Source organism: Kogia breviceps, chromosome 2 (genome assembly GCF_026419965.1).
Source record: "Kogia breviceps isolate mKogBre1 chromosome 2, mKogBre1 haplotype 1, whole genome shotgun sequence".
Lineage (NCBI taxonomy): Eukaryota > Metazoa > Chordata > Mammalia > Artiodactyla > Physeteridae > Kogia > Kogia breviceps.
Genome location: NC_081311.1, coordinates 90,739,359 through 90,883,537, shown reverse-complemented (window position 1 = coordinate 90,883,537; position 144,179 = coordinate 90,739,359). Strand labels below are relative to the sequence as shown.

The following is a 144,179-nucleotide window of genomic DNA, read 5'->3' as shown; positions in this document are numbered from 1 at the left end:
TGCACAGGGCGGGGAGCAGTTAATCCAGAGTTTAACCTCTCTGAGCTTCAGTTTCCCCGTCATTAAAATGCAGGCAATGAAACCTACCTCGCAGGGTTGTATAAGATTTTGAGGAAGAAAAGATATAAAGTCCCCAGCGCATAGCAAGAGATAGTAGCCACCCTTGTTTTAATATTGTTGTGGGTATGGAGAGAAGTGACCCTAGAATCTGAAAATTCAAACTTTGTGCGAACAAGGCCACAGCCAGTCAAGACCTCAGCTTTCTCTTTCCCTTTCAGCTCGCTCTGACTTTCTCCTTTTCCTTTCTTCATCCTCATGTCCTCCTTCTTCTTGGTTTCCTCTTCTTGCTGAATCCATTCCTTCTTTTTCCTCACTCCTTCTTACTCCCCTCCCCCTCCTCCTCACCCCACCCATCACTCCACAGGGCCTGGATCTTAGGAGCTTGTAACAAATCAGCAAAAGCAGTCCATAATACCACCATTTTTCCCCATTAACAATCTCTCTCCCTGTGCTGTCACTGTTTCTTCAGCCCATGGCCATGTCCCCTTCTCAGAGGCTCTGCTACCTACTGGTTCTGAGCCAATCCAAAGGCAGGTCAGTTACCTTTTCGTGGAGACTGAATTGAAAAGCCTGGGAGACCCAGAGGAATGGGACACCATTTTAGGAGCCACAGGCTTCCATTCAGGCCACTTTGCCGTGTGACCACACCTGAGTAGACAAATGTGCATGTGTGCAAAGAACTGAGCTTGGTACTGCATCTCTGTGAGACTATTCAGGTTCTCAGCAAAGCTGATCTGTTTCCCAGTGGTTCTCAAAATGTGCCCCAGACCAACAACCCAGCATTCCCTGGGAACCTGATATAAACATAAGCTCTCAGCCCCGACACCAGATTTTCTGAATCAGAAACTCTGGGGTAGGACCCAGAAATCTGAGTTTAACCGCCCTCCAGCTGGTTCAGGTACACACTCAAGACTGAGAACCACTGACCTACACTGAGAGTCTTTGGAGGTGGGGTTGTGTGGTGCACTGCAGAGAAAGAGCTGGTCCTGGGTCTGGCATTTAGCTTCTTGGCCTCATTCCACCTACTGTGCCAACTAGTGCAAATTCCCATTGTCTCACTGGACCACTGCCACCCTCACATCACTGTTTTGCTCAAATCCAGGTTCCTCAACTGCTAGATTATGCTTCTCAGGGCATAGCTCTGGTCATTCACTCTATGGCTCAAACACATTCAGTGGTTCCCACTGTCCACAGAGCCAAGTCCAAACTCCCTGACAAGGCCATCAGATGATCTCTCTGACCAAGAGGTATCTCCTGTTTCTTCCAACCCAGACCTCATTGCTGGATACACTGTGCCCACTTAGCAGAGTCCCTCTGACAGGAATGACCCATCATTCCTATTTCAAATGTGAGCCCCTCCATGAAACCTCATTCTCTCAGGTTCTTTCTCTATTTCTGCATCTCAGACCCCGCTTCACATTCATCATACAATCTCCACAGGAAGGCTAATTGCATTTCAGCCCTTTTTCCCAAGACCCCTAAACCCATATCCCTTTGTCCTGGCTGGAAAACATCAACACCAAGAGAGAAGGATAATTTGCTAAATAGAGGGACTGGTAAGTAAGACATCCCACAATGAGGACACAAGCCTAGTAAGAACATGTGCTTCCGAAGATAAAATGGCTTCCCCCATAAACCATAGAGAATTTTGTAGGAAAAAAACCTTCAGCACTTAGTAAGTTGTCCCATTGTTAGCAAAATTTATTAATTTTCATGGCCTCAAAGAGTGACTTAAATAAGCATGTCAATGGATCTCTACTTGCAAATTTGCTAAACATCAATTAAGAAGCCAGGATCTCTTCCTGACTGACTAAGAATATCATCACTGATTCAGAGCTTCCCAAGTGTTTAAGGGAGCACCTCCTCTCCACTGAGTAAATACCAATTATTACTAAAAACTCCAGAATTTGGTTAAGGAGGAACAGAAAGAACAGACCAGAGCCAGTGGAAATTGGATGTGTCTCACTGAAGACCACCAGGGGAAACCCATTGGTGAGTCATTATACCAGCTAACACATATAAGTTACTATATGCCAATTAAGGTTCCCAGCCCTCTACTCTCATTAACTCACACTTTCACTCTGATTTAAATAAACCAACATTAACTTTAATGGCTCCAATGAATCCAGCTTTGATTTTCTGGGTTTTTTAAAACTAGCTTGTTGTTACTGTGGGGTTGAGCCATCATTCATTCATGCATTCTTCCCTTCATATATTGAGTCTGAAAATACATATTAAAGTGCCTGCTATACGTGCAACACAGTGTCTTACTGAGCATAAATAATGAAAAAATTCACCATATAAGTGTTCCCAAAATCTTATTTTTCCCCTGGGAACACAGTTTACCTACACTTCTGAGCCCCCTGGGAATTAGTCTGGAGCCATATGACTGAACTAAGATGAAGGGAATGAGGATAAAAGTGGTGTGTACCACCCCTAGCCTGGCCCATATAAATCTCCACTTTATTCTCTTTCCTTCTGGGGTGACATTGGTGGCCACATTTTGAAGATGGTAGCAGCATGAAATAGAAGGGAAACAGCCCTTGAAGGAGGGCATGGAGCAGATTATTCAGCAACCGCAGACTTGTTGCTCAGAGTTGAGCAATTAATACTGTTTTAGGTATTAAGCCATTGAGATTTGGGACTTTTTGTTACAACAGCTACCATTACTTCCCTAATAAATATGAAAGGTCTCTGAGACTTGAGGCAACTAATATTCAGTTTTTTATGTCAACATCCCTGCTGTACTATTTATAAGCTCTGTGCCTTTGAAGGAAATTATTTAACCTAAGTCAACTGTGATTTACACATTGCAAAATGGGTCTGTTGACCTAAAACAAGTAGATGACCAGATATTTCTCCAGGAAAGATGGGTTTATTCAGGATCAGCAGGGAATTGCAATTTGGGGTCTGCAACCGTGGTGAGCCATGTGCAGGTTTCCACATGGCAAGGGAAGGAGAACAATTTTATAGAGGGGAAAAGGAAGTTGGGAAGACTAGGGCAAACAAACAGTCCATGGTTTTCAATGGCTGAGTCCTTGCCAGGAAAGGAGTCTTTCTTCTTCCTGTTGTGCTTTGTTATTATCAGAGGGTGTGAAAGCACACCCTCTAGTCTCCCAACTCTATTTAATAGAGGTTTCTGTTTGTTAATTGTTTACATTTCCCCCTTTGATCAAGACCTACCTCTGAAAATGTTGCTGATCAAGAGTCAGATTTTCCAGTTTCAGGACATTTTTGTCCCTCAATGGACAAAAAATATAATCTTTTTACTGGGTGTTGTGTCTCACAGCACACAGATTAAAAATTTATTGAGGTCATACTCAAGTAACATGGAGGGGTAGGAGGGAGAACTCTCAGGCACTTCTAATCTAAAGTCCATATATATTTAAGATCATAGACACTGGTCATCATCAGAAGCATTATATCATTATTAAAGGCTGTTGACAAACTTGCAACAGTCCTAGTCCAGATATCTTGGGAAAGCTGTCTCACCAGATGCCATCTGCTTCAATTCCATGGAATCCTTACCTTCAGGCCACCAGATGATGTGCAGGTCCAGTAAGGGTTTGGTGGTTTCCTTATGTGTGTCAAGTGAATCCAAGAGTCTATGCCTTGGAGTCTGTTGGTACAAGGGTTGATTAGAAGTATCTGATGGGAGCCTTTCCAGCAAGGTTGAAGGGAGTTCTTCTGGAGGTGTCTTTTTCCAATAGACAAAATCTCCAGGTTGCAAGATATGATGCTTAAGGTCTTTGTCTTTTGAGAGCACACTGTGAAAAGATTGGTCTACCAAAACATGGTTATTTTTAATAGAAGCTATTAGGCCTTTACAAAATTGGATTCTCTTTTTTTATCAGTTGTGGGACAAAAAAGAAGGAGCCAAGTGAATTGGACATCCTGTGATTATCTCAAAGGGAGAGAGATTATGAGTTGCAAAAGGGGTGGAGCTGAGATTTAAAAGGACCAGTTGCAGCGTTTTGGGTCAAGGTATTTGGAGGGCCACTACAAATTTCACTAATTGAGTCTTAATAATGCTGTTAGTGCATTCAACTAAACCAGAGGATTGAGGGTGGTAAGCATAGTGAAAGTGCAGTAAAACCAGACAAGCAGCACAGACTCGTCAAAGCACCTGGCCAGTAAATGAGTTCCCCAATCACTGTGAAGTTTGAGAGGAGGATAATCTTTTCCAAAAGGACTTTAGCCACAGAAGAAGCAGTAGCCTGTCTGCAAGGAAAGGCTTCAGTCCAACGTGAAAACATGCAGACCATGATTATAGCATATTTATATCCATTAGACAGAAGAAGTTGTATGAAATCCATTTGCTAGACCTCAAATTGTCCACTAGGCAATTTAAAATGTCCAGAAGCAGGATGAACAAACTTCCCTGGGTTGTACCTCAAACAAGTGGGCAAGTGAAGTAGATACTTTCTGCAGCCTTGTTGATGTTTCCCCACCAATATCGATTCATGAGGGATATCATTTTGTCAGTAGACAAATGGTTTAATGCATGTACAGTGGTGAGGTGTGGAAATTTTAGAGTCTCAGGCGGGATTGGGTAGTTATTTGGTCCAAACCAGAGCCTTCTCTTTTTATCAAAACAACAATTGTTGAATTTCCAATCTTGTTTTCTTTTTCTGAGGCCAGTTGTTAGGCTTTTCCAGCCAGTTTTTCTTTCTTTTTTTTTTTTAACATCTTTATTGGAGTAGAATTGTTTTACATTGTTGTGTTAGTTTCTGCTTTATAACAAAGTGAATCAGTTATACATATACATATATCTCTATATCTCCTCCCTCTTGTGTCTCCCTCCCATCCCCCCATCCCAGCCCTCTAGGTGGTCACAAAGCACCGAGCTGATCTCCCTGTGCTATGTGGCTGCTTCCCACTAGCTATCTATTTTACATTTGCTAGTGTATATATGTCCATGTCACTCTCTCACTTAGTCCCAGTTTACCCTTCCCCCTCCCCGTGTCAAGTCCATTCTCTATGTCTGCATCTTTATTCCTGTCCTCTAGCCAGTTTTGCTAAGTTATCATTTAGGGAAATACCACTTTGGACCATGACAGAGGTTATGCTGCTGTTGGTCCTTTTAAGGATAGCAACCCCTGAGGAAATGTCAGCAAGGTGTTTTCCCTTTCAGAGAGTCAAGTTTAGAATGCCCTGGAATCTTAATAATAGTTAAAGCAGCAGGTAAAAGTATTGCATCCAATAATTCCTGAACAGAGGGGTCATTTTTAAGTTTATTTCTGCTAGAAGTAAGAAGGCCATATTGCTTCCACAACATTCCAAAATCATGAGCCACTCCAAAAACATATCTGCTATCAGTATAAGTATTGGCAGTTTTCTCCTTGAGTAAAGTACAAGCCTGTGTTAGAGCGTAAAATTCAGCCTGTTGGACCAAAGTAGCCATGGTAAAATTTCTGCCTCAACAGTTCAAAAGCATTGTCATTGCAGAGCATACCCTGCACAAAATTTGCCATTGTCACCTTTTAAATAAGAACCATCAGTCAACCACGAGAAATCAGTGTCACCCAGAGAAGCTTCCTGTAGATCCTCACAAGGAGACAGGAGGTGGTCCACCAACATTAAGCAGTCATGAGGGGCTTCATCAGTGACAGAAGGGAGGAGAATAGCAGGGTTAAGGTTATTACAGTGTAAAAGAGCTATATGAGGGGCAATTAACAAAATGACTTCACAGAAGGTGAGGTGGTTGATTGATTAACATTGAGCCTGATGAGAAATTCAGGAGAGCTTCTACTGCATGAGGAACAAAAGCGGTTAAAGGAATCCCATGATTTTCTTAGTGGCCTTAGCCAGAAGAGCAGTGGCTAAAATGGCTCAAGACAAGGGGGGCATCCTCGTGCCGCAGGGTCCAGTTGCTGGCTATAATACCCTGTGGGTCAGTGGTGCTCCACGTATTTGGGGATGAGTTCCCTTCCTTTTCCACTAAAAAGGGAAAAGGGAAGCTGCTAATTGGGATGCCCAAGGGCAAGTGAGTTCATCAAACTTGCCTTTAAGGTCTTGAAGGCTGGGTCATATGCTTTTCCCATAAAATTGGACTGGAGGGGGCTTCCCTAGTGGCGCAGTGGTTGAGAATCCGCCTGCCGATGCAGGAGACATGGGTTCGTGCCCTGGTCCGGGAGGATCCCACGTGCCGCGGAGCAGCTGAGCCCGTGAGCCATGGCCGCTGAGCCTGTGCGTCCGGAGCCTGTGCTCCGCAACGGGAGAGGCCACAACAGTGAGAGGCCCGCATACCGCAAAAAAAAAAAAAAAAAAAAAAAAAAATTGGACTGGAGTTGTTATTGTTGATTAAAACATATAGAGGTTTGGCTATAAGAGAGAATTTTGGAGTCCAATTTCTGCAATAACCAACTAGTTTGAGAAAAACCTCACAGTTGGCACTTAGTTTTGGGGTTGGGAAAATTTAGGATATCCTAAGTTTATCTGGATCTTCGTGTAGCCCTATCTGATATCAGATGCCTTAAATATCAAACCTGGGTTTGGGCAAACTGCAATTTTTCTTTGGCGACCCTATGCCCCTTTAAGGCTAAAAGTATTAGCCAGGGGATGTTGTCTTCCTGCGAAGATATTTGAGAAGGAGAACAAAGAAGCAAATCATCCACATATTGCAACAAAGTAGAACCTCTAGGGAGTTTTATATCATCTGGATTAGCCTTCAGGATTGTGAGAAATAAGAAGGACTCTCAGTAAAACCTTGAGGCATTGCTGCTCAGGTGAACTGTTTTTCTTCCCAAGTGAAGGCAAAAAGGTATTGGATAGCTTCATCAACTGGAATACTAAAGAATGCACTGAATAAATCAATTACAGTAAAGAAGTTACTTCCATTGGGAATGGATGTTGGTAACATATGAGGGTTAGGAACAACAGGGTGTTGAGATATGACAGTGTTGTTTATTGTACAGAGGACCTGGACAAACCTCCACCCTCAGCCCTTAAGTTTTCTCACCAGTAAAAGACAGGAGTGTTACAAGGACTGGTACAAGGGATAATGAGGCCTGAGCCTTACAATCTTCTTTAAGGGCTTTATGCCTAGAAAGGGTTCTGGAAAGAGGTTTTAAAGGATCTATTAGAATCTTGATGGTAGGTGAGCTGTGAAATTTACCAATGTCAGTTGGAGATTTAGCCCATAGGGAAAGTGGTAGCTGATTCAATAGGGACAAATGATACGTGTTTCCAGAGTCAGCTCTAGTACCATCAGAGACAGAAGAAATAAAAGATGTCAAAGGGTCATTTCATTCACCTGATTGGTTACTTCGATGACTACTTTTTAGTATCTAGAATTATTTCCCCCTTTGGGGAGAAAGAAATTTTGGCATGATATTTCTCTAGGAAGCCTCCACCTAAGAAATATATAGAGGCCGAGGAACTAAGGAGAAAAGAATGTCTATCTCTCAAAGGGCCTAAACAAAAGGGAGTAGGTTCAGAGAGAGGAACCTCTTGAAGTTCATTAAAGATCCCCACTAGTTGAACGGTTTTAGTACTCTGAGACAGTGGCTGTTTTATAGTATTGGGATTGAGCACCAAGAGTGTGGCCCAGGTCTCAGGTAGGACTGGAAGATATTTATCCCTAATGTGGAGAAGCATTTTCCAAGCCGATTACGAGGGACAATTGGGAAGAGCCCCATCCTTGGAGCTCCATCATTGAGAATTGGGAGGATGTTGAAAACGCTGGTTAAAGTACTGAAGGCACCTAGAATGCTTACATTCATAACAATCTCTTTTCTAATGTTCTGGCTCTTTGCAATAATATCAGAAACTAAGAGGGTTTTGGTCTCATTCAGGGTCTTTCATTTGCTTGAGTTGAAGATTAAGAATGTTGTCGGTCTTCCTTTTAGGTGACTCATCCAGAGTACAAGAGAGCTGGTTTGCCAGATTAACTAAATCTGGAGTGAACATAGTTTCTCATTCCATTCTGGTCCTTTTTACTAGAAGGGAAAAGTCCCAGTTCAGCCCATTAATAAACACAGAGTTAAAAGCTACCTGACGGAATCAACATCTGAAGGAAGACCAGAGTTTTCTTTAAAAACCATCTGAAGTCAATAGTAAGAGTCAGGAACAGAATCATCAGATTTTTGTGTGCGAGACTGAATTTAGGTTTCAAAATTTCCCCATAATGGCCATTGATATCCTAAATCGCCTTTGGTTAGGTGAGCCCATTTAATTAGAAATGTGCATGAGGAAGGACCACAGTTTTTAAACCTAAAATCAGCCAGAGTCCCTGTTGGGGTTAGGGAGGGGACTCAAAATATTTAGATAACTGGAATCCCATTTCTCAGAGGTTTTTTTCCTAGAGTAAAAGTACAAGTTTCAAACAGCTCAATGTAAACATCTTGAACCTCAAACAGCCTGCAAGCTAATATCAGCCAGTTCTAAGGAAACAGCTTGGCCCCAGATGTGCCAGGCCAAGGACTTTCCAACCAGTTTCCATAGAACAGCCCCTATTCCAAAGGAATGGGCCAAAGGCTGAAAAACCAGGACAATTTCAGTGAAGCAGCCCTTGTTCCCAAAGGAATGGTCTGAAAGCATCTCAGCCAGCTTTAGCTGAAACAGTATTATCTCAAAATTGATCGAAGTGCAAAATGAGTACTCACATAAAGAACAACACCTTATCCTTTGAACACCCTAAAATAGATCCCCTGTGAGCCTGGAGAGTTTCATATATAAAGAGGGCATGAACTGGGATCCAGGAGAAAGATGTACCTTCAAACTTCAGGGTCAGTGAGAAAATCAGTGAGCATCAATGGGCTAAATTGTAGGTACTGCACCTGTTTGTTCACCAGTCCTAGAACCACTGGGAGTTTACTCTGGTGCCCATGCAGACCACCAAAAGGTTGACCTGAAACAAACAGACTGCCAGATAGTTCTTCTGCAAAGATGGGTTTATTCGAGATCAGCAGAGAATTGCAATTCAGGTCTGCAAACATGGTGAGCCACATGCAAGTCCCCGCATGGCAAGGGAAGGAGAATGATTTTATAGAGAGGATAAAGAAGTTGAGAGAGCTATCGTAAATAAGGAGTCCATGGCTTTTCATTGGCTGACTCCTTGCCAGGAAGGAAGGGAAGACTTTCTTCTTCCTGTTGGACTCTGCTATTGTCACGGGATGTGACAGCTCCCCTTCTAGTCTCACAACTCTATTTAATTGAGGTTTCTGTTTGTTTACGTTTTTGCAGGCCTAATAAAACTTAAAATACAGGGCTGTGGGGATATTTAAATATAAATACCCCCAACATGACCCTGGCTTGTAGTAGGTGCTCAATTAATGCTAGTTAGTTATTTCCCCTGCAGCCCTTCAAGCTCAAATTTTTCACAAATAAATGATACTGGATGAAGAAGGAAGACAACTTTATTCTCCTTCCTCCTTAGGATGGATTGAGACCAGAATTTTCACAGTTTGCCTCAGTTTGGCTTCACACTTCTGTGTTCACAGGGGATGTTTATTTACCTGGATGTGGAATTGAATAGGTGTGAATTCCAAGGTAACAGCTTTGTAGCACTGACATTAACATTTCAGAAAAAAAAAAAAAGCCGTCAAATGGCTGATGGGAAGTGTTTTCACACACTGCCTAATCTATTTTCACACATCTTTGCTTCAGGCTGGATGATTTTTATCACCTGTAGAAGGAATTGAATAGCTGTGAGTTCCAAAGCCAAGAAGTTTACAACATATTTTAGCATTTCAAAGAGAAATCAGAGGAGCCTTTAGAAAGCACTTTCATATTTCTCAGTGTTACACCTGAGTTTTTTCAGGCTTCTAGGAAGTAAGTTTTTATTTAAGTCCAAAAAGAACTGAACTGAGAAATATTGACAAACCACCATTTCACAGACGGGAAGGACCTCAGAGTCCAGCTGGGCCCCTTCTGCCACATGCTGATGTGGTGGCCGTTCAGCCTCTGCTACATCTCTTGGGTGATGGGGAACTCATCCTTCAGGAGGCAGCTGCCCCACTGTTGGACCACTCTGACTATGAGGATTTTCTTTCTCGTTAGCAAATACATGCTTCCCTAAACATCTGCCCATCCATCCTGGTTATATGCTAGGTTATATGTAGGATAGAATGAGCTAAGCTCCCTGTTATGGGACAACTCTTTAGACATCTCAAGGCAGCTGTCACAGATTCCCTTCACCCTCACCTCTACCTATCCAGCATCCTCATTTCTTTTCTCTGTCCCTGACATGCCTTGATTGGGTTCCCTCCCGGATATCCTGACCACTCTTCTTCCCATGGATTTTTGCATGTCACAGCTCCTCACAAAAGGAGACATCTGTAACAGACTCCACAATGCCAGTCACAACCTCCTCTACAGATCTGATCACTAAAATTATTCACATGACCTCCACCAGTTCCTCTCAAACATGAAGTTGTGCCTCTGGTTTCTAGAACCTAAATGGCACACCTTTTACTCATTACTATTAAAGCCAAACTGGGCCTCTGCACCCCATCACCAAATTAAATCTCAGAGACAGGGTTTTTGGTGAAGTAAGAAAGGATAGCTTTATTGCTTTGTCAGGCAAAGGGGGCCACAGTAGGGTAATGCCCTCAAAACTGTGTGTCCTGACCTGGAGGGGGTAGTGAGGAGTTTTATAGTAATGGTTCAAAGAGGGCATGATCAGCATATGGACATTCTTCTGATTGGTTGGTGGTGAGGTAAGTGGGAGTCAGAATCATCAACCTTCTGGTTCCAACAGGTCTGGGGTCTATGTGCTTGTAGGCAGCATACAGTTAACTTCTCCCACCTGGTGGAGGTTTCAGTATCTGCAAAATAGCTTAAAGATATCACTATGTATATCTTTTGATGGGAAACCAGGACCCTGCCCCAAGGCTGCACTATTGTTTCTTGCCTGCTCCTCCCTTTTCTCTGCATCCCCTCCCTTCCCTAACTAGCAACAGTTTGAACCTGCTCATTGGAACTCAGGGAAGGTCATGGAGCCTGAAGTTTGTTTCCTGTAATCAAGAAATGAGGGACACAGAAAGGCTTTTGTGCCCAGGAGCCCCAGAGGGTCCTGCTAGGTATCGCATTGAATTTTATTTGAGGTCTTTATTCCATATTGATTGAAATCTGATTCTATAGGGGAAGAGAAATAATTTTTCCTCTACCCTTCTGAGTTCTTGGCTGAGACCTCCTGTAATAAAACATAGACTAATAAGAGAAAAACAGAAGTTTATTAACATGTATACCTCATGTATACATGGGAGATGCCAAGGACAACTGAGTAACTCTCTGAGATGGCCCAAGCCACCACCTTAAATACCATCTTCAGCTAAAGACCAGAGAAAGATGTTAGAGAATGGGAGAAGCCAGTTATGGACAGTAACCAGGAAAAGCATGTAAACAAGGGTACAGTTTGTTATACAGATTTAAGTCAGTGCCTTCTCCATTGATAAGAGCTTCTTGTGATTTAGAGTCATCCTTCCCTTCCCCAGTATGGAGAGGGAGACACTCTTACAAATGGAGATTCATAAGTATAAGCTTACAAACACACATTAACTACCACACCCAGATTTTGGTCTTTCCTGCATTGGATCAATATCATTTATGTGGGGAGAGTCAGAACATTCACACAGCTTACTGTCCACATTAACATGCCTTTACTATTCCATCTCTTCATCACCATAACTTTACTATTCCAGGAAACCCTTTCCCAGGAAGATAAAAGTTGCAAATAACTTTACTGTTCACTCCAGGAACTTCCTGAAAGACCATCAACTCTTCAAAAGAAATCAGCAGTGACAAATTACACCCTAACAAACACTCTTTGAAGCCTTGCCCCAAACTCCTCCCCTTGCAATGCCCACCAATTCTAAATTATTGTATCATGACCCTGACCCAAACCTAACCAAGTCCCTGATTAAGACACGCCTTAAACCAGACTTCATATCACAATAAGTATCCCAACTTTACCCTTTCTCTTCTGAGGCACTGAGACTCAACTGTCAAAGTAGGATTTTCCCTTAACACAATAAGTAATAAATTCATTTGTCTTACAAACAGGTTGTGTTGGGGACATTTCAGGGAGCCATTATTCAATAGTAGAATGAGAAAAATGCTGCCCATCTCACAGGACCATTGGAAGGATTAATATTTTTTAAAAAAGAGAGAATGTTAAGTGCTCCACTTGTGCTATAGCCTCAATAAACACAGTACTTGCCACACAGTAGGTACTATCAATATAATTAATTGATAAAACTGATTAATAATAAGCAAGGTATTAAGACTTTCTCTTCCCAGAGCATCAGATCTGAGAAGGAAAAGGAGGAAGTTGGAGGGGTAGATGCAAGGGGAGAGAGATGAAGAGAGAAAGTGAGAAACAGAGCTTTCACACCTTTCAGCAATGTGTCAGTATGTAAATACATCACCAGAAGGCATGGGTATCTGAGGAAGCAAAAGGCAGCTGCCCATTAAAAGTTCATGCTTCCCCTTCCATAGATTCTGAGATATGTCTAGAGAAAATCGCCCAGCCAGGATTACATAAGTCAGACTCATCCATCTAGGTGGGACATCTGTCTCCTTCCAGTTGTAAGTGTGGAAGCATCATTTCCCTCTCCCCTTCTAAGTCCTCAGCTGTATATGCCACAGTCACTGGGACATCTTTGCTGCATCGTCCACAAGCACACCCAAGCCTGAGCCACCACCTTTCCTGCTGTTGCAAACCCAACTCCAGGGAAAGCCATCATCATCCACATGGGCCCAGAAGCCAGCCATGCTGGAGGTCTCCTCTGCCTCATCACCGGAACTGGGTTCTGTCACCCCTCATGTTGACTGCCCCCCCAGGTCTGGATCGTTCCTGCCCCACTTCTTACCCTCATGACTCCTCCTCTGACCAGGTGCCTACTTCCTCCCTCCAAAGCTCCACTGTAGGCAATTCTGTTCCTGCACATCCCCTTTCACCGCGACTACCTGCTCATAGACAGCATGAGCAGTCGCCATCAATGTCCAGTCCAAAGATCCCACACACAAAAGCACCACTGAGGCTGTGTCAAAGGATGCTCATACAAACTGGCCTAAGGAAGAAGAAGAGAAATAAAGACCAGGCACAGTCCAGTGGTTCCACTTGACCAGGAACTTCCTATCAGAGGGAGGAAGAATTCAAAGTCCCCAAAAGCCATCCATAGCCTGTAGTATAAAATCATACCTACATACATACATAACTGTATAGAGAGCTGAATTTTTTCTCATTCTGAGTGAATCCATTTACTGTGTGTTTAAAGTCTTGAGCTAACCAAAATCCTCAGAAAACAGTGCAGGTAAATCCACCTACCTACCAGGGTGGGATTCTGAGGCCCAACTGAGCTACCCAGGATGTGGGAAACCAACTGAACAAGAAGGGTTTGTTTTCTTTCTCCTCTTAGCTTTATCGGTTTGTTTGGGTTTTTTTTTTTTTTTTTTTTAACAACTGTATTTGTATAAATAGCATATGCTCACTCTAAAAAAAAAGAAGAAAAAAGAGCCAAGCAGGACAGAAAAGCATAAGGGGAAGAAGTAAGAATTGCCTGAAATCCATCCACCCTTTCATACATTTTCTATGCAAGTTTCGTGTTTAAACATAGTACTCAGATATTCATGTTTAAGTTTACAGTAAATGGAGATTTTTGCTGAGCTGAGTCAGTGAAGTGAAGAGGTTAAGAGTATGGTCTCTGGGCCAGACGGCCTGGGTTCCAGCCCTCACTCAGCCACTTACTAGATTTGCTGCCTTAAGCAGCTTGTTTGAGTTATCTGTGCCTCTCCTTATCTGCAAGATAGAGTTAACAGTGTGTACCTACCTCATAGTGTTGTTGAGAGGAGTAAATGAGTGCCCATGGAGACAGATACCATCATCCCATTTTACATGTACATTTTCCTTTTAAATACAATATCTGCTACCTGGGCGAGCTCATCTGCACATGCAGGCCAGTGCTGGTGTGCCGACCCCGTTGTGTGTTGTTTTCTGTAACAGCAGGGAAACTGAGCAGGACCCTGTAGGGCTCCTGGGTACAGAAGCCTTTCTGTCCCCCATTTCTTGTTTGTAGGGAACAGACTCCAGCCTCCAAGATCTTCCCTGAGTTCCAAAGGGCAGATTTGAACAGTTGCTCGTCAGGGAAGGGAGGGGATGCAGAGACAAGGCAGGAGCAGCCAAGAACCCACCTAATGCCAGATTAAAGGAGCCAGAGAAGGGCATCAAGATTAGGAGACCACCTGAGGCTGATTAAAGGAGTGCAGGCCCTGCACACACCCTAATCTTATCAGCAACCCCACTCTTGGACTATTGCTATAAAACTTCTCACTAAATCCTCCCAGGCTGGGGACACACAATTTTGAGAGGCAGGAGCCCTTTGTGTCCCCCTTTGCCTGGCAAAGCAATAAAGCTCTTCTTTTCTTCTCCACCCAAATCTCTGTCTCCAAGATTTGATTTGGCCCCGGTGCACAGAGGCCAAGCTTTCAGCATCAGTAGCAGGTATCTAGAGCCCACTGCCCAGCACCCCAAAATCCTACCTCCTCCTTGGGTCCCCTGGATTCCCTGTCTTACAGCCACCCCCAGAGCTCCCAGCTGTTGCTGCTGGTCAAGGCCACCCCTCTGGAATCATCACGTCTCCTTGTTCACTGTCCCTTTGCCATCTGGGGCACCCCACAGCAGGGACACACCCATCTTAATCAGGAGACTCACTCTGTTCACAGACACAGCCCCCAGCCATGTTTGAATCTGAGTCCCCCTAACGCTGAGTTTTTCTGCTGAGTTTATGATTAGCCTCTCTCTCCAAAACATTATTCCCTTTCTTCTGTTCCCCCTCAAGATTGAGGAGTGTTACAGAAAAGGAGAGATTGAAATTGAGCAGGATCCTGTGGGGGCCTCCCGGGTACAAAGGGCTTTCAGGTTCCCTGTTTCTTATTTGTAGAAAAAGGCTTCAGCCTCCTAGACCTTCCCTGAGTACCAAACAGCAGATTCAAACAGTTCCCAATTAGAGAAAGGAGGGAATGCGGAAACAAAGGAGGACCAGTCAAGAAACAATAGTGCAGAGATAGAGTCCTAGTTCCTCCTCAAGGGATATACATAACAATCTGATACATATCTTTGAGTTCTTCAACAGGAACTAAGACTCTCACCCAGGTGGGATGGTGATCCTATGTGCTGAGATCCCAGACTTGTCAGAATCTGAAAGTTGATGATTGAGATTCCTGGAACACTGCCCCGTGACCTCACCACCAACCAATCAGAGGAAAGTCATACACCCTGCAGCCCTTCCCCCAAACATCACCTTTGAAAACTCTTCCATGGAGACCATCAGGGAGTTCAGGTCTTTTGAGCATGAGCCACTCATTCTCCTTTCTTGGCCCTGTAATAAACCTTCCTCTGCTCCAAACTCTGATGTTTTGGTTTGCTTGGCCTCACTGTGCATTAGGCACATGAATTTGGGTTTGACAACATGCTGACTCCTCGTCATCCCCGCAGGGGCTCCTCATTCTCTGTGCACACCCACTCTCCACACTTCACACCCAAGAAGGATGAACCACCCTCTTGATGGACTCCAACCTGCATCTCCTCCTGAAGTTTTGGACCCTCAGTTTAGGATCAACTCTAGGCTGGCATGACAGCCATGTATCCCCACAGGGCTGGCATCTCACTGTCTCTGGCATCAGGGAATCCTGTGCTCCTTGAGGGTCCTAACAAAGCAGCTTTCTTCCTTGAACTGTACCTCAATTTTACTAACTATAGAATGGGACCATTGCAGGAAAAGGCTGCTAGTGTCCTTTTCACCCTGACATTCCACATCTGAGACTCTGCCCTGGACTGTGGCATAGACGTTGATCCTCTGGGAACTCTGTCCTGCTCTTGGCCTTTTGTCAGCACACTATAGCGTCCTCCAGCTCTGGTCCCTTGCTGTTCAAATGTCCTTTCCTTTGAACTGATCCTCACTTCCTCGGTTTCATCATCACAGTAAATGGCACAGCTTTGCCAGTGCCAGGCTACGAATGCAATTCTCAATACAAACATTTATCCTGAAACACAATTAAGTCCAGACCTCCTTAAAAAGGTTCAGATACCCCAAAACTGAGGAAATTAGCAATGCTTTCATTGTTTTACAGGTTTTTGTGTCGATCTCAGCCTATAGACAGTGATGCTATTGGCTAGGAAAGCCTGGGGCCACTCATTGGGGTCTGCACTACTCTGACAGACCCCGCAGACACTTCCCTGACTGGAGCCAAATGGAGGCTGGACCAGCCCTTGTGGTTCTTACGACTGCAGGATGCACCTCAGCAATAACCAGCAAGAAATTGAAAAAACAAGGTTTGTTACTCTCAGGTCCTGGAAGTGCACAGGGCGCACGCGTCTGGGTTCTGCCCTTACTGGGGTCGAGGGTGGGATGCCTAGGGTTATGCAGGTTCACTCTTCATTGGTGAATTTAAAACATAAGAGTAGTAATTAGGGCATGGGAAAAGAAAAGCAGGGTCCCTCAAGAAGTCAGTTATCTAGGTCACCAGGGGCTTTCTATCAATAAAAGGAGAAGACAGCCGGCAGTCGAGTGAGCGGGCCGCATCGGGAGCACAGGGCCGCAGGGACACGATGACGGACCCGTTCCTCCTGGTGTGCATTTCTCTGCTCAGGGACGGCTGTGGACAGGGCACAGGGGACCCAGGGACTGGAGACGTGGGACCTGGGACCTGGGACCCAGTAGCATTTTTCTCCAACATCCCTGGGTGAGGTACAACTGCTGGGGAGGGGAAGGATTCCTCACTCCCCTTGCCAGGCCAGTTCTGGGCGCCGGAATGCGATTCCATCGAAGGTTGACAGCTGGCCGGCCTCAGCCGGCGCGAGTACGTTGAGAAATAAAGTTTCCTTTTGCTGTTATTGTTGTTGTTTTCCCCTCCTCTTTCCCCTTGCTGTCGCTGCAATGAAGGGACATCCACCAATGATATGAATAAAAATAATATTTAATAATAAATAAATAAAAGTAATATATAATAATAAAAATATAAAAAAAATTTTTAAATAAATAAATTAAAATAAATAAATAAATAAATAAAATAAAAATATAATATTTAAATAATATTTAAAACTTTTAATTAATTAATTAATTTAATAAAAGGAGAAGTCCATGGGTGGGGCAGCCTGGCTCTTTACCAAGTTGTGTAGCTGACAATATGTTTACTCCAGATGGATGCCTTTGAAATGGATGCTTCCACAATGAAAAGCTTAATGTCAGGCACATGTCTTACAATTTAAAAAGCTAACTGTCAGGCACTTACTACAACAGGTGTCAGCCCCCTCTTTATGATTAGTCTGTAAGCAAAGACCTAGGTGTCTGGACAACCTCCTACTAGCTGATTACGGCACCCTTTAAACCTCCATATCCTGGCCTGTTACTTGGGGATAGCAGCTCCCACCCCCTTCTCATTAAACAATTTTTTTCAGCTTTATTCAGATATAATTGACATATATCATTGTGTAAGCTTTCAGGTATACACTGGAATGATTTGATACATGTACATGTTGCAAAATGATTACCATAAAAGATTAGTAACACACCTATCACCTAACATAGTTACAGTATTCTTTGTGCTGTGAGAACTTTTAAGATTTACTTTCTTAGCAACTTTCAAATATATAATCCAGTGTGTTAACTATAGTCACCGGGCTGTACATTACATCCCCAAAACTATGAAGCTTAAAATGGAAGTTTGTACCCTTTGGTCACCTTTGCCCACCCCAACACCCTTACCCACCTCCAATCCCACCCCTGGCAACCACCAATTTGCTCTCTGTTTCCTTGAGTTAATTTTTTTTAGATTCCACATATAAATGAGGTCATACAGTATTTGTCGTTCTCTGTCTGACTTATTTCACTTAGCATAATGCCCTCAAGATTCATCTATGTTGCTTCCAATGGCATGATTTCCTTCTTTTTAAGGCTAAATAATATATCACAGAGGACCTCCAAGATGGCAGAGGAGTAAGACGTGGAGATCAACTTCCTCCCCACAGATACATCAAAAATACATCCACAGGGCTTCCCTGGTGGCGCAGTGGTTGAGAGTCCGCCTGCCGATGCAGGGGACACGCGTTCATGCCCCGGTCCGGGAAGATCCCGCATGCCGCGGAGCGGCTGGGCCCGTGAGCCATGGCTGCTGAGCCTGCGCATCCGGAGCCTGTGCTCCGCAATGGGAGAGGCCACAGCAGTGAGAGGCCCGCGTACCACAAAAAAAAAAAAAAAAAAAAAAAAAAAAAACATCTACACGTGGAACAGCTCCTACAGAACACCTACTGAACGCTGGCAGAAGACCTCAGACCTCCCAAAAGGCAAGAAACTCCTCATGTACCTGGGTAGGGCAAAATAAAAAAGAATAAACAGAGACAGAAGAATAGGGACGGGACCTGCACCTCGAGGAGGGAGCCGTGAAGGAGGAAAGGTTTCCACACACTAGAAGCCCCTTCGCGGGCGGAGACTGCGGGTGGCGGAGGGGCAAGCTTCAGAGCCGAGAGCGCAACAGGGGTGCAGAGGGCAAAGCGGAGAGATTCTCGCACAGAGATTGGTGCCGACCAGCACTCACCAGCCCGAGAGGCTTGTCTGCTCACCTCCGGGGCGGGCGGGGCTGGGAGCTGAGCCTCGGGCTTCGGTCGGATCCCAGGGAGAGGACTGGTGTTGGCGGCGTGAACACAGCCTGAAGGGGTTAGTGCGCCACGGCTGGCCGGGAGGGAGTCCGGGAAAAAGTCTGGACCTGCCGAAGAGGCGAGAGACTTTTTCCTGCCTCTTTGTTTCCTGTTGCGCGAGGAGAGGGGATTAAGTGCGCCTCTTAAAGGAGCTCCAGAAACGGGCGCGAGCCGCGGCTGTCAGCGCAGACCCCAGACACGGGCATGAGACGCTAAGGCTGCTGCTGCCGCCACCAAGAAGCCTGTGTGCGAGCACAGGTCACTCTCCACACCACCCCTGCCGGGAGTCTGTGCAGCCCGCCACTGCCAGGGTCCCATGATCCAGGACAACTTCCCTGGAAGAACACAGGGCGCGCTTCAGGCTGGTACAACGTCCGCTGGCCTCTGCCGCCGCAGGCTCACCACGCATTTGTGCCCCTCCCTCCCCAGGGCCTGAGTGAGCCAGAGCTCCCAGATCAGCTGCTCCTTTAACCCCGTCCTGTCTGAGCGGAAGAACAGATGCCCTCAGGCGACTACACACAGAGGCGGGATCAAATCCAAAGCTGAACCCCAGGAGCTGTGCAAACAAAGAAGAGGAAGGGAAATTTCTCTGTGAGCTCAGGAGCAGAAGATTAAATCTCCACAATCAACCTGATGTACCCTACAACTGTGGAATACCTGGATAGATGATGAATCATCCCGAAATTGAGGCAGTGGACTTTGGGAGCAACTGTAGACTTGGGAGCTGTGTGGCTGACAGGGTCTTCATGCTCTGGCTGGGTGTCAGGCCTGTGCCTCTGATGTGGGAGAGCCAAATTCAGGACATTGGTCCATAAGAGACCTCCAAACTCCACATAATATCAAATGGAGAAAGCTCTCCCAGAGATCTCCATGTCAACGCTAAGACCCAGCTCCACTCAACGACCAGCAAGCTACAGTGCTGGACACCCTATGCCAAACAACAAGCAAGATAGGAACACAACCAAACCCATTAGCAGAGAGGCTGCCTAGAATCATAATAAGGTCACAGACACTCCAAAACACACCACCAGACATGGTCCTGCCCACTAGAAAGACAACATTCAGCTTCATCCACCAGAACACTGGCACCAACCCCAGGAAGCCTACACAACCCACTGAACCAATGTTAATCACTGAGAAGAGACACCAAAAACAACAGGAACTACAAACCTGCAGCCTGCGAAAAGGAGACCCCAAACACAGTAAGTTAAGCAAAATGAGAAGACAGAGAAACACACAGCAGATGAAGGAGCAAGGTAAAAACCCACCAGACCTAACAAATGAAGAGGAAATAGGCAGTCTACCTGAAAAAGAGTTCAGAGTAATGATAGTAAACATGATCCAAAATCTTGGAAATAGAATGGAGAAATTAAAAGAAACGATTAACAAGGACCTAGAAGAACTAAAGAGCAAACAAACAATGATGAACAAAACAATAAATGAAATTAAAAATTCTCTAGAAGGAATCAATAGAAGAATAACTGAGGCAGAAGATAAAATAGTGGAAATAACTACCACAGAGCAGAATAAAGGAAAAAGAATGAAAAGAACTGAGGACAATCTTAGAGACCTCTGGGACAACATTGAATGCACAAACATTTGAATTATAGGGGTCCCAGAAGAAGAAGAGAAAAAGAAAGGGACTGAGAAAATATTTGAAGAGATGATAGTTGAAAACTTCCCTAATATGAGAAAGGAAATAGTCAATCAAGTCCAGGAAGCACAGAGAGTCCCATACAGGATGAATCCAAGGAGAAACACGCCAAGACACATATTAATCAAATTATCAAAAATTAAATACAAAGAAAAAATGTTAAAAGCAGCAAGGGAAAAGCAACAAATAACATACAAGGAAATCCCCATAAGGTTAACAGCTAATCTTTCAGCAGAAACTCTGCAAGGTAGAGGGGAGTGGCAGTGATATTTAAAGTGATAAAAGGGAAAAACTACAACCAAGATTACTCTACCCAGCAAGGATCTCTTTCAGATTTGATGGAGAAATTAAAACCATTACAGACAAGCAAAAGCTAAGACAATTTGGCACCACCAAACCAGCTATACAACAAATGCTAAAGGAACTTCTCTAGGCAGGAAAGACAAGAGAAGGAAAAGACCTACAAAAACAAACCCAAAGCATTGAAGAAAATGGTAATAGGAACATACATATTGAAAATTACCTTTAATGTAAATGGATTAAATGCTCCAACCAAAAGACATAGACTGGATGAATGGATACAAAAACAAGACTGATATATATGCTGTCTACAAGAGACCCACTTCAGACCTAGGGACACATACAGACTGAAAGTGAAGGGATGGAAAAAGATATTCCATGCAAATGGAAATCAAAAGAAAGCTGGAGTAGCAATTCTCATATCAGACAAATAGACTTTAAAATAAAGACTATTACAAGAGACAAAGAGGACACTACATAATAATCAGGGATCAGCCCAAGAAGAAGATATAACAATTGTAAATATTTATGCACCCAACATAGGAGCACCTCAATACATAAGGCAAATGCTAACAGCCATAAAAGGGGAAATAACACAATAATAGTGTTGGGGACTTAAACACCCCACTTTCACCAATGGACAGATCATCCAAAATGAAAATAAATAAGGAAACACAAGCTTTAAATGATACATTAAACAAGATGAACTTAATTGATATTTATAGGAGATTCCATCCAAAAACAGCAGATTACACTTTCTTCTCAAGTGCTCATGGAACATTCTCTGGGATAGATCATATCTTGGGTCACAAATCAAGCCTTGGCAAATTTAAGTCAATTGAAATCATATCAAGTATCTTTTCCAACCACAATGCTATGAGACTAGATATCAATTACAGGAAAAAATCTGTAAAAAAAACAAACACATGGAGGGTAAACAATACACTGCTCAATAACTAAGAGATCACTGAAGAAATCAAAGAGGAAATCAAAAAAATACCTAGAAACAAATGGCAATGAACACATGACAACCCAAAACCTATGGGATGCAGCAAAAGCAGTTCTAACAGGGAAGTTAATAGCAATACAATCCTACCTCAGGAAACAAGAACCATCTCAAATAAACAACCTAACCTTACACCTAAAGCAATTAGAGAAAGAAGAACAAAAAAACAAACCCCAAAGTTAGCAGAAAGAAAGAAATCATAATATCAAATCAGAAATAAATGAAAAAGAAATGAAGGAAACAATAGCCAAGATCAAGAAAACTAAAATCTGGTTCTTTGAGAAGATAAACAAAATTGATAAACCATTAGCCAGACTCATCAAGAAGAAAAAGGAGAAGACTCTAATCAATAGAATTCGAGGGCTTCCCTGGTGGCTCAGTGGTTGAGAGTCCGCCTGCCGATGCAGGGAACGTGGGTTTCTGCCCCAGTCTAGGAAGATCCCACATGCCGCGAAGCGGCTAGGCCCGTGAGCCATGGCCACTGAGCCTGCACGTCCGGAGCCTGTGCTCTGCAACAGGAGAGGCCACAACAGTGAGAGGCCTGCATACCAAAAAAAAAAAAAAAAAAAAAACACTGGGAGAACCACTGAGGCAGACAAACAGCAAAAAAAAAAAAAAAAAAAAAAAAAAAAATAGAATTCGAAATGAAAACGAGAAGAAACAATTGACACTGCAGAAATACAAAGGATCATGAGAGATTACTACAAGCAAATATATGCAAATAAAATGGCCAACCTGGAAGAAATGGACACATTCTTAGAAAAGCACAACCTTTTGAGACTGAACCAGGAAGAAATAGAAAATATAAACAGACCAATCACAAGCACTGAAATTGAAACTGTAATTAAAGATCTTCCAACAAACCAAAGCTCAGGACAAGATGGCTTCACAGGCGAATTCTATCAAACATTTAGAGAAGAGCTAACACCTATCCTTCTCAAACTCTTGCAAAATATACCAGAGGGAGGAACACTCCCAAACTCATTCTATGAGGCCACCATCACACTGATAGCAAAACCAGACAAAGATGCCACAAAAAAAGGAAACTACAGGCCAATATCTTTGATGAACATACATGCAAAAATCCTCAACAAAATACTAGCAAACAGAATCCAACAGCACATTTAAAGGATCATACACCATGGTCAAGTGGGGTTTATCCCAGGAATGCCAGAATTTTTCAATCTATGCAAATCAATCAATGTGATACACCATATTAACAAATTGAAGGATAAAAACCATATGATAATCTCAATAGATGCAGAAAAAGCTTTCAACAAAATTCAACACCAATTTATGATTAAAAAAAAAAACCCTCCAGAAAGTAAGCATAGAGGGAATCTACCTCAACATAATAAAGGCCATATATGACAAACACACAGCCAACATCATTCTCAATGGTGAAAAACTGAAACCATTTCCACTAAGATCAGGAGCAAGACAAGGTTGCCCACTCTCACCACTATTATTCAACATAGTTTTGGAAGTTTTTGCCACAGAAATCAGAGAAGAAAAAGAAATTAAAGGAATCCAAATCAGAAAAGAAGAAGTAAAGCTGTCAGTGTTTGCAGATGAAATGATAATATACATAGAGAATCCAAAAGATCCTACCAGGAAACTACTAGAGCTAATCAATGAATTTGGTAAAGTAGCAGGATACAAAATTAATGCACAGAAATCTCTTGCATTCCTATACACTAATGATGAAAAATCTGTAAGAGAAATTAAGGAAACACTCCCACTTACCATTGCAACAAAAAGAATAAAATACCTAGGAATAAACCTAAGTAAGGAGACAAAAGACCTGTATGCAGAAAACTATAAGACACTGATGAGAGAAATTAAAGATGATACAAACTGATGGAGAGATATACCATGTTCTTGGATGGGAAGAATCAACATTGTGAAAATGACTATACTACCCAAAGCAATCTATATATTCAATGCAATCCTTATCAAACTACCAATGGCATTTTTCACAGAAGTAGAACAAAAAATTGCACAATTTGTATGGAAACACAAAAGACCCCTAATAGCCAAAGCAATCTTGAAAAAGAAAAACAGAGCTGGAGGCATCAGGCTTCCTGACTTCACACTATACTACAAAGCTACAGTAATCAAGACAGTATTGTACTGTCACAGAAACAGAAATCTAGATCAATGGAACAGGATAGAAAGCCCAGAGATAAACCCACACACATATGGTCAACTTATCTTTGATAAAGGAGGCAAGAATATACAATGGAAAAAAGATAGCCTCTTCAATAAGTGGCTCTGGGATAACTGGACAGCTACATGTAAAAGTATGAAATTAGAACACTCCCTAACACCACACACACAAAAAAAACCTCAAAATGGATTAAAGACCTAAATATAAGGCCTGACACTATACAACTCTTAGAGGAAAACATAGGCAAAACACTCTATGACATAAATCACAGCAAGATCCTTTTTGACCCACCTCCTAGAGAAATGGAAATTGAAATAAACAAATGGGACCTAATGAAACTTAAAAGCTTTTGCATGGCAAAGGAAACCATAAACAAAATGAAAAGACAGCTCTCAGAATGGGAGAAAATATTTGCAGACGAAGCAACTGACAAAGGATTAATCTCCAAAATATACAAGCAGCTTATGCAGCTCAATATCAAAAAAAACCAAACAACCCAATCCGAAAATGGGCAGAAGACCTAAATTGACATTTCTCGAAAGAAGATATACAGATTGCCAATAAACACACGAAAGGATGCTCAACATCACTAATCATTAGAGAATTGTAAATCAACACTACAATGAGGTATTACCTTACAGTGGTCAGAATGGCCATCATCAAAAAAATCTACAAACAATAAATGCTGGAGAGGGTGTGGAGAAAAGGGATCCCTCTTGCACTGTTGGTGGGAATGTAAATTGATACAGCCACTATGGAGAACAGTATGGAAGTTCCTTTAAAAACTAAAAATAAAACTACCATATGACCCGGCAATCCCACTACTGGACATCTACCCTGAGAAAACCATAATTCAAAACGTGTCATGCACCACAATTTTCTCTGCAGCTCTATTTACAGTAGCCATGACATGGAAGCAACCTAGGTGTCCATCAACAGATGAGTGGATGAAGAAGATGTGGCCCATATATACAATGAAATATTACTCAGCCATAAAAAGAAACAAAATTGAGTTATTTGTAGTGAGGTGGATGGACCTAGAGTCTGTCATACAGAGTGAAGTAAGTCAGAAAGAGAAAAACAAATACTGTATGCTAACACATATATATGGAATCTTAAAAAAAAAATGGTTCTGAAGAACCTAGGGGAGGCTGGGAGGGAGATGCAAGAGGGAAGGGATATGAAAATATATGTATACATATAGCTGATTCACTTTGCTATACAGCAGAAACTAACACAAAATTGTAAACAATTATAGTCCAATAAAGTTGTTAAATATATATATATATATCTCACATCTTCTTTACCCATTCATCCATCAATGGACATTTAGGTTTTTTCCATATCTTGGCTATTGTAAATAATGCTGCAATGAATATGAGAGAGCAGATATCTCTCTGAGATACTGATTTCATTTCCTTCCCACATAAATTCAGGAGTGAAATTGCTAGATCATATGATAGTTCTATTTTTAATTTTTTAAGGAAACCATACTGGTTTCCACATTGGCCGCACCAATGTACATTCCTGCCAATGCTGCAAAAGGGTTCTTTTTTCTCCACATCCTTGCTAGCACTTGTTTTCTCTTGTCTTTTTGATAATAACCACTTGTGTGAAGTGATACCTCATTGAGGTATCACTGAGATACCTCATTGGTTTGATTTGCATTTCCCTGATGATTAGTGATCTTTGAGTATCTTTTCATGTACCTGTTGGCTACTTAAATATCTTCTTTGGAAAAATGTCTACTCAGACCTTTGCTCATTTTTATTTGAATTACTTGCTTTTTAACTTTTGAGTTTTATGACTTCCTTGTTTTGGATACTAACATCTTATCAGATATGTAGTTTGCAAATATTTTTTCCTATTCCATATGTTGCCTTTTTTTTTGATCATTTCTTTTGCTGTGCAGAATCTTTTTGGTTTATTCTAGTCTCACTTTTTTTTATTTTTGCTTCTGTTGCCTGTGCTTTGGGTGCCATATCCATAAAATCATTGCCAAGACCAATGTCAAAGAGGTTTCCCCCTATGTTTTCTTCTAGAAATTTTATGGTTTTAGGTCTAACATTTAAGTCTTTAATCCATTTCAAGTTAATTTTTATGAATGGTATGAGATAGGAGTCCACTTTCATTATTTGTATGTGAATATCCAGTTCTCCCAGCACCATTAATTGAAGAGACTGTCCTTTCCCCATTCTTGGTGTATTCTTGGCTCCCTTGTCAAATATTAATTGACCATATGTGCAAGGGTTTATTTCTGGGCTTTCAATCTGTTGTATTGGTCTATATGTTTATTTTTATGCTATTACTATCCTGTTTTGATTAATGTAGCTTTGTAATGCAGTCTGAAATCAGGAACTGTGATGCCTCCAGCTTTGTTCTTCTTTCTCAGGATTTCTTTGATTATTCGGGTTCTTTGTGGTTCCACATAAATTTTAAGGTTGTTTTTCTATTCCTGTGGGGGGAAAATGCCATTGGAATCTTGATAGGGATTGCATTGAATCTACAGATGGCTTTGGGTAGTATGGACGTTTTAACAATACACATTATTCCAATCTATGATCATGGATATCTTGCCATTTATTTATTTCTTCTTCAATTTCTTTCATCAGTGTCTTATAGTTTTCAGTTATGTATCTTTCACCTCCTTGTAAATTTATTCCTAAGTATTTTATTGTTTTGATACTACTGTAAATGCTATTGTTTAATATTTTTCTGTTTCAGCTAATTCATTGCTAGAGTATAGAAATGCAATTTAAAGAGGCAGTTCATGTGCCCCTGCTTTCTAAAGGTACAGCATTAATTGAATGGATTCAGCAATTTAGCAAGGTGAACTCACCCTTGTATTGTAGAGTGCTTTGTTGAAAGGGGGAACTTCGTTGAAAGCTCCCCCCAGAAGGGGAAGCTCTCATATCCTGTGACCATAGCAGAGCCCAAGAGGAAGAGGAAAGACTTCTCTTCTTTCCTGGCAAGGATCAGCCAATGAAAAGTGATGGACTCTTTGTTTGCTATAGTCCTCCCAACTTCCTTTTCCTCTCTATAAAAGTATTCTCCTTCTCTTGCCATGCAGGGACTTGTATGTGGCCACCTTGGTTGCAAACCTCAAATTGCAATTCTCTGCTAATCCTGAATAAATCCACCTTTGCTGGAGAAATATCTGGCAGTCTATATGTTTCAGGTCAACAAAACTGTCTTAATTTCTGCAGCTTCACTGTAAGTCTAAAACAGGTTAAGAACTGCAACTTTGTTCTTCATCAAACATTCTCTTGCCTATTCTAAGTCCTTTACATAAAGTTTAGATTCAGCTTGTCAGTTACCATTTTAAAAGTCAACTGGGATTTTGATTGAGGTTGAGTTGAATCTATAGATCTATTTGCAAAGAATTACCATCTTAATAATACTGACACTTATGATTAACATATTAGAACTAGGTCAACTTTTTCAGTAATGTTTCATAGTTTTTTGTTTTTTTTGTTTGTTTGTTTTTTGTTTTGTTTTTTTTTTTTTTTTTTTTTTTTTTTTTGCTGTATGCGGGCCTCTCACTGCTGTGGCTTCTCCCGTTGCGGAGCACAGGCTCCGGACGCGCAGGCCCAGCGGCCATGGCTCACGGGCTTAGGTGCTCCGCGGCATGTGGGATCTTCCCGGACCAGGGCACGAACCCGTGACCCCTGCATCGGCAGGCAGATTCTCAACCACTGCGCCACCAGGGAAGCCCCTTCATAGTTTTAAGTGTAGGCATTTTGTGTATCTTTTACTAAATTTGGTCGTAAGTGTCTGGTGGGTTTTAATGCAATTATAAATGGGGTTTTTAATTTCATTTTCCAATTGCTTGTTACTAGTATGTAGAAACCCAACTGAATTTTGTCATGTCAGCTGAGAAAAAAAATATATGGCAGTTTTGCTTTTTCTCTTTCCAGTCTGTATACACTTTATTTTATTGTCTAGGACCTCCAGTATAATGTCAAATCAAAGTTATAAGACCAGGCGACCTTACATTGCTTCTAACCTAAGAAAAAAAAATCATTCACTGTTTCACCATTAAGAGTTATGTTAGCTGTGGATGTGTCATAGGTACTCTTTATCATATTCAGAAAGTTCCTTTCTGTTCACACTTTATAGAAAGGATTTATCATAAATAGATGTTGACTTTTATAAAAAAAATTTTCTAAGAAGTCTTTTGAGATGATCATCTGGTTTATCTCCTATGTTTTGTTAATGCAGTGAAATATATTGATTTAGAAATGTTACACCAACCACACATTCCTAGAATAAACCCCAAATTAACTTGATTTGTTCATATTTTCTTAGGATTTTTGCATTTTTATCCATTGGCCTACAATTTCTTTCTTTTTACTTTCTCTTTCTCTTCTTTCTTCATTTCTGTCTGTCTTCTTGTAATATCCTTGCCACATTTTGGTATCAGGCTTACGTTGATCCCATAAGAGGAACTGGAAATTTCCTTTGTCTACCTATCTCTGTGCACAATTGCCTTTTTATCTTTCTTAAGTGTTGCGGGGAATTTGCCAATGAAGTCATCTGAGCCTGGAGTTGTAAAAACTGGAAAGGTTTTTAACTGTGAATTTGATGTCTTTAACATCTATAATACTATTCAGATTTTGTATTTTGTTGTGTTTGTCATGTTTATTGTCTGTATTGTGTTGGTTTAGAAAAATATATATTTCAAGAAATTTATCCATTCCCTTTAAATTATCAAATTATTAGCATAAAGTTGCTTATAATAATAATGTCTTTAAAAGTCTGTAGGATTTATAGTGATGTCCTCTTCCTCATTCTTGACATTGTAAATTCCTTTTCTCTATATGTTTCCTTTGTCAGCATTCCTAGAAATTGACAATGACAATTTTATCTGAGACTTGTGCTCCTGGAAAGGAGGACCATTAAGAAATCTCCCAATACTTATGTGTTCTGGAAAATGACTTACTGCAAAGAAACAAAATCCCCCATAGGACTTAGATAAAATTCACAGATGCTTCCTTGTTTACATATAACAAGGCCAAACACAGACCCTCCAAATTTCCATTCTTTGTCTTATTTAATGATTAGTTAAACTTTGATCAACTGGAACAAAATCCTTGTTAATCAAACTTTTATTAAGCTTCTCTCCTTCCCCCAGTCCACTGCATTTTAACCCATCCTAACCTGAGCCATCATACAACTCTTCCCTAATGACCCTTCTTAAAGAGTAGGCTGATTTCAAGGTAAAACGTTCTCTGATCTATGGTTTGATCATTCCATTATTTCATCACTTTCACACATCAGGTTCCTTCTAGACTTGTTAACTCCTCTGTATAAAAGAAAAGTCATTTTCTGCCTAACTTTTGGGATACTTGCAGATCTCATGGTCATAGCACTCTTTGTATTACAATATTCCCTTTCCCTCTCTTGCAATATTTTTTTTCAAATAAAGTCTTTCATTATCTAAGTCTGGAGTTGTTTTATTGGCAGATTTTATCAATTTATTAATCTTTTCAAAGAACCAAATGTGGCCTTGTTCCATTTTACCTACTGTCTATCTATCCCATTGATTTCTGCTCTTAAATTTATTATTTCCTTCTTCTACCTTCTCTGTGTTTTATTATTTCTTCTCCTTTATAACTTCTTGAGGTAAAAGCTCAGATCGCTGAGTTTAAAACTGTCTTCCATTCTAATATATGCAGGATATAAGATTAATATATAGGAAATCTGTTGTGTTCCTATACATTAATAATGAAATAACAGAAAGAGGAAAGTTTTAAAATCCCATTGAAAATTACATCAAAAAAAAACCTAGGAACAAATTTAAAGATCTATACATTGAAAACTATAAAACATTTATGAAGCAAGTTGAAGATAATTCAAAGAAATGGGAAGATATCTCATGCTCTTGTATTGAAAAAATCAATATTATTAAAATGGCCATACTACCCAAAGCAATCTACAGATTTAATGCAATCCCTATCAAAATATCCATGATATTTTTCACAGAACTAGAGCAAATAATACTAAAATTTCTATGGAACCACAAAAGATGCCAAATTGCCAAAGCAATCCTGAGGAAAAAGGAACAAAGCTGGAGGTATAAACCTACCAGACTTCAGACTATACTACAAAGCTATGGTAATCAAAACAGCACAGTACTGGCACAAAACACACACACACATAGATCGATAAAACAGGATTAAAAAAACAGGATAAACCAGTTTTATTACAATATCAAACGAGTCTGCTCCAATATAATAAAAGTATCTTTTCTTTTTTTACATCAAGATGAGAAAATCTTTTTCTTCAACTTCTGTCTTAAGATGAACCAAAATCCTTCATGCTGCACATTCAGGGCTGTCTTCCTCATGTCTAATCCTCCTTGGAGAAAGAGCTGTCAGACACTTTCTCTGAGATGTCACAGGAGTGGCCTCAGCCACGGTTCCCCAAGTGCACACTCTCTGAAGTTGGAACTGTCAGACCACTCGCACCTTTAAGAAAGGGCTGGAAGACCCCAGGCCTTACCTTGGAGTCCTGCCACTGCAGGGGAACATACATCCTCCACAGACACAGCGGCTCTTCTCAGGCCCAGAGGCTGAGCCCCTGGGCCCAAGGCCCATCCTTTCCAGGATCAGATGCAGCTACACCCTGGCACCCCCATCTTCCACACTGGGTCTCTGGTTTTCAGAGTCTTCTGTCCTTCCTCTGGTCTCCCATAGCTGCTCCTTCCGCACACCCCATCTCAGTACCAACACAGTAATGCCGTCACCTGGTTACAGTTCTGCCTGCCCTAGGGCAATCTGAATTCCCCAAGGCCTAGGGCCGCCTCTTAATCATATATGCAAAACAGGGTCAGACACATCATAGAAACTCAGATGTTGAAAGCAGTTAATGAATTCATAAGTGTATGCATGAATGGATGGATGAATTCATGGAAGGATGGACAGGTAGGTAAAAGGATGGATAGCCTTTATCTGCTGTTCCCACGTTCCATCCCTACTACCCAGAAGTTCCTTCAATTTGTTCCTAGCATCCCCTCTCTGCCTCCTGCCTCCTGGTAAAGTATCCCTCTTCCTCTGTTGTCTGGTAGGACCCAGAGTTGCCCATAGTTTCAGGTTCTCCCTCTGGCTCCCAGGAGTTTCTTTCCAGCTGGGGCTGCCCCAGCCAAGACATGCTGTGAGCTTGACCCTTTCTGAATCCTCCTGAACAGTCAGCTCCCTGCTCCCCCTACCATAAATGGCTCTGAAGGGCCCTTTGGATGTTAAGGTCATCCTGGGCCTTCTGCTGTGAAGATTCCTGAGCTGCAGACAAAGCATGGCTTTGCTTCCTGGGGACCACAGTGCAGTGGAAGAGGCACAACTTTCCAGAGAGAGACACCCTTGGGTTCGGAGACCACCTTTCTGCCTCCCTAGCTTGGCGAATCCTGCAAGCCATTAACAGGATTTCAATTTCTTTATCTATAAAAGGGGGCCAATTTTCCCCATCTCACAGGATTACTTGGAGGATTAGAGAAAATGAAAGTAGAGTCCATCATCTGGTACAGAGTAAGTTTGCAATTTGTGGGTTTCCTTCCCTGGCAAAGATCAGTCCTTTTTCTAGCCAACTACTAGCCCACTGAGCAAGAGCTCCCCCAGCTTGCTCTGCCCTCCTGCCCTCCTGCCCTCAACCACACCATCAGCCTGCTCTCTGCTCCTGAGACTCTATGGTGTTTTAAAGGTTTGTTGAAGTCTTGTGAAACACAACGTGGTTCCATTTGACAAGGGGAAGCTGGGGCCTGGGGCCATCAAGGACTAGGGTGGATTCAAGTTGGCCATGAACTCTTTGTCACTCTCTTGGTTTCCCCACTCCTTGTACCTAGGCTGGCCCTGGGGCTGCTAAATCAGAAGTCCTCAGCATTAATGCAGTGCCTGCCTGGAAAGTGGAAACTTCTGCTTTGTCTCCCTTGAAACACTTCCTCTTGGGATGCTCCCTCCGAAATGCAGCCACCTGGAGTGGCCACATCTGGGCATTGACTACAGCTGGCAGCCCCAGCTGCCCTCCCAGTCCACAGCCACGTGGGTGCGCCATCTTGGACGTCCCAGCCAGCCGAGCCCTCGCAGGACAGCAGCCCCAGCCAACACCATGTGAGTCAGAACTCACAGAACTGTGAGATAATCCAGTGGCTGTTTAAAGCCACTGAGTGCTGGGGTGGTTTGTTACGTAACCAGCAGGTACCCAGAATGAATGCCTTGACAGCAGGGGTGGCACACAGCTCAGGTCTGGACCCCAGCCCCATCCATCCTCCATCCGAGCTGTGGCGGGGGGGGGCTGCTGGGGCTTTAACAGGACCGCCGTGCCCCATCCCACGCCACACACCAGAAGCACTTTGATGCGCAGCTCTCTTAGGCCACAGAACAAAACGTGGGGCTCTATCTCCCCCTTGCTGAGTAGAGTGGACACTGCAGAGAGCTCCCCGCCAGGCCTGCATTCCTGCAACCATCTGCCTCCCTAGTGCTGGCTGGGCAGCCAGCCCCGGAAGCCCCCAGCTGCCAGGAATGCTTGGCTGTGAGGCCAGGGCCTGCGGCTGTACAAACGCCGGCTGCCAGGGCCAATATCAGAGCAGCCAGCCCTGGTGCTCACCAGGGCTGCCAACGGGATTTCAGAGAACAGCAGGAGACATCTTCCTAATGAATCAGGGGCTTCTAGAGGGGAGAGGGAAAGCAGGGCTGGCAGAAGACGGGCAGCCCTCAATCTAAACGTCTGTGACAAGTGGGGCCGCGAACAGAAAGTGGTCTTTCCCTCAACAGGAGGATGGGGACACCCGGGAAACAGGAGTAGAGCTCAGGAGGCTGAGGGGGTCAGCCAGACCCTTCCCCTCCATATCGAATGTCACCCCAAGTGTAAACTCTGGATTCTTTTTTATTGTGGTAAAATATATGTAACATAAAATGTACCTTTTTAACCATTTTTAAATAGTGTGTGTCAGTGGTATGAAGTACGGTCATAATGTTGTGTAACCGTCATCACCATCCATCGCCATAACCCTCTTCATCTTCCCAAACAGCAGCCGTGTACTTATTAAATAACAATTCCCCTCCCCCAGCCCCTGGCAACCACCCTTCTCCTTTCTGTCTCTATGAATTTGACTCATCTAGGGACCTTATGTAAACGGAATCATGCAGCGTTTACCCTTTTGGGAGTGACTTGTTTCACTTAGTGTAATACCTTCAAGGTTCATCCATGTTGTACATGTGTCCAAATTTCCCTCCTTTTTAAGGCTGAAGGTATACACCGCACTTTGTTTATCCATTTATCCATCAGTGGACACTTGGGTTGCTTCCAGCTTTCGGCTATTACGAATAATGGGTGCACGCTTATCTGAGCCGATGCCTTCACTTCTTTCTGGATGCTTTTAAAAGTACTCCTTTTCTCTCTGTTGACTATAAAATTTAGAGATGTAATTATTCCTACCTGTCCCCTCATCTGACTTGAGATTCAGAGGCCTCGCACTTATGCCTCTTGCCCTGACTCATTAAGTTAATAAGAGTAAACATTTATAAAGCAAGTATCATGTCACTGCTTTAGAAATACTTCAGTTCCTACAACAACCTGTGAGGTAGGTATTATCTTCTCGCTTCATAAATAAAGAAACTGAGGCTCAGAGAGGGCATGAGTCTTGCTGAGGTCACCAGCTAGTGAGTAGCAGGGTCAGGACTTGAATTCAGGGCCATGCGAATCCCAACGCCATATCCTTAGGACGGCTCACTCTACCTCATCCCAGCCCCTAACCTGAAGAAGCTTGTCTCTGGGGATTGTTCTCGCTTCTCAAACCCGAATCTTTTTATTGAAGTATAGTTGATTTACAATGTTGTGTTAATGTCTGCTGTGCAGCAAAGTGATTCACTTATACATATGCATACATTCTTTTTCATATTCTTTTCCATTATGGTTTATCCCAAGATATTGAATATAGCCCCCTGTATTATACAGTAGGACCTTGTTGTTTATCCATTCTCTATATAATAGTTTGTAACTGATAATCCCAAATTCCCAATCCATCCCTCCCCAACCCTTCTCCCCCTCGGCAACCACAAGTCTGTTCTCTACGTCTGCAAGTCTGTTTCTGTTTCATAGATAAGTTTATTTGTGTCGTATTTTATTTTATTTTTTCTTGCGGTACACGGGCCTCTCACTGTTGTGGCCTCTCCCGTTGCAGAACGCATGCTCCGGACACGCAGGCTCAGCGGCCATGGCTCACGGGCCCAGCCGCTCTGCGGCATGTGGGATCCTCCCGAACCGGGGCACGAACCCGCGTCCCCTGCATCGGCAGGCGGACTCTCAACCACTGCGCCACCAGGGAAGCCCTTGTGTCGTATTTTAGATTCCACATATAAGTGACATCGTATGGTATTTGTCTTTCTCTTTCAGACTTACTTCACTTAGTGTGATAATCTCTAGGTCCATCCATGTTGCTACAAATGGCATTATTTTATTCTTTTTTATGGCTTTATTTTGGCTGAGTAATATTCCATTATATATATGTACCATATCTTCTTTACCCAGTCATCTGCTGATGGACATTTAGGTTGATTCCATGTCTTGGCTATTATAAATAGTGCTGCTATGAATATTGGGGTGCATGTGTCTTTTTGAATTATAGTTTTCTCTGGGTACATGCCAAGGAGTGAGATTCCTAGATCATATCATTTTATTTTTTTGAGGAATCTCCATACTGTTTTCCACAGTGGCTGTACCAACTTACACTCCCACCAACAGTGCAGAAGGGTTCCCTTCTCTCCACACCCTCTCCAGCACTTATCGTTTGTAGATTTTTTGATGATGGCTATTCTGACCGGTGTGAGGTGGTACCTCATTATAGTCAAACTCGAATCTTAATACTGTTTCTCGCCATCTCTGATCTGTTTCCTTCTCTCCTGGACCAAAACTCAAGCAGTTCGTCCCCCTGCAAGGGGCTGTGTGCTATGCGCGGCCCATCTCACCCTCGTAGGCACAGCCGTGATCCACTCAGCTCTCCTTGGCCCAAGCTCATGACAGCAGTGGAGACACTGGCCCTGGCAGTGGCTTCCAGGGGAAAAGGCAACAGCTCCTATTTATTCTCACCTCTCCAGCAGAACAGCCTCTCCTGACAGGTCCCCTTTGCCAAGAGGCAGAGCCCCTGCAGTGACCTGCAGGCAAGCCAAGCCCCGGCCCCTGCCTGTGCTCCTGGGGTGGGCAGGACAGGGTCAGGTGGTCCCAAGGTCCAGCTTCAGGGAGTCAGAAGCAAGAGCTGTCTTCCAGACCAGCTTTTAGCAGAGGGTCCCTGGTGACACAGGCACTTTGCCCCACTTGGCTTGGCTCTTTGTATACAGCTTCACTCAGCCACAACCCTGGCGGGAAGAGCGTGAGAGATGAAGTGGGTGGTGCAGGCCTCCAACCAGCTCTGAACCCCACCAGGGAGGAGAAATTTCACTTGGGAGAATGGCGGCACCTCGTACTGCAGGGGGGGACTCCTTGAGATTGACCCCAGACCCCACTATCAGGTCACCCAACCAGGCCCCTGGGGCCGAGCCAGAATTCCCACTCCCAGGGAGGTGTTTACTGCCTGGAGCTGGGGGAGGAGGACGATTGGTGGGGGAGGCATCCTAAGACAATGGGTTTGTGTGTTCTCTGCTCTGTCCTAAGCATCCACCCCCAGCCTAGGCCTCAGGAGAATCACAGAACCTCAGAGCCACGAAGACCATCTAGTCACAGGTTTTTAGCTGGATGATTTCAAGGATTCTATGAGATACTGTGGGGATTTTTCTGGGCAGAGTCTGTAGCTCTCCTCATGCACCACCAAAGTGAGTCACCATATGCAGCAAATGTCCAACACCCGCCCTCCCCCACTGATGTAAGAAGCCGGGCACTCACAGCAGAGGCGGGCCCGGCGCCCACGTGGCCTGTCTTTGGGATAGGTTCTGGGGGCTCTCCACAGCCCAGGAGGGAGAGGGAGAGGAAGCCGGAAGCCAAGGAGGAGACATCAGGGATGGGGGACAGGGGAACCCCGCAATTTCCATACCCAACGGGGATGCAGCGAGAGGGAAAGAAGCCATTTCCCTGCTGGAAGGAGACCTTTAAAAGTGAGAGAGAAAAATGAAAAACGGGGACAGCTACCCAGTCATGAAGAGAACGGTGTATTGTTCCCAGACGACTCTGAGGAGGGCAGAGGAGGACGCGACCTCAGCCAAAGGGGGCATCAGGGCGAGAGTGCTGGTCTCCCCTTGACCTCAGACCAGCCCTGCTCCACCTGCACTGGGAGGAGGTGCCCAGTCCCTCTTCAGTAACTTTTGTCCCCAATACCACCTGGCTCGCCGAGCCCGTGAAGCCCCTCCTGCTGCTAGGGACAGAAAGTGACCTCTGGCCCTGCCTGGTCATCCACACATTCTTAGGGAGCAAAAAATATAAGGTGTGATTTTTAAAGACTGCCAGTTTGAGAGTCCCATCCCCGGCCACTCCAGCCAAGGTGCCAGCTCCTCCTGGCCCAGCCAGCCTTCCAAGACCAGCCCTATGGCGGGCATGATGGCCAATCCCAGGGGCACTTCTCCCCCTCAGCCCCTCCCTCCTGCCTCCATCACACTCAAGGCATTGTTTGCTCTAAAGGAGCTTTGCAGGGTGATTTGCTAGCTAAAACCTGGGGAGGACAAGTAGAGAGGGTAGCCCGGGATCTCCCTCGGCGGGCACGAGCCCCGGCAAGCCCAGCTGATCGGAAACCAGTCGGCGCCCCGCAGCTGTACCTCCACCTGCTTTCCTCCACGCCTCTCTTAGCCAGAATGGCTGGCGAGGGGAGCGTCCCCCGTTAGCTGGGGGGGATCCCGACTGCAGCAGCCACTTCAATTTAATTCTGCTGAGGGCCTCCTGTGAGCCCTGTGTTTGCGGAGTCCCCTCAGGACTTTCGGAGGCCTGCTGGACCCACTGAGCAGAGACACCAGCTCCAGACAGCCCCCATGGAGGCCGAGGGGTGGGAGACTGAGACCAATCCAGGGGGAGGGACAGGAGAGGCCTCTCATCTAGAGGAAGAGGGGAGCCTGCCTTCCCCCGGCACCACTGTGCCACATCTGACTGAAATTTAATTAGAGTGCAATGTAAGCAAGAACAAGCAAAGACTCCTAATTGAAAATTGCATTTCCAGCTCCTTCACGGCTCACAGCCCCGATGCTATTAGAGCATCTGTAAACACGCCAGCGCCCTGCGGAGAGGGCTCCCCTGTGTCTGACCCAGTGCGTGCGCACCTGTGCTGCAGGGCCAGCCGGGCAAGCCTGGAGGAGACATTACTGTCTAGGGAAAAGCTTGAGGGCAACTCTCCCAGCTCCCCCAAGGTCACGCTGCCTCCTCATCACAGCAGGCACCTCTGATCCCAGCACAGGAGAAAATGCACACATGAGGAGCCCTCCCCACACATCCCCTAAATGGATCCTCTCAGATGGTTTCTGCTTTTCAATATCCATTTCATAGGTGAGAAAAGTGAGACACAGAAGCTAGACAACCCGTCTGCCTCGGTCACCCAGCTAGTCAGTAGAGGAGCTGGGCTTGGAACATGGGAAGAACTACCTTACCAACACAGCTGTGCTCTTCACTCTCAAATGCCCCCCATGCTGTGCCCTCCATAGGACACACTCACTCCTTGGGGCAGGGTGAGGGGAGGACACCACCTCCAATAAGACAGCTCCCCATCCATGGCAGATGGATCCTTCAGACACCGGACCCAAATGGGGCTCGGCGAGGTTCTCTCCCTGGAATATGAATGTTGAAAGTTCAAATCCAGACGCTGGGATCATTGCTGGCAGTGCCCTGGGTTCCACCACCACCAGCTGCCAAAAGAGGATTTGGCCCTTCATTCCCAGCTTTGCTTCTAGAGAATACTCCCCTATCATTGGGACTTCCCTGGTGGCACAGTGGTTTAGAATCCACCTGCCAATGTAGGGGGCACAGGTTCGATCCCTGGTCCAGGAAGATCCCCCATGCCGTGGTGCAACTAAGCCCGTGCGCCACAACTACTGAGCCTGCGCTCTAGAGCCCACGAGCCACAACTGCTGAGCCCATGTAACGCAACTACTGAAGCCACAAGCCTAGAACAAAGCACAAGCACTGAATTGCTTGTGAGGATGGCCTGGAAGAGAATGTTTCCACTCGATCAAAAACTTTCATTTTTAGGGCTTTCCTGGTGGCGCAGTGGTTGAGAATCCGCCTGCCGATGCAGGGGACGCAGGTTCGTGCCCCGGTCCGGGAAGATCCCACATGCCGCGGAGCGGCTGGGCCCGTGAGCCATGGCCGCGGAGCCTGCGCGTCCGGAGCCTGCACTCTGCAACGGGAGAGGCCACAACAGTGAGAGGCCCGCGTACCACAAAAAAAAAAAAAAAAAACTTTCATTTTTAGCTACACTGCCCATCCCAGACCCTCCTTCCCCTCCTTGGGCTACATGCGGACAATCACAAGGTCCTAAGTTCTAAGCCACTGTGTGGAGGACCTCTCCTGCCAACCAAGAACACCTGCTGCAGACAATGACATAAAAGAGGAAGAAACTTGTGCTGTATTGGAGCCATCATATATTCTGGGGTCCATTTGTTAGAGCAGCTAGTCCTACCCACCTACTACAGATGAGGGGCAGGGATGCTGAAGGAGGTCATGGTGTTTATAGTGCTAATGACTGTGGAGGTGGCCGGCGGTCACAGGGCCGCAGTAACAGTGGAGATGGCAGGGATGGGGACAGTGGCAACCCCAGTGATGATGATGATGTGCCCGGTATTGCTCATGACTGTGATACTAACGACAGCAATAGTCGTATAATGGGCTGCTGATCAAGACCACCTGTCACCACAGAATTGGCAACCGGGACCCAAAGCTGAAGAAAAAGAGTCCCTAACTTCTCCCCGTTTAAACAGGGCCACCAATATGCGGGCAGCAGGCGCTCCCTCAGAGGTAGGTAAGAGTTGGCACCTCCCGTCCCCATCCCCCCACTTCTATGTGAGCAAAGAACTGGGGACGAGGACAAGGCAGAGCCATGTTGCTGAGGATACAGTGTTTGTGGAGACAGGTTACTGCCTACCTAGCCTTTCCCAGCCCTAAGCCAAGATGGGGAGGGGGCGGGGATCACTGAGGGGGCCTGCAACCAGTAAGGACCTACAGCTCCATGACCCACCGAACATCAGCCTGCCGACCTGGCCCGAGTGCAATACAGGTGTCTGGTTCCTGCCAGGGTCGGGTGAGCGGAGCTGATCCTACACAGGTGCGCTCCACACAGAGGCAGGAGGATACCCTGCTCATGATGGGGGCTGGGGGGCACGAGAGTCAATCCTCAACCAGACCTGCCCTGCCTATGTCATTTCCCTCACATTCCACTGGGACGGACCTGGTCACAGGCCACACCCACTACCAGGGAGGTTGGAGTGTCATCCTTACCTGGGTGGCCACATGACCAGTGAGAAATTCCATTCCTACGTAAAGATAGTGAAGATAGATATTCTGGAAGAGCTGGCAGCCTCTGCAGCGCAGTGGTGGCTCCACTGGCCAAAGCGATCTTTTAAAAAGTATCAATATAAATTGGATCTTGTCACACACACCCCAAACTTAAAATATTCCTATTCTCTTAGGATAAACTCTAATTCCCCACAAAGCCCTGTCAGATCTGGTCCTCGCCCTCACTCAAACCTCATCTGGTACCTCACTTCCCCTTGCATGTGATTCTCTGCCCACACTGACCGGAGTCTGTGAGATTCCTACGACATCCAAGCCCCTTGCCGTGTTCTCTCCGCTCTCCTCTAAGTTCTGCTCATGGCTGGCTCTTCCCCATCTTTCAGGTCCAGATTAAGTGGAAGCTCCTCAGACTGACCCTCCCTGGCCACCAGGTATAAGCTAGACCCCCCAGCCAACCACCAAATTCCTCTCCACTGTGTCATCTTCTGTATTTCTTTCAGGGGTCTTATCACCACCTATGACACCTTGTTTATTTTTTTCTTTTCTTATTTACTCACTTTTTCCCACTGAAATGTTAGCTTCCTGAGGGCAGGAACCCTATCTAGTGTATTCACTGTAGCATTCCCTGTGTAAAGACTATAAATATTTGTTAAATAACACTTAGATTCTAAGACCTCCTCTTTTCAAGAGTAACTATTGATCCATATTCCCCGTTATGCCTGAAGATTGTTAAGTAGGTAATTTGGCCCCAGGAAGACCCCTGAATCACCTACCCAACCAGCCACTTGGTAGAGAATGTCTACTTCTAGCTTTTACCCAGTGAAGGGACCACACAGAGCCAAAGAGAGAAAAATTGCACATGATTCTTGATATTAAGGCCTGGAAATTACATCACAAATAATCCACGGCTCCATTAATTGTCAGTCTCTTCCCCTGGGTAAGAATGTAAGGGGACAAAGGAAGTGGGTCCACTGGGAAGCAAAGCAGGAGCATCACTCCCTAAGGTTGGTTGTTTGGGTAGATTAGTGAACATGAAAATAAGGACCTAAAAGTGAAGTAAGGGAGACACCCTTCAGCAGCAGAAAACAATCAGCTGTGGTTGGCAGAAGACTGAGCTGCTGGTCTCAGCCCCACCTTCACCCACTGCATGAACTGGATAAATTGTGCCACCTCTCTGGGCAGTAGTCTCTCCACCTGTTTAATAAGAGGGTTGGACCAAGTCATGTCCAAGGTCCCTTACAGTTCTGATGGTGCATGAGGAGGAAGGGCTTCCTTCATTAGTTTTAGAGCCCACCAAGCTACTGCACTGCATGGGTTCCCCTCCAAGCACATCCTTTCTCCATGACTATGTGGCTCCTTTTCATATCAAACTTGTTTAGTGCATCTCTGTGTCACCAAATACTGGCAAAGAAGGCTGGAGAGGGTCCTGCTGCTGGTCTAGCAGTCCGGCATCTGTGAAGCAGCCAAGAGTGGCTTCTTGTGTTCTTTGGATCATTTTCCATAGGAAAGCAAACACACTGAGGCTCTGCTCCCTGAGCCACAGGCCCGCAAGGGAGAGAGGAATTGCTTGCGCAATAGCCAAAAAATTCCTAACATGTTTGGAGACCTTTGACATTAAGATGCCTTATGGGGCTTCCCTGGTGGCGCAGTGGTTGAGAGTCCGCCTGCCGATGCAAGGGACACGGGTTCGTGCCCCGGTCCGGGAGGATCCCACGTGCCGCGGAGCGGCTGGGCCCGTGAGCCCTGGCCGCTGGGCCTGCGCGTCCGGAGCCTGTGCTCCGCAACGGGAGAGGCCGCAACATTGAGAGGCCCGCGTACCACACACACACACACAAAAATCCCTTACGAATGCCAAGTTAATGTGCGTAGCATCCTTTCTGAGTCAAAAGAAAACAAAACTCCAAACTATTTACAGAGCTTCCCTGCAAAGACCAACCAGTAGGACAAAAAGAGATTCCAGCAAGAGTTGGGAACAAAAAAGACAACAGAAAAAACAATAACAAAATATTGAGTATCTATTTTAAATCTATCCTTAGACTAGATGCCGTGAGTGATGATGTCCAGGATGGAGTGACAGCTTTAAGATAATATCTTTACATTTCCCAGCTTTTAAGAAATAGGAAGATGATGCAGAGTGGGAGGAGCCCTGAGAGGTTGACATGGAAGTAATTCTCTTTTAGAAATGAGTTATTAAAAAAAAATAAAATAAAATCTATAATAACACAACAGGCACAAGAAGAAGTAGAAAATCTGAATAATTCTGTAATGATTAAAGAAACTAAAACTGTAAGCTAAACGAAAATATATCCACAAACAAAACTCCGGGCCAAGGTGGCTACCCAAGAAAACTGTAACAAACATTTAAAGAAATAAAGTCTTTACTGCGAACACTCTTCCATAGGTATAAGAGGAAACATTGCCCTAGTCATTTACTATACCATCAAAACCTAGTAGTAATATCTGACAAGGAGAATGAGAGAAAAGAAAATTACTGGACAAACTCATTCCTAAACAGAGTGCAAAAATAATTTTTAAAATGAGCAAAATAAATCTAGTGATATATTAAAAAGATAATGTATCATGAAATACAAGACTAGTTTAACATTAAAAAATCAAATGAGGGCTTCCCTGGTGGCGCAGTGGTTGAGAATCCGCCTGCTGATGCAGGACCAGGGTTCGTTCCCTGGTTCGGGAAGATCCCACATGCTGCGGAGCAACTAAGCCCGTGAGCCATGGCCGCTAGGCCTGCGCGTCCGGAGCCTGTGCTCCGCAACGGGAGAGGCCACAACAGTGAGAGGCCCGCATACCGCAAAAAAAAATAATAATAAAAAATAAAAAATCAAATGATGTAATTTCACCACATTAACAGAATAAAGAGGAAAAAACATATGATTACTTCAAGAGATACTGAAAAAGAGGCATGTGATAAATTTCAGGACCTGTTTAGTATAATAGAACTCTTAGCAAACTGAAAATGAAAGGGAACTTCCTAAATCTGATAAAGAATGCAACTAACATCACTCTTAATGGGGACAGAATGAACATTCTTCACCCCCAGAATTAGGAAGAACATAAGGATGGCCACTTTCATGCCTTCTACCCAACCTTGTTCTGGCAGCCCTAGCTAGGCAAAGAAAAAGAAGTAAAAGGCATAAAGACTGGAAAGTAAAAAACAAAACTCTCTTTATACACAAATGGCATATATCTAATAATTGAATCTAATAATTGAAAAATCTAATAATTGAATTTTTCAGGAATGCAGGATATGAGGTCAATATAAAAAAATTAATTGTATCGCTGTACACTAGCAATGGACACTTAGAAATGAAATTTAAGAGATAATACCATTTTCCATGAAAAGATGCTCAACATCACTAGTCTTAGGGAAATGCAAATTAAAACAACAATCAGAAGTCTTTGCTGCAAGATGGCAGACTAGCAAGACCCTGATCTCACCTCCTCTCATGGGCATGCCATGATTACAACTATTGATGGGAAAGACAGGAATCTGGCAGAAAAGATCTTCTACAGCTAAAGGTATAAAGAAGGAACCATAATGAGAAGGGTAGGAGGGGCAGAGTCACAGTACAGTCAAGACCCATACTCTCAGGGGAAGACCCACAAATGGAAGAAAAACTACAATTGCAGAGGTTCTCCCCAAGGAGCAAGGGGTCTTAGCCTCACATTGAGCTCCCCAGCCCAGGCGTGCTGTGCTGGGAAGATGAGCATCCAGAATGTTTGGTTTTGAAGGCCAGTGGGCTTACTTTTGGAAGACCTAGAGGGCTGTGGGAAATAGAGACTCCACTCTTAAAGGGTGCACACAAAATCTCACACATTCCAGGACCCAAGGCAAAAGCAGTAATTTGAAAGGAACCTGGGTCAGACCTACGTGCTGATCTTGGAGAGTCTCCTGAAGAGGCAGGAGGCAACTGCAGCTCACCCTGGGGACAGAGACACTGGCAGCAGACATTTTGGGAACTTGTTCTACCACGTGGACATTGGTGCTGTCAAGTGTCCTTGTGGAATCCTCCCTCCAGCTCATTAGCACCAAGAACTGGCCCTACCCACAGCCTGTTGGTGGCAGTGCTGGGACATCTCAGGCCAAGCAACAACTAGGAGGGGACACAGCTCCACCCACCAACAGGAGGCTGCCTAAAAACCGTCTGAGCCCAAAGCCACCCTGTGACACAGGCCTATCCTCCAGAGAGCGCAGAGCCCAGCCTCACACACCAGTGCACAGGAATTAGCCCTGAGACCCCCAGGGCCCTGCAGCCAGAGACCCTGGGACCCAGATCTGCCCTCCAGTGGACAGCCATGAGCTGCAGGACCTCCTGGGCCCTGGCTTCATCAACCTGTGAGCTGGCTCTAGCCTAAGGACCAGCCTCACCCACCAGTGGGCAGGCATCAGCCCTATGGACCCATGAGCCCCGGCCCCATCCACCAATTAGCTGGCTCTAGCCTCACCCACCAGTGGGCAGGCACCAGTCCAGAGACCCACTGGGCCTCAGCTCCGCCCACCAGGAGGCCAACTCCAGCTGTAAGACTACTTGTGCCTCTCAGCCAGCTGGCCCAGGATCTTGTCTGACCCACCAGCAGGCTGACACAAGCTTCAGGATAGCCAGCTGTGTCAGGAGCCAACCCTGCCCACCAGTGGAACAGTACCAGCTCCAGGACCCCCAGGGTCCTGTAGCCAGAGATTCCAGGACCTGGCTTCATCCACCTGTGAGCCAGCATTAGCTCCAGGACTCCCTGGACCTTGGCCCAACTGACCAGTGGTCCAACCTCAGCTCTGGGACACTTCAGCCCTGCAGTCACTGACCCCAGGACCTGGCTCTGCCTGCCAGTGGGCAGACACTAGCCCCAGGATCTGGCTTTACCCACTGATGGGCAAGCACTAGCCCTGGGGTGACCTGGACCCCAACACCACCCACCAGCATGCCAACATGGTCTCTGAGATACCTTAGACTCTTCAGCCAGCCACCCAAGGATCCAGCCCCATTCACCAATGGACCAGCACCAGCTTTGGGACACGCCAGAACCCACAGCCAGCCATGTCAGGAGCCAGCCCTACCCACCAGCAGGCTGATAGTATAACTGGGAACCCAGCTCCACAACCACCCACCCAAGAACACAACTGTGACCACCAGTGAGCCAGCACTAGCCCTGGAACATCCACGGTTCCACAGACAGCCACCTCATGACTCAGCCCCATCAACCAGTGTCTAGCAGCCTCCACACAAGGCAGGGCATAGTAAGCAACTGGACCAGGAGCCAGCCACACCTACCAGACCACCCTCGGTAGTCAGCCCATCACAACAGAAGGATCCTTGCAGTCCACATAGGGGGCATCCCTAGAGCATATAGCTCTAGTGACCAGAGGGGAGTGTGCTGCTAGGGTGTACAGGATGTCTCTTACAAAAGGCCGCTTCTCTAAGGTCAGGAAATGTAACCACCCTACTAGATACATAGGAATAAAAACATCGAATTAGACAAAATGAGGTGACAGAGGAACATGTTCTAAACAGAAGAACAAGATAAAACCCGGAAAAAGAACTAACTGAAGTGGAGATTAACAACCTACCTGAGAAAGAGTTCAAGGTAATGATCATAAAGATGATCGAAGAACTTGGGAAAAGAATGGATGAACAGATTGAGATGTTAGCAGTTTTTAACAAAGAGTTAGAAAATATAAAGAAGAACCAAACAGAGATGAATAATACAGTAACCGAAATGAAAAACACACTAGAAAGAATTAATAGTAGATTAAATGATACAGAGGAACAAATCAGCAAGCTGGAAGACAGAGTAGTGGAAATCACTGCACCTGAACAGAAAAGAGTAACAAGAATAAAAAGAAATGAGGACAGTTTAAGAGACCTCTGGGACAACATCAAGTGTACAAACATTCACAGTATAGGAGTCCCAGAAGAAGAGAGAGAGAAAGGGGAAGAAAATATCTTTGAAGACATAATAGCTGAAAACTTCCCTAACCTGGGAAAAGAAACAGAAATCCAGGCCCAGAAAGCACAGACAGCCCCAAACAGGATCAACCCAAAGAAAACCACACCAAGACACATTGTCATTAAAATGGCAAAAATTAAAGATAAAGAGAGAATATTAAAAGCAGCAAGGGGAAAGCAACAAGGTATATACAAGGGAACTCCCATAAGTCTATCAGCTGACTTCTCAGCAAAAAAACTCTATAGGCCAGAAGGGAGTGACATGATATATTTAAAATGATGAAAGAGGAAAATCTATAACCAAGAGTATTCTACCCAGCAAGGCTTTTGAGAAATCAAAAGTTTTACAGACAAACAAAATCTAAGAAGAGTTCAGCACCAACAAACCATTTTTACAAGAAATGTTAAAGGAACTTCTCTAAGCAAAAAAGAAAAGGCCACAACTAGAAATATGAAAATTATGAAAGGAAAAATCTCATTGGTAAAGGCAAATGTACAATAAATCTATTGAATTAACTCCACATAAAGCTAGTAGAAAGGTTAAAAGACAAAAGTACTAAAATCATCTATATCCACAATAAGAAGTTAAGGGATACATAAAACAAAAAGATTCAAAATATGACATCAAAAACAGTAAATGTGAGGAGAGGAGTGAAAATACCAGGTTGTTAAATACATTTGAAATTAAGAGATCAGCAACCTAAAATAAATACATATAGATTGCTGTATATAAACCTCATGGTAACCACAAACCAAAAATCTATAATAGATACATACCAAAAAAAAAAAGAGAAAGGGATCCAAATATAACACTAAAGATAGTCATCAAATCACAAGGGAAGAGAACAAAAGAAGAAGAAAGGAGCAAGAAAAACTACAAAAACAACCAAAGACAAGTAATAAAATGGCAATAAAAACATACTTGTCAATAACTACTTTAAATGTAAACGAAATAAGTGCTCCAATCAAAAGACATAGAGTGGATGGATGGATACAAAAACAAGACCTGAATAGATGCTGCCTACAGGAAACTCACTTCAGATCTAAAGACACACACACACTGAAAGTGAGGGAATGGAAAAAGGTATTCCATGCAAATGGAAATCAAAAGAAAGCCAGAGTAGCAATATTTATATCAGACAAAATAGAGTTTAAAACAAAGATGTAACAGACAAAGAAGGACAATACATGCTGATACAGGAACTAATCCAAGAAGAAGATATAACAATTGTAAATGTATATGCACCTGACATAAAAGCATTTGAATACATAAAGCAAATATTAACAGACATAAAGGAAGAAAGAAAGTAACACAATAATAGAAGGGGACTTTAAAACCCTACTTATATCAATGGACAGATCATCCAGAAAGAAAATCAATAAGGAAACACTGGCCTTAAACTACACATTATACTAAATGGACTTAATAGATATGTACAGAATATTTCATCCAAAAGCAGAATACACATTCTTTTCAAGTGCATACGGAACATTATCCAGGATAAGTCACATGCTAGTCCACAAAACAAGTCTGGAAATGGCAGCCCAAACAAGTCTCAGTAAATTTAAAAATATTTAAATTGTATCAAGCATGTTTTCTTATCACAACGATATGAAACTAGAAATCAACTAAGAAAAAAACTGCAAAAACCACAAACAAGTGGAGGCTAAAAAACATGTTACTAAACAACCAATGGATCACTGAAGAAATCAAAGAAGAAATCAAAAAATATCTGGAGACAAATGAAAACAAAAACATAACAATACAAAACTTATGGGACACAGCAAAAACAGTTCTAAGAGAGAATTTTATAGTGATGCAAGCCTACCTCAGGAAACAAGAAAAATCTCAAATCAACAACATAACCTTACACCTAACGGAGCTAGAAAAAGAAGAGCAAACAAAATTCAAAATCAGAGAAGGAAAACAATTCATGAAAATCAGAGCAGAAGTAAATGAAATAGAGACTAAAAAACAATAGAAAAGATTAATGAAACTAAGAGCTGTTTCTATGAAAAAATAAACAAAATTGATAAACTTTTAGCCAGACTCATCAAGAAAAAAAGAAAGAGGGACCAAATCAATAAAATCAGAAATAAAAAGGGAAAAATTAAAACCAATGCCACAGAAATGCAATGGATCATAAGAGATTATTATGAACAATTATATGTCAATAAAATGAGAAACCTAGAATAGGCAAATCCCTAGAATGGTACAATTTCCCACAGCTTAACCAGGAAGAAATAGAAAAATGAACAGATCAATTACCAGTGATGAAATTGAAACAGTAATTTTAAAACTCCCAAAAAACAAAAGTCTAAGACCAGATGGCTTCACAGGTGAATTTTATTAAATATTTAGAGAAGAATCAATACCCAGCCTTCTCAAACTATTCCAAAAAATTACAGAGGAAGGAATGCTTCCAAACTCATTCTACCAGGCCAGCATAACCCTGATACCAAAACGAGACAAAGATATCACCAAAACAAAGAAAAAGAAAATTATAGGTTAATAACATTGATAGACATAGATGCAAAAATCCTCAATGAAATATTAGCAAACTGAATTCAACAATACATTAAAAGGATCATACACCATTATCAAGTGGAATTTATCCCAGGGATGCAAGGATAGTTTAATACCCACAAATCAATCGAAGTGATACACTACATTAACAAACTGAAGAATAAAAATTACATAATCATCTAAATAGATGCAAAAAAAAGCTTCTGACAAAATTCAATTTATCCATTTATAAATAAATATAAATATACCTCAACATATAAAGGCCATATATGCTAAGCCCACAGCTAATATCATACTCAACAGTGAAAATTTGAAAGCATTTCCTCTAAGATCAGGAACAAGACAAGGATGCTCAGTCTCACCACTTTTATTCAACATAGTATTGAAAGTCCTAGCCAAAGCAATCAGACGAGAAAAAGAAATAAAAGGAATCCAGTTTGGAAAGGAAGAAATAAAATTGTAACTCCTTGCAGATGACATGAGACTATACGTTAGAAAATCCTCAAAATGCCACCAATAAACAACTAGAGCTCATCAGTTTATTTGGTAAAGGTGCAGAATACAAAGTTAATACACAGAAATCTGTTGCATTTTTATACACTAAAAATGAACTATTAGAAAGGGAAAGTAAGAAAACATTTACAATTGCATCACAAAGAATAAAATACCCAGGAATAAATATAATCAAGGAGTTAAGGGACTTCCCTGGCAGTTCAGTGGTTAAGACTTCGTCTTCCAATGCAAGGGGTGCAGTTTGATCCCTGGTCAGGGAGCTAAGATCCCACTTGCCTTGCATCCAAAAAACCAAAACATAAAACAGAAGCAATATTGTAACAAATTCAATAAAGACTTTAAAAATGGTCCACATCAAAAAAATCTTTAAGATGTAAAATACCTGTACTCATAAATCTGTGAGACACTGATGAAAGAAGTTGAAGATGACACAGATGGAAAGATGTCACGTTCATGGATTGAAAGAATGAATATTGTTAAAATGACCATGTGAACCAAGGCAATCTACAGATTCAATGAAATCCCTACCAAAATACCAATAGCATTCTTCACAGAACTAGAAAAAATAATTCTAAAATTATTTGTATGCAACTATGAAAGGACCCAAATAGCCAAAACAGCCTTGAGAAAAAAAAAGAACAAAGCTGGAGTTATCACACCTCTTGATTTTAAACTATACTATATAAAGCTACTATCCTCAAAACAGTATGGTACCAGCACAAAAAAAGACATGTAGATCAATGGAACAGAACAGAGAGCCCAGAAATAAACCCACACTTATATAGGCAAATAATCTATGACAAAGGAAGCAAGAATATACAATGGGAAAAAAGAACACCTCTTCAATAAATGGTGTTGGGAAAACTTGACAGCTACTTGCAAATGAATCAAACTGGACTATTCTCTCACACTGTGCACAAAAATAATTTCAAAATGGATTAAAGACTTAAATGTAGGACCTGAAACCATAAAGTTCTACTGAAAAAAACAACAGGCATTACTTTCTTCAACATCGGTCTTAGTCATATTTTTTGGAGAAGTCTCCCCAGGCAAGGGAAACAAAAGCAAAAATGAACAAATAGGACTAGATCAAACCGAAAAGCTTTTTCACAACAAAGAAAGCTCTAAAAATGAAAAGGCTGACTACTGAATGGGAGACGATATTTGCAAACAATATATCTAGCAAGGGGTTAATATCCAAACTAGACAACTAATGATAAAAACAAACAAACAATCCAATTAAAAAGGAGCAAAGGATCTGAATAGACATTTTTCCAAAGAAGAAATGTAGCTGGCCAACAGGCCCATGAAAATATGCTCAGCTTCACTAATCATCAGGAAAATGTAAATCAAAACCACAACAAGATATCACCTCACACCTGTCAGGATGGCTATCATCAAAAAGACAAGTGTTAGCAAGGATGTGGAGAAAAGGGAACCTGTGTACACTGTTGGAGGGAATGTAAATTGGTGCAGCCACTATGGAAAACATTATGGAGTTTTCTCAAAAAATTAAAAATAGAACTACCATATGATCCTGCAATTTCACTTCTGGTTATTTATGAAAAGAAAACAAAAGCATTAATTAGAAAAGATATATGTACCCTGTTGTTCATTGCAGCATTATTTACAATAACAAAGATTTTGGGAAACAACCCAAGTGCCCATCAACAGATGAATGAATAAAGATGATGGAATATATATTATATTCCATATACATATATGGAGTAGAATATTACTCAGCCATAAAAAAGAATGAAATCCTGCCATTTGCAACAACATGGATGGACCTAAAGGGTATTATGGTAAATGAAATAAGTCAGACAGAGAAAGAAAAATACTGTGTGGTGTCACTTATATGTAGAATCTAAAAAGCAAGCAAACCAAATGAACAAACAACAAAACAGCAACACAGCTATAAGTACAAAGAACAAATAGGTCATTTGCAAAGGATGAGAAAGTGGAGGGAGGAAAGAAATAGGTGAGGGAGATTAAGAGGTACAACTTCCAGTTGCAAAATGAATGAGTCATGGCTATGAAGTGTTCAGGGTGGGGAATATAGTCAATAACTAAGTAATATCTTTGGGATGGGATTACATATTATAACTAGACTTACCATGGTGATAATTTTGAAATGTATAGAAAAAAAAATCACTATATTATGTAACAGGAACTAACATAGTGTTATAGGTCAATTATACTTCAAAACCAAACAAACATACAAACTCATAGAAAAACCGATCAGATTTGCAGTTACCAGAGGAAGGGTTGGTGGGGGGAGGGGGAATTGGATGAAGGCAGTCAAAAGTTATGAACTTCCAGTTATAAGATAAATAAGTACTAGGGATGTGATGTACAATGTGATAAACATAATTAACACAGCTCTGTGCTATATATGAAAGCTGTTAAGAGAGTAAGTAAACTCTAAGAGTTCTCACCACAAGAAAAAAAACTTTTTTTCTATTTCTTTAATTTTGTATCTACATGAGATGATGGATGTTCACTAAACTTCTTGTGATAATCATTTAATGATGTATGGAAGTCAAATCATTAGTCTATACACCTTAAACTTATACAGTGCTGTATGTCAATTATATCTCAATAAAACTAGAAGAAAAAATTAATTTTAAAAAATAAATAATAAAAAAGTGAAATGTCATGATATTTGCAGCCTACTTTTAAATAATTCTTCTGAGCGTGTGTGTATGTGTGTGTAAGGCAAATACTAAGATCATCTATTATTTCTGTTACCAGGAAAAATATAATAAAGCTATTTCCATTTTTGGAAAAAAATGGTAAAGAAGTTCAGTTTTCTTATAAAAGTACAGTATAAACACTTTATTTTGGAACAATTTTTAATCAGGGCATAAAGGGAAAGGTTGATATATATGACTATATTAAAAGTAAGAACTTCTTCCATCAAAAGATGTAATAAAGAGAGAGAAAGGATAAGCCACAGAATGGCAGAAGATAGTCATGAGCATTCACTTTATAATAATTCATTAGGCTGCATATTTATATCTTTTATGTACTTCTCTGTATGTTTTTGTATCCACAAAAGGAAATAAAAAGGTTAAAGTAGACACTGGATTATAGAGGACCAAGTGGATTAGACTCAGCCAGTACTGGCTCCAAGGAAGATTTTATTGTGCTTGTTAAATGGCTCATTTAGCTGCAAGGGGGGGGGATAGCACTCTTGCCTGTGGAAGTGTTAAAAACAAACAGACAAACAATAAAACTAACAAGCAATCTTCTCCAAAGTGCTAGGGAAGAAGAGCCTGAGGCAGGGAAGAGGTGGGGGACCCCGCCTAGAAAATATGAAACATCATGAAGCCAATTAATTTTCCCTGATTGGCATGAAAATTAATTTGCCTAGAATTATTCATGCTGGAGGGTTCTAATTATTCACCTCCATCAAGATGCAAATTGAGTTTTGCACAAAGAGAACAAGACGGGGGCCAGAGGGAAATGGTGGTGTGTAGTAGGCAGGCCTGCCTGGACTGAAGGAGAGGCTGAGACCCAGGTGTTGCAGAAACCACAGGAATTCTGAGCTACAGCTTTGGTAGGGGAGCCACGGGGCCAACTTGCCTTCTACCTTTAGTCATTCGCCTCTGGGAAAAGACACTGAGATCCAGGAGAAGCACACCTGAAGGGCCCATCCTCCTGATGCTGGAAACAGCAGAGAGATCCTGGTGCTGGGGAGACTCCAGAGGTGCTCTCTCAGCTGGCACTAGTGCTGGTAGCAGTTACATAACAAAATAAAAGGGATGTGCTCTGAATGTATCCTTGCCTGTGATGGGTGTTCAATAAATGTTTAATGACTCACTACTGCATTATTAATCTTTTGACAGACCACTAAAATAATGTCACTGTCTGTATGAATGATAAAATTCATTAATTATGCAAGAAATATTTGTTACACAGCTACTCAGGGCCAAGCCCACAGGCTTGGTGCAAGAGATGGGAGGGGAAAAGTCAGCACTTAATACCTTCAGGGAGCTCCCAGTCTGGTGCTGAGACTACAACAGACCATCAGAGTGGCTAGGGATGTTCTTAGGGAGGAAAGATGTGCAAGACCTCTACTACTAAAACACAGAACATCACTGGGAAAAGATAAAGAAGACCTAAATATATGGAAATGCAAAGGACCCAGATTAATCAGCACATTCTTTTTTTTTTCAGTGGATTGATTTGCTCTGCTGGTTATCAAAACATTATAAAAAGATAGTACAGTAGTCAAGGTTCTCCAGACAGAGCCAACAGGATGTGTATATGTAGAGAGAGATTTACTTTAAGGAATTGGCTCATGTGATTAAGGAGGCTTGGCAAATCTAAAATCTGTAGAGTAGGCCAGCAGACTGGAAACCCAGGGGACAGATGTAGTTTGAATCCAGAGACAGCCTGCCGGCTGAATTCCTTCTTGCTCAGAGAAGACCAGTCTTTGTTCTATTAAGATCTTCAACTGATTGGATGAGAACCACCCAACGGTGGAGACAATCTGCTTTACCCAAAGTCCACCAATTTAAAAGTTAATCTCATCCAAAACATACCTTCATAGAAACACCCAGAATAATGTGAGCAAATATCTGGGCACTGTGACACAGCCAAGTTGACACATAAAAGTAACCATCACAGACAGCAATTAAGAAAGCATGGTATAGGCACAAGGATAGACAAATAAGCCAATGGAAAGATTTAGAAAGAAATTCCAGAAACAAAGTCATAAATATAAAAATGTAATTTATGATAAATGTGATACTGCCAAGTGCTGGTGAAAGGCCAGCTTTGTTTCAAATGGTACTAGGACAATGCGATATCATATAAAAAAAAATTTGGATCTTTAACTTACCCCATTCCCAAAAATCAATATTGGCAGATCATAAACCTTAAAGTGAAAAGCAAAACAACAAATATTTAAGACAATCTAAGAATGTCTTCCATGACTTCAAGGTAGAGAAAGATCTCTTAAATAGGACACAGTAGGCACTAGACATAGGAGAAAAGTTTTCATGAATTTAGCCACATTAAAATTAAGAAATTTTGTCTACAAAAAGACACTATTAAGAGTGTGAAAAGCAAGCCATTGAGTGGAAGAAGATGATAAATGACAAAAATCCTGTTACCAGAATATGTAAAGAGTTGTCCCAAGTCAATAAGAAAAAGGCAAAGAACCAAGCATAAAAATGGGCAGAACACCTGAACAGGCACCACATAAAAATAATATCCAACTGGTCAATAAATATATAAATATGGACTCACACTCACTGGTAATCAGGGAAATGAAAATTAAGATCACAATGAATCATACTACACACCTACCTGATTGGCAAAAATGTTTAATTCTGACAATTCCAAGCATTGGTTAGGAGCAACAAGGCCTTGTACACATTGCAGTGGGAGTGTAAAATGGTACAGCCACACTGGAAAAGTGTTTCCAATATCCAGTAAATCTGACATGTTTACCCCTAGATATATACCCTACAGAAATACTTTCTCATGTACATTTTGGAAAATGTCAAGATAGCTAAAGTGGCAACAACTCAAATGTCCATCCATGGTAGAAATGATAAACAAACAAGTATATTCATGCAAAGGAATACTATACAGCAATGAAAATGAATGAAACACAGACAGATATACAACATGCATTAATCTTCGAAACATTATATTAAGAAAAGATAAATCAGACACAACAGAATACCACAATGTAATTCCATTATGTAAAGTCTAAAAACTAGCAATATTAAATTATATGTTTAGGGATATATAACAAACAAAAAAACTATTAAAAAATACCATAGAAGTCGAGATTTTGGTTACTGCTAAGGGGAGGGAAAAAGTATGATTGGGAGGGTCATGCAGAGGCTGCTAAGGTGCTGGCAGTACTCTATTTCCTCACTTTGTACAATTACACAAGTGTTTGCCACAATTTGTTAAGCTAATGTGCTTGTGTTTTACATATATTTCTGTATGTTTAGTATAATTAACAATAAAAATGTAAACATTTAGCACAGGGAACTATATTCAATATCTTGCAATAATCTATAATGGAAAATAATCTGAAAAGGGGGACTTCCCTGGTGGTCCAGTGGTAAAGAATCTACCTCACAATGCAGGGGATGTGGGTTCAATCCCTGGTCAGGGAACTAAGATCCCACACACCACAGGGCAACTAAGCCCATGCGCCACAACTACTGAGCTTGCGCACCTCAACTAAAGCCCACGTGCCGCAAACTACAGAGGCTATGTGCATACCTGGAGTCTGTGTGCCACAACTAGAGAAGAGAAAACCCGCATGCCACAACTAGAGAGAAGCCTATGCGCCGCAACAAAGGGCCCGTGTGCTGCAATGAAAGATCCCGCATGCCTCAACGATGATTCCGCTTTCCGCAACTAAGACCCAACGCAGCCAAAAATAAAATAAATAAATAAATAATAAATCTTTAAGAAAAAAGAATCTGAAAAGGAATGTTTATTAATATATAAAACAAATCACTTTGCTGTATGCCTAAAACTAACACAACATTGTAAATTAATTATATGTCAATTAAAAATGGTTTTAAAAAATCTAAACATTTAAACTTTTACATTGTGCCATTAAAAACAAAACACTCAGTGGGTGGGTTATATAGCATATTATACACAAATAAAGAGAGAATTGTGATGAAATAAAATGTATATTTTTAAGGCAGGACAAGAAAATTTAAACATAAAATTCTCTTTCAGTCCCCTTGGGCCTCCTCCCTCCCTCCCTCCCTAATGTGCAGTGTGTGTCTGCATTACACATTAACCAGAGCACCTCAAGGATGGGAGGGCCTGCCCTACCAGAAAGATCTTTTTTTCTTTCTTTCTTCTGGTGCTAACAATGTAACTTTGTAAAAGAATAGTGTTCTTTCCCAAGGCTGTAAGAGGTCATAGTGACTTCCTGCCCATTTTGTATGTGCTTATCTGGATTTTGTATCCTTGGTGAACTTTATGTAAAATCTCAGTATGTTTATTTGATGTACCACCCTTTGTCTCATAAAGGTATACCACTGTGCCTTTGACTTCTAACAGGTGGAACAGTTCTCAGAGCTTCTGAGACTTTGTCTCCCAAGTTATAATCTTCAGTTTAGCTTGAATAAAATACCATTTTTTTCTTCTTAACTTGATTGCTAATTGAATTTCCATCAACAATTGGTAAATTGGAAGACAGATTTGAAGCAGTTTGAGAAACAAAGAGATGGGAAAATATGAAAGAGAGATTAAAATAGAGATTAGAGTAAAAAGGGCTACTTTACATCTAATCAGGTTTTCAAAATGAGGTAGTAGAGTTTAATAAAGAATATTCAAAAAGATAATGGCTTAGAAATTTCCAGAATTGATGATAGACACACATCCTCAGATTCAGAAATCCAGTATGTCCCGAACAGAATAAATAAAAAGAAATCCAAACCCAGGCATTTCATAGCAAAAGTGCAGGTAGCTAGAAACAAAGAGATCTTAAAATCAGTCAAGAAGGAAAGAGAAATTGGTTACAAACAACAGTCATATCAATAGTTAACTTCTCAAGAAGAACAAAGATGGATGGGCCCAGAGATTATCATATTAAGTGAAGTAAGGTAGACAGAGAAAGACAAATATCATATGATATCACTTATATGTGGAACCTTAAAAAATGATACAAATGAACTTATTTACAAAACAGAAACAGACTCACAGACATAGGAAACAAACTTATGGTTACCAAAGGGGAAAGGTGGTGGGGAGGGATAAATTAGGAGTCTGGGATTAACATGTACATACTGTTATATATAAAATAGATAATCAGCAAGGACCTACTGTGTAGCACAGAGAACTCTGCTCAATACTCTGTAGTAACCTATATGGGAAAAGAATCTGAAAAAGAATGAATATATGTATAGATATAACTGAATCACTTTGCTGTACACCTGAAACTAACACACTATTGTAAATCACCTATACTCCAATATAAAATGAAAATTAAATTTTAAAAAAATTGGCCAAGTTCACTCACTATTGACAAGCTTGCTGCCTTTGTTTACTGACTAGCGCCTTTGTCTACAGTATGAAAGGTGACTCTTTACCTTGCATGTAACCTGCCCAAATAACAGATAGTCTGGGTCTTAGCATAAAAATTACTGTGCTTTATGTTGACTTTATGGTGTCCTTGATTATGAACAAACAAAACACACACAAAGCCTCACATAGGAAAGAGATGCAGCTCTTCAGAATTACCCCACCTTCTATGTTGGCTTCACAATTTTTTATTATTCCCAAGTAGGAGAGCGAGAATTCTCAGTGCCTGATACTCTCTTAATCACATGCCCAGATCCTCTCTGACAACTCTTGATTTCCCCATCCCAAGATCAGATCCTAAATACAGAAACAGTAAAATAAAACTTTCAGATACCTTTAAAACATCCTTTGAACCTTCTCAGAGGGGCCCTGGAAACTCACAAAGATTTGTTCTTTCACCTTATGAAACTAGAGAGAGAGAGATGCTAGAAGGAATTGTTTATTTAATGGGTTCCACATTCCTTCATTAGAGCTGCACTGGAGGAGCTGAAACATCAGAGGAGCCCCTCAGCCTTCCGTAGGTTAAGTTGGTATCGGTAAATGTCATCAATATAAATATTCCCAACATTGCATGTCTTATGGGAAGGCCCTGAAGGTCTGTCAGTGACCTTGCTTTTCATAATTCATTTTACCTTCAGGGAAACACTGATCAAAACTCTTATGAAACAGTTGTTTCCCAACAGAGATTTTTACTCTCCTCCATTTTTGCATTGCTAGCTGCTTTCATAAATGAACCACAGCTTTTGTCATCGACGAAATTAGTCTTTCATTTACTCTGCTATTGGTCTGGAAGTTCTGCTATCAGCTACAGACCTGATGCTTTGTCTTCGGCAGTGAAGAGCAGCCTGAGGGCCCCGTGAAAAGACCACTGACGCCTCATGGAACCACCTCCTGGGGAAAGGTTGGTGAACTGACCTTCCCTGCACAGCCATCAGACCACACCAACCCTTAGATCAGGATTTCTAGAACTCTATGTTCAGAGGAGACCCTTCTTGAAAGCAGACTGTTGACCCAGGGTGCAAGGAATGAGAATTAATTACTTAGGATTGAATGAGGACATTTTATTGTGGGTATTTTTTTTTTTTTTTGAAAATTCCTGGCGTTGTTTTTGCCTTTTTCATTTATAGATCTGTGACGAAGCCCTTTCTCTTCCTTCTTAACCTACAATTTAATTCACTTTGCTTTTGTAAATTGAACAGAGACATTTTTTTTCCAGAGATGACTTAAGTCCCTGGATAACCCCTCCCCATGTTCCTCCTTCCTCAGCGGTATTTATTCATCTAAATTTGATATATGTTACTCCCATGCATTTTTAAACACTTTTTTATATATGGATATCCATTAGCGATATATGGCATAGTTTTTTGCAAGCTTTCCATCTTCCTAAAATTGGAATCATAACTCTCCTCTTGCAGTTTACTTTTTTGGGGAGAGGGTGGTGAACATTGTTTTTGAGATGACTCCGTATTGGTCTATATAGTTCTTGCTTATTCTTTTTTCCTGTCTGTATATTCCATCGTGTGCCTACATTTTAATCATTTTTTGTTGGTAGACGTTTAGGCTGTTTCCAGTTTTTACCCATATATGGTACACTAAACGTCTTGTACAGGTCTGATGACCTATGTACTGAGTAGAACCACCTCAGATGGAAAACGGGCATTGTTTTTAGCTGCTAAACAGTTCATAGCTCGCCATGAAAGGAACATTTTCATCCAGTTATCACCGACCCCCTCAACTCCAAGATTCAGAGACTCTTGTTTAGTTCCCTGAACTTTTCATGGAAATGTAGTTATTGTCATACGTTCAGTGAGAAACTGTCCTCCTTTTTCCTGGAATATAATTGGACTGTGTATTTGGGATGTCATACTTGGGGACGATTCTCATTTAATTAGGTGTGATGAGCCACTTTATAGACAGAATCAATGCCACAAAGCCCATCCCAGCCTCACAGGTGGTGAGGAAGGTCGCTTTATGCAGATCAGGAGGATTCCCCAATTGGAGAAGCTTTGAGAAAAGAGGAAATATATCCAATCATCCAGTGGCAACAGTTCCTTGGGGTCTGTTTCCCAGAAAATAATAGAGGCTTTGAAAAACCCAGCCTGGATCATATTCCAATATGATCCAGCAATATAGCCAGACAAAACTGTAATTCAAAAAGATACATTCACCCCAATGTTTGTTGTAACACTATTTACAATAGCCAAGACACGGAAACAACCTAAATGTCCACCGACAGATGAATGGATAAAGAAGATGTGGTCTATATATACAATGGAATATTACTCAGCCATAAGAAAAAAATGCAATAATGCAATTTGTAGGAACATAGATGGATCTAGAGATGATCATACAAAGCAAAGTAAGTCAGACAGAGAAAGACAAATACCATGTGATATCATTTATAGGTGGAAACTAAAATATGACACAAATGAAACAGAAACAGACTCACAGACACAGAGAACAGACTGGTGGTTGCCAAGGGGCAGGGGGTCGAGGGAGGGATGGATTGGGAGTTTGGGATTAGCAGATGCAAACTATTAGATACAGAATGTAGAATGGATAAACAACAAGGTCCTACTGTATAGCACAGGGAACTATATTTAATATCCCGTGATAAACTATAATGGAAAAGAATATAAAAAAGCAAGTATATGTATGTATAACTGAATCACTTTGCTGTACAACAGAAATTAACACAACATTGGAAATCAACTATACTTCAATAAAAAAAAAAAAATCCAGGCTGAGACTCATTATGAAAACTTCCCACAGAGGCTAATTCCAGGGCCTTGGCAGTTACTCGATGGCTCACAGCAAATTTAAGGAGGCTCGTAAATTAATGAACATTCTTACTGCATCTAAGTAAATAATCAGGCCAGACCTAATGAGACCATAGTATTGTGACCAAGAGGAATTGGGGGTGAAGATTATGGCCCTAAAAATTATGAGAAACTTTATTGTGCAGAAAAAAAAAATTACTGAGTGTCCCTTCATGGCATTCTGAGTGTCAGCCAGGGAGAGGGTCGTCTGATTGTAAGAGGTGAGTGCCTGCAAACAACCTGGGGTTGCCGTTCTGGGGAGACTGAGTTAGTTCACGCAGGACTGACAGAATACATGTGATTCCTGGTCACAGGGCACATGAATTTTGTCCAGGAGAGACCGTGAATCTCTGTGAATCTAGTGCTCACTGAAACTACCTTGTAGCATCTCACTGGTTCCTCATTAATTGATTACATAAAATGTGTTGCTTTTTTATTTGTATGATATGTATGTATGATTTTACCTTTTAAAAAATATTCTTTAATACTTCTTAGCTCATGCAACAACCCTGCGAATTAAGTGTTGTCACCACTATTTCGTAGAAAACAATCTGAGGCCCAAGGCAATGTCCCACCATCAAGGCCACATGCTTGGAGCCCAGAGGCAGGCTGCAAACCCGCCAATCACCAGCTTCCGGGGGGGCCTGAATGCAACCCAAACATCTGCCCTCTCATTGCCCGGGGCCCCTGCCCCTTTGGGAACCACCCTTTCCTTTGCTCCCAAGTGGAATGGCCCTCTGTCCTTTCCTACATCTTTTGAACATTTCAGACCCTGCCCCACCGTCTCCCAGGGCCTCTGAGGGCTGGGGGCAGATGGTGCTTTTCTCCACACTCTGCTCTCAGGACTTCCTGCTCCTTGATTTCCTCAAAGCAGATTTGACACATAAAAGGTTCAGGATCGAAGGTGGGGTTTTTCAGCCCAGCACAGAATTAGAAACAAATTGAATATTAGTCTTCAGTGCCCTACAGACTTAAGGGTTCACTGCCAGGGATGTTCTGGCCGCTGGGTCCTTGGGCCTGGCTTCTCCCCATTCTCAGGCCCCTTTCCCTCCAGACTCCTCCTCTCCCTCTCTTTCCACCCTTCCCCCACTCCTCCCTGTAGGCAGAGTGAAGGTATTCAATACTTCCTTCTTCAAAACAATTCACCTTTGTCTCCTCCCATCCAGGCCGTGACTGGGGAAGGAATCATGATTAGAACCAAACAAACCAAACGTGATCTAAAGACATTATTTTTCCAACAAATGACCTTTTTTCTCATTTAAAGGAATTTTTTTTTGCTTCCTCTCAGTTTAATCCATTCCAACTTCAAACTGTAGACAACATTTCTGATAGAAATTGCTTTCTTCCTATTACACAAAAAATGGAATTCCCTGACAGAAGAGGATAATCTTCCAGCGCAGAAAGCTTCCACACACAGCTGCCCTGGCCTGAATATGCTCCCCGAGAAATCCTAGAACATGCTGGACAACCGTAGTCTTTTGTTGGAATAAGGACACATACACCAAACACACTATTTTGAAAGATAAATGTTCATTTGGATAAACTGTTGGCTGAAAAAATTATGGACACACATCTTAAAATGCAATTCTTGCCTTAGGATCTCATGGGCTCTCAAGAAATTCTTGTGAACAAAATAGAGAAAGATTAGCAGCTGGCAGGACGATGGGTGTTCGGTGGGGGTGTCTAATTGGGGAAACCAGCATTCCAGAAGAGACCATCTGAGGAGAGTGGGGCTCTGCAGGGGGTGCTGGTGGTGTAGGGTTCAGTGGAGGGGAGAGTGCATCTCTGCAGAGTGCTGGGCCACAGCAGGACACAGAAAAGTCACAGCGGCAGAGGTCAGGCAGCTCGGCTGTGTTCCAGGGACAGTAGATTCAAGGCAGGGAGTGGAAGATGGGGTAGAGAGACGGTCAAGATGGGGGCTTTAAATAAGAGAGCGATTTAATCAGAAATGAGTTTCTGGGGCTTCCCTGGAGGTCCAGTGGTCAGGACTGGCGTTTCCACTGCAGGGGGCATGGGTTCAAGCCCTGGTCCAGGAAGATCCCACATGCCGCGGAACCACTAAGCCCATGCGCCACAACTACTGAGCCTGCACTCTCTAGAGCCCGCGAGCCACAACTACTGAGCCCACGTGCCACAACTACGGAAGCCCGAGTGCCAGAGAGCCCGTGCTCCACAGTAAGAGAAGCCACCGCAATGAGAAGCCTGTGCACCGCAGCAAAGAGTAGCCCCCACTCGCCACAACTAAAGAAAGCCTGCGCGCAGCAACAAAGACCCAATGCAGCCAAAAAATAATTTTAAAATTAAAAATTAAAATAAATAAATAAATAAAATGGGTCCTTGAAATAATGAGACTTACCACTATAATCAATAAACTGATTTAAAAAAAAAGGAAGGGAGGGAGGGAAGGAAGGAAGGAAAGAAAGAAATGAGTTTCTGAAAAATTGCCCTGGCAGCTCTGGTCCACCCCAGGCATTGACACCACAGACAGGCCAGGACACTGTCACATTCCTGCGGGAAGAGGTGACAGGCCTGTCCTGGGAGGAGGTGGAGTAGGGGGAGGAAAAAGGATTTAGAGCTCTTTAAGAGGCCGGTCAGAGGACTTGGTGACAGACACCAGAGCACGGAACAACCAGGACCCTTCTGATAACAGAAACCCCACCAACGTGACGGGCTTGTTTTATTCCAGGCAAGGAAGGAGGCAAGGGCCCTGCTCTTTCTTTTTTTTTTTCCAGTTGGCTGAGTCGCATGGCTTGCAGGATCCTAATTCCCAACCAGGGATGGAGTCCAGTGAGAGCGCCAAGTCCTAACCACTGGACCACCGGGGACTTCCCAGGGCCCTTGTCTTAAGAAGGCTCTGACTCTGGGGGGAGAGGATGCAGCCCCTCATCTCGTTGGCCAGGATTGTGTCGAAAGGTCACCCATAGCTGCAAGGAAGTCTGAGTGACTTCAGTGGGGTTGATTGGTACCCTGGACAAAATCAGAGTTCAGTTAGGGAGGAGGCGCAGGTGAGTATCGGGTGAGCACGAAGCGGCGTCAGGGGGATGCCCCGGGTTTGACAAGCCCGTCGTAGAGGTGTCGTGGCCATCGGGGAAGATGGGCACTTAGATACCTGCACCTGAAGCTTGGGTGTGGACACTGGCCTGAAGCCATGAATTCAGGCTTGCCAGCTCATAACGAAGGATGACCTTCTACGAACTTCCCAGCCCATTCTGTTACTCTGCCCCACAGACCTCCCAAAGTAAGAGCGGGGCGTCATATCAGACTTCCAAAGGAGGAATCGCCCTGCTTCCAAGCTGGGATGGTCTCTATGTGCGAACCTTGGCCCACCATGAGCTTATCGCCTCCTTGGGGGAAGAGCTGGGCCTCCTTCCTGGTCATCCCGGCAGTTCACACAGGCAGGGCTCTGTGGGGACATGAGATGAGCTTCTGCCCTGGGATTCCAAGACGTGGCATCCATCTCTGCCCACTGGGCATTGACCTTGGCGGGCTGGGAGGCCGGCAAGGTCTCTTCCCCCCTCCCCCATCACCAGTTGGGATCCTCATCTGTAATCAGGGGCTGTCAGGAAGGCAGCTTCCTGCCTCATTGTTAATCATCCTTCTTCATTATACCGGGAAGGGTCTTCCTCAGTGATATGCTTGTCGGTGCAACCAGAGCCGGGCCTGGAACGTCGTTGGCAGTGGCCTGCCCGTGTCCTCTGGCAGGCCCACGGCAGCCTCTCCCCGGAGCCCCGGGGACCCGAGAGCAGCCCAGGCAAGGCTATCTTGACTGCCTTTCATGTCCTGTCTGGCCTCATCGGCCACAGTGGCTTTCTTGACCAGGGAACTCTTCTTAAAGGAAGGCACTTCGCAACTCCGTAGCATTCTGTGCCCGCAAAAACCTCTCTTCCTTCCTCGGCTGGATGCTGTGCTCAGGCCGCACCCCCAGGGCCCCCAGGGCCCTCCCCCTCCCAGGTGCCCTCGTTTCTCCCCCGGGCCGTCTCCACCTCGCTGCCCCTCAGCCCAGACCTCTCTCCTGAGCTCCAGGCCCCCTGCGAGAGCCTGAGCCCTCACAGGCCCCTGCAACTCCGCTGACCTCGCCCCCAGACTCTCTTCTGCCTGAGATAGGCCTCCCAGACGCCAGCTCCTGGGGACCCCCGTTAACTCTAAAGGCTCAGCAGAGACACCCCCTCCCATGTGAAGCCAGGTGGTGGCGGCTTTCTGTCTCCAGAACCTTGGACTCACCACCACGAGAGCACCTGTGGTGGCCTTAACTGTTCCCGTCTGCTTTTCCCCAGACCGTAAGGACAGCGGGGTAGGAGCTGCCCTGAATGATCTCTGTAATCTCCTGTGGGAGATGTGAGGGACGAATCAATGAACGGACGAACAGTGAATGAACCATCAGGAGATGGATCTACGCAGACACAGGCGTATCCCCAGCCGCACGTCTGCAAGCGGCTGGGGAAGGTCAGTCTACACGGTCTCCCGTAGTGGGACGGGTCCTATCTCCAGCGGGAGAGGGGGGACGGTCGGTGAACGTGACTCCTGGGACATGGAGGAACAGCCCTGCGTGGGCTGTGTTCACCGGTCACACACCGACCCTGAGGTCGGCCCGAGATCGATCGGATGTGGTGAACAAAGCCAGGGTCTCCCAATTGTCACACACACACACTCACACGTACACTTATAGTCTCCATCAGGCACGTGCCCTGGTCTCTGGGCCCTTTCTGGAAGCCACCGCAGTGTGCACAGTTGCTGGTTCCAGTTCCTAGAATCCTTCCCTCTTCTCCTTCGAAGCTATATCCAAATTTTTGTTCAGGTGTCCTCTCTCCCCAGCCCAACCCCACCTCCATCTCAAGGCCTCGTAAGTTTGGGGCCAATCCTGAGGTCCCACCCCTGGCCACATGGCTGATTCAGCATTGGGGACCTGACCCAGTTCGGGCCAATGAGACAAAGGAGCTTCACTGGGAGGCTTCTGGGAAGGAAGTCCCCCGCCACTCTGGGTGGGGTGTGCAGACATCAAACCTGAAACCGTTGAGGATGCAGCCCAAAGCTGAAGCTGACACTCAGGGCACAGGGGAGCCAGGAGCATCTCGGAGGGCCTGAGCTGCAGCCCAACTGCCCAGCCACCTCAGGCACTGAAGACGACCAGCTGAGGTGTGCTGAGCCAACAAACCCAATTGTGGGTCACAGAGTCCCTGCACAGAGCCGGGTGTTTGGGGTGGTGAGGCCAGAGGTGTGAATGCTTGAATTCCCAGAGGCAGAGCCGAGGGTCTGCAGGCCAGTGGAACCAAAAGGAGCAATGCCAGCCTGGTTACCAAATCCAACCGAGGAGGAGATGCAGGAGGCCAGCCGGCAGGCTGGACAATGTCCGAGTCACTATGGAAGGCCTCCTGGGGAGCCGGCCGGAAGGAGGGGAGGCCAGGGGAGTCCATGAGATGGACCAGGGGCGTCTGTGGCCTCGAGGATGGGGAGGGGAGGCCGACAAGGTGTGAGCTGCCTGGCTCTGAGCTCTCTTGGACTGACACACACCTGGAGGTGTCCCAGCTCCCCAACACTCAGCGCAGCTCAGGCCTTGAGCTAGCTACTTATTCACTTGGATGGGAGCGCCACACGGGGTCTTACGGCTGGAGATGTCCCTGCAGGGCCGGCTCCCTCCCGACTCCCACAGGAGCTCCCCGCAGGCCCCACCCGACACAAAGCAGGGCTCTTCCTGCCAAAGTACCCCAGCTGCAAGGGGCCGGACCCCCTTGAGGGTCAGACACCAGCCGATACATCTCTGGATCTCACCTTGTGAGAAATCTAACGCAAATACTTTCTCCTGAACAATGTCTTTAAATTTCTCATCATGAAATTAAAGTGAAGCCTCTAGTGTTGGCACCATGGCTGAAAACCTCCACATACCCCAGGGCACACACACCCCAGGTCTGGAAGCTCAGTGGATCTCGCCTGTCTGGGCTTCAAGATTGGCTCCACCAACAATGAGCTGAGTGGCCTTGGGCAAGAGAATTAACCTGTCAACCTGGAAGGGAGGGAGGAAGGGAGGGAGGAGGAAAAGGGTGGAAATGTTAAAGCTTGCGAAGCAGGGGCAATAGAAATCATCTTCCTGTGCCCGACTCTCATAATTTCCTTGCTCATAGAAATTCTGGTTGACAGAGCAGACACTGTCAGCCACAGGACAAGGCAGAACCACAGCAGTGACAATCCTGCCACCTGAAACAAAGCTCACGAGTTACCTCCAAAAAAAAAGCCAAGACTCCAATGTCCATCCCTTTCACCTGCTTTTTCTGCAGAAGAGATTTATGCAGAGAGAAATCCTAGCCACCTGGAGGTCCAGGCTGGTCCCTGGGCCCAAGAGCACAACTCCAGTGGCCTCCGGAAGGACCCAGGCCACTGCTGCATGTGCCACATGCCACTCAGAGCAGCCCACGTCCACTGATGGAGCTGGAGACCCGGGCTGTGTGCAGTGGGGGCCTTGATGCCGGAAAGAGAGGCAGGTGGGGAGCGGGGCGGAGCCGGCCCCTCTTCAGGCCTTCCTGCGCCCAGGGAGGGGCCAACTGCCCCGGTTCAGCCCCCGCCCCTGTCCCACCACTCACCAGCAAACCCCCCAAACCCCTCGAGCCTGACTCCTCATCTGTGCAATGCTGCCCTGGTACCGCCCCCCAGTTCTCACACGCACTCAATAGAGTCACTGAGGGCGGCACCCAGCAGACTCCTGAGCACAGAGCTGGCTCTTCGAGCCCCTGCCCTGCCCTTCCCGTCACCCTGGCCCCCATCTCCTGCATCCCCACCAACAGCCAGTGAAAACATCACTAGACAGGGTTGAAGCCCCCGCCGGGTCCGGGCCCAGATGAGCCCCAAAGGATGCAGAGGTCACGCACGGGCAGGGTGCTGGCCAGGGCAGAGGGCCTGCAGGGTGGGCTGTCTCGGGACAAAAGCACAGATCATCGCGGCTGCACTGCATAGCAGCCAGAATGGAGACACACACACACACACACACACTTTGAGTACTTTTGTCATTTTTGTTTGTTTCATTTTGTTTTGAACACTAAGATTTATTTTCAAACAGCACACAGACGTCTGCGGGGCGGGGCCAGGCCAGGCTGGTGTCTGGGCCCGAGGTCTCGGGGGACGCTGGACGCCACCCGCGGCAGCTGCCAGGAAAGGAGGGCCCCGGCCTGGGCGGCCGGCCCAAGCTTCAGGCAAGTGCGGGGCGCGGCGGCCCCCAGGCCCTGCCCCGCGGCCGGGCACCCAGGCGTTGGCAGCGGCGCCACCCAGCGGGCGCGGGCGGGGGAGGCGGCCGGGAACTCAACTAGGGGATACAGCAGCTTCAGGAACGCTGGCGATTCCGCCGGACTCGCCGAAACCAGGCTCTTTGGAAAACCACCTCATCTTTGGGAAGACACCTCCTGGCTTAGGTCTCTCCCCTCAATTTCCCTTTGCTTTTCAAAAGTTTAAAAACAAAAACGGAAAAAAAGAAAGAAACACACATTTTTCGGGAAAAGGTGCTGCTGTTCACGCGTCCGCAGCACCACCAGCCGCTCTGCTCTCACTGCACCCTCGCCGTGAAGTTCTCGGGGAAGACGCCCCGGCACTTCTCCAGCTCCTTGTGCAGATTCCAGTCGCTCTCCTTCACGCCCATGAGCCAGCCTTCATCCTGAGGGGAAGCCAGCGCGTTGCATGGGGCTGGGGGAGGACGGCATCCATCCCGACAGGGCGAGCCCTCCTTCTGGCCGCTCATTTCCTCTAGACCGTCACACCCGCCTTAAAGGACGCCTCCTCCAGGCAGCATTCCCTGCTCTTCTCTTGAGACCCAAACCGGGCCCCCCACCCCAGGAGCCATCCCTCCCTGCAGTAGGTGCATTTAACTCTTTATTGTTTGGTGAGTCCTCCTCACCGCGGTATGGCAGCCTGACTGCTGCACTGGTCCAAACGCCCCTAAACGACTCCTTCAATCCCCTACCAAAGAGCTTCCCACCAGCTGGTGCCCACAGAGGCCACATCACCGAGGAGGACATCAACTGTTCTTCCGGCCTTCCACAAACAATGCCAGAAAGTTCTGCTGAGCACTGACCACTTGAAAGCTTCTAGAGTGACCTGAGGCCATCCCACCAAGCCCTCCCAGTCGAACCTGACCTTTGCTTTAATACTGACCCCTCACAGGGATCATCTACCCAAGCCCTGACAAGCCCTGACCCCTGGGCCTGAACTGACCACACACCCCCTGCCATTGCTGCCCCTGCAGCGGGGCTATGCCTGGGACCCACCTGCAGGATTACCTGCCTTGTCCTAGACCCTGTGTGTGTCCTACCTGAGCCACTTTCACCCTCCCCAGATGGCTCCCACTGTGGGCTGGGAGGCCAGGAGTCTGCCTCTGAAAACCCCAGCTAGCCCAGGGCTGGCCCACCAGGGAGATCGGCGGGGACCTGGGGCTTTAGGAAAATGGGCTGATTCAGTGCCAGGCCCAGGAAATCCTTGTTACTCAAACCTCCCAGCCCCCGGTGGCCTCAGTAAGTACCTTGAGGACCTAGTGTCCTCAAGTCCCAGCCCAGGACTCCCCAGCCAGGTTGGCCTCACCCCAAATCCAGACCTCCTTCCACCCTGGGCCACTCTGACAATTAAACCACAGGGACATGTTGGTGACTAAACGGACTGGAGTCCCACGAGGTCCCCTCTGCACTGTGGCTGCCACCTGGATACCCATGTGGGCAGCCCCACTGGACCACCAGCACCCCACAATCCTGCTGAGGGGCCACAGCGACCTGAATAAAGCAGCCCGTCCAGACCTTTGGTGGGGAGGGGCAGTCCTGCCCCACTCTGCGCCCCCCAGGGCTCAGCAAAGCCCACTCTGAGGACGTTCACAACAAGGAGAGGCCACAGCAGGAGAAGGGTCTGCGAGGCATCAGGATACGGACCACCTGGGGACGGGGCTGTGGACTCCAGGGTCCGTCACATGGGCAGGGAAGCGCGTGCCCTTGTGGACAGGGCGGGGCCAGCCTGGAGGGTGGCACCTGGGGCCAACAGGAGGCTGCAGAGCGGCGGGTGGGGGGGGTGTGGTCCATGGAGGGGCAGCCTGGGATGCTGTCCTGGAGGAGGGGGCCCGGGTTGGGGGGGCCTGGAAGGGAGAAGCGGCCGAAGGAACTAGGATGCAGAGAATCGAGAGAAAGGCAGACAGAGACTGAGGAAAGGAGGAAGCAAGAACCAGGAAGTGAAAGACTGAGGGGGGCAGACAGGGTGAGAGCAGCAAAGGGTAACTGTGCCGGCCGCAGGGAAGGGAGGCTGAAGCAAAGGCGAGGCCGTGGGGAGAGGCCGCGGGTCGGCTGGCGTGGCTCTGCTGCCCCCTGCTGGCCTCGCCGCCTCCCTGCAGACCGGGCCTCACCTGCTCCTCCGGGTTCTGGAAAGGGATCACCAGCACCACGTCCCCAGCTTTGAGCTGCAGCTCGTCCGTGTCAGTGGCCGTGTAGTCGTGCTGGGCCTGTACCTGCAGAGGGTGGGGAGAGCTGACACCCCTCTCCTCGGTAGCCTTTGTCCCACCTGCAGCCCCGTGGGCGCCGGGAGAAGGTGAAAGTAGCAGGAGCGGGACTCGCACGCCACCTCGCGGACTGGGGAGCAGAGGACGGGTAGTCGGAGAGGGACGGCTTTGGGGCCCCCACGTAGCCTCGGGCCCGGTGTCCGCCCCACCCCATGGAGGCAGCCGGAGGCTGCGGGTCGGCAGGCCAGGCTCACCTTGAACATGAACCCCGGGGGCAGGTCCAGGCGCCCTGCCCCGCTGCCGCCCTCCACGGTGCCGTTCACAGTTGCCGAGAAGGTCTCCACCACCACCGCGGGGAGAGAGCTCTGCGGGGAGGGGGCGCAGGTTAGCGAGGGCAGGGAGTGGGTCCCGGAGGGCAGGGCCGCGCGGGCAGAGAAGCGGGTGTCTGTGCCCAATGCCAGACCAGGCTGCCTCCAGGTTCCTCACCAGGAACCATGAGCTGGGCCAGCACAGAGCAAGACACGGGGCTAGGGAGCCGTGGGCAGCGGGGAGAAAAGATAGGGCCTTGGTCCCTGTCATCTTACGGAGGCTGCTTCACTTGCTGCTGTCTCCCCGGGCTCCTGGGCTCCAGCCGCAGGGTGGGTCCCACACGCCACCTCCGAGGCCTCTGCTGGCTGCAACATAAATGCCGGCATCGGGTCAGACACAGGATGGGGTGCTGAGACCAGGACAAGGAGAGGGCACGGAGAGCCAGTGCCTCTGCCTGGTACAGGGAGCCCCTTAAAGAAAGGCTCCGGGCACGGAAGCGGCTGGAGAAGGTGCTGGCAGACACACGGACCCCGAGTGACGTGCTGCTGAGAAGCCCAGCGCAGGCCCCTGGGTGCCACCCCTGAGCCTCCCTCATAGGCCCTGCCCTCTAAGCCCAAGCCCTGGCCAAGCCTCGGCTTCCTCCCACCCGCCTGGCCCCGCTGGCCCCTCACAGGCAGCTCCCGTGGTGAGGCCCAGGCAGGGCACCTCGGATGCTGCCCGGCTGCAGTCAGGCTGCGCTGGGCCCGCACTGAAACTCAGCCACTTCTGAGCTCTGGGAGCAATCACTCAGCCCTCCTAGCCCCCACCTCCTCATCTGTAGAAGGAGGAAATATCTAGATCAGGCTGAAGGTTAAAGGAGAATTCTGGAGAGTGCCCGCCATGGACCTGGGGGTGCTCGAGACGTGCCTCTCTCCCACCGTGGGAGGCCTGAGCTGGGAAGCTGGGGCGGGGGTCGGCGAGCAGGTAAGGGGCTCACCTGACTGAGACACCCCAGCACGAGTGACAGACAAGCCCTGCCCCGGGGCCTCCTGGCTCAGGGCCCTAGCCTCACCCTCAGTCCCACGGTGGCCTTGTCTGTCCTGTGCCCCCTCCTCCAGGCTCTTCCTCCATGCTACACCCCCAGAGGCCGGGGGCGGGTGAGGGGCTGGCGGGGGCACTTACTTGGGCAGGCCCCGGCTCGGCCGTCTGGCTGGGCCAGGCCACGGCAAAGGTGCCCTCGGCAGCGCTGGGCTCCCTGGAAGGCAGGCTGCCAGCTGGACTCTCTGTGGGCTAGTGATGGGCCACCAGGGAGAACAGGGTGGGAGGGGCGGGGGGGGCGGGCAGGAGACAAGAGAAGAAGGTCGTGAGCAGCCCAGCGTGGGCCCACGGGAGCAGATGGGCGCCTGCAGCCTGGCCGGAGCCCCACGGGGCACAGACAGAGACTCCCCGGAGGGACACCTCCTCCCACCACTGCCCAGGGGACAGGAAGGTGTGAATGTGCCACACGCAGCTCCGCACGTGGCTGGGAGGAGGCTCTGCCTGCCTGCGCCGAGCTCTCTCTGGCCTCCTCCAGTGAAATACCCTGGAGCTTGCGAGCCCCAGAGCCTGGGCTGCTGGCACTTTCTCGCCAGCCCCTCCTGCTCCTACGGGAGCCGCATCACCAGCTGTGGGGTGTCCTGTGTCCTCCCTGAGGACGTGGATGCCTGAGCCACCAGGTGATGACAGCACCTGTCGGGCAGGTGCCTGGCCTCACTCTGTCTGTCCTGTTTCTCGAATCATCTCTCCCCCCCTCCTCTGTCCCAGCAGCTCCCTGGTGCCACTGCCCTGCGGGGACCCTGCTGACAGAAAGCTCCTCGGGGGCAAGGACCCTCCACCCCAAGGCCCCCCTACCCAGCAGGCCTTGGCCCAGCACGGGGACACCCCATCCACCCTCGGGGACAAGTTTGGTCACTGTCTACGCCAGTCACAGGCCCTGACAACTGGGGTGCACCACAGGGGACTCTTCAGAGGTTAAGCTGCGGAGCCCTTTCCCACAGGGCCTGTCTGAAGGCCCAGTGTCTCCATGGTGGGGGGGAGCGGGGGGGCACAGAACAGCTGGAGGCGCGGCAGCTCTCTGTGCGCGTGGGCGTGGCCAAGCGTGCGTGCGCGTGTGCACCTGTGAACCAGCCAGGTGCAGGACGAGGTGGGGGTGGGCACAGAGCAAACACAGCTTACCTCCCAGAGGTCCCACGGAATTGACTGAGCACAGCAGAGGGGAGAAGGACAGAGTTAGCACGGAGGTTAGAGGCGGCGGCAGGCAAGCAGTCCCCAGGGACCCCCCCACCCCGCACCCGTCCCGGGGCCCTCGAGCCCAGCAGGCACAGGGCAGAACAAAGCCGGGCTCTGCGGCCTCCAGAGCACAGAGTCCTGGACACCTTCCAGGCTACTGAGACCCCCAGGCCAGGGAGTGCCCAAACCCGGGGCTGCCGCCAGGAGAGGGACAGGAGGGTGCTGAGAGGGACTGTGTAAGCTGCCAGGTGAGTGTTCAGCTGACCTCCTCCTGAGGGTCCTCTTGCTGACCTGTGTCTGCCCTCTTCCCTTTCCCACGGTCAGGACCAGGGGAGGTGACAAGAGCTAGGGACCAGGGCTCCAGGGGAAGGGCAGTAAGTGGGAGGAGAGCCTGGTGACCCCAGGACCCCCAGAGGCCTGGGCCTAGATGGGCCCACATGGCCGGTGGGCAGACATGAACCCAGGCCCCGGAGCCCAGAGGCCGGTGGGCCCGTGGGCAGTGGTGGGCTCACACCAACCTGACCAGAGGGCGTGGGCGCCTTCACAGGGCTTGCCACAGGTGGGAGGGGGTCAAAATCCAGGTCCAGCAGACTGGCCTGCTCCGAGAAAGGCCCCGGGGCCTCAAACTTGGCAACCGCGGCAGAGGAGGAAGGCAGTTAGTGACAGGCTGCGAGCGCTCAGCCAGGGCGGCAACAGCAGGCTCCGCTCCCAGATACACCCACCAACACAAGGGCCCGACCCACACCACACCCCCGGCACAGGCTCCACCCACACAAGGACACACCTGCCAGCCGCCAGGCAGCCACCCGCCAGCCAGACCGAGGCCGAGCCCCCAACTGTCTCGCTCTGTCCCATCCTGCAGGCCAGGCCGAGGAGGCCTCCCAGCGCCTGTGCCCACCAGCAGCAGCCCAGGCCAAGGCCCGGGCTGGACAAGACCACACTCAGTCCCCCGGCTCAGAGGGCCCCTGGACGGGTACAGGCACCCCCTTGCTGCCGCAGACTGACAGGCAGTCCTGCGGTGACACCCACCCCCCGCCAGCTCAGGGCCGAGCCCGCACACGGAGCCCAGGAGGCCCGTCATAACGGGCCTGAGCACCCGTGTTCACACGGCACATCCCTCCCCAGCCCCCCACCCCCGAGTTTCCCATTCAGCGGGGCTAGTGCAGCCCAGAGACGTGCATGTAGCGGGAATGGCCCCAGGAGACCGGCCGCAGTGGCCCCGCCTACACTGTGAGAAGCCAGCCCCTCAGTAAGCTGGGCCAGACGATCATGGAAGAAAAGGGTCTTTCCCAGAGCCACCCCGGAGGACAGGCCGCCTGGCCCCAGTGCCCAGCGGACACGCTGCCTTCCTAGGAGGAAGGCTTGCTCACCTGTGGCCCCATCTCACACAAGGGGCTTCCCCGGGGACAGGGAGGGCTATGCCTGGCCTGGCTTGGACCAGGGTCCTCCCCTCAGGCAGGGCTGGGAGGGTCGCAGCCCCGCAAGCCCAGGCCAGCCAGCTTCCCTCCCCACCCCCCTGATGAGGCCCAGAACTGACGGGACACGCCCTCCAGCCCGAGGCACCTGAGGTCCTCCATTTAGAAGGACCCGAGACCCGGAAGCGTGGGCAGGGGTCCCCCGGGGGGGCCTCCCCAGCTGAGCTGCAGCCTGTGTGGGGAGACCCAAGACCCGCAGTCCGGAGAAGGGCTGGTGCCGCCAGCGCACAGCCCAGGGGAGAAGGCACAGAGGGCCCAGGCCCAAGCTCGGGGGACTGACTCCCGCCAGCCACGGACTCTCCTTCAAGTCAAGGCCCTGTCCAATGAGCCTGGGAGGAAGGTCACTGCCATCTCTAGGGCAGCGAGTGTCCGGGAGGCCACGCGGGCTGGGTCCTGGGTGCCCTCACCGGCTGCAGGCAGCATTTCTCTGCTCCTCATGGCCCCACCACCCACCCCTCTAAGAAGCCAGCCAGGCCCAGGCAGCCGCCGCCCCACCAGACTCCAAAGGGACAGGGTCACCAGGCCAAGGGCAGACCACGCACTCTCTGCTCACCTCCCCGCAGGCCAGCATCCCACCATGCAGGCCCGGAACCGGCCTCGGGGGTGGGCACGCAGGCTACTCACCACAGCCCAGCAGGGCGGCGCTGTCGGCACAGCATCCTGGGGGGACCAGCCCACCCCAGCCCCATGCAAAGCACCCCACGGCGAGCGCTCTCCAGCCCCGCTGGGCAGGGCCCCGGCTCGGGGGAGTGGGCGGAAGGAGAGAGGGGAGGCATGCAGGGAGCACGGCGAGGGCCACGCTCAGCAGGCGGCCTGGCTGCAGGTGAGGCCCTCAATTCCTCACCTGTGAAGTGGGGACAACCCCTCCCAGAGGGGACTGAAAACCGAACCAGGCCCGGTAGGTCAGCAGCTGGCTCCACTCCCTGCGCAGTGTCTACTAGCCCTTGCGCGCACCCCGAGGCGGAGGCAGGCTCCAGGCGGCAAGTGTCTCAGCCACAAGCTGCCCTGAGGCCGCGGTGCCCCTAGGCCCTGGGAGTGCCCGGGGCCAGCCTCAGCCAGGCTCTCCAGAAAGGCTCCCTCCCGGGTCCCCCGAGGCAGGGCAACCCCCCACCCAGCTCCCCCAGCCGCCCTGCACTGAAAGTTCCTAGTTCCGACCCGAAGTCCCCCCATGGGGGCTTGAAGCCCACTCACCCCAGGGTCCCTCATCACGGAGAGCACAGTCCTCTGCTCCTAACTGCCTCTCCCCCGACGTGCCACCCCCCAGCCCTGCCCCTCCCTCCAGGCCTCTGAGCTTGTGCAAAGGAGCCTGCACAAGGCAGAACCCAGAGACCCGGGCAGAACAAGCCCACAGCAGCGCTGCGAAGTGGGCCCAGCACAGCCTACACGAATGGCGAGGCCCCGCAGGGACAGGGCGGCCCGGCTGTGAGGGCCGGAGGCCAGGCTTGGAGCGGTCGGCGCACTGCAGCCTCTGTGAGCTGACCCGACCATGTGCAGCCCACCCCCCTGCCACCACAGTGACCTCCCCCACTTCGCCGTCCCCCTGGGGATGGGCATTACGTGCCTCCTAGGGCATGGACAGCAGGAGCCGGGCTCTGTGGCCCAGCCACAGCCCCGGCTCCAAGTGGGGTCAGCAGCTCTGGGAGCTAAAGTCTCAGCGCCTTGCGGGTGTTCCCAACCCTGCGAGCCACCTCCTCACCGTCGCCCAAGCAGCGCTCTCCTGACGCGCACGGAACTCCCGGCAGTTCCTGAGCCTGTCCCTCACCCGTCCTGACCTACACGCATGCACGCTGCCACCTCTGGCTAACGCACTGTGTCTGCTCGTAGGCAAACGTCACCTGCTCCAGGAAGCCTTCCCTGATTGGCCCAGGTCCTCCGTGCTCCCTGCCCCTTTTGGCCACAGCATCAATGGAATGGAGAGGCCACTGCGGAGCCAACGGTCTCTACTAGGACTGTTTGCCCGTGTCCCTACATCTGGCCACATGCTCAGAGATGAGGGATGATGGGTGTGGGGGCAGAGGATGTGCGAGAGAGAGGCCCAGAGCCGCCCCTGCAGCTGGACTCCTGCTCCTGAGGCAGAGGCACGGGCAGGGGCCGGGGTGGGGGAAGGCCATGCACACCCTGAAAGAGCAAGAGAAGGGAGAGAGAGCTGGGCCGCGGCGGCCGCGGCTGACCTGGGAGGGGGTGGTCACGCTGATCTCAGGGACAAACGCGTCCTCAAACAGGCTGAGGATCTGCTCCTGCTTGACCTCCTTGGACGGGGTGTGTTTGGGAGGCGGAGGGACTGGTGGGCCTTTCCGGAGCTGGGGGTCGGCAGCAGGTGGGGGGCCGCACAGCAGAGCATGGGAGTCGGGGAGACAGACAGAGACAAAGCCACGTTAGTCACACCCCCGGCCACAGTCCCCCCCAGCCACCGAGGAGGACGAAACAAGGAGAGCCGCTGCTCCCCAAGACATGGACACCAAGACCGCAGGGGCCCCCGAGAGGGGCCGAAGCAGGCCGTCAGAAACCCTGTACAGAGAGAGGGGAGGGCGGAGGGCGAGAGAGCGAAAGAAGAGAGAAGAGGAGAGAACAGGACAGAAAAGAAGGAAAGAAGGGCCTGAGTGGCCGCCATCGGAGGGTCTGGCTCTCACCGCCCTTGGGGGCTGAGGAGAGAAACAGGAGCTGAGAGAGAGCGGGGCGTCCAGCCCCTGCCTCTGTTCCTGCACACCCAGGCCCTCTGCCCAGCCCAACCCCTGGAGGAGCTGCAGCCCAGCCTCTGGCCACCACCCCCGAAGCCAACACACAGCCAGGGCCCCGCAGAGGGCCACACACCTGCCCACTTGGGGACCTCAGCAAGTCAGCCCCCGGCCCAAGCCTGGGTTTCATCGCTTGTCGTTGGGGTGAGAACAGCATCTGCCTTACAGGCTGGTCGTGAGGACAATGGATGAAAATACAGAAAGGCTGGCGCAGCGTCCGGCCCCGAGCAAGTGCTCGAGTCAAGTGCAGGCTCTCAACACCCTCTTAGCATCACTCTCCTAATCAGCTGTCGAGCGGACCCACAACCGGGAGAGCTTCGGCCAGGAGCCGAAGGGCCAGGGGGCAGCCCAGCAGGGCTCAGACGGTCCTGCCTGGTGGACCCCACCCCTCGCTTCTCCCTTTGCAGCTCCCAGGGACGCTGCAGAAACCTGGAGAAAACTGGCCGGGGGAGCGGGCTTCTCCCTCCCTCTCCCCTCACTGAGCCCCTCCTCTCGATGCCCCTTTCAGGGTCCCGCATGGCCCCCCACAAGGAATACGGCAAGGAAGAGGGGGAGGCAGCCACCTGCGCAGATCTGGATGCTCCGGGGGCTGAGGGCCCTGGAGACTGTGTCTTGGGAGGAAAGGAAGACAGAGGTCAAGCAGCCCCAAGGCCAGGGGAGAGGAGAGAAGGGGACGCTACAGCAGGTGTGGGTGGGGGGACACTTAAGGAGGAAACAGACGGTCACAGATGCCCCCGTGACCCTGGCAGGGGCCGGGGCCACGGAGAGGAGCCAGCGCCCGGGGCCACGGAGAGGAGCCAGCGCCGGCAAGGACAGGGGACAGGGACGGAGGGGAACAGCGGCAGAGCAGGAGGCAAAGGAAGGGAGGGGACAGACCACTGAGACACGTGCCTACCTGAGACGGGGATCTGGGGAGGGCGGCCCCGGGGGTGGCCGCGCCAGCCGGCTCGGGCTCGTGGTTGACTCTTATCTCGGGGGTGGCGGCAGGGGAGCCATCAGGCGGAGGAGAGGGGCTCTTGTTCCCTTTCGCAGGGGCGTTGTCACTGCGGAGGCGAGACAAGAGAGGGGCCCGGATGGAGGGAGGCCGCGGCGTCCAGGAAGGAGTGTGCATGTGACAGGGTGTGTGCACGTGCCAATACCCTGAGGACCTGTGTGTGAAAATGTGCGCGCACGTGTGCGTCCACGTAGATCCTGGGAAACTGATGGTGCACGTGTGTGTCCAGACTCACTGGAAAAACGGGACGCCCACGTGTGCACAAGTGTGTGTCCCCGTGCACCCACGTGTGAAACTGCACATCCATGTGCAGGAGGACGGGTGGAAATGAGGCGACACAGGCGTGAGAGCCAGGAACAGGCAGGTGTCCGCAGCAGGGCCTTCCCTGGACACAGTGACAGCCACACCCGGAGCTGAGGTCTGCGGGCCCTGGGAGCCGCCGCCAGGGGCTGGCCGGCCTCCCTCAGGCCTCCACCAGGTGCAGGGGCGCCGAGCCCCACAGCAGGAGAAAGCCACGCACACTAGAGGCAAAGTGAGTCTCACCCCACGTGTCACGCAGCAGCCTCTGCACTCAAGGTGGACCCGCTCCTCAGCCCGAACCCACGGCCCTCTGGGCCAGCTTGCCCGCCATCCACCCCTCACGCCAGCGCACAGCCAGCCCCGCTCCCCGGTCCCCGAGCCTTTGCTCCCACGGGTCCTCCCGGGGAACCTGGGCAACCGGCAGAGGCAACAGGCAGAGGGAGTAAATAAAGGGGGGCGGTCTTCACAGCAGGGACGAGAGGGTGAGGCCCCCAAGTCGAGTCTCAGTACCAACAAGGACAAACGGCGTGCACAGCCCGCTACTGGGTGCAAAATAAAAATCTATGTTGTACTTGCTGCCTAAAGAAACTCTAGAACGGTGCTGACCGAGACCAGCCACCAGCTACAGGTGGCTGTGTAAATAAATTAAAAATTCAGCTCCTCAGTCACACTGGCTACATTTCCAGTGTTCACCAGCCACATGAGGCAGGTGGCCGCTGTGTTGGACCGGGCAGGTCTAGAAGGACAGACAGAAACTAGTGAACCCATCCCCTGCCCGAGCGTGGCGGGGGGCCAGACAATGGCACAGATGCATGGGAGACTCGCTGGTTCCTTCTCACCTTTACTGAATGTGTTTTATGGGAACGTCTCTGCCTCCTTAAAGAATACACACACATCCAGTATATATATACACACGCGCACACACACAGAATTCCTACAATCCACGGAGCTGCAGCAGCCCTCTCCCTTGAGCCTCCCGGGCCTCCCTTCTGGCTGCATCCTCCACTCCTGGTAGGGCCACAGCCCAAGAGGCACGTGCTAAGGCGGGCTGCCCGCCCCCTGTTCCCACCAACACCCCTCTGCCCCCCAACACGCACACCACACACAGGAAGGCAAGTTAGGGGTTAGTGGCGCTCTCGGCAGGGCCAGGCGCATGCACAGGGGCCGGGGTGCTGGCCTCCGAGGCCCCCCACACAGCACTCACTGCCGGTACCTGTTCTTCTTTCTGCGCAGCCGGGAGAACAGTTTAGTTTTCTTTCTGTGGGGACGGGCGGGACGTGGAGGCCTTCATTTGGGGCAAGAGCAGATGTGGGCCCGGCCTGCTCTCTTCCCTCATCGGCAGGCCCTCTGCTCAGAGGAGGGCTAAGAGTAGAAGCCCTCCTAACTCCCGGAGGCCGGGAAGAGGGCCCAGTCCTGCCCACGGCCCCCGCGGTCCAGCCCTGGGCCCCCGCTGGCCTCCGCGTCCTGCCAGGCACCCTGAGGTGGTGCCCACAGAACAAGCACAAGAGGATGCTGCCCTGAAGCAGGACCCGGAGGGCAGCAGATGGCTCAGCCCTGGACAGCGCTGGCCACCCGCCCTGCCGGGGGTCCAGCCACAGGAGCTCTGGGGCCCAAGAAGGACCAGGATCAGTGGGCCGGCGGGGGGCCCTGGGAGAGGTGGCAACCTGGCCGCCCACTTTGCTGCAAAGGAGGCTCCACGGCCCTTCCTCTCCCCTCAGACCAGCCCTTTCCCAAGGCGGCCTGGCCCCCCCGCTGCCTGCACTTCCCAGGTGCGTGGCGCCCTCCACCCTCCTCACCCATCCTGGATGCGCCCCCATGACCTCCAGGCCAGGCGGTGACCTGGGAAACACGTTTTGGCCTCTATTGGCCCCAGGGCACCCTGTGGGCCTCTCCCCCCCTCACACATGCTGTGTTTGCCGGGGAGAAGAGAGACAGGGACATTCACTGAATGTTGACTGCCTTCCTCCTCCTAGGGGGACACCCTAATCACCCCAAGAACCAGATGCAATCCCCCCGCCTTGTAGACGAGGGGGGGCGAGGTGCCTCGCCGCTCTCTACACTGTGCTGCAATGCACAGCAGCTCACGGACAGAAAGGGAAATCTCAGACTTGCTGTGGTTTCCCATGGGCCACAGCCGAGGGCCAGGTGTTCCCCCTCCTCCCAGAAGTTCTCCCCTCAGGAAGCAGGGCTCCCCACTGGGCAGCGGGCAGGAACAAGGGCACCTCCCCCCCCCGCCCCGCCACCATCCGGGGCCTTGGATAAGCTTGGGACCTGGCCCCCGCTCTACGAGGAGGCTCCCTTCCCATTGGGCTGAATCATTTAGTCCCCGGGCCCACCTGCAAAGCTGCACAGGCACCCTGACTGCTGGTCCACAGATGGGGAAGCCAGGCCCAGGCAGGGGGGCTGCAGGCTGCCCGTGATAGCTCCTTCCCAGATGGGACACGGTGCGGAGGGGCAGGGGCGCCCTCACCTGCTCCCCTGAGCACAGGGAGGCCGAGCCAGAAAGGACCTCAGCAAAAAGCCCGGCCCCAGACCACAGCTCCCTCAGCCCCCAGCAGCCCTCTGCAGGGGAGGGGACGCATCACACACCTGGGCTGGGCCTTGATCGCGAAGGTGTTGCTCCCGTGCTCCTTCTCCAGGCTGACCAGCACATCGTTGAGGTTCTGGTTGAGCTGCAGGAGCGACAGCAAGCCGGTTGGGCGGGGGCCACCAAACAGCCCCCCTCTCCCTAATAACATCCCTGATTCTCTTCCTCCCCACCAGCCCCTCCCCTGTGCCCCTGCCCCAACCAGGAGCAAGCTCTTCTCTTCCCATCACTGGGGGCAGGGAACCAGCACACCTGTCCCAGAAAACCCACAGGAAAAAAGGAGGAGGCAGTGGGCTGCCCTGCGAACAGCTACTGTTTCTGGGACCACCTTTTTCTTCTTCCTACTTACAGGCATTTCCTAAAATGCCCCATAGAGCTTGTACTGTTTTTAATTTTTTTTCAATTGTGTTTGCAAATTAACTGTTGATCCTAATTGTTGAAGTCACTTGCCAAGATGCTTTCAGGCCACGTTACAACTGCCAGAGGTTGCACCAAAAGCCCAGGCAAGATGAGGGGCTTACCCCATGCAACTCGTGATTCTCTTTACTGAGTATACTTCCCTCTGCTTTAGCCACTAGGAAGCCCAGAGCTGAATTTTCCTCCCACTTTACATAAATGTTTTCTTCCCAAAATCTCTCTCTCTGTTTTTTAAAATTGTTTCACCAGTTGTCTCAAATCTTTGAAGGGAAGAAGAAAAAGTAGGAAGGAAAGGGAAGGCCTACCAGGCAGAAAACCATACTGAGGGTGGTCACTCAGGACGGGCCCCAAACTGGCAAAAGCCCTCCTCCTGCCCTGGGCCTGGAATACCCCACAATCACTTCATGCCTCTGGGCCCAGGAGACAAAGTCATGTCCACCCACGGCACAGGGAGGGAGGGAGCTGCCAATGCCAGGTTTCTCCAACTCAGCTTTGCAGCTTAACTGCCAGTTTAAGCAAAACGAAGACAACAAAACATAGGAATTTAAGCTAATCAGACCCCTTCTTACGCCAGATTCTGTAGATAGAGCAGACTTGTTTCAATGTCTTAAGAAACATGAAAAAGCATTTTTTTAATTGGGAAAATTTTAGTAACGTATTTATTATCTGCCTACAAGTTGGAAAACTGCCACCATTTTCTGACACTGAGCTCCCTGGGCCAAGGCGGCCTGAGAGCACGTTTCCAGTTTGAGGGTGGTGGGCTCCACCCAGGCAAGGAGAATACAGCTGGAAGCAGGGAGGGGACCGGGGCTGGACCCCTGGGGCCCACTCGAAGCCTCCCCAGAGCACCCAGCTGCTCCCACTGGGCCCTGACACTGTTTCTCAGGGGCCCAGAGGGTCCCTCTGTGGTCACCAGCATGTGTCCAACCCCAGCAGGGAAGAGGAAGCTCGGCCCACCCATGCCTCTGACCCTGGCCCTTGGCAGGTGGAACACAGCCCAGGGGCACTACCTTACTCATCTCCTTGTGGAAGTTCTCCTCCAGGCCTGCGATGCTCTGAAATGTGTTGACATAGAAACCCACACGGCTGCAGGGGGGAGGACAGAAGGGCCAGGTGAACTGCAGGTCAGGGTGGGCAGCCCAGGAGAGCCACCCAGGCTGCTCTGCCTCCACCCTCACGGGACCCAGCCCTGGCAGGGCACGGGGCAGGGCAGGCAGAAGGGCCATGCCAACTCAGGAGGGGAGGGCGGCCAAGGCTCAGCCCGCAATCTCCTGCCCCTCACCTGTTCCACAGGGATGGCAGCTCCTCCTGCAGATCCACATTCATCTCCTCAAACACCTTCTGGGCTTTGATGAGCTCCTCCTCGGCCTGGGGGGCAGGACGGGTCATTCCCCTCTGCCAGGCCTCTGTCCCAGCCCTCCCAGGCTAGGCCAGGCCCACCCCAAGACCCGCCCCCGCCCACCCCCGCCTCCAGTGCACAGGACCAGGGCTCGGGCAAGATGGAGGTTGAAGTGGATGTGGACGCCGGGGCAGACCTCCCCATGCAGCCCCTCGGGCCCCTGCGGCCAGGCCCATCAGGGGCATTCGGGCAGGGGCGTGCAGATCAGCCATGGCCAAAGGGAGACACCCCCCACCCCCCAGCGTCTGGTCCAGGTGCGCCAGGAAGGAGGTGAGAGAGGAGCCCAAGAAGACATGAGACAAGGGACAAAGCGGGCTGAGGCACAGGAATGGGCAGAGGCCCCAGACCCAGCCAGGTGGGACCCTGCTTTCTTTCAGGGGAACCTCTCCCAGGCAAGGAGTCCGCTAGCCGCCCAGCTCTCTGGCCCTAGCCCCTGCCGGCCCCTCTGACTATTCCTTCCCTCCTCTCCCAGGTCTGCCCCTACTCAGCCTCAACCACCAGCCTGACTTGGCCTTCCTGGGGGAGTTTTTCCTACCCTCTCCCAACCCCTCTCTCCTGTGACCCTTTCCCACCAGACTGAGGCCAGAGGCAGCAGCTCGGGCACATCCACGAGAGGCAGGGGAGAGGCAGGGGAGGAGGGAGCCGGGCTGCTGGGCAGGGGGCCTGCACCCACTCCCCAGGCCTGGGGACCTGGCGCCGGCCGGGGGCGCTGCAGGCCTGCCCGCACCCACCAGGTGGTGGCGCTGAGACCCCATCACGGAGCCCAAGAAAGGAGCTTGGCGAGGGCTGAGCCAAGGGTAGGGGTGAGTCACAGACCCCGGCCCCAGAAAGGGCTCGGCTAGCACATTCGGAGGGCGCTGCAGGAAACAGTGACTCAGGGTGGGGTGACTTGGATTCAGGCTCTGAGTCACAGCCCAGGAAGGAACGTGGAGGCCCCGCCCGGGAGAAAACTCCCCTGCGGCAGCCTCAGGGCAGCCTCAGGTTCGAAGGACAGACTACCACAGAGCACATGGAAGCTGCCCCATCCAGCTTCAGGCACCAGCATCAGCCCGAGTCAGGGCCTGACCCCCCCGCTGTGCCCGGGCCGGGCCGTGGTGAATCCGGGGGTGGAATTTGGAGGGAAGAAGGGCCACCATGCTCCTGCCCACATGACCTTCAGGTTGCTGGAACTTGCTAGAGTGAGCAAGAACGCCTCACCTCACTGTTTAACTCTCATTTAAAAATTAAAGGGAGTCCACAGAATACTAATAAAACCAAATATTATCCAAAAGAAAATTAAAGGGAGAATAGGAAATCAAAGAAATGTCTCTGAGCATGCATGCATGCCTCGGGCCACTACTGGAATGGGTCAGATCTGCGGTGCCCTCCAGGCGATGGGCCACATCACCCATGCCTAAGTCCTCTGAGAATCTCAGTGCCTGACTGAGCAACCCCCGCGGGTTGCGGGGGGGCTACTACCTGCCCTTCCAGCCTGCAGCACCTCGCACTGTCACGTGGGCCTCCCACCCAAGTACCCACAGGCCAGCTAGAGTCCCACATCCTCCGGGAAGGACCACCTTGACCGCCCCGGCTCCTGCGGCCACAGAGACCACCGCTCTGGGCCCCACGATGCTCGTCCTAACTCCCCAAGTGGACAAGCATAGCCAAGACGGTGGCGGACAGCACAGCAGCTGGTAGCTGCGCACCAAGCGCTGTTCACACACCCAGCAACGCTGCAAAGGACAGGGTGGCTCCGTTGTAGAGTTCCTAGAAGTCAGGGCCTGTGTCTTTTATTCCCTTTGAGTCACGTTCTTCATATCCTGGCTCTTTCAGAAACACTAGGGGTGGCAGGAGGTGGGGGGAGAGCTGTCCACTGTTGGGAGGCCCTGCAGCCCTGGTGGCTCCACCACACGCCGGCGGACGTGGAGAGCAGTGGGAAAGCTCGCCATGCAGCAGGGCCCCGGGGCCCTGCAGGCAGGTTTGGGGAGGCCCCCCGCACACACGGAGAGCAGCTCGGACCAGCCCAGGGGACATCCGGAGCTGGCCGGCTCAGGAGAGCACAGCCTCAGGAGGTGGCACTGTCTCCCCAAGGTCAAGTCAGCCAGCAGGGCAGCCCGGGACCCCAAGTGCCCCAGCTCACTGCCAGCCAAAGGCCTGAAGGCTCCCCAACCTCCAGCCAGGCGTGAGGCAGGGTGGGACAGAAGGAGGAGAGGCTCAAATGAAAACTGGATCCAAATGGGAATGTCAATTTGGCCGAAAGGCGAAACATCTGCAATCCAACAAGCGAAGATGAGATCCCGTGCCTTGGCCTCCCCCGGCGATCCTCCAGGGCCGATCCTCCAGGGCTGGGGCCTGGGGGCCCTCCAGCAGGATCCCCAAACACACCCAGCCCGGGAGCCCCAAAGCGGCCACGGTCACCACCCCAAGCCCCACAGTCTCCCAGGGGCTTCTCCCACAGGACAAAAATGTTCACCTGGCAACCGTGCCAAACCTGTCTCAGGGAAAATTATGCAGAAATCCTGGCTCTGGGTGAGTGGCCCCATTCCCCCCTCCAGCCAGAAGTCCTGAACTCTACAGGGAGGACAGGCCACTCCAGCCCCTCCTCCACCTCCTACAGCAGGGGAGGACACGGGTCTGTCCAAGACTCCCCCGGCCATTTCCCACAGACCCTGGAGAAGTGAGGCTGTCAACAGCTCAGTACCTCCAAAGTCGGCCCACAGCTTGGGCCTAAAAGACATCAGGCAGCAGGTAGCCACAAGCCCACGCGGAGCCCAAAGTTCTCCGTATCACAGGCATTCAATACATGTGGGTTGAAGGTGAGGAAATGAGAAGGTGGCCCAGAAAAAAGGGGGCAGCTGCCCAGAGCGAAACCCCACCTCCTGGGCGGGGCCTCTGTCACCTGCCCCCACCCCAGGACCACGAAGGGGTGCTACAGCCTAGTCAGTTTCACCAGACTGAGAACCACGAGGCCACCTCTCCCAGGGCACTGCACTGTGCTCACCGGGGACCCGGCCCATTCCGAGGTATTGCCAGGACAGTAGTTATCACTCACGACTTTGGTACAAAGAGCCTCCTCCAGGAAGCCCTCAGGGACCACTGTGGTGTGGACCGTTTGCCTTCCATGAAATTCCCAAAAAGCCAATCCTCTCAGCTCCAGGTCTCAGCATCCCATACAGACTGAAGAGCCTTCCCAGCGTCCCCTCCAGGGCCACCACGGAGCCGACAGGTCCACTTACAAGGGTCACCACAACTCTGGCCAGCTGTGGCAGGACCACCCACATGGAGCCCCGGGCCAGGGAGCCAGGATAAAGACCCAGGGCTTGAGTTGGGTGAGCCCCAACTCAGGCACTAAGCGGCTCTGAGACCTTGGGCAGGAGATTCTGCCTCTCTGGGCAGGTTTGTCTCCTCTGTAAATTCAGGGCAACCTCACAGTTCTTATGAAGCTTGAAGGACAATGCATTAAAGACACCACATCCCTCCCCACAAGAGCCCTCACAGAGGACAAAGGTTCTGAGGCTTTCCTGGGCTCCTGGAGGCTAGGATTTCAGAGTCGGTCCCAGGACGGCCAGAGCCCCGGGCAGCACACAACAGAGGTGGGCCCATCCCAAGTCAACCACAGCCCCCAGCCTCTATCCGCCTCCTTCACTGGACCTCAGATCTCAGGAGCAGGAGCTCTCGCAGCAGAGACATAATGAAAATAGCCCTGCCTCCCAACCCGGGAGGAGCCCTCCCCCGCCCCCGTCCCTCCCCACCAGGGCGTCTGGGCAGATGGGGGCCCAGCACCACCCAGCACCAAGGACAGGACAACAAACCAGAAGGCGCCAGCACGTGCAAGGTTAGAAGCCAGTGTCACCTGATTTCGGAGCAGGTTAGTTTGAGCTACGAGATGAGCCTGCAGTTTGCCTTGGCACCACTGGGGGGCGGCTTTCTCAAGCAGCGAGACAGGCTGGGGGTGGGGAGGGGAGGTCAAGGTCAAGGCCAAGGAGCATAGAGAAACAGGAGGGAGGTGGGGAGAAAGAAACAGACACAGACATTAAACACCACGTCCAAACAGTCTCCAGTACAGTGACAGACACCTGCCACCCTCCAGAGGGCCGGCCCCCCAGAGCAGGTAAAGGGCCCGAGGCTGAGAATTAAGGGGTGCCCCGAGCGGGGCGGAGAAGGGGGTGAACTCCAACTGCAAAGCAAAATGTGAGAATCATTAGCAGGGGCAGAGGGGCTCAGCAAGCACAGTCCTGCCCCGGGCTGGGCGGGGGGGGCGGGGGGGCTCCGCCCGCAGACCCTCACCTGGAGAGAGTGTGTGCAACCTCCTCCCCACCCCCGCCCGTCTTGTTCCAGCTGTGGCAGGGTCGCTTGGGATCCGGTGAAGGATTTCCAGCCAGAGCACGCCAGGCCTGGAGGGGCCGGGCCAGTGAAACCCAAGCCAGGCCTGTTCTCATCCTGGAAAGCAGCCTCAGAGCAGGCGGAGGGGCCAGGGGACGGGGCGGCACTACAGGATGGGCCAGGAGGGGGGCCTCACCCAGGGGCCCACAAGAGCCTCTCACTCAGGCCCTGGGCCCAGCGCCGTCCCCACCCCAGCTCTTGGGCCAGGCCGACAGGGACTAGTCCCCAGCCGTGAAGTCATCTGGCAAGGGGGCTGAGGATGCCCACAGGCCAGGCCGCAGTGACAAACAAGCCTGCAAAGGGTGCGGTGAACGCAGCACAGGAAGAAGGCTCCCCGGGGGGACTTGGGACCCCTGAGGCCCTCTGCCACTCCCTGAAGACTCCCCGGCAGCACCCGACACCCCCAGCCTTACCTTAGCAATTTTGGCTTCATCCTTCTTTTTGGCGGTTTGGAGGGACTCGTAATGGTGCCGGGCACTGTCGTAGTCCACCAGCTTCCGCCCACGCTTGGCGATGCGTGACTGGGGGACAGAAGGAGGAGGGGGCTGAACGGGGCCTGGCGCCCACGCTGAGATGCCGACCCGGGGAAATTGGGTCACGGGTGTGGTGACCTAGATGCACCCGGAGGGCTCAGGGCAGCCGACTCCAGGCTCAAGTCCATCTAACACGAGCCTGAGACCGTCTCTTGGACATTTCTGGTGGCAAAGAGCTCAGAATCTTATAATCTTTTGTCAGTTCCTGCCAGCCGTGTCCGATGAGCCTCCTCCCTTGGCCCTCAGCTCCTTCAAGAGGCCTCCTCGGCCTCGGGCTTCTCTCCCCCTGGGCCACCACCGCCTGCCTCCCCTCCTACTCTCCCCGTAAGGCACCTTCAGGAGCCTGAGGCATCTGCACTGGGTGGCTGAGGGGGCCGGCGTGGAGCGGGACGCCCGCACCCGACCACCCAGGGGATCGGGTCCAGCACTACGGTCACCACCTGAGCTCCAGACAACTCTGTTTGCATGTCCGCAGCACCTGGGGTCCCAGTCACCTCGGCGGAGATCCTGGCACACGGACGGGTCCTAACTCCCCCAGGCCCAGCAGAGGCAGCGGGCTCTCTGAACACATGAAGTCGCACAAACACACCCAGGTAAGAGGTGGCACGCACAACTGTACACACCTTCCCTTCCAAGCACACGGAGCCTAACACAGGGCACACGTACCCAGGCCTTCCGGCCCCTTAATACACCTCATCAACCCTACAGGCACTCCACAGGGACACGGCCACACTTACACGCCCCATGAGGTCTCTTTCCATAGTCTGGAGACCCAAAGGTACAGGGCTTCCAGCTCAGAAAGGCCCAGGTCTGGGGGCTGGCGGGCTGGTCTCAGAGGGAGCAGCCCTGGAGGATGAATTGCCAGGTGAGGGGGGAGGCCTGCCTTCAGCCCGGGGCTGCCCTCTCCCCGGCCCCGGCACCCCCAGCCCTCTCTCCCTCTCCAGCTCCCCGACACAGGCTGCCAGGCCTCTCACCTTGATATCAGGGAACTGGCCCAGGTACGTGTCCATGGTCAGCAGCGCCTGGTCCACCAGCTTCTGGTGGTAATCCAGCCACAGCAGGTCATTGTTCTGCAGGAGGCGAGAGCACAGCGGTGTGCACCAGGGGGGCTGGCCCGCAGCCGATCCAGCTCTCACCTCCCAGGGACCCGGGGGCCAGCTCAGCCCCGTCGCTTCACGGCTGGGCGGCTCCTCAGAACCTCAGCCTCCTCATCTATAAAATGGAGTCACACCTCCTGCCTTTTCAAAAGGCAGGATCAGATAAGCCCAGGCCTGGGGGGGCCAGGGCGGGAGGCTTCCTGAGCCAGGAGACACAACACAGAGAGGAGAGGTGCCTCAGGACCTCATCAGGAAACCCACCTCAGCGCGAGGGCTGTCAGAGGAGAAAAGGGACCCTCAGAGAGGGAGGTGGACTTGTCCAAGAGCACGCAGCACCTGAGGACCAGAGGGCTGGTCCCAGAGGGCGCAGCAGGGTGCGACGGGCGGCCAGCTGAGGTCAGAAGGGCCCTTGGGGAAGGGCCAAGGCCACCGGTCCCACACTCACCTCAGCAATCTTGCTCGCTTCATCTCTGCCAGGCCAGTCAGGCTCGTACACCTCCTGCAGACACTCGTTCAGCTTCTTGGAGGCCTCATGCATGGCTGTGGGGCAGAGGGCCATGCTTCAGCCAGGGCCATGGGGACCCCTGATTGGGGCGTGGGGGGGTTACCCTTGCCCCACCCCTGAAGTCCCAGAAGGTAGGTGGACATCCCTGACAGCCCTGCTTCCCCTTCCCAGCTCTGCGCCCATCAGCTCCACATGGGGAGGGCCCCCTCCCTGCATCCCAGGAAGCCCGCCCATCCAGGCCAGGTGTGCCCCTTACCTTTGACCGAGGCCAGGTAGGTCCGGAGATCCTTCTGCAGCCGGGTGCCCTCGGTCTGCAAAGAGGCAGGCGAGAAGAAGGTGAGGGCCTGGGGCACAGCCCACACCTGCCCTCTGCCTCCTGCACCTCATGGACACCTGCCATGGATGGGCTGTCCACGGCAAGGCACTGGGGGCCTACAGGATACCAGACAGGAAAACGCCCCGCGCCGGGGCACGGCAGCTATCGCCTCTCTGGCCACTGACACACTGAGCTCCCTCTCGGGAGTCCTGTGCCCGAGGGAACATTCACCCAAGGATGTCAGCACCTTCTCACTCAGACACTACTCTCAGCCCTGTAAGGAAGGCAAGAAGACAGAGACCCCTCCACCCTGGACGAGACACTGGAGCACAGCCGAAGGACACACACACACACAGCCCAGGTGTAGGATGGGACCAGCGTGTGGCAGGCCTGCCCTCGGGTAACCATGAACCAGGCGACCAACAAGCCCAGGAACACGACCGGGGGTACAGGAACCACCCAGCACCTTGTCCTAGAAGCTTAGGTGGTTGATGCCTGAGGCCAGCAGATTCCCACTGCATCCCAGCAGGGTCAGGAGGGTTCTGATGGGGAGAGGAGAGGTCCGGAAGGGGAGGCCTTCGGAAGGAGCGCAGAGAGGTATGGGGGTCATGTCCAGGCCTCTCAGGACACTGGCCCAGCTGAGAGGGAAGATGTAGGAGGAAAGGGTGATGAGGGAGAATGGGCCAGGGAGTGAAGCCCCCTGAGCTGGGAGGGCAGCTCCCGGGGCTTCCTGGAACAGCAGGCAGGGCCAGCAGAGAGGGTGGAACCACAGGCACAGCCTCAATGCCCTTTGGCCGTCAGCACCACAGAAGGCAGGAGCAGGAAAGCTGAGCTCCAGGAGCGAGGAGGGGTGAGCAGGCTGAGGCCAGCGGGGAAAGTCTGAGACCACCGCCAGGGAGATGCTGAAGTTTTCAGAAGCCGTGTGGAAAGCGGGAGAAAGCACACATAGGCTCTGGGGCCGTGAAGACCCAGCTCTGTCCCTTACTAGACACGTAGCCTCTCTGAGCCTAGGTCTCCTTGCCTGTCAACTGGGTCGAATGACCCCAGCCTGGGAGACCACAAGCAAATGTGCGTGGAGTGCCTGCAGGGGCGCCTGGCACATCACAGGCCTTCAGGGAAATGGCTTAAGTGAGCTGGGCCGGGCCCGAGGTCGTGAAGGCCAGCCTCAGGAAGTGGGCTGTACACTGAGGACAACGATGGGGGACCTGGGGGGACACAGGAGACCGGGGCCTCTGGAGGGCCGTGCACGGCAGAGCGTGAGGCTGATCTCCTGGGCTCTCCCTTCCCTGACACCAGCCTACGCCTCAGTGACACCTTGTTTTGAAGTCCCTCCCTTAGATGAAGTCCTATCCCTTAGATAGATGACAGCATCGAGCCACAGTCCCAGGAGACCTGAGCCCCTACACAGCTCCACCCGGCCAGCCTGGAGCTCCCGCAGGAGACGGAAGGTGGTGGTCCACCCCTGCAGGCCAAGGCTCCAGCCAAGGGCAGGCAGAGACCCAGCCCCCCTGCACAGGCACACGCCCAGCACCCTCAAACCAATCCTGTCCCCCTGCAAACAGGCCCCCCTCTTTACAGCCAGAGCCCTTTCCTCCCGCCCTGGTGTCCTCAGAGCTCCGGGCAGCAGCTCCTCACTGGGGCCGGCACTTTCCACACACCAGCTCTCAACACCACTGTTTCCACCTAACGAAGAGGAAACTGAGAGGTTGCATGACTTGCCCAGGGTCACACAGGCACTGGGAGAGCCGGCGAGAACCTCCAAGACCTGGTCACTCAGGTCCCAGTTTGCTGAATGGGTCACGAAGGGGCCGGAACAGGAAGCTGCCTATTCGTTATGCCGAATGCCTCCACGGGACAGCAGAGACACTGTGCAAGGAGGGTTTCAGCACATCACATTTAAAAAAAGGAAACCCTCTCCAAAACTCCTTCAATGGAGTTTTGGAGTATAAAACCCTGGCCACATAGAGTTCTTAGGAACATCCAAGTTTGAGGTGTGCTGATTAAAGATTAAAGTACGAAACAAAAGGCCAATCCACAAGCATTCAAACCTCTCTGGAATTCCCTCAGGGATCGCATGTGGACCCCATGGGACTGGGGAACGAGGAAGCATCCACCCCATTCCTGATGCAGCCTTGATGCAGCCTCCCCAGTCTTCACAACTCAGTGCTTTGGTGGTAGAGATGAAGATTTAAGTATGTTTGTGATGTGATGTTATTGTGTTCATCTGATGTCACAGAATCTTCCAGACCCAGTTTAGCCTCCATCATCTCGCTCCCCTCCCCACAGTCCCCCAGCGTCTGTCTCCAATGCACCCTGAGAAAGGGGTCGCCCGTGGGGTGGGTTGCCATGCTTGCCCAGGCTTCGGGCCCAGGCTTCAGGCCGTACCAGGGCCCCTTGTGCTTCCCAAACAAGGCCACGCTGTGAGCAGGCACGCTGGGTACAGATGTGCAAGGCCCGCCCTGTGCCAACTGCAGCTGGTCCCAGGGTCGACGCCCCCCACCCCGGGGCCCCCAGCCAGCTGCCTCCTCAGGCGGCCGCCCAAGCCAGCTCCCCTCCACACTGGCTCTGAGAAACAACTCTCCGGAGGCTCCTGGGTTCTAACAAATGCCTTGCAGAGCAGCTGGGGGAAGGATAAAGTTCTGGAGCCACTGCCCCTCAGCCTGCTCTCCTGGCTCCAGATTTGGGAGTCTTGGAAGGGCACCACAGCCTGGGACCAATGGCAGGTGCGTCGGTCTCCCCTGTTGGCCTCCCCTCCTCCATGGGGAGGCCAGCAGGCAGCCCATGTTCCCCCGAACCTCCCTCCAAAGGCTATCCCTGCCTCCCTGACATCAGCCCCCATCTTCCCAGGGAATCCAGGGGGCAGGGAAGTCCTCCCCTGCATGGACCTCTCTGGCTCCAGCTGACTCTTGTCCCTCTGCAATCAATGCCAGAGGATCTTCAAACGACAGACAGCCAGCGATGCCCCCTTGGAGCAGAGCCTCGGGTGGATCCTGGGGGATGAGAAGGAATCAGACCTGCCCCACCTCAGTGACAGATACACAGCAACGATGAGCCCTGGGGTGCAAGGTCCAGGTGGCTCCTAGGAGGAAGAGCTTGGGCCACCCGGAGGACCCAGGATGGCTTCCGGGAGGGCCTGAGCTGGGTTTGAAGCACTCAGGTGGGCGGGAGCGTGAGTGGGCCCTCCAGGGTTTCACAGCGCAGGGACGGGGTGCAGGGGCAGGGATGCCGCAACTAACACTGAGCAGGCCCAGAGGAGCTATGGAAACTGGGTCCCCATGAGAGCAGGTGGCAGCAAGGTGACCGACACCCTCTCCTAGGACCCACCCCCATAGGAAGGGGTGGGAGATTCACTTCCTTGAAGCCCAAACTCCCTGCCATCCTGAACTCAACTAGGGCTGGCCCACTAGGCCTGGTGTTCCCAGGTGAAGAGCAGGGCGCCCTGTGCTCAAGCTTCACCTGGCCTTTCCCAAGCACCCCACACACACCCCGCCAAGCCCTGCAGCTCCCTGAATTCACTCCCCTGAGAATAGTGACCCTCACACCTTTGTAAATCCTGAACCCCACCCCCAGGTCCTAGTCATCTCCACACACCAATCAAATCCAGAACTGCCCAGCTGCCCTAATTCCTAAGGGAGGGTTACCCCAAGCCTCAAACAAGACCTTAAATTTGCCCACCCTCCTTCCACCCTTGGCCCCTGAGAAGCCGACTACCCCACCCAGCCTGAGGGCAGAGCACCAGCTCAAATGACCACCCATGTCCATAGCCAGGAAGCCACCAGCACTGGCTATCTTTAGCCCTGGCCTCACTCCCCAGCCCCTCTGGGCAAAGATCAGTGAGTGACTCCTTGCCCCGAGCCAGGGACCCAGAGGGGACTTCAGAGTTCTTGTTCAAACCTCTATTTTGAAAGTGAGAAATCTGAGGCCCAAGGGGCAAGGGCTCACACAGAACCACACAGCCAGTAGATGTCTCTGTTCTGGGCCTTGAAACATTCCCGGCTTGGGGGACAAGAAGCCATGGGGGCTCCCAACCCTGCTCTGGGGAAACCCTCAGTTCAGCTTCTCAGGCAGGTGAGGGTAGACTTGGTCCTGGGCCCTTTCCCAGCTGGCACCCTGGCCCTCTCCCAGCAGGCTCCCCAGCCCTCTCCCAGCTGTTCTCCTTCCTTCTCCCAGCCTGCTCCCGGCTCTTTCCCAGCATGCACCCCTACCCTCTTTCGGCTTCTCCCCTGCCCTCTCCCAGCATGCACCCCTGCCCTCTCCCAGCAGGCTCCCCGACCCTCTCCCAGCTGGCACCCCGGCCCTCTCCCAGCATGCTCTCTGGCCCTCTCCCAGCTGCTCCCCTGCCCTCTCCCAGCTGCTCCCCTGCCCTCTCCCAGCATGCACCCCTGCCCTCTCCCAGCATGCTCTCTGGCCCTTTCCCAGCATGCTCTTCAGCCCTCTCCCAGCTGCTCCAGCCCCTGGCCAGTGGGCTATCAGTTTTCCAAAGGAGGCCCCTTCCCCCAGAGGTTCCATTCCAGTCGCAGAGGCTTTGGTGGGTAACTTCCGTGCTTTCTGAGGCGTCAGATGTGGACAAGGAGCAGGAAGAGGTCTGGGCCCTCCCAGCCCCCAGTCTAGGCCCACCTGGTCCTTTGCTAGCAGAGCTTAGACCCTGACCTCACTCCCCACAGCCATGCCCATTCCTGTGGCCTCCTCTGGCCCCCACCCCCATCTGTCACTCACTGGGGCTGGTCTGCAGAAGCCACAGAGCCATGGTCCAGCTCTCTCTCCCTGCTTTCTTGGCCCTGCCCAGTGAGGGGACACTTGGCAGGGTCATTTCATTCCACTCTTCTACTACACCCAGACACAGCCACCAAAGTAGCTTATTCTAGACTTAGCAGACCTGAGCGGGGAAGGTCTCAGGTACAGCCCAGTCAGGGTATTTAGAGCCCTTTGGTCAGGAAGTCCTCCCTTGGATCTAACCACTGCCCCCAGGCTGCCAACATAATTAAGGCCCTCCTGTCACTGGCCCCTGGCCTGTAAAAGGAATTGCTAAGGATGCCCTTCAAGTGCCTTGCAGTTTTTGGAATCAGACAAGTATGGGTCTGAATCCACTCCCAAAGCTGGATGGCCTTGGGCAAATCACCCAACTTCTCTGAGTCTCAACTGCTTCATCTGTGAAAGGGGCACAGTGGCATCAGCTGCCTTACAGCGTTGTTACAGGCACCCACCAGCCGTCTACAAATGGCCAGGCCTGGAGCTTGCCACCCAGACAGGCACGGGCGACACGCAGCCGGTGCCCCAATCAAAGCCAGTCTGCTCTGCTCCCGCATTAAACCCTGCAGATACCACTCTCCTCCCAGGAAGCTTCTGGAGATCCCACTTGCCTTGACATTCAAGGTTTCCCAGAGCCTGGGCACAATCTAATGCCAGCTCCCACCCCAAGCTTAAGTGTTACCAAGGACCTAAGGTGCACCCCTGCCCCTCCTTCCTCCCCCCCACGGTCCACACCCAATGCCGATGTTTCCTCTTCCAAGAAGTCTTCCATGACCTCGCCAGCCCACACTGATCCCCTTCTCAAGTTCCCCTAACCCACAAGTTCAGGTCTTGACATTTTCCACCTGGCAGCCACAGTTCCATTTTCACAAGCTCCCTAAGGCCAAGGGCCAGCCACACTCACCAGCTGCTTGTTGAAATTCTGGACACACTGTTCAAACTGCTCATCCTTTGTCTCATCCGCCTTCCCCAGTTTCTGGAGGACCTGCCAAGGCAGAGGGAGAAAGAAAGTGTTTCACTCTGAGAAGGGAAGTAGCCAAACCAACAGGGCCCTGTCACCAACACCGCAGACCCCTCCCCACCCCAGCCAGGGTCGGGTCTGGGAGGCCATGGCCAATATCACCCATCCCAGGGCACCAGGACCATCAGAGATCTTGTGGCTGCTGTGACCCCCAGGGGCAGGACTGAGACCCTCTTCATGCTCTACGCAGGGCTCACCCATCAGTCAAGAGGAGGAACTCAGGACAGACTTGCTGTAGTAACCAAAACAGGAGTATGAGGGGTCGGGCACCCCTCCTAGCTGACCTTACACTGCACCCCTGGGTGCTCCACCCCACCCTGGCAGTATGAGGGGGCCCGTAGGGGCAGCCCCACCTCCCCACATGACTCCTTTTCCTGGGCCCAAGGCTCATAAATACCAGAGGGAGGGGCAGGGAAGTGACCACCCCAGGACCAGGAGGGCAGGGAGGGCTGGCTGGGCGTCAGGCTCTTGCGGTCCCTAGGAGTCAGCTCCCAATCTGACGAGAGTTTCAGCTGTGGCCCATTCTAGCCCATATCTAGACTCCCTCCCACCCCTGGCACTCACACTGGCACACGTGCATTCACACACACAGGCACACAAGGGCACACACACGTGGGCTCACAGCCACACACCCTACTCCCCAAATCCCAGAGGCAGACTCTCGCCTCTGTGAGTCACAGCTGTCCCTTCTCGGCTGTGTTAGCAGAGAGGACATTGAGGACACAGATGGGGAGATGGGTGGGTAAAGGCAGAGAGAGAGAGAGAGAGAGAGAGAGAGACACCCAAGGCCAGGAGAGGAGGAAAGATCTAGAAAAAGAGGGAGCTGGACCAGGAGCCTGAGAGGAAGCCCTGGCCAGAAGGACTGGCCGGCCAGGTTCTCCCAGACTCCCCTCCCCCAGCTCCTGTCCCTCAGTCTCAGAGTTCTCTATGGGCAGAGAGAGGAAGAAGCAAGGAAGGGTGAGGGCAAGGCGAAGACAGCAGAGAAAAACGTGAGATGGGGGTACAGAAAGGGGATACTGAGGGAGACAGGAGGTGGGGTGTGCAGGGGGAGAGGGAGGCAAAGACTCCCCTCCACAGGCCTGGGCAGGCAAAGCCAAAAGGACAACACTGAGATGGTGGTCGGCAGCGACGGCGGCCAAAACCCAACAGGAGTAACAAGTAAGCAGGCGGCAGTGGGTGAGGGAGGCAGGAGGAGGAGGCAAACAGGTAGGGCCCTGGCAGGGACAAGTACCCGACGGGGCTGGAATGCCAGGCCAGGGTCCCGCACCGAGGGATGCCCCGTCCCAGAACACAGCCTGGACCCTTCCCACCCCTGACTGACCCTAGGATGGCCTGTGCTGCCCCGCTCCCCTCCCCCAGCTGCCCAGGAGCCAGGGCGAGGCCAGTCAGCTCTCAGACCCTCTCTCTCATCATGTAATGCATCCAGCCATCTCTTGCCAAACGCCCGCTCTGTGCCCAGCCCTGTTCATCTCTGCTGGGGCAGCAAATCATTCAGACGTGTGTCCAGTCCCGAGAGAGGGAGGTACATGAGCCTGCGGGAGCCCAGGATGGAGATCCTATCCAGGCCTGGCAATCAAGGAAGACTTCCCGGGGGAAGTGGCAGCTCAGACGGACGGGAGAGCTTGCAGCAAAGGCGAGGAGGACCAGAAAGATGAGGTCCACTACCAGGGAATTTCGAGTAGCTCAAGATGACTAGAGGTCGCAAAGGATGGAGAGGAAAGGTGAGAGGGGCGGGGGTGGGGGCAGCGGGGCACTGGGGAACAGCCCACCAACAACTTTGTGCTGCCACAGCCAGGACACTCCATGGGCCAAGTGCAGCTGGATGCCGAGGGCCGACACGGAACTGAGAGGAGAAAAGCAAAACCACGAGCAGGAAAACAGACACTTTGGGACTTCCCTGGCAGTCCCATGGTTAAGACTCCGCGCTTCTAATGCATGGGGGGGGCGCAGGTTCGATCCCCGGTCAGGGAACTAAGATCCCACACGCCACACAGCGTGGCCAAGAAAAGATTTTTAAAAAGAAGAAGAACGTAAAAGAAAGAAAACGGGCACTTCCCTCAATCCACAGGCTCCCCATTGCCCTGGCAGCCCCATCCGGCTGGCCCCGTGGGAACAGGGTGGAGCTGTGGGGATGCCCAGCCCACTTGACACTGAGCACAAGTAGCTGATTCACCCCATCAGCGCCCATCCCACAGCCCCGCCGCCTCCAGAGAGAGAAATGGACCACCAGGTGGGAAAGAACCTGCAGAAGTCAGCAGGGGCCACCGGAGCGAACCGTCAGGCAGGAGGACTGGGAAGTGAGCCTGTCCACCCCCCCACCTTCTCCCTGAGGAGACACCCTCCGTCGGCGGAATCAGCAGCGCCCGCCCGGCTGTCAGGGCTCCTGAGAACGCCGAGGCCCCGATGCACACACAGACATGCACGCCCGGCCCCGGGCTTCAAACACAGCTGTGTGTTTCCCCCAGCCAGCAGAAGCCGCCAGAGAGAGCTTCAGGCCTTGAGCAAGAGGCCAGCCATGGTGAGACTACGCCAGGTGGTGAGAAGAACCCCGAGAAAAGGGACTCTGACCGTCTCTCTCAACCTCAAGTGCCTTGTCGGAAAATAAAAAGGACATTAGCGGGCTTCCCTGGTGGCGCTGTTGTTAAGAATGCAGGGGACACGGGTTTGAGCCCTGGTCCGGGAAGATCCCACATGCTGCTGAGCAACTAAGCCCGTGCGCCACAATTACTGAGCCTGCGCTCTAGAGCCCGTGCACCGCAACAAGAGAAGCCACTGCAATGAGAAGCCCGCGCACCTCAACGAAGAGCAGTCCCCGCTCGCTGCAACTAGAGAAAGCCCGTGCGCAGCAACGAAGACCCAACACAACCAAGTAATTAATTAATTTAATTTTTTTTTTTAAAAAAAGGACATTAGCGCCCACCTTAAGGCTCATGTCTGTAAAACATCTCTGTACCTTGCCCATAGTAGGTACCCAAGTACAGGTGATCCCCTAAAAGACTTTCAGAACAGCCTTCACACAGTTGATGGCTGGACCTGTCACAAACCCTCCCTCCCAGTCCAGACAGATGGCATCCCAAGATGCCAGACAGAAGTCACGTGCACACACCGTGTACTTGAATGCACGGCCATGCATGTGCACACAGCAGACTCCTATTCATCCTCCAAAACCTTGCTCAGGCGACACCTCCTCTGTGAAGCCGCCCCTGCCCTTTCCCTCCTCCACCCCACTGTGTACCACTTAGGGCCTGTACCAACTCTCCTCATTGCCTGAGTGTCTGCCTCTGGCCTTGCCCAAGCCTGCACAGCCTGAGATCGAGGACAGTGTCCAGCCCTCTCTGTGTCCCCAGCTCCGTTACAGGGCTGGGCACAGGGTCGACACACAACACGTTCTCATCTGAGCTGTGAACTTTGAGGTCAGAGTCTTGACCTTGAACAAAAGAGCCCATCTCTCAGTTTCCTGTTATGCAAAATGAGAGGGTCACATGTGGAAAGTCCTCAGCCTGACACGCAGAGAGCCCGCCATGAAGGTGTCTGTTAGGACCAGGGTGAGATCTGGCATTCACATGAATCTGAGGTCTGGTCTTGGGTAACGTGTGCTGGCTCCAGTGGGTCCCAGCCCTGCAAAGTCAGTGCGGAAGGCGGTGACCAGCACGGCTCCAGGTGACCTCAGGCTAACTGCTTAACTCGCTACACCTCCATGCCTGCCTCTGACACGGGAGTAACGGTGCCCAGGCACCGTCGAGGCTCAGGGCATCGCCCAGTGAGTGTGTGCTGGCCTTGGCCTCGTTTATTGCTCACTGTACCCATCCCATTTTACAGACAATGGGAGGAGGGCACACAGCCTGGGTCCTCGTCCTCAGGGGGATCTCCCAGTGTGACTACTGGGGGACATACAAGCTGGGCACCACCTGCCCCAGGCCAGGGACCAGGACAAAATTTGGTGCAGTAAAGCTCCACAGCACCGATGGCTACCTGTCTGCCGCCCTCCACAGCTGGGGCTCCTGCCACACCCCAGACGCTGGGGAAGATGCCTTTCTGACCAGCCTCTGGGGTGCCCAGACCGCACCCGATCACCCTGCCACCTAAAAGCCGCTGGGCCATGCCCGATCTGTCCCCACCCCCACAGAGGCCCCAGGGTGGCTGTGTCCAGCCCTCACCTGGGACACACACAGGCTCACAGCCTTCTCCTCGCCGAGAGGGGAGCCCCAGCCATGGGCCCGGGGGACAGAGATGCTCCATCCGTTCAACACCCAGTTATCAGGCCATGCTATGCTCAGACAAAGCACTGCGGGCCGCAGGGGAGCTCTGGGTGTCAGGAGGTACAGGGCCACAGGGGCTCAGGGGATGCAGGGCCACTGAGCCCGGTTTGGAAATGAGCAGGAGTTAGGTGAGCAGGGGGCTGGCGGCGGCTCCCTGTCTAGGGCTACGGAGTGGCTCGGGGAGCCCGACGCTCCCCGAGCCACACTAATCGCACACTCATCACACATGTCCCCCTTGTAATAACAAAGGGGAGGCTTTTCGACGATGCGACAGACGACCGCTGCCCAAGCCCAGCGGTCCAGGAGGCCTGATCGGTGCCACCCCGTCTGCTCTCACAACATCCTCAGTGCAGCTGGAGAGCAGAGGGTGTGGAGAGCCTCGGAAGGACCAACCCCGGGCAGGGCAGAAAGAGGGGAGCTGGTGGCAGAACAAACCTCCCCGACAGCGTCCATGGGGCAGCCTGTCCGGGCTGGACTGTGGCCCAGGGCCAGCGGCCCCTCCCTGGATGGGGCAGGAGGCTCACAGGACACGGCTGAGTGCCTCTAAGTGCCAGGGCTCAGCGACAGCTTCCTGTGGTGGGGGTGCTTCCTGTGGGGGGTGCCCCTTCCCCAGCCTCTCTCACAGCCCAGAGGCCTCGTCCAGGCCATCTTGCCAGGCCCCCTCCTCTCCTCCTGGATGGCCAGTGGCCCCAGGGGACAGGCCAGCTGTGCCACACACCCGGCCATCAAACCCAGAAGAACAGAAAGGGCCCCCGGGGCCAGTCTCGTTCGAACCAGGGACCAATTATCGCTCACTGCCCACCGAGCACAGCCCTTTACAGACACCACGGGCCCCCTCCTCACAGGTACGTGTCCTTGGCTCCACGTGACAGATGGCGGAGGCAAATCAGGACCCACAGCCCAGGGCCTCACGGTCAGCAGTGAGCACAGGGCTGCTCCCAAGCCCCAGACTGGAGGAGAGGCACCCAGCAGACCTGGCCCCCTGCAAGCCGCCCAGCCCAGCCAACACAGCGCGGGGGAGCAAGCCTGCAGGCACTCACCCCTCGGCTGACCCCAGGGGCCCCGCTGGGACCCCTCCCTCCTCCCAGAGCGTGGCCTGCCCCCTGCATGTGTGGGACACACGCCCACATCTGAACATGTAGCATAGAGCTGGTGAGAAAAGCCCAGCCCAGGGGCCCAGGACGGAAGCCCTGGTTCCCAGGATCTGGACCAGGCTAGAAAAGCCCTTCTAGAGACCAGCAGAGATGGAGACCTCCACCCACCTCCCCCAGCACCCAGAGCCCTCACGCTCACACACAGCGGCGTTCAGCTCCCCCGGGCATCCACCACCCAGCCGCTGAGACCCCAGAGAGCCTTCACCTTCCTCATCATCTCCTCCGGCACCTCCACGGCCACGGCCTCGGTTGAGGTTGGTCACGGACTGAGCTGCACCCAGGTGGCTGGGCGTCACCACCGCACTTCCTCCTCCGGCCAGGGCCTGCGGTCAGGGGACCACAGCAACAGGATGCACGTCCTTGCAGCCTCACAGAGGCTCCCGGGCAGGCAGGGGCACACAGACAGACAGGCAGATGGGCAAGTACAAGGCCAGGCTTTCCCAGGGGTCACACAGCAGGGACCCACTCGGATGGAGACACGCCAAGAGGCAAAAATGAAGAGGTGGCCATCAGAATTGGGCCAAAGGCCACCTGGTGGCTGGAGCTGCACCCTCCCAGGATATTCTGCCCCAACTTTTCACGGCCTCAGGGTCTCTGGCTCATTTCCCGACACCCCGGGGTGACCCCCTGCCTCCTGCCCGCCTGCTCCATCCTCTGTCCCAAACAGCGGGATGGGCTGGCTTCATGGTCCTCGAGCCCAGATGCTGCCCGGGCCCCCCTGGCGCCCTGTGATGGACGCCTGTCCTCACACTCCTCCCAAACCTCTAGTAACCTAGGAGCCAGGTGGGCAGGGCCTCAGCAGAGCAAGGAGGGAGCGGGGAGAGGTAAGCCCCAGCCCACCAGGCACGGCCACATTGCATAGGCCCCCTCCTGACTTCTAGTTTGAAATATAAACCACATAAATGGCAAAACAAGTTGAAAAATGAGTACAACAGACTGCTATCTGCCCTTCCCCCAACTCACCAATTGTTACCAGAGGCCACAATTTTTCTCTCTTTCTCTCTATTGAAACAGTTTAGTTCGTTTGTTTGTATGGTAGCCCAACCACTGGGAAGTAGGCTGCAAACATCATGACCCTGTACCCCGAGTCCTTCACCCCTAACGACATCGGCACATTTCCAAGAATAAGAATGTTCTCCTAAATCCCCGTGGTACCATGGCATCCCTGATGTTTACTCTTTACTTATTACTATTACCCAATATATGTCCATACACAAACATGCCCAGTTGTCCCCCAAATCTCCCTTAGGTCTGGGTTATTTGTTTTTTGATCTGGGATCCAAACACAGTTCATAGCTCACACATTGCTTTTTTTTTTAATTGAAGTATAGTTGATTTACAATGCTGTGTTAATTTCTGCTGTACAGCAAAGTGATTCGGTTATACATATGTATACTTTTTCATATTCTTTTCCATTATGGTTTATCACAAGCTATTGAATATAGCTCCCTGTGCTATACGTTAGAACTTTGTTTATCCCTCCCTTTATATAATAGTTTGCATCTGCTAATCCCAAACTCCCAATCCATCCCTCCCCCTCTCCACCCTGGCAACCACAAGTCTGTTCTCTATGTCTGTGAGTCTGTTTCTGTTTCGTAGATATGTTCATTTGTGTCGTATTTAGATTCCACATATAAGTGATATCTCTTTCTGACTTACTTCACTTAGTACACACTTTGCTTTTTATTGTCATGTCTCCTGTCTTCTTTAGTCTAAAATATTCCCCCACATACCTATTCACTGTACATGTGTGTTTCTCTTTCAGGATATTGACATTTTTTAATTGCAGTACAGTTGCTTTACAATGTTGTGTTAGTTTCAGGTGTACAGCAAAATGATTCAGCTATACATATACATCTATTCTTTTTCAGATCATTTTCCCTTATAGGTTATTACACAATACTGAGTATGGTTCCCTGTGCCACACATTTTTTAAGAGTACAACCCAGTCCCATGGAGCATGCCCTACACTCCAGATTCATCTGCTCATTTCCTCATGACTAAGTCCAGGTTAAACATTGTTTTGGCAAGCATACTACAGAGGTAATGTGTCCTTCAATAGCATCACCTCAGGATGCCCCCTGCTTCCGGTGCTGAGCTTGACCACTTGGTCAGGCAGTGTTTGCCGGACGCCTGCTGTAGAGACGGCTTGTCTCTAGATAATTAACTAGTCATCTGAAAGGCCCACTGTGTGACTATCCACGGCCAACAGCTTTTTACCCGATGTCTTTATATCCATTTAATACTTTACTACTCAAAGTGGGGTCCACGGACCAGCAGCATCACAGCCCTCTGGGAGCCTGGCAGAAATACAGAATTTCAGGCTCCACCCCAGACCTGCTGGATTACGATGCATTTTAACAAGTCCCTTAGTGCTCTGTGTGCACATTAAAGTCTGAGAAGCTCTGTACCTCTCATCTTTGCCTGAACCAGCTGTTATCTCGGGCTTCTATCACCTCCTCTATATTATCTGGCATGCTATAAAGAAGTCCTTCCCCTGGTCTTGCCTTTATGGGGATATTGTTATGGACTCTTGCCTCCGTTTTGCATTCAATGGGCTATAGTTTATTACCATCATTATTCTTTTTGATGCTCCAACTGTCCTAAATTCGGCCAGTGGGAGCCTGTGGACACGCCTCCACTAGTCTTTGAGCACTTCCTTGCTTCCTGACACTATGAGATGCTCCAGGCTCAGCGGGTCCCTGCCCCGGCCCCCTAGAATCAGCCATTCCTCCAAGAAGCCCGGATCTCGTCTGCTGTGGAAAGTGAGCTAGACTCAAGGCCCTGCAGCTGCCCACTGGGTCCGTCCCTGCCACACCAGCTGGTGACTGAGTCCTGGGGATGCGGAGGCGATGGGCTCCTCAGACACTCGACCCTAGCCCAGGGATGCCATGCTGGCCTGGCCAAACCCTTCTTGGCATTGTGCAGCCGCCTGGGCCCCTTGGGCCTCTTCTTCCAGTGGGCCTTGGCACCCCCATTTCATGAATGAGAATGAGACAGTCTGGGGCCTGGGACCCTTTGCTGCAATGCTTGCACCTGGACACACCTCTCCACGAGCAACAAAATATAAAGAAACTACATGGGACTAAAAATAACTGCATGCATGCATAGTTGGGGCAAAATTATGGACAAAAGAGACCGAAAAACCCAGCTGCCACCTTTGAAGAGCCCAGAGCAAAAGCAGGGGGTCAGGAGCAAAGGCAGGGCACTGAGCATGCCCCCTGCACGCAGCACCACCAAGGGGGTGGGCAAAGCACCTCAGCCACCCCTCCGGCCCAACCCCTGGACACACCTCTACCCTCACCCCATATAAGGAACTAGCTTGCCCCACTTCAGGAAGCAAGCGAGCAAGGGAACATGTTGTGTGCTCTCACTCCCACCAGCTGCAGCGGGGGGGGGGGGCGTAAAGCCTTGCCTGAATTTCTGGTCTGGTCCCTAGTCAGTTTCCATTGCTTGTGGAAGGCCAAGAACCCCGGTCTGTATCAAGGAGACTGTGTGGGCCGGCCAGGACTGGACCCAGGGCTCCTGACTCCTGGGTCCTTTCCCCGGCTGCCGCTCCTGGGCTGCGGCCCCTGCCCCCAGCTGGCTGGTGACCACACCGGGGCTGCCTCTCCCGCCAAGGGCCCGTGCACTCACTCACACAGACGCATCAGGCACCTCTGCCTCCAGAACCACAGTGCTCACGCCCAAGGCTGGCGATCTGCTGGCCAGTGTGACACGGCTACAGCCCCAGAGCGGCCGCTGCACCCTGGCATTGGGTGGGCACCAGGCAGAGAGAGGCTAGAATGAGGGGTCTGGCCTCCCTGGCCCAGCTGTGGCCGGCAGTGGTGGGGAGCAGCTCAGGCTCCTGCCTGGGAGCAGAGCCCAGGGCCTGGAAAGCCGGTCCAGAACACAGGGCTTCCAGAACGCATGGCAAGGGGCCCTCCAACAGCACTCCTCAGCCCTCCTTGCGGTGCCAGGCTGGCCACACATCAGGCTCAGCCTGACGACCTCCCCAAAGGGCGATGACTTTTTTTGTGTGTGTGTGGTACGCGGGCCTCTCACCGCTGTGGCGTCTCCCGTTGCGGAGCACAGGCTCCGGACGCGCAGGCTCAGCGGCCATGACTCACGGGCCCAGCCGCTCTGCAGCACGTGGGATCCTCCTGGACCGGGGAACCCGCGTCCCCTGCATCGGCAGGCAGACTCCCAACCACTGCGCCACCAGGGAAGCCCCAGGGCGATGACTTTTTAAGAAAGATAAATGTTAAAACGCCGGCCTTGGGCAAGAGCCAGGAACAGCATTCCAACCACAGCAGGCAAGAATGCCCTCCAACGCAGGCCCGTGTGCACACTCGCGTGTCCGTGTGCTGGTTCTTGCCCACGTGTCAGCACACAGCCCCACACACGCTCCCTGACACAGCTCCTGCCCCAGCCCTTCAGTCGCCGCCGGACACAGTAGGAAAGTGGCAGGAACCACACGGAAGCCACAGAGCCAGGCAAGAAGCAGAGCGGAGGCCAGGAGACGGTGTGGAAGAAGAATCCAGAATGCAGAAGGGAGCTGGGGAGAAAACCAGAGAAAGGGAAAGCAACAGTCTCCCAGCGGGGCAAGCCAGGCTCCAGGCCCAAGAAGGGCCACCTCTGGGCCGGTGGGTCTCAGGCAGGAGAGGGCGTCCCAACTCCAGCTCCCTCTCCCCAGCCCAGCACACATGCAGGGCTGCCCTCAAGAGACAGCCCCCTTCCCTGGTTCCTCTGTGCCCCCATCCTGGCTCGGCACCTCCGTCTCCCCAGGCTGGCTGGAGGAGGTGACAGGAGAGGCTGCCACCCGCCTTCCTTTCAGGGGAAGTCTGTGAGCTCAGCTCACACTCCGGGGCGGGTACCCCTCACCATCAGATGTCATCTCTCAGCCATGCACCCGCCCAGCAAAGTTCCCTGTGCACTGCATCTGCCCCTCCTTCGAAGCGCCACAAAAATCATAGTGCAAGGCATGACCCCAGGGAGCAGGGGCCAAGGACCCACCTTGAGGGCGGGCCCACCACCCCTGACACTGCCTTACAGGTGGGCTCATATCACCAGGACATCCCAAGGTGTGACTCTTGGTCCCATGTTACAGATGAAGAAACAGGCTCAAAGAGGTCACTCAGCTAATGAGTGGCCGAGCCAGGACCCCGAACCTGATGGATTTCAAAACCCAAACCCAATTTGTGATTCTTTTTTTTTTTTTTTTTTTTCTTTCGGCCGCACCGCTGGGCTTGCAGGATCTTAGTTCCCCAACCAGTGATTGAACCCCGGGCCCTCAGGGTAGTGAAAGCTCCTCGGAGGCCTAACCACTGGACCGCCAGGGAAATCCCTCAACTTGTGATTCTTAAACAGGGATACACAGAGCCGCCTGGGGGTAACAGGAAGCGTGTCTGTTTACTACAAAAGATTCCTGCTCCACTGGCAAAGAAACCACTTTTGTGACATAAGTGGCACCGATTGTGTATTAGAATGCAAAGTTTGCAAACATTTTTGCAATTAAATACAAAACTAAAAAACATTTCCAGGTTCCCCTCCCAAGCCTCCCTGCAGCTCCAGGGCCTCACCCCACTTGGTGATCTATTTTTTTTCACAAGTCCTCATGTTCTGGAAGTCGCTACCCCCTGACACCAGTCCACAGAGACTCATCCTCCTTTCCTGTGGGCCCTGGTAAGAACGGCTGACCGACTAAGGAAGCCAACGGGCCTTTCCTGGGAAACTGTCACTCTAAAATTATCTCCTTCCTCTTTTAGTGATTCTTCCTTTCCTTTAGAAATACTGGCGAGAGTGAAAAGTGATGTTTGGTTTTCTTTTTTTACGTCCTTAACTGGTACACAAACACGTGGCCGCCATGTATGTCAGACACACAACGGTGCCTTGAAATACGACAGTCTGGTCAAAACCAGCTTACTTACTTACTTACTCCCAGGTAAGGAGTTTCCAGATGATTCTAGCCAAGAAACCCTGCCCTCCTCTCCTTCCTCCCCTCCCCTCCCCTCCCAGGAAGCCTGAAATTCCAGCCTGTTCAGCAGATAAGCCAGTGGCCAGAAGCCAGAGCAGGGCCACCCAGACCCCAGAGGAAGGTAGGGTGGGCTGCAGTGGGTGGAGGAGGCTGGAAAAGCCCAGAACAGAGCGGCGGGGAGCAGAGGCATCAGGGGCCGAAGTTGGGGTGGGGAAGGGGTTGGGGGGTGCTGGGAGGGGCTGGGCTGGGCCGGTGCGGGGCGGAGGTGGCCACAGATCAGCCACAGCCGCTAATCCAAAGGCGTCCGAGAGCCTAACGAGCATTCGCTAAATCCCATGAGAGGGAGGTATTCAGATGAGGAAACTTGAGGCCTGGGACTTCCCTGGCTGTCCAGTGGTTAGGGCTCCACGCTTCCACTGCAAGGGCCCTGGGTTCCATCCCTGGTCGGGGAGCTAAGATCCCTCATGCCACACAGCATGGCCAAAAAATAAAATAAAAAAAGGTATTATAGATAACTATCAGGCAGTAAATTAATAAAAATATGTTGTAGAAAGAAAAAAAAACACAAAAACTTGAGGGCTAATGCCCCTGGTCTCAGGGCTAAGTAAACAGGAGCTAGAATCTGAACCTGGCCATTGGTTCCCAAACAAAATGGCTCTAAAGGAGCCTCTTTCCATATGGGATGAACTGGGAGGGGGTCAGCCCACATGGGGTGCTCTGGAGCCCCAAGGGGGCACAGGAGGGGGCCCAGGCTTGGTCATGACTGGTTCCCCTCCCCTCAGCAACCACCTGCCAGTCTGAGCCCATTCCTGGATGTCCACAGAACCAGAACCAGGTAGGAGGGCTTCTGGAAGGGCCAGGACCACCCAGAGGGGAAGGCCACTCCCTTCCACAATCAAGCATCACCCAACTGTCCAGACCTCCCCCTCTAGCCCTCACCCCACCCAGCCCACCCTCCAGTGGAAGAAAGGGACTTTTCACCAACTTCTCGGGGTAGGCCCAAGCTGCTCCCTCCTCAGGGACCCCCATGTGATTTTGGCCCTCACAGCTCGGATGCAATGGAGGAGTCACCGCCCCTGGACTCAGGGATTTGGCCCCTGGGTTGTACGGGCTGGGACTGGAGCTGAGGCTTGGCTCATCTGGGATGCCCTCCCCCAACCTGGAAGGCTGTGTTCTACAGGGAGCAGAGCACGGCTCCCCACCCTGGAAGGGCCGGTACTCCAAGGGGGAGGCATGTCCAGTGGCGATGGAAGTCTCTGAACAAACACACAGCAGGGCACGGAGAGGGCGGGGCTCAGGGACGTGACCTGTGTGACCTGATGAAGGAGCGAGACCACACCAGGCAGAGGGCACAGCAAGTGCAAAGGCCCTGGGATGGGAAGAGCAGGCCAGAGTGTGAAAGAGGGCAAGAGGGCAGGCGTAGGAGGAAGATGCCCTGCAACACAGATGCCGAGCCCTTCACATGGAAGGAAGTACTGATTATTATCCCCACTTTGCAGACGTGGAAACTGAGGCACTGCCTTAAAAACTCCCCAGGGTCACACAGCCAGCCAGCATGGTGGTTAGGATCCAAACCCCAAGCCTGGCTCCAGAGGCTAGACCCTCCAACCACTGCACAAACTGCCTTGGCAGCCAGGGCCAGGCTACAGGGCTTTGAAACTCCAGCGGGCAGTAGGAGGCTCTGGAGAGCTGTGATCTGACCCACAGTTTTAAAAACCCCAGGCTGCTGTGTGGGAACAGACTACAGAGCAGGTTGGAGCAGGAAGCCCACCTGGGTGACTACAGTGACCCAGGTGAGAGGCAATGATGGTTTAGGGCCAAGACAGGAAATGGCGCGAAGTGCTCAAGGATGGGGTGACAGGGAGAAAACTGAGGGGGGGACGCCAGGTTTGAGCAACAAGAGGGAAGGAGCCTGAATCGCCCGAGGTGGGGACCCTTGGGGGTCACAGTGAGTCTGAGGTCCCCAGAGGTGTCGGGAAGGCAGGCCGGGACAGCCAGGACCCCCGGTGCAGCCAGGACAGGCCCCATCATTGGGTTCCTGTTGCTCCCCTTCCCCACCCACCTGCCCCCTCAGTGGCTCCCACCCCTGGCCAACAGCTCAGGGTGGTGACCAGCTCCATGTCTGGTCTGGACAGCAGCTGAGAGAAGGGAAGGGAAGGGAAGGGAAGGAGGACCGCTTCCGATGGGGGGAGACCAGGGGGCCAGGGCTCACCTTTCTGAGCCCCGAGCCCCATCAGCAAACCCAGCCAAGACCTCAAGGGGGTCTAAGGATGAAGTGGGGCTGTGTAGCTAAGAGGGTCCAGCACAGAGCAGTGGCTGGCTTGCCCCTGTCCCTTTACCCCTATGTTGACCTGGGATCCCTCCCACCCAAGCCAGAAAGCTCTAGCAGCCGCTCCCGTTCCCTCTCGTCCACCCCCCCGCCCACACATCCCTTTCCTGTGCCTGGTGCCTGGCGCCCCAAGCACCTGCTCCCCATGACTCACTGGGGCTTACACACAGCATTGCACAGCAGCCGGCCCACCTCCCGCTCCTGGCCCCACCTCCCTCAGCAGCCTCCTCCCCCCGGCTCTGCAGGGGCCCTGCCAGCCCCACCACCATTACCCTGACCCCTGGTAAAAGGGTAAACTGGTAAAGGCCCCCTGGAGCCCAAACAGCGGCTCAGAGGACTGGCCTCTGACGACCCACAAGCAGCCCTGATGGGCCTCGCTGTCTGACATGCCAGCGCTGAGCCCAGGATGCCGCCCACTCTACAGAGGGGTCAGGGAGGGCTCCCAGACACAAGGTCACCCGCCGGCCACTCGTGTCTGTGCTGGGTGGGGCCAGCGGAGGACCACACAGCCCCGCCCTGCGCCCAGCCCTCCACACCACCTGTTCAGAGATGTCAGCACCACCCACCCCCAGTCACCGCTGGCCCACCTGTCCCCTCCGTGCGAGTGTGGGTGCTATTCTCAGCCCTAGGAGCCAGGACGCAGGCCATCAGCAGAGGGGTGGAATCTGCCCCTCCAGCCCAGCCAGCTCCCACCAGCCCCTCATCAGCTGTTTGCTGGGCTCCCTGCGGCAACAGACTGTGTGGAGAAGCAGCAAAGCATGAGCCCAGCCCCCAACTCAGCAGAGCACAGAGCCAGAGCCAGGCCAGGGGAGGTGAGGGTCTCACCTCCACCCACCTGCCTGGGGCCAAGCAAAGGTCTGACAGGGCAGGACCACGGCCACCTCCACGATATTCATCAGGAAACCACTTCGCTACTGACACCAGGCCAAGCCAGCCCTTCACATCACCTCCTCCAGGCAGCCTTCCCTGACCCCCACCCCAGGCACAAGGCTTCACTTATTCCTCTGAATGCCCTCGGCCCTTTGCCTATGTCTGTTTGGCCTAAATGTGCAACCAGGCTATTCATTCATTTTACCACTCGGAATCCTCCATGGCCACATCTGTGAACCTGGAACTATTAAAGAGTACCTAAAGGACATAAGACATGTGGTATTTTTTCCCAACATGTTAGTGCTTTTATTTTGGTTATTGTTGTTATTTTTGTCACTCAAAGGAGTTGATGCCCAGAGTCAGCTTTAAATAGCTCCACCCAGTCTTGCCAAGTGCACACACAAGCCCTGCCCACGACACAGTACGGCGGGTGGGAGGGGGGGCTGTTCCCTCCCCCCTCCCCCCATCTCTCCCCACCCCGACCCTATGGTCCCTCCCAGGCCCACGGCTGCCCGGGAGCTGTCCTAAGGGCTCCCCTAGCCCAGCCTTGGCCTGATTCCAAGTTGCCACTTCCTGTGAGGACACCCCACTTTGCAGATGCAGAATCAAAGGCTGGGGACTCACTGGTACAGGGCCCCAGAGCAGAAGAGGGTGGTCCTGCTGCCAGCCCAGGGCCAGGGCCAGTGCCACTGCTTCCCACTAGAGCAGGGGCTGGGGGAAGGCTGCGAGGGGGCTGGGAGGGGCTGGAAGGGAGCATAGTCAGAGCAAGGGCAAAGACCAGGGTACGGGAAACAAGAGGGGCCCGGAGTGGGAGGCCGGTGGGGGCCCCGCCCCTGGCAGAGGCGCTGACTGTCCAGAGGGGCTTTCCCCTCTGAAGGAAAGGGGGGCTTTCCCAGGCTCCCTCCTGCTAACCCTCCACCGCTGGTCTTGGGCTGGGGCGGGGTACAGAAATACGGTGGGCAGGGAGGGTCCTGAGGGGGAGGCACTGGTCCTCCCAGCCCAGCAGATGCAGGAAATCAGCACACGGTGGACAGGAGCTGGGGCCTCCCCCTCCCAGCCCAGAGACCACAGACGACGATGCAGGGGCCGCCAGAGGTCTGGGCAGGTCACCACCCAAGGTCCCACCTCTACCCTGAAAGGCGGGAGGTAAGGACCAGGTGAGCGCAAAAGGCCCCTCCAACTCTGACTTCCCAGGGTTGGGGCACAGCATCAGCCCCGGAGTCTATCTTGCTAAGGTCTTCAGGGTCTGACCCAACTCCCTCCCTGAGAAGAGCTGAGGCAGTGTGGACAGCGAGGGGTAGCAGAGACTCCCCACACAGCCCCACAAAAGAGGGCCCTGGCCCCCAGAAATCACAGCCAGTGCCAGCTCACCATCTGGGCCTGCTGCATGAGGTTGTTCACACCCACCTGTCGCTTTCCTCCCCCAGGGCCCGCTTTCCCAGGAGAAACACAGTTCAACAGTAAGGGAAAGCTGAGCTGCCAGTCAGAGTTACCCATTCCTTTTTTAAAAAAACACAAAATCACTGCAATGTGCCAAAGGAGGAGAGCAGAAACGAGCAGTGCAGGGCATGGCGTGGGGTGGACGCCCAGCCCCAGAGCCCGGGATGTGGGCTCCCGGCAAGTCCATGCTACAGCTCTGGACACTTCTGGAGCAACTAAAAGCTGGAAGGGACTCCTGCTGCTTACGGGAAGAGGGAGTAGGGGTGAGGGGAGGCCTAAAAGTGGTGGGAAGGGGTCCACGGTGTCACCTGGCCCCTGCTGGGCCCTCTCTGGGCAACACCTTCCCCTTGCTTCCTCCCCCGAGGCCTCACCATCTGGATCCCAAGCTGAGACTGGATGGCTCCACCACTGCTGCACCAAGGCTGGCCCGGACTTGGGCAGGGTGGCCCAACTGGACACACACGGAGGGCATGGGCACAGCTGAACACCCCACGCCCGCCAAGGCGCCTCAGTACCCCCACCCCACCCAAGAGCTGGAACCCCAACCTTCAGTGTCCTCGGCTGTGAAATGGAGACACCTCTTCCCCCGTTAAATCCTCACACGTGGGGAAACCGAGGCTCAGAGGGGACAGGCCTTCCACCTACCACGCTGTATAAGATGCTCCGAGAAGCCTTTTCCATCCCTCGTGCACGGGAGCCTCACACCCCAAACTCAGCGTTAAGTGCCTACTGTGTGCGGGTGTCAGGATCACACACTCACAGCGGGACCAGCCTCCACCACTGAAGACTCGGGTGTAGCAGGGAGGACGGTCACCCCACTGTATGGAGGAGCAAATCGAAATAAGAAGGGTTGAGTAACTGGCCCAAGTCCCCAGCTGGGGGGGGGGGGCAGGAGCCCGGATCCTGGGTCTCCCCCATCCCCACCATGTGGCTCTGGAGAGCCGAGAGCCGGCTGCAGGATGTAGGTGTGGCCTCTCCTGGTCTCTCACCTCCGCCCACAGCACACACAGTGGGACAGCGTGACCCGACGGTGCACAGACTCAAAACTGGGACGCAGGCATCAGGTTCTGTCCTGCTGCTGACCATGGGTTTCCCACGGTGCTGACTCAGCTCTCCCAGGCGGCCCTGCAGCCCTGCACCCACGCCTCGGGGCAGCTTCCTCAGTTGCAGTACCAGGATGGCCCCCACTTGGTCCACCAGACCCAGGACAGCGCCGCCTCCGAGGCCCACAGGAAGGGCCCAGGACCACCACCCCCCCCCGCCGCCTTGGCTGTGGCCCCTGCCAGGCCCATGGTCCCCTCCGCCAGGAGGCCTGGGCTGGTCAACCTGGGGAAGGTGGTGACATTCCAGCTCAGCCAGACCCACTTCCAGAACAGACTGCGCCACTGAGTCTTTGGCAGACACACACACACACACACACACACACACACACACACACACACACACACACACAACTTAGAAACTAGCTCCTGGCTTAGTTTATATTTCAAACAATATTTTCATCCTGTCCCAGGCTCAGCAAATGCACCCAATTAATTGGGGATTCTAGTTCTCCGTTTAAATCAAGACTCCACTTGTATTCCTGGCCATTAACTCCTCCTCAAGTCTCTCCTCCCCTCCCCCAACTCTGTTTTCAATCTGCACCCAGGTGTCTCTCTACCTGAGGCTCCCCCTGGGAGTCAAGTCAGGACAGTTCCTTCCACATCCGACCCTGACCTTCTGGGGTCCCAGATTCCTGCATGAAGCCAGGTTCCCCCACCTGCCTGGTGGAGTCATGGGGGATCCCAGGGGCCATGTGGAAAGTCCCAAGGTGGCTCTGCAGGGTCACCTTCTCCTCTAGCAGGCCAGTCCCCCTCCCCCATACACACCACACACACACACACACACACACACACACACACACACACACACACACACACACAAAAAAAAAAAACGCTCCCCAGGTGTTCTCCCCACAAAGGCAGCCCCCACCCACTGATTTTTCATGGAAAACATTTCAGCATTTCAGCATTCACATTTGCACTACAATAATCTCTTCCAAGCATCCTCCAACCACCCTGTCCCCCCCGCTCAGGGATGGGAGTGGTAGCTCCCAGGAAAGGCCAACCTGGGGCCAAGTCCAAGACTGGGAGGGAGGAAATCCCAGGGCTTCCCTGAGCTCCAGTGTTCTCATCTGCCAAGTGGAACCATAATCCAGTCCCACCAACCTCACAGGTCACTGAGAGGAACAAATGAAAAACAGCAGGTGGGAGGGTTCTCAGTAAACCACAAAATGCCACGGAGATGCTAACCCTGACCTCCCCTCCAGAATCATCCAGACCCAGCTGGACCCAGCAGAACTCAGTTCCACCATTATCACTTACAGGGGTCCTGGAGTTCACCTTCCCTCACTGCGAGGGGCATCTCATGCTTCCCAGTTCCTAGGTGGGCAACTGAGGCTCAGAGGCCAAGCCAGGGTTCAACCCACATCTCTCAAGCCCCTGCTATGCATTGGGTTCCTCGAATGAACGAATGAATGAATGATGGGAGACCCCTCACCTATGTCCCCAGGTCCCTCCCCTCATTAGGCCCCTCAACCCAGCCCACCTGGAACTGTTTGCCCTCCCTCCACCCATTCAATCAAGCTCCGGCTCAGGGGGGCTCTGGCTTCCCTCCTGGGGGAGGCAACACCACCCCTCCCGATTTAGTGTTTTCAGCCTATACAGGAAAAAAAGGAAAGAAAAATGCACTGCAATTCAATTTCAAGAATCTGGTCATCAGAACACAAAAGCCAGAATGGTCCCTACCTGTGGGTTCCCAGGGGTTCCCCAAGATGCTCCCTGGAACAGAACCTGTGCGTCCTTCCCCCCTCCCCCCCCCCGCCCAGGCACTGATCACATCGCTTCCTCCACCCCACCAGGCACTGGGCATGGATCATGTTCACTTCCTCCTGGACCCTCTCCGCAAGCCCGTGTGCAGGAACTCCCATTCCCATTTACAGAGGAGGAAATGGGGTCTCAGAGAGGGCATGACTCGCCCAGGACCCCAGAGCAGGTGTCATGCTCCCTCCTCTCTGTCCAGGTCAGTCTTTCTTGAGCACTCCACCCAACCCCCTTCCTCCCCTTCCCTTGTTCAATCTCTGACTCTTGACCACCTGCCAGGGATCCGGGGCCCAGTTCAGCACCCTCATCTACTCCATCACCCACATCTGGCCCTGAGAGAGTTACTGACACGCTGGAGGACACGTCTTGAGAGAGGTGATGCCGTCTCAGAGCAGAGAAGTAGGGGCGGCCACGTGGGGCCGGGGTGGGGGCAGCAGGGAGACCCCTCGGCCCAGCTTTCCCTGGGCCAGGTCTGTCCTCAGCGTCCAACGACGGGACCCGGCTCGCCAGGGCTTCAGCATGTTGCTCTCAGTCCTGGGGAGAGGCCGAGGTGACCAAGAGGTCCAAAGAAAGTAGCAGCAGCTGTCGGAAAAAGGGCTGGCAAGGCGCTCCCGTCACCCCAGCCGCCTTCCAGCCCCACGGCCCCTGCAAAGCTCCTCAAGCACAGGCCTGGGTGGAGCCCTGGACCCCTCACCAGCCAGCCGCTGGCCCTGAGGCTCATCTACACAATGCTACCTTGCTGTCGTCCACTCCTCACCCTGCAGTCTGCACTCCGAGCCAGCGTTCCCACCAGCTAGCATGACCCCTCATCCTCTGAGGACCCTCCCCAGCTCTGATCCAAGAACTAGGGGACCCCCACTTGGCCATGTGGTCTGGCCTCAAAGGGCGGAGCACACTGGGGTGCCTTGAACAGGGGTGAGCTGCCCACTGACCCCTCCCAGTGGTCCAGCTTGACAGGCTTAGCAGTGTCATCCCCTCCGCAGTGTCATCTTGTGGCCTCAAAACAGAGAGAAGCAGGTGTGCACGTACTGGGAGGAGGTACAGGATGTACAGCAGCCTTTCCAGGAAGGCTGTGACCCCAGCCCTGATGGAGTGGACTCCAGGACGGCAGCCCTGCCCCAGACCCCCCATACCTTCCTGGGCACAGCTGGATTCTCACCTGACCCAGCTCACTCCCTCAAGAGGGGATGCCACTTCCTCCAAGCAGTCCTCCCTGACTGCTCAGGCCTGATGGGAGGCTCCTCAGGACCCCAGGGTCCTTCCCCTCACCTCCCCATCCCCGTGCTGTGATGGGTACTGGGTGTGGGGCTGGGAGCTCCTGGAGGGCAGGGGCCAGTTCTTCTCCTCCCAGTGCTCTCAGACCTCAGCCCTCTGGCTCACAATGGGCAGGCCACGAAGGAGAGAATGACAAGGGGAAGAGGAGCTAATTCAGCGCCAGAAGTCCAGGCATCTAAAGCGAGGAGCCAGCTCGGATGTCCCTACAAAGGTGCCCTGGGGGAATCCAGGATGGGGGGGCTTGCAGGGGCTCTGAGGGCCTGAGAGCCCCAGCTCCACTGGCAGCGACAACAGTGACAAGTCCCTCCCCCCAGCACTGCGGTGGCTGCTGCCGGCTGCCGCCCACTCACTCCCAGCCCCTGAGGCTCAGCCTCCGCCTTACTGCGGCCCTTGCACTGCAGAGGCAGAGATGTCTGCAAGCCCGCCCCCTGTCCACAGAGCAGGGACAGCAGCAGAGACCCAGCCGGTCATCCCAGGCACAGCATGGGGGGGGGGGGACAGGGCACTAATGCCCACTCCCAGGGGCACCATGGACAGGTCTCAGCACCCAAGGCCGATGGCCACCCCGAGGCTCCAGACCCACCCCCCTCCAGTGCTGTGGCCCCAATCCCACCCCATCCGCCGTGGCACTGGGACCTGGGGTCAGGGACTGGGGCTGAAGGTGAGGTCCAGGAGGCAGATGGAAGAGGCCCAGCTGAGAGCAAGCCCAGGTAGGTCTGAGGGCAGCAGTGAGTCTCAGGTCTAGCAAATCACACAGACCCCCAGGTCAGGGATCCCTGGCACCCCAGTCACCTCAAAGCTTTCTCAGGTCAGAAGGACCCCTGCAGACGGCCCAGGCCAACGCTTCTTCGGCATTTGGCCTGAAGCCAAGGAGGGCTCCCCAGCAGAGCCCCAGCCCACTCCTGAGAACTCGAGCGTCTGGGCTCAAGCACTGAAGCCCCAGGCTCAGGGTAGCACCATCACAGCCCTGAGACATTTTACTGCCGGAGAAGGTTCTAAGCAGCGATGCCCAGGGGTCCCTCGGAATGGCCTGTGCCAGGGCCGGACGCGCCCCCTGCACCTGACCCCAAGACCTGGGCTCTCTGGGGGCCTGAATTCCAGCAGCCACAACGCCCTTCCCGCTCCCACCCTACACCCTGAACCCAGGGCCTCCCAGGCCTCTGCCAGCCATCAGCCTGCCCCTTACCTGCCTGAAGAAGCCAAGTGTCGGGTCAACAAGGAAGCGCTGAGCACCTACGGTGTGCAGAGCTGGGGCACCACAGCTACTGCAGCAGGCAGGACCCACCCTTGTGGAGCAGATATTCTAGGGGCCTTGCCCCAGGCCACCACGGGCCTGCTTCATGCCTGCACCCAGGAGAGCAGCCAACAACACCCCAGCTCCAGGCAGCCAGTCCACAGGGCCGGCAGCAAACTGCCCCAGGGCACTGGGCCTCAGATTTTTAGATTCCACACCAGGAAAATTTTCCCAGTGTGTGTGTGTGTGTGTGTGTGTGTGTGTGTGTGTGTGCGCGCACGCGTGTGTGTGTTTTGCAGCCAGTATGTGTGTGTGTGTGTGCGTGCGTGCATGCGTGCATGCATGTGTGTGTGTGTGTTTTGCAGGGCGGGGGGGTGCGGTCAGCATTATGACTATTTCCTCCCCCAAAACATTAAGAAACTATCAGAATTACCATCATTTCATAAAAGAAACACTGTTGCAACAATATGAACAAAAGTAGATACAATATCGGTATAAAGGGTGTTCCTTTATATTGAGTAAAGCGGATGCAGCTTTCATATTTGGGAAAACACACACAAATCACCTCATTTGTCCTCACTTGCAGGTATGAACTCCTGTCCCTAGACTTGCCTCAGGAAACCCCAGGCTGTCCCCTCACTCCAGGGCCCACCAAACACCCCCAAAACAGAAAGGCTACATCCCAAAATATAAGCTTAGACCCCACGCGGGGACCCAGGGACAGACAAGCAGCCCCAGATCTAATTTAATGGTGGGGAAGGTCTTGGGACAAAATCTGTCAAATGACACCCCGCCCCCCAGACAGACCTTCCCTCCTGGATAGAGATCCTCATCTTATTTGCATGATCTGGGCCTTCTCCCCGGCCTGAGGGCCTAGTCACCAAGGGAGAGGTAGCACCCCAGACAGTGGACCAGGAAAGCCCAAGGGCAAGTCACACCACTGCTCTGAGCCTCAGTTTCTTCATCTGCTGAATGGGTATCATAATGACCTCCCCCGCTTGCCATGAGGATGAGAATTTTCACCAAGCACCTGGCACTCAGCAGCTGTGCAACAAACCAGGTTATTTTTAAGTTAATATTTGACAAAGGCTTCCCTTGGGACAGGAAGAGCCTGCCTTTCTCTTCTCAATTCCCCAGCCCTGACCCCTGCCAGCCCCTGGCACTAAGCCAGCTTCGCTGCCCAGTCCAGAACCATGTGGCCTCTTTGGGAGGTGGCAGACCCTTTGGGGAGGCCCCAGGAGCCCCAGATGCCAGCCAGGTCCCACGAGGAATGCCCCATCCCCGGCACAAGAACCACCAGCCCTGCCCTTCACTTGTGTCCATTTAATTCACACAGCATTCTCTGTGGCTCTCACCACTGACTTCAGGTGAGGAAACTGAGGCTCAGAGAGGTCAATATGACCTGCCCGAGGGTAGTAACGTGTGGGAAGGGATTCAAACCCAGCTTCCTAGAGAATGGTTGCCACTACCCTGAGTTGCTGCTTGATGTGAAAATCTTGTAAGTGGTCCTCCCCGGGCTGGGCCATCTTTGGTGTCTCCCTCCTCCTCTTTTATTGGCCCTTCCCACCTCCTCTAACATCCTGGGTGAGAGCCCTCGCCCACAAAGCAGCCCTGGCCTGCACTGTCAGTGCCCTTCAGCTCTGGTGTCCTTTTCTTTGCATTTTTTTTTTTTTTTTTTTTTTTTTTGCGGTATGCGGGCCTCTCACTGTTGTGGCCTCTCCCGTTGCGGAGCACAGGCTCCGGACGCACAGGCTCAGCGGCCATGGCTCACGGGCTTAGTTGCTCCGCGGCATGTAGGATCTTCCCGGACCAGGGCACGAACCCGTGTCTCCTGCATCGGCAGGCGGATTCTCAACCACTGCGCCACCAGGGAAGCCCTCTTTGCATTTTTAATCCCAAAAAGAGACTTGCCAAAAAAGGAGCTTTAGTGACTTCCCTGGCGGTCCAGTGGTTAAGACTCCATGCTTCCAATGCAGGAGGCGCGGGTTCAATCCCTGGTCAGGGAGATAAGATCCCACATGCCACGCAAAAAAAAAAAAAAAAAAAAAAAGGAGCTTTAGAAAACCACATAGCAGGGTGACATCAAATATGAAGGCATCATCCCCCAGATGCCCTCTCACCTGGAGCCAGAAGCTTCGGCTCAGCCTCTCCCCAAACCAATCCCTGGCACCATGTGAGCTCCCGGCCCTGGAATGCTCAGGAAAGACTGATCTGAGCCATCACATTCCACTGAGGAAAAGCTGCCCTGCTCTTGTATCTACCTGCGACCAGACTTTTCGTTTCTTGAGTGTCTCCCCCAACGAGACGTCAGTTCCAGGCAGGCGGGGGCTTGGTTTTGCTCAGCCCTACAGAGCCAAGATGGTGCCCAGCACACAGTGGGTTTTTCAAGTAAATGAAGAAGCAAACCCCGTGATCACTTGACAGATGGCCAGAGAGAAGACCAGAGACGGGGGAACACTTACCCAGGGCCACCGGATTTACGTGCACATGAGTCCCGTTCCCGCCCCAACCCCGGAACCGTGCAATTCCCTCCCCCTCCGCACGCCGCTCCTCTGCACACACACACACACACACACACAGACACGGACACACACACAAGCACACACACCACCCTGGGCTGGGACAACGTTACAAACCCTGATTCGTCAAGGGCTCAGCAGGGATTAGCTGTCTGCAGAGGTCTGTAATGGACACTCCAGGGAGAAGCGCTGGGACGAGGGCCTGGAGGGGAGGGAGGTCTCTGGGTCAGCGTGCGGCCCTGCCCACTGAGCACTTGCTGTGTGACGGGCAACTGTCCGAGGCGCTACTCTCCACAACGGGCGTGTGAAGGGGAACCAGTATTACCCCCACTTCACAAATGAAGAAACTGGGCTCAGGAGGGTCCTGCCATCTGCCCAAGGTCCTGGCTGGTCAGGGGAACCCAGGATCCCCACCTGCTGCCTGCCGAGCCCATGCCCGGGCTCTGTCTCTGACACGCCCCTGGGTAGGACCCAGGGATTCTAGAACCTCATGGTAAAAGCCCAGGCAAGGCCGGGCTAAGGCAGAAAAGTGGGGACAGAAGCACAATTTGGTGAGGGGCGAGCTGGGCGGAGATCACCTCATCCAGGGGCAAGGGCCTGGGCAACGCCAGAGAGCGAAGGTGAGAAGGGGACACGGCGAGGTCATCTGCGAAGAAGGAGGGTGAAGAGTTGAGGCCTCAGCCTCTCTGAGAGTCCACAGGATCCACAGGTCCCACAGGCATTCAACACTTGATCAAATCCAACCCAAATCTACGGCCCAGCCACCCCTCTCCTCTCCCGACACACCCCTCCCCTTCCCTGGTGACCAGCGGCTCTCACTCCCCGGCTCCACACACACCCTGACCCACAGCTGTCCCACCACGCCCCCCCTGGGAACACCTCCTCCAGGTCCCAGACAGCCCAGTGAGCCGACCTGGGCAAAACAGCCTCTGCCTGCTTTGGGCCCTGCCACAAGCCAGCAGACTCGATGGAGAGGGGCCTCAGCTCATGCCTGGGGCCCAGCCCACCCCGGCCCGCCGGGGCCCACGCTTGCAACTTTCCCACACCCACAGGCCTCAGCCAAACGTCCACCGAGCCCCCAGAAACACCCCACCCAGAGATGACGCCTAGCTCGGGAGCCTTCTCTGCGGTGCTGGCAAGATGAACCATCTACATAAATAACTTGGGTTCAGGGAGAAGCTGATCCGAGCCTGGAGAGGTGCAGAAACGCTTGTGTAAGATCAGAGGAAAGAGACATGGCGCAGGGAGGTACAGAGTGACGGAGGCAAAGCCAACATGGGAGGGGACGAGAGAGGGGACGAGAGAGAGGACTCTCAGGGGCGAGAGAGACACCCCGTTGGGGAAGACAGGGAAAGTCGGGGCGGAGGAGAGCCACTGCTGACTGGGGCCCGGGGCCTCAGAGGCCGTCCAGCAGACCCAGCTGTCTCCCTGCCCCCTGCCCTCTGTGTGGCGTGGCTACCCTCAAGGCCACCGTGAACATAAGAACTGGTTGCAAAGGCCTGGCTCCTACTGCGGAGGCCTCCATGGCTATGGCACGGGGGACCTCGACCACCCAGATGAGCGCAGTCCCATCATGGCCATGTTGCCAGGGTCCTATAAATAACTGCCACTGCACCTTCCCTCCAGGGAGCATCTGCTGTAACACGCCAGTGCTATTCCCTGCACGGACAGCCCCAGGCCCTGCCCCTCGGAGCCAGGCCTCCCCACTCCCAGCAGCGCCGGGCCAGTGAGGGGGGCAGACAGTGGGCAGAGCCTCCTCCCCTGCACCCTCCGTGGGCCCAGCTCCATCAGCACAGGCCAGCCTCTCTCACGCACGCCCCGTGAGGACTTCTGGGCAGTGGACCTCGGGGCAAGCAGGCCAGAGCATACCCCCACCTCACCTGTCCCTTCTCCCTAACCATCCCATCACCCCAGGGACCCAGCCCACCAAGCCCTAATCTCCTCTGTCATCTGACCCAGGCTCCACCCCAACTTGGCTCTGCCCAGCCACCTACTGAGGCCCAAAAATGGACAGAGTCATTTATAGAGGATCCGACGAGCCAAATGCGACGGGAAAATGACCTCATGGTACCCAGGTCCGAACTCCAGGCACATGCTCTGCACCCGAGCACCCTGGGGGCAACTGGGGGCTGGGAGGTGAGCGGTGACAGTGCCACGCTGGGCTGGCAGACCCCGGGGAGCCCTCCGCTGTGGTCTCACGCCCTCCTCACACCAGGGCCAGAGGCCTCAGGACCTTACGACAGTGAGCTCCACGCCGGCCAGAGCCACGTGCACCCTGCTCCCCGCAGCACCCCGGGCTCAGCCCAGGCCCAGGCCCACAGCACAGGTCCAGGCGGGATTCGCTGAATGAGGGAAGGCCAAGGAGCACACACGGGACAAATCAGCCCACCCAGAGCCTGCGTCAGGGCTCCCAAGCCAAGCCCCCAGACGCCCTTGTTTTTTCATAACACTCTGCACCTGCTGGGGCCAGGTGAGTGCTGGGTGCCCACACGGATCTGCCCAAGCCCCAGGGAGCACCCAGGCCAGTGGTGGATGCTGCCGGGTCAATGGGCAATGCCAGGGCCCAGCGGGGAGTCACTGAGCTGGGGGACAGGAGAGCTGGCCCCACAGGCACCAGCGGGCACGCTCTCCCACCTCACCGTCCCCCTCTGGATTCTGGTGGACGTCTGGGCAGAGAGGACATGGGGGACAATCGAGGGTGAGGAAAAGAAGAGGCGAGATGGGGACCTTCTTCCTATGCAGATACAACCTAGGCCCTCCACCCAAGCGCCTGCTTGTCCCTGCTCAGGAAATACCCTGCCGTGGCAACAGGACCACTGGAATTGCCCCTTTACTCATAGATTTGACCAAGGCGAGGTGGGGCCAGGGGCTGGGTGCCTATGAGACCGCTGACACTGCGAGTTAGACATGGTCCTGAGGGCCACCTGAAGAGGCCAAGGAGCTAGCCAGGTCAGTGGCACCCAGCCTGCAACGCAAGACTCTGAGCCTCCCTCCGGAGGGCAGAGGGGAGAGACTGGTGTGGGTCAAGTCATGGGGCTTCCTGGGAGGGGGCTGCAGCTGGGCCAACAGGGGAGGCTACTTTTCCAGACTCGGCCAGGATGCCCACGGTGCTGCTCTGGCTTCTGCTGGGGAAGACCTCCCAACCAGAGCCCATGGGGCAGAGATCAGCAACAGCGCTAAGCAACTCCAGTCCCATGAGGCCCAGGCTCGGGCCCTTGGCCAAGGCCAGCATCCACAGCTGACCAGCTGTCAACCAACTGCCCATGGCCACAGAACAGAGGCTAAGGAGGGAGGGCGGACAGCCCAGTGGGGTCAATGATGACCTCTCGCCATGTACACGGAGGGGATACAGCCCATGCCTACAGCCCCTGAAATTACTGAAGGATGCTGCTGCAGAAACAAGGCAAGTAGGCAAAGGGGACACAACAACAGCAAAGGGGAGCCGGGGAGGACTAGGACGTCGCTGGATTGGGGGCAGGGAAACTGCCTCGGCCTTCCCTAGGCTTCCCATTCATCTTCCTCAGCCCCTCAGGGGCAGGAAGCAGGCTTAGACCCAAAGCTGCCTGCTCCAGGCACCTAAATGGATTACTCAGCCGTGGGAGGGCTGGAGGCATCCGCCCCTCCCCTCCCCCCAACCTGGGCGACAGAAGCCTTCCCAGCCCCCAGCCAGCTATCTGTGGTACTCTAATCCCTCGTCCCGCCCTGGAGAGGGGAGGAGGACAGCTGGGACAGGCCAGATTTGGAGTCTGGCTGAGGGCCCTTCCCTCTACGCAACCCACCCACCTCCTTAGCCCGGGACCACAAGGATGAGCCGCAGGACTCGGAGGGAAGCGCGGGGGAAGCTCCAGAGGCCGCCGCCGCTCTCACCCCGACCCCCAACCCCCACTGTCACGTGGCTGCATCCTTAGGGAGCGCGCAGGTCTCAGCTGCAAAAGTCATTGTTTATAAACAGCCACAAGCCTGGCGGGGGAAGGCCGGCCGGTCTCCGGGATCGGGCGGCACAGGGGACAGACCCAGCCAGGGGAGCACTGGGGGGCCACCCTGGCAGCGGCACTGATTCTGCAATCTCAGATTTCAGAGTTGGAGTCGGCAGGGGAAGTGGCGTCAGCAGCTGGCGTGATCCAATTCAATAAACCAGAGGTGGCTAGGGAGAGCAAGCCGGGCGGGCGCGGACCCCTGCCGCCCAATCCTGCGTTTCCTGCACAGTCCGAGGGCCACGGGAAGCCCCGGCTGCAAACAGCGGCTCTCCGCGCCGAGGGGTCGGGTTTCCTGCGGGGCCCTCCACACCCCCCGCGGCTTGCCGCCACTCCTCCGGGCCGGCTCCCCAACCCGGCCGCGGGCTCCCAAAGCCAGAGCCGCCACCCTCTCCCCCCGCTGCCGGAAACACGAAGCCCCTGCTCCGGCGAGGGCACCTCTCGAGGGGTGCGCAGCTCTCTGCTCCCCGGGAGCCGGGCCGGAGCTTCCAGGCCGCAGGCACCTCTCGGGAAAGGAAACCTGAGCCCTCCCTCGGCCCACGGGGACAGAAGGTGGAGCGGCGGGTGGAGAGGAGGGAACGGCGGGCGCAGGAAGCGCTCAGAGGCCTGGAGTCGGCGCGCAGGCACCCGCGAGCGGAGGGGCAGCCTCGGGATTCCCGGAGCTAAGCGACCCTGGGGACGAGGGGCAGACGCCCCTCGCCCCAGCGCCGGCCCCGCCCGCAGGACTCAAGTGGTCCCGGAGGGCTAGGGGCGCCACCTCGCCTCCCACCTCCGGGCCTCGGCCTCCAGGGCGGGGTTAGCCTGGACCTCGCGCCCGGAGAAGAGCGGGGGCCGCCGCTCCTCTGCGGAGATGCCGCGAAGATACAAAGCGGCGGGGGGGGGGGGGGGGTGAAGGGACAGCTGCGCCCTCTCCTGCCCCCCGCCGGGGGTGAGAGGAGACGGAGGACGCGGACGGCCGAGGGCACCCAGAGCGCCGGGGGACGCAGCCTGTGGACCCCCGAAGGCGCTCGGCAGCGCTCGTCTGGAGGTGACAGCGCCCGGCACGGTGTCAGCACCAGCCGCCGGCGCGGGGGTGGGGGACAGGTGTCCGCACGGCGCGGCGGCAGGGGCTCGGGCTCACTCACCTTCTCCTGCGCGCGGGTGAGCTTCTTCTGCACGTTGCTGGCGATCTTCCCCGCCGTCACCCCCTTGCTGCCCATCTCGGCCATTGCGGCCCAGGCTTGCCCGGTGGCTGGCGCCGATCTACCCAGCCCCCAGCCCCGGCCCCCGGCCGCGCGTCCGGCCCGGGCTCCCGCTCCACGCCGCGCACTAGACCGCCGAGCCGACTGGCGGAGGCGGAGCGTGCGCCCGGCAAGCGAGCTAGCGAGCGACGCGGGGACCGTGGGAGGGACGGACGGGCGGAGGGAGGGAGGGGGAGGGAGGGGGAGGGAGGGAGGAGGGGCCGGGCCTCCGGCGGCGGTCAGCGCCCCCCGCCCGCCCCCTCCGGACAAGACACGGCCTTTTAAAGGGCCACCAGGGCCCCGGAAACGCTCGGCCGCGAGGAGGGAGCGGCGCCCACCGTCGCCGCGGCTGAGGGGGCGAGCGGGACTCCCGGGACCCTCCGATGACACCGCCCCGGGGCTGGGACGAAAACGACAGGCATGGGTCCGGCGCCGCCGCGGGCCGTCTTTCCTTTCCGCAGCCCCGGAAAGGAGGCCAGATGGAGGAGAAGGGTGCTTTCAGAAATCAAAGATAAAGTGTGTGGCGATCAGGGAGCCCGGGCTGGAGCGCGCAGCCCAGCCGGAGCCGCCTCTCCGTACCGGGGCTCACCTCTGGCCCCTCATCTCGACGCTCGGCCTTGTCCTGACCTCTAGGTTCACCCTTCTCGACCTGCGTTCTCGGGGCGCCACCTGTGAACTGTCCCCCTTGCCTAGTCCCTTGCCAACCAGGCGCTCAGTTTTCTAATTTGCGGACAATTATTATAGTAACAGCAGCCTGACAGTACTGAGCCTTGCTGTGTGCCTGGAACTCGGCTAAGTGCCTAATCGACAGGCATTATCTCGGTCAGCGTCCAGGACAGCCCGATGGAGTAGGTGCTAGTATTTCTCCCGTTTTGCAAACGAGGCAGAGAGAGGCCTGGAGCCAGACCTCTGACTCCACATCCCAGGCTCTCCAAGCACTATACACTGAGTGTTCTCCTATGACCTGCTGGAAGAAAAATGAGTAATTGTCATTATTCAAAGAGAAGATAAGGTTATTGCTTACCGACCGATGACAGCTTTGCCAACAGACCAATGACACTTGTTCAAAATTAATAAATATGCATTGGGTTTACTGACCCTACCACACCCCTCCCCAAAATCATGTCAGGGGCTTGGAAGGATGCCACAGCACTTTGCTGCCCTGTAAGTCAGGGTGTGTCCCAGGGATGTGGGCTGAGTTGAGTGCTGAGAGGAGTCCTGGAGGCCCTGTTGAGGAGGACTGGACATGTCCAGCACTCAGGCAGGAGCCAGGGCAGGGGTCCCCTGGAGGCCTCTGGGAGGAGCAGGAAAGGCTCTTGCAGACCATACACCAAGCCTGCCACACTCATGGAGAAACCAAGGCCCAGGAAAAAAAAGTTTGGCCTGTGGTCCCCGGGAAGGCTCCTCTGCAACTTCTCTGGCTACTCCTCTGGTATTTCCCCGAGAGTGCTCAGGATTTCAATCCTCCGGGCCTATTATTATTCCTTTCTGCAGAAAGACAGACTGAGGCTCTGCAGCTGCTGAAGGTCAAAGAGATAAGCAGAGATTCAGACCCAGGCCCTCCAGCACTAAAGGCCCTCAGCTGATACACGGAACTGCATACCAGGAAAAGCACCAAGCACTGCATGAGGGGAAGGCATTTTGTCAAAATTATTATTATTATAAACTCATGCCCGATTCCTGAGTTACAAGAACAAAACCCAAACAGTGCAGTTTCGAAGGCAGCTTTCTCCTAAAAGCTCATCAAGCTTTCACCTCATGGTCCCTCTCCTCCTAATTTTATGTTTGGCATTTTTCTAACCATTCTCTAAGAGTGATTTCTTCTAGTCCTCCTCTGAGGAAAGGAGAAAATCAGCAGAAGTCAAATCATATTACAGTCAGCCTCCAGGGAACAGTGGGAGATTCTGCTTCACTGGACTTTGGTGTTTCAAAATACCACTTGACAGAAAACTTGGAGGCAACTTAAATGGTTATCAGCAGGATAGGCTCAGCTAGACAGCGCAGCGACCAGAGAGACCATCAGAGGATCATTTTAAACAATTACAGAGATTGTGTAGCAACATGAAAATAATGCTTAAGTATAATTATGAATGAAAAGGAGAAGATAGGAAATCGTTCATGCACTATCCTTGCAACAACATAAAAGTGCTCATAGTCAGAAACTCGAAAGAAGCATGCACAAGGATATAGATGTGTTACAATCAAGGCATTATGGCTGATTTTTTCCCCTTAATTTCCTAAATATTCTGTAATATGCTATGCATTATGGCTGATTTTCCCCCCTAATTTCCTAAATATTCTGTAATATGCCATGTTGCCTTCATAACTAAAAAATACACACAGCTCTTATCTTTAAAAAAGATAATTCTTTATCTGATCTCTAGATTGGAAAGACTTTTTAAAGCACAAAACCATTGGAGGAAGTATTGACTTAAAAAAACGCTTGTTTGAGGGTACGCAAAAATTCAATTTTTTTAAACCTCAAAAAATACTGGGGCTTCCCTGGTGGCGCAGTGGTTGAGAGTCCGCCTGCAGATGCAGGGGACACAGGTTCCTGCCCCCTGCCGATGCAGGGGACACAGGTTCGTGCCCCAGTCCGGGAAGATCCCACATGCCGCGGAGCGGCTGGGCCCGTGAGCCATGGCGCTGAGCCTGCGAGTCCAGAGCCTGTGCTCCACAACGGGAGAGGCCACAACAGTGAGATATCCGCATACCGAAAAAAAAAAAAAAAAAATACCATCAACACATAGGATAAGAGTTTGGAAGGAAATGCTCAAAACATGTTAGTGTAGGCCAAAGGGTAGGAATGTAGGCGATTTTTACTTTCTTCTTTATGGTTTTCTCTAGTATCTTACTTTTTACCAGGATAGTCCGTTGTTTTCACCATCAGGAAATAAATTATTTCCGTTTTGAAAAGAAAGTTGACATAAAAAATTGAAGTGTAAGAAACCAAAGAAATATCTTTGAAAATAAAACAGAACTCACAATTCATAAGAAAAACATTAAGATTTCTACAAATAAATGGGCAAATGGCACAAGTGGACAGTTCACAAAATTGGAAATTGAAATGATCAATATATAGGTATTAAAATTCAGTCTTGGGCTTCCCTGGTGGCACAGTGGTGAAGAATCTTCCTCCTAGTACAGGGGACATGGGTTCGAGCCCTGGTCCGGGAAGATCCCACATGCCGTGGAGCAACTAAGCCCGTGCATCACAACTACTGAGCCTGTGCTCTAGACCCCGTGAGCCACCACTACCGAAGCCCGGGCGCCTAGAGCCCGTGCTCCGCAACAGGAGAAGCCACTGCAATGAGAAGCCCACACACCGCAATGAGGAGTAGCCCCTGCTCGCCGCAACTAGAGAAAGCCCATGCGCAGCAACGAAGACCCAACACAGCCAAAAAAAATAATAAATTTTTTTTTAAAGTTCAGTCTTACCAGAAGAAAATGAAAAAAAAAAAAAAAACTGTCCATTAAATCAATGAGATACCGTTCCTGCCCTCACTTTCATCAAATCAGCAAATCGTTTTTTAAGTTATGTTACTTAAAACCAGAGAGACAGATACTCTCACATACTGCTTCAGAGAGTATAACAGATACAGAATTTCTGGAAAGCAATCTTGCAGTATATATTAAGAATCATCAAAATACCCATATTCTTCAACCCTAGAATCCCAAGTATAGGAAATATAAAATTTTAGCAAAGCTTTAATCACAAAGATGTTCATCCATTACAATAGTACAAAATTGACAATACGTTGGCTATTATCATTGTTCTTGTTACTCTTCATGTTCACCCACTCCTTCAGTCTCCAGACGTTTCTGAGCACCTACTAAGTACCAGTCTGGGCTCAGCTCTGCCAGTGGTGCATGCAATGAAGCCCCTCCCTCAAAAGTTCACTGTTGCAGGGGCTTGATGGGGTCTGGGGGTGGTGGAAGGCTCTTTGAGGGAGTGATGTTGACAACCTGAAGCAGGCATTGACAGGAGAACGGGGGTGGCGGGGAGCCTGGTGCCCAGCAGAGCCCTCAAATATCAAGGCAGGAATAAACGAGCAGACAAGCAAATATCTGACGGATTATTGGTATACCTTTCCTTCTGTCCTTTTAGCGCAGGCCTCCCAGCGCCTATATCCCTCCAGCTCTCCAAAGCCCAGCCCCAGGCCTCTGCACAAAGGCCTATTACCAGCTGTGATTAAACTACAATATAGCCAAACATGAAATGTTTACCAAAACAATAACACTTTTACTTTTTCGTGATGGGGAAATGCTATAATGTGTTGTTAATAGAATAATACAGTACCTTAAATTCCACAACAGTATAGTCCCAACTGATACTCAAACGTGCTTGGTACACACCCTCACACCATGCACAAAAATAAACTCAAAATGGCTTAAAGACTTAAACAAAAGACATGACACCATAAAACTCCTGGAAGAGAGCATAGGCAAAACTTTCTCTGGCATAAATCATAGCAATGTTTTCTTAGGTCAGTCTCCCAAGGCAATAGAAATAAAAATGAAAATAAACAGATTGGACCTAATCAAACTTACAAGTTTTGCACAGCAAAGGAAACCATTAAAAAAAAAACTAAACTAAAAGACAGCCTACGGAATGGGAGAAAATAGTTGCAAACGATGCGACAGACAAAGGCTTAATCTTCAAAATATACAAACAGCTCATACAACTCAACAACAACAAAACAAACAACCCAATTGAAAAATGGGCAGAAGCCCTTAATAGAAATTTCTCCAAAGAAGACATACAGATGGCCAGTAAGCACATGAAAAGATGCTCAACATCAGTAGTGATTAGAGAAATGCAAATCAAAACTGCAGTGAGGTACCACCTCACACCAGTCAGAATGGCCATCATTAAAAAGTCTACAGATACCAAGTGCTGGAGAGAGTGTGGAGAAAAGGGAACCCTCCTACACTACTGGTGTGAATGTAAGTCTGTACAGCCACTATGAAAAACAGTATGGAGGTTCCTCAGAAGACTAAAACTAGAATTACCATACGAGCCAGCAGTCCCACTCCTGGGAATATACCCAGGCAAAACTATAATTCAAAAAGATACATGCACCCCTATGCTCAGAGAAGCGCTATTCACAATAGCCAAAACATGGAAACAGCCTAAATGTCCTTCAACAGAGGAATGGATAAAGAAGATGTGGTACATATATGCAATGGAATATTACTCAGCCATTAAAAGGAATGAAATAATGCCATTTGCAGCAACATGCATGGACCTAGAGATTATCACACTAAGTGAAGTAAGTCAGAAAGAGAAAGACAAATACCATATAATATCACTTAATATGTGGAATCTAAAATATGACACAAATGAACTTATCTACAAAACAGAAACAGGCTCACAGACATAGAGAACAGACCTGTGGTTGCCAAGGGGGAAGGGGGTGTGAGGGATGAACTGGGAGTTTGGAGTTAGTAGATGCAAACTATTATACAGAGAATGGATAAACAACAAGGTCCTACTGTAGAGCACAGGGAACTCTATTCAGTGTCCTGTTATAAACCATACTGGAAAAGAATATAAAGAAATGCATGTGGATAACTGAGTCACTTTGCTGTACAGCAGAGATGGGCACAGCATTGTAAATCAACCATACTTCAATTAAAAATTATTTTTTAATTTTAAAAAACCAAATGTGGTTGCTATCTCTGGGTGAAGCAGTTCAGCATGGGTTTGGTCTTTTTTTCCCTTCCTCCTTTTTTATTTTGCAAATTTTTTGTATACTATTTTTGTAATCAGAAAGAACTGCTATTAAAAACACAAACTGAAATGAGGAAATTGTTCCCTGGGACACTGGTTGGGAAACCACACTGTGAAAGAGTGTGTGTCATACCTGCTGGTCTGCATGTCTGAACAGTGAGGTCTGGGGAAATGATTTTTTAAACCATGAAGGACTCAGGTGGGCAAAGGGCAGTCCTCCTGTCCCTTGGAGAAAAAAGAGCACTGCGCGATGTTTTCCCTCTATCCTTCAAGAATTGAGTAAGACGCTCTGAGATGGCACCATGACTCTTAGCATCACCAGCATCATTCTGTCTTAAAAGCAAGATTTTTGCTTTACACTCTTTTGACAGTCAGAGTAATCCTGTGTTCAATAGCAGTAGAACTTTGTGCCATTCTCTTACAGGTGGAGACTTGAAGAGGACAGGTTTACCCGAAGGCACATGGCTGCTGCTAGGTCCTGTGCTGGGATCACCTAGCACCTGGCCCTCTCCAGAATGGGGAACAGACCATCTTCATACCTTCCTCCTGGGACAGCAGGCTTCATCTTTTAGAGAGGTGGGGAGGATGCAGAAGAATCTACAGGCAGAACCAAAAGGGGATATGTCTTTCCAGAAGCATTATTTCAGGCAGCATATGTGTGATATGGTGTCCGAGAAGGGCCCCTAGCTCAAACTATCCTCACTCCCTCCAAGTGTAAAATGTCACCGTGATATTGTGGGAGGGCCACCTAGAGTCAGAAGTCAGCTCCTCAGTTTACCACTTGCCCATCCTTGGGTATGTCATTTAAACTGTTCAAGCGTCATCTGCAACATGGGAGTATATTACACTCTTTAGATTATTGTGGAAATAAAGAACAATATATATAAAGCTCCTGGAATATTAGAAGTGACTCTGTAAATGGTGGCTCTATACAATGAGTAGCAGATGCTATAAATTTACTCTGCCCAGCTAATTGTCCTCCTTTTTTGATCCTGCCTTGTCCCTTGCACCATGACGCATACATACCCCAGGTGAGCCATTCACCCAGGCCATAACCATTGGCTCAGGGATAAGCACATGACCCCAGCAGAGCCAATAAGAGTCTTCCCTGGCCTTGTAGGAATATATGCCTGTAGGACACAGAAGTTCCTCTTTCTGCTGGGGTTGCTAATACACGAGACATAAGTGTGGAGCCTCCAGAAGTCGGCTTGCTCACCGTGTGAAAGATCCTGCCTAGAAAATGAAGTCAACAAGAGTTGAGAGTTGGAGAGATGGTGACAGAGAGAGAAACAGAGACAGAGAGACAGACATAACGATGTTGTTTGAGAACGTGGTTTCAATCATGCTTGAATCCTGCCCACTCCCCACCTCCCACTATCCAACTAAACCAACCAATACATTTGTTTTCTTGCTAAAGCCAATGTGAGGTCACCTGCAGTTGTCATGACTGATATATTGTTATCAAAATAATGTCCTTCTGAGAGACAACCCCGGTGAATCCCTAATGCTACAAGCATCCTCAAGTTAGAGTTTCTCTTGAGTGCCTCTACCTGGCCCATCTGAATTAAGACGAAATGCCCAAACTTGGATAGTTTTGAGGGAAAGTGGGTGGGAAAAAACAATGACACTGGGATATTGGACCTAAACCAGGACTGTCCTGGGCAAACCGGGACGTCCGAGTACCTAGTTAAGGAGTAGGCGTTCAGAACACAGGTGGAAAGAGGCTAAGGACATGCCATTCACAGCCTGTGCTCAAGCGGGTCCTCAGTGCTGATACCCATCTGTTCTCCCGGGCATGTCCACTATCCTGGAGGGGACCTTTGCAGAGATAGGAAGACAGCCCTCCAGGGGACCTTCTGAAAGGGGACCTGTCTCCAGGCTCCACCTACTTGCTTCCAAACTTACTGACCCAGATGGTCAGCTCCAGTTTTCATCCATTTTAACCAGGGCATGCAGGAGGGGCTGGGGGACAGGCCAGCCACCGGGCCACCAACCAGCCCCAGGATATTTCCAAGGCTTCCAGCAAAAACCAGTAACTCCCTTTGGCCACCAGCAAATGACATCTCCAAGAGCAAAAAAATTTTTAAGATAATAGACTTCCCTGTGTTCTTCCCCCATGTCTTTAAACATTTGTTGACCTGTGTGCGGTCTATGGTGTGGCTGAAAGGTAATAGACCAAAAAGATGACAACAACATAGGCTTCAGAGCCAAAAGGCCCCAGCTCTGTGATTATTAGTGGTGTGAAACTGGGCCAGACACTGCCTGCTCCTTTTTTTTTTTTTTTTAATTTTATTTATTTATTTTTGGCTGTGTTGGGTCTTCGTTTCTGTGCGAGGGCTTTCTCTAGTTGTGGGGAGCGGGGGCCACTCTTCATCGCACTGTGCTGGCCTCTCACTGCCGCGGCCTCTCTTGTTGCGGAGCACAGGCTCCAGACGCGCAGGCTCAGGAATTGTGGCTCACAGGCCCAGTTGCTCCGTGGCATGTGGGATCCTCCCAGACCAGGGCTCGAACCCATGTCCCCTGCATCAGCAGGCAGATTCTCAACCACTGTGCCACCAGGGAAGCCTTGCTGCTTTTAATTGAAGCAATAACAGCACCAGGCAAGGCTGTTGCTGAGGATTAGAGGTAACCTAGCAGTCCCTGCCTGGGGCTTAGTGGCCTCAGCAAATGGTTACTATTATGACATCCTGCCCTGAGAGTCAGGAACAGTGTCTCTGGTTTGTGGCCCTCTTTGCTAGTGAGACAGAGTAGGTTGACCTTTGCCAGCTTTACAGATGGGTAAACAGAGGTACAGAAAAGCAAATAGCCCTTTGCCCAGCAATCCTTCAAAAAATCATGGCTGAGTTCCTTTAGAAGTAAGATGCCAGCCTTTGGAAATGCTCACTGGAAATTTATTATAATTGTCTTTGTATTATCTAGGGGAAAAAATGGTTTACTAAACAAAGTGTCATGACCAGATTGCACGTGTATGTTTTTAAGCATTTCTAAAGTTTCATTTATCTATGAACAAACTAGCAAGCTATGGGAAGGAATACTAAGAGGACTGGCCAGCTCCTTGAAACTGGACTTCATTTACAGTGTATGAGGAACCCTTTAAGAAAGCATTTTCGAGTGTATTACAAAAGCCTTACAAACCCTTGTACCCTAAGATGCGTCTGAGACTATCCTTGAAACAGTTGTAAGTACAATGACATTCCTTACAAGAAAAATAGTGAAAAGTCGGAAACAGACTAAATGTCCAAGCATGGGGTGGTTGAATGAGTTAATTTCTAAATTTTGGTATGTTTTAATATTAAGCTACCATTAAAAATGTATAAATAGAACTTCTTTGAAATTTAAAAACTCTGCTCTTCTAAAGACACCATGACACTGTATGAAAATGAAGAAGTAATCCCCTCAGAAAAACTACCCATGATACTTATATCTACCAAAGAACTTGGACCCAGAATATATAAGTAATTATTGTAACTCAATAAGAAGAAGGCAAACGATCCATTTTTTTAAAAAAAACAGGAAAAAGAAAAGCAAATGATTTGAAGAAACCCTTGGCCAAAGAAGGTGGCATTGCCACATGAGAAGATGCTAAACTTCATTAGTCTTTAGGTAAATGCAAATTAAAACCACAATGAGCTAACAGGACACACTCCCCAAAGTGGCTAAAACTAAAAAAGACTGACAGCACCGATCTTTGGTGAGGATGTGGAGCAACCAGAACTCTACCCAGAACCGCCTCTTCCTTTGCATCAAATTCCCCCTCCTTTCCTCACGGCAAATTTTTCTTTTTCTTTCTGTCTTTTCCTGCTACCTCTTCTTCCACTCAGGTTCATCGTATATGCCTAAAAGCTAATTGTGGGCACAGCTGCATGTTTCAGCTCCTGAGCATCCTGGACGCAGACAGACACCTGAATGGAGAGGAGCTGCCCGGCTCCTCCCACCTATGCCCGTAAAGGCTCCGCATGCACTGGAGCTTTGAATGGGTCCTTCCTGCGGGCAGGTACACACATACCGAACTTTCCTACCCTAGTTTCCTCACCTGGCTACCTGACAACCCCTCCTCACCCTTCAGACCCAGCTCACGTGTCTCCTCCTCCAGAGAGCCTTCTTCCACCCATTGAATTCAGGCAGGGTTAAGTGACCCTCTTCTATACTCCCCAGAATCCTGTGCTTGCCTTTCTCACACACCTAGCACCCACCCCGCAAAATGTGATTCTGTAATAGTGAAGAGAAGGCACTCTGGGACCCAGTTCCTCACTAACTCAGTTGGCATCCACTATTTTCCTCCTGGCCATGGGATAGCTGGGAGAGGAGTTTATGATCCTTTGCAGGGAAGAATCATTTCTTTCTCAGACTCCACGTTGAGAAGTGACAACCCCTGCATGGAACTGTGGTTGCCTTTGAGTGGACCTGGTGCTCAGCTGGAGAAGCACAGCCTCCAACCGAGGTCCCTGGCGGGCAGGGACTGGGTCTGATGAGCTCTGACCCCCAATGCCCTCCATCAGCTGGGCACAGATCAGTCACTCAGCATATGTAACCAGGATGTGGCCACTGCCCTTGGCCCTGGGCATGATCCCCTCTACCCCCAGGTTCAGGGAAGGCACACAGCACCAGAGGACGGAGACCTACCTGGAGGCTAGCTGGAACTGATGGCTTATCAGTGGGCAGGCTGCATTCATTCCAAGGCACCTGCCTTTTTGTCTTTTCATATATGCCCCACCCTTGTCACCTCCTCTCTCTCTGACATTTGCTGCATTAAGTATGCTGCATTTGCTTATGGGTACACGTCTTTGACCGTGCATAATGCACTTATTTCCTGCAGACCTGTATTGCTTCTAAAGCCAGTTTCTACCACCCCAGCCTGGTTCCTGGCCCCCGGGAGCTGGCGGAGGCACCGAGGATTCAGCTGAGCTCTCACTGGTGGACCTATGGGGGTAGGGGTGTGGCGGGCAGACACTGATACACATTCACAGGGTGCAGGTGGCCAGCATCACTCTGGCAATGAAATCATGTTTCTCGCATTTTATATTTTACAGAGTGGGACAGAAAACATAATAATAGTTTTTGTTCATTCTAAGTAAACATCTGACAATGTCCAATTCAATGGGTCCTGCCCCCCCACCCCCAAACACAACAATGCTTCCTTAAATAAAAAATGGCTGGGCTTCCCTGGTGGCGCAGTGGTTGAGAATCCACCTGCCGATGCAGGGGACGCGGGTTCATGCCCCGGTCTGGGAAGATCCCACATGCTGCAGAGCGGCTGGGCCCGTGGGCCATGGCCGCTGAGTCTGTGCTCCGCAACAGGAGAGGCCACAACAGTGAGAGGCCCGCGTACCACACACACACAAAATAATGGCTGAAAAGATATGCATTCAAAGGTAGTGGGGACAGAGCTCAAGCCACAGTCCTGGCTGTGCAGGAAAATCTTGCCCCCCTTTACTCTTCCCTTTTAAACCCTTCTTTCCCCGGCAGGTCCCTCCCACCCCCTGCCCCCATGTCTCCAGACGTAGAAAGCTCTGGCCTCACATGTGTCTCCTGGCCACTTCCACACACCATAGCATCGTGCTCCCGTCCTTCTCTCCAGTCTGGGGTCCTTATGCCAGACGCCCAGCTGCATCGTGGGTCTGTTCCAGGGCACGGGAGAAATAGCCCCCTTCCCTCATGACTGGGTTTTAGGACACCTAGCTTTGGCAGCTTCTCAAAACAGACCTAAGGAATCACTTTGTTTCTCCCTCCATGTTGGGGCCGCAGAGAACCTTCTGAAGCTTCCCTAGGGCCCACCGCCCAGACAGGATGGGCAGGTTTCTCCTGCCTTACATGTGACAGCTGGGGACTCTGGGCAAGCTGTACTCTGCTCTCAGATTCTCCCAAACCCAGATTTCCATCCCTCTCCCTGTCCCCGGGGATTGGTCCTGGCAGCAGGGTTGGGGCCTCTCTCTGAACCTAGAAGAAGCCACGTTCTCTTCTCCGATTCTCCACAATCCCACCTTCAGAATAGCTTTCTGATCGGACAGGAGGCACGCTTGCTCTCGACTAACTTGTCAGGTACCATCCCCAGCCTACTGGCTTATAAACAGGTCCAGACTTTTAAAAATCAAAAGCCAACAACCTAAATGTCCATTGACAGAGGAATGAATAAAGAAGATGTAGTATATATATGTACAATGGAATACTACTCAGCCATATAAAGAACGAAATAATGCCATTTGCAGCAACATGGATGGACCTAGAGATTATCACACGAAGTGAAATAAGTCAGAAAAAGAAAGACAAACATCATATGATATCACTCATACATAGAATCTAAAATGTGACACAAATGAATGTATCTATGAAACAGAAACAGACTCACAGACATAGAGAAAAGACTTGTAGTTGCCAAGGAGTCGGGGGTGGTGGTGGATGGATTGGGAGTTTGGGATTAGCAGATGCAAACTATTACATAGAGGATGGATAAACAGCAAGGTCCTACTGTAGAGCACAGGGAACTCTACTCAATATCCTGAGATAAACCATAATGGAAAAGAATATGAAAAAGAATGTATTTATATGTATAATTTCTGTACAGCAGAAATTAACACAACATTGTAAATCAACTACACTTCAATAAAATTTTAAAATTAAAAAAGAAAAAAGAAAGTCAAAAGCCAAGAATTTGATCCATTCCTTGAGGCAATGAAAGCAGAGAGCTCATTTGTTTGAACCAGGGAGGGTAGCGGGTAATAAATTGCTGAGAAGCAGTGGTTAGCATTCCAAGTACTATCCTGTGTGTGTGTATATTTACACACACACATATATATAGTTTATGTGAACCCCACTGTAAATATGGAGCAGGGAGGTGTGTTTTAACAGCCTAATAAGGCCTCAGCACAGCCTGCCTCTAAGTGCAGAGAGACAAAGGCTGGGGAGAGTAGTTCAGCCTACCAAGCAGTGAAATCTCCGGTCAGTGTTGAGCCAGCACTGAGCCAGCCAGCCCTGCGAGCTGAGGACACACACAGGAGAATCCTGCCCACAAGGAGTCTTGAGTCTGGAAGGAGACTAACAACACCCTATGAAGCACCCAATAGCAGACGATCATCCATAGCATTATAAAGTGCTGTTGCCAAAATTTCTACAAGTGGGAGAGAAACCCGAACAAGCATACACACTTGGAATGACTTTTGTATCCACACCAACGTAGACACCCTTGGAGGTGCTGCAGCTCCTGGGGGGATGGGGAGGTGTGGGTCCCGGCAGCAAGCGTCACTCAAAAAGCCTGACCCCGTGCAAGTCATCTGCAGAAACTAAGACATTCCCAAGCAGTGAGCAGACTCCTGGCCTGGCAGCTCAGAGAAGGATATGAGGTAGCCCAGGGCTGGGTCCACCCTGCCCCAGGGTCCAGGCGGGGACAGTCTGGCAGCCCAGAGGAAGCTGAGTTCCGGGCATTCTTGGAGGGGGCCTGGCCGTGGCTCTGAAACCACTGTATCTATGTTGAATCTACAAAGCCCTGGTTAACCCAGCCCCCAGGTCCACCTCCATCTGAACCCTCCTCCGCATACCCATAGTCTGCCCTCCTCCAGGGCCCTCACCTCCCCTTGGCATTGTCCTCTGGGTTGGACCCTGGCCTTCCCCGCACCAACTTGCCCTCTCCACTGCCCACGGAGATTTTTCTTAAATGTTCATCAGATCGTGCCATTCTCCTACCCTTCACTGCCTCCCCAGAGATTGTAGAATAAATGACAGGTACCTTAGATTAATGCACAGCGCCCTGGAGGCCCAGCCACCGCCTGCCTATGCACCTTCCTCTCCCTGCACGCCCAGCCCTTTCAGACGACCCTCCCCTCCAGGGCTCGGCCCCAGCTGTCCTCTCTATGTAACCAGCATCTCCTTCTTTGCCTCACTGCTTCCAGCTCATCTTTCTAAACCCAGTTCAAGACTCCTGCCACCCAGGAAACCTCCCCAAGTCTGTCAGCTGGGCCAGAGCCTTTGCTCTGGGACCTGACACCTCTTCTTCCACTGTGTTACCTGTCCCTCCAAGGAGGAGACCTCCACCTTTATTCATCACCGTGTTCCCAGTGTCCAACAGCATTGATGCACTGAGTGCTCGGAAAAAGCAAAGGAGAGTGAGAAGCAGAGAGCACGGCATGCCACGTGACCTGGGCCCTTTTGACTAGATGGCGCTCTCCCCTGGGGCGAGTACAGCTGACTTCATCAGTGCACCTGCCGGGCAACCAGACTGTATCTGCACCCAGTAGGGCTCGATCGCAGCGCCTCTGCCCCCACTTCGTGATTCTACAATTGGGGTTGTGGGCCCTGATACGCTCCATCCTAATAATTTTTTTTTTCTGAAGAAGTTTTTATTTTGCCATCATTTTTTTCCTTACTTTTCAGTTTTTTCCTTAACTTTATTTTTTAAAACTTTTATTGGAGTAGAGTTGATTTACAATGTTGTGTTAGCTTCAGGTGTACAGCTAAGTGAATCAGTTATACATATATTCACTCTTTTTTAGATTCTTTTCCATACAGGCCATTACTCTTTACTTTTAATTTTGAAATAATGACAGTTTCACAGGAAGTGACAAGGTAATTGAGATCCCATGTACCCTCCACCCCATCTCCCCCAGTGGTAATATCCTACCTATGATCCAATATAAAACCAGGAATGTGCCATTAGTCCAGTATACGTGTATAGCTCTCTGTCACTTCATTACATGTGTAGATTCATAGTAACTATCACCACGGTCAAGATGCAGAATTATTCCAGCCCACAAAGCCCTCCCTGGTGCTGTCCCATCATGGTCACACCCTCCCCCAACCCTCCTCCCACTCTGGCAACCACTAATTCAATCTCCAATTCCATGATGTTGTCATTTCAAGAATGTCATATAAATGGAATTCATAGGGAATGCAGTGTGCTGAGATGGGCTTTTTTCGTCCATCCATAGTTCATTGCTTGGTGGTACTGAGTAGTATTCCATGATATGGATGGACGTACCTTACCTTGCTTAGCCCTTTACTTATTATGGGACATTTGGGTTGACTCCAGTTTTTGACAACCACAAATAAAGCTGCTATGAACAATCGTGTACATGTTTTTGTGTGAACATAATTTTTATTTCTCTGGTATTTATCCCAGAGTATTTATAGCCAGGAGTGCAATTGACATGTCATATGATAAGCATATGTTTCATCTTTTTAAAAACTGCCAAACTGTTTTCCAGAGTGACTGTACCATTGTACCTTCCCACCAGCAAAGTATGAGAAATCCAGGCTTTCTGCATCCTTGCCAGAATTTGGTGTTGTCATTATTTTTCATTTTAGCCATTCTGATAGGTGTATAGTAATCGCTCATCATAGTCTACATTTGCATTTGCCTGATGGCTAATGAGGCTGAACACCTTTTCAGTGCTTATTTGCCATCTGTACATCCTCTTCAGTGAAATGTCTCTTCATGTCTACTATCTATTTTCTAATCAGATTGCTTGTTTTTTCACTGTTGAATTTTGAGAGCTCTTTATATATTCTAGATCATTGTCCTTTGTTGGCTACATGGTCTGAAAATATATTCCCATAGTCTGAAGCTAATTCTTTTCATCCATTTAACAGGATTTTTTTTTTTTTTTTTTTTTTTTTTTTGCGGTACGCGGGCCTCTCACTGTTGTGGCCTCTCCCGTTGCGGAGCACAGGCTCCGGACGCGCAGGCTCAGCGGCCATGGCTCACGGGCCCAGCCTCTCCGCGGCATGTGGGATCTTCCCAGACCGGGACACGAACCCGTGTCCCCTGCATCGGCAGGCGGACTCTCAACCACTGCGCCACCAGGGAAGCCCTAACAGGATTTTTTTTAACAAAGGCTTTTAATTTTGAAATCCAATGTATCCTTTTCTTTTCCTTCAGAAATTGCATTTTTGGTGTCATATTTAAGAACTCTTGGGAATTCCCTGACAGTCCAGTGGTTAGGACTCCACATTTTCACTGCTGAGAGCCTGGGTTCAATCCCTGATTGGGGAACTAAGATCCTTAAAGATGCATGGCGTGGCCGAGAAAAAAATACAAGAAAAAGAAATCTTCACAAAACTCTTGGTCCCAAAGATTTCCTCCTATCTCATCTTCTAAAAGGTTGATAGCTTTATGTTTTATATTTAAATCTACAATCCATTTTGAGTTAATTTTTGTAAAAGATTTGAGGTGTTGGGTTGCCTATTGATATCCAATGATCCAGCACCGTACACTGAAAAGACTTTCCTTCCTCCATTGAATTTTCCTACTACCTCTGTCAAAAATTAGTTGGCCATACTTGTATGGTCTATTTCTAGGTCCTCTGTTTTGTTCATTGACCTATGTGTCTATTCCTTTGCTCATACCACAGTGTGAATAACATTAGCTATATAACAAGTCATGACAACAGATAGAGGGTCTCCTCACACTTTCTTCTTCCTCAAAGTTGTTTTAGCTATTATCGTATAATAAAGAACGGACTGGCATCTGTCCTGGGTTCCTGGAAGAGAGAAGACATCCTTAGAATTTCCAGAGTAATAGAAATGTCTATTATTCATGAGCCCCTTCGAATCCCACCTGATTTTATGCTAAAAGATGAAATGACCCCTGATGAGGGCTGGTCACCAGAAAGACTAAGCACGTGATTAGAGGGCTGGGCCTTTGAGCTGTGTCATATCAGCCCAACCTCTGACCTCAGGGGAAGCAGAGGGGAACTGGAGATGGAGTTCAATCACATGGCCAATGATTCAATACATAACAAAGCCCCAATAAAAACTCTGACACTGAAGCTCAGTGGAGCTTCCTGGTTGATGTGCCTTGACTCCACAGGAAGAGGGCACAAAAAATCTGCCATCCCCCCAGACCTTGTCCTATGTGCCTCTTCATTTGATTGTTCCTGATTTGTATTCTTTATAATTAAATTATAATCATAAGTATAGTGTTTTCCTGAGTTCTGTGAGATGTTCTAGTGAATCATCTAATCTGAGGAGGTGGTGGGAACCCCCGGATTTGTAGGCAGTTCATCAGAAGTGCATGTGTCCTGGGAGCCCGCTTGTGGCTGGATTCTGGAGTGGGAGTAGTCTTGCTGGTGACTGTGACCTTTGATTTGTGGGGTCTGGGCTAACTCTGGGTGGGTAGTGTCAGAATTGTATGGCAGTACATCCACTGGTGTCAGAATAGTTGGGGCTGAAATGAAAAAGCCATTCTAGTTCCTTCACATTTCCATATAGATTTCAAGATAATCTTGTTTATACCCACAAAATTTCTTGCTGGGATTTTGAGAGGAATTGCATTGTATGTCAATTTGGGGGAGAATTGACATCTTTTCACATTAGGTCTTACAACCCATGAACACTATATGTCTCTCCATTTATTTAGGTTTTCTTTGTCTTCTTTCTTCAGGATTTTCTATGTAGACAATATGTCACTTGCAAACAGGGATAGTTTTATTTCTACCTTCCTCAATCTATATGCCTTTAATTTCCTTTTTTTGTGTTTTATTGTTTTTGTTTTGTTTTGATTTGGTTTGGTTGTTTTGGGGTTTTTTTACATATTTCCCTGGCTAGATCTTCCAGTACTATGTTGAGTAGCAGGGATAGGTGTGGACATACTTGACTTGTTCCTAACGTTAGGGGAAAGCATTAGTCTTTTACCATTAAGTATGATGTTAGTTGTAGCTTTCTTTTAGATGTTCTTTATCAAATTAAGGAAGTTTCCTCTTTCCTGGTTTTCTAAGAGGTTTTTTTTTTATTGTGAATTGGTGTTGAATTTTGTCAAATGCTTTTTCTGCATCCATTAATACAATCATATAATTTTTCTTCTTTAGACTGTTAATATGATGGATTACATTGATTTTTCTAATATTGAGCCAGCTTTGCACCCCTGGAATAAACTCCACTTGGTCATGGTATATAATTCTTTTTATATATTGCTGAATTCTATTTGCTAATATTTTGTTAAGAATTTTTGCATCAACATTCATGGCACATATGATCATCTAAACATCTAACATTAGTATATTTTAAATGAATCATTCAAGTATGTATTTATATGCAAGTTAAGTTAACAGACACTGGCTTAAACACATATAAGTTTGTTTCTCCTAGATGTTAAGAAATCTGAGGAAAAGCAGTGCAGGGCAAATGCAGCTGTTCCAGGATGTCGTCAAGAACACAGTTTCCTTCCATCTTCTGACTCTGTTATTCTAGTAATAGTTTGTGGGACGTGCATCCTCACAGTTGCAAGATGTCTGTTACACCTCCAGTTTTAGTGGGGGGACAACAGGAGAGCCAAAGAGTAAAGGATTGAAGCCACATGCCTGCCAAGTGTGTCCCTTGTACAGAGGTTACCCAGAAGCCCCACCCAATGAATCATTTTTACTTTCATCCCATTGGCCAGAACTGAGTAACATGTCATGCTTAGCAACAGGAAATTTGCAAAAGTGAGTATTAAAACTGACACAGAGCCATATCAGTGCCCTGATAGAATGGAGGCTCACTGGGCAGCCACCCAGGATGGTACCTGCCTTATCTGCATGACACCTTATAACTGAGACCTGTCAGCCACAGCAGGCTGGAATTTATGTTTCCATTTAGGGTCATACAGTCACCAAGTACTGTATCTCATGGTAAATATAAAAGATTTTATACATCATTGTCGGCATCAGGAGAAGGCCAAACAACTACATAATGCCCGGTAAAAAGGTCTGACCATAGTTTTAGTAGAGCAAGTACTTGGAGAATTGAGTCTTCTCATGACACCGAGTCCTGTGGGCATCTGAAAATTAAAACAGCAGCAAGAGCTGGCATGCAAATGCTACCCTACAAGGTATGAACATCTTCCATCACATTACATTTATGTTGTTATTTTGCTTCTACAGTTTTTTCCAACTTTTCTTAATGGAAAATCTCACAAACAAAGAAAAATGGAAAGAATAATACCACAAACCCTCATATACCCTATAACACCTTGATGCAAGAGTTGTAAACACTTTGCCACACATATGTGGTTAAAAAATTATACATACATTGTATACATATAGTGTATGTATCATATATTATATATAAATTTTATATATAAACCATGTATATAATATTATATATAATTATATATTTTTTATATATGATATATAATTTGAATATATACATAATATATATGAACCATTAGAAATTTAGCTGCAGATATCATGTCACGTCACTCCTAGAGACTTCAGTGCATCTCCAAAGAATAAGGAATTCTCATAAATTACACTGTCACACCTAAAACTTTTAACAATAATATGTCTAATATCATCTAATATCCAATCCATATTAAATTAAGTTTAATTTTACCAGCTGTCACAAAGACATATATGTATGTATAAAAGTATATATATATACACCTTTATATATATGTATATATATGTGTGTGTATATATATATACATATATACATATATACGTATATATATACATATATATGTATATATGTATATATATATATGGGGGGGTTGTTAACAGGATTCAAGTAATGTTCACACCTTGCATTTGTTGCTGAGACATTTTAGTCCACTTTGAAGAGGACCCACCTTTTGGGGGGAATATGCTATTGCCTGTTTGAAGAAACCAGGTCAGTTGTCTTATAGAATGTCCCATATTCTGAATTGTGTTGCCTTGGGGTTTGGTTTGACTTGCTTCCCTGGAGTTCTTATAAACTGGAAGCTGAGTCTAAACACTCTTTGGCAGGTTCACCTGTGCACTTCACACCACATCACTACAGGAGGTGCCTAATGCAGCCGGTCCCACTGGTAGTGGTATTCAGTTTGGCTAAGCTGGTGACAGCCTGCTCTTGCCACTGCAAAGGCATGTTTTTATCTTGCAATTAGCAGATGAGAGGCAGGACGGTAGATTGGTCCCATGCAAGTCCCCGATCCCTAGCACATTCTCAATTAAGGGAGGTTTAGCATCCTTGGATGATGCATTCTCAAATCAATTCTCCCATTGGGGATTGAAACATAATTGTTTACTAACATTCTTTCTACATTCCCTGCTAAAAAAATAGTATAAATGCTTAATTTTTTCTCTTTATTTCCAGAATAAGAAATTGGTATAATAGTCATCATAGTAAATGAGGTAGTAAATCAGGTGGGTTTTTTTGTCTTTCTCTCTCTTTCTTTTTAAACATTGCTATGGTCTCATGGGTCTTTATTTATTCAATGTTTTTAATCAGTTCATTCTTTATTCTTTTTTTTTTTTTTTTTTTTTTTTTTTTGCGGTACGCGGGCCTCTCACTGTTGTGGCCTCTCCCGTTGCGGAGCGCAGGCTCCGGACGTGCAGGCTCAGCGGCCATGGCTCACGGGCCCAGCCGCTCCGCGGCATGTGGGATCCTCCCGGACCGGGGCACGAACCCGTGTCCCCTGCATCGGCAGGCGGATTCTCAACCAATGCACCACCAGGGAGGCCCTTTATTCTTTTTTAATGCTCAAATTGTTCCAAATTTGGTCGGTGGGAGCCCCATTTAGCTGGTTCCTTGTCCTTTTGATATGTCCCTATTAGTCTTTCAAGGTCAGGGTTGTCCTGAGAAACAGAACCAATAATATACGTATTTGATTTATTTTAAGGAATAAGTTCACACAATGGTAGGGACAAACAAGTTTGCAATCTGTAGGGTAGGCCAGCAGGCCGGAAACTCGGGCAGGACTTTTATGTTATAGTCAGGGAGCTGGAATGCCTTCTGATCCATTTTTTGTTCTTAAGCCCTTCAACTGATAGGACAAGGCTCACCCACATTATCCAGGATAAACTCCTTTACTTAAAGTCAACGGATTGTAGATGTAATTACACCTATAAGACAACTTCACAGCAACATCTAGATTAATATTTGACCAAACAACTGGGCACCATAGTCTAGCTGAGTTGACGTATAAAATTTACCGTCACAAAAGGCTTCCTTTCTTTCTGGCAAGCTCACCTTGTATTTTCTCTCTCCATCCCTGGAGTCAGTCATTTCTCTGAGAGTTCTAATTTCTTTCAGTGGAAAATGGTATTAGAATCCAAAATCTGGGTGCTAGGTGTGCTCATTGCTACTGAGATATGATTGCTCCTGGGCCCTCTCAATGGGCAGAGCTAGAAAATTCACATTTAAAAAAAACCCAGGGACTTCCTTGGTGGCGCAGTGGTTAAGACACCACACTCCCAAAGCAGGGGGCCCAGGTTTGATCCCTCATCTGGGAACTAGCTCCCACATGCATACTGCAACTAAGAGTTCACATGCCACAACTAAGGAGCCGGCAAGCCACAACTAAGGAGCCCACCTGCTGCAACTAAGACCTAAAGCAACCAAATAAATAATAAATAAACATTTATAAATAAATAAATAAAAACCATATGTTCTTATTGATAGTCCCAATTCAAATTTAATATTAGAGGGCTTTTCCCCCTTCTTTGTTTTTGTTTGTATCTTTTCCCCCTTAACCTGATAATTTTTGTTTCAATTAGTGTAACTACTTATTTACTGTCTCCTACAACATGAATCAAATAATTTCAAAATTACATTACTAGTATTACTTGGAGGACAAAAACTCTTAAAGTTTAAGATTTATTTTTAATTTCTTTGTCCTTAGAAGTATAGCCATGCTGAACAAGACAAAAACAAAAGGTAAAACAAAATAAAGCCTTATGCCTCCCCATCCTACTGTAAATTTTTATTAATTTTCAGGAAAACATCATTATCCCTCATGTTAAATTAATGTTGTTTTGAATTTTACTGGGTTTGTAATGTT

The 144,179-nt window shown here is 50.6% G+C and overlaps 1 protein-coding gene across 24 annotated transcripts; it reads right to left on the bottom strand.

Moving 5' to 3' along the window:
* Nucleotides 1-66,117: 66,117 nt before the first annotated feature.
* Nucleotides 66,118-122,865, bottom strand: BIN1 (bridging integrator 1). 24 transcript variants are annotated; one of them, XM_067025812.1, is made up of 20 exons: nucleotides 122,623-122,809; nucleotides 93,511-93,591; nucleotides 87,798-87,852; nucleotides 87,482-87,576; nucleotides 86,914-87,009; nucleotides 85,820-85,927; nucleotides 84,877-84,969; nucleotides 80,928-81,013; nucleotides 80,656-80,731; nucleotides 79,231-79,313; nucleotides 77,855-77,926; nucleotides 76,243-76,390; nucleotides 74,784-74,912; nucleotides 71,656-71,763; nucleotides 71,084-71,107; nucleotides 70,052-70,159; nucleotides 69,166-69,255; nucleotides 68,836-68,946; nucleotides 68,489-68,590; nucleotides 66,566-66,766 (listed from the first exon to the last, which is right to left on the bottom strand). In XM_067025812.1, the coding sequence occupies exons 1-20, from the start codon at nucleotides 122,704-122,706 to the stop codon at nucleotides 66,659-66,661; spliced, it is 1,857 nt and encodes a 618-aa protein (XP_066881913.1). In that variant the 5' UTR covers nucleotides 122,707-122,809; the 3' UTR covers nucleotides 66,566-66,658. The 24 variants fall into 24 exon arrangements, with proteins under 24 accessions (XP_066881915.1, XP_066881921.1, XP_066881926.1 ...); XM_067025813.1 differs by having other exon boundaries at nucleotides 77,855-77,899; XM_067025814.1 differs by lacking the exon at nucleotides 77,855-77,926 and having other exon boundaries at nucleotides 66,118-66,766; nucleotides 122,623-122,819.
* Nucleotides 122,866-144,179: the final 21,314 nt, after the last annotated feature.

Excerpts from the sequence above, each read along its gene's own strand:
- BIN1 (XM_067025812.1), bottom strand. The coding sequence starts at position 122,706 with ATGGCCGAGATGGGCAGCAAGGGGGTGACGGCGGGGAAGATCGCCAGC. Across the intron at positions 85,928-86,913 it reads GCCAGTTCCCTGATATCAAG|TCACGCATCGCCAAGCGTGG; the intron begins GTGAGAGGCCTG and ends TCTGTCCCCCAG. Across the intron at positions 77,927-79,230 it reads GCGATCAAGGCCCAGCCCAG|GCCTCCACGTCCCGCCCGTC; the intron begins GTGTGTGATGCG and ends CCCCAAATGAAG.